The sequence below is a fragment of the Rhipicephalus microplus genome, chromosome 6, assembly GCF_043290135.1.
Source record: "Rhipicephalus microplus isolate Deutch F79 chromosome 6, USDA_Rmic, whole genome shotgun sequence".
In the NCBI taxonomy this organism is placed as follows: Eukaryota; Metazoa; Arthropoda; class Arachnida; order Ixodida; family Ixodidae; genus Rhipicephalus; species Rhipicephalus microplus.
The window spans coordinates 128,710,964-128,814,079 of record NC_134705.1 but is presented as its reverse complement, the minus strand read 5'-3'; the positions used below and the strand labels follow the sequence as shown (position 1 = coordinate 128,814,079).

General features: G+C 46.2%; 2 protein-coding genes across 2 annotated transcripts; both read right to left on the bottom strand.

Annotated features, from left to right (window-relative positions):
• Window positions 1–2,902: 2,902 nt before the first annotated feature.
• On the bottom strand, window positions 2,903–12,637 carry LOC142764934 (uncharacterized). The gene is made up of 4 exons (XM_075865469.1): window positions 12,226–12,637; window positions 7,001–7,117; window positions 4,537–4,623; window positions 2,903–3,011 (listed from the first exon to the last, which is right to left on the bottom strand). Exons 1-3 carry the CDS (start codon window positions 12,481–12,483, stop codon window positions 4,537–4,539), a joined length of 462 nt encoding a protein of 153 aa, XP_075721584.1. The 5' UTR covers window positions 12,484–12,637; the 3' UTR covers window positions 2,903–3,011.
• A 29,798-nt stretch (window positions 12,638–42,435) lies between these two features.
• On the bottom strand, window positions 42,436–87,549 carry LOC142765487 (uncharacterized). Its single transcript, XM_075866536.1, has 7 exons — window positions 87,202–87,549; window positions 85,358–85,743; window positions 83,336–83,440; window positions 61,602–61,774; window positions 59,386–59,484; window positions 56,963–57,058; window positions 42,436–42,925 (listed from the first exon to the last, which is right to left on the bottom strand). Exons 1-7 carry the CDS (start codon window positions 87,402–87,404, stop codon window positions 42,761–42,763), a joined length of 1,227 nt encoding a protein of 408 aa, XP_075722651.1. The 5' UTR covers window positions 87,405–87,549; the 3' UTR covers window positions 42,436–42,760.
• Window positions 87,550–103,116: the final 15,567 nt, after the last annotated feature.

Genomic DNA, 103,116 nt, shown 5'->3' with positions numbered 1-103,116 from the left:
ATCTTTCCCGTAGATGACACGCCAACCAAGCAAGATAACTGAGCGCGATCCAGCTTCCAATATCGCTGAGCGAGGGGCGAGAAGGAGCGGAAGCAAGCGCGGCGAACGCAAGACAATCACTTCCCGTGCTTCGCCTGGCTAAAAATTCACGAAGTAAGGAATAAGAAATGAGGTAAACAAAATAGAAGTTCTTTACAGGGGTATCAATTTTTTTTTATATGTGAAAACTTGTGAAAGCCAATAACTGGAAACATTCAACCTCACTTCGCTTAACCGCATCTTAGAATGCCCGGCGACCAGTGACTATACGGGTGTACATGTTCTTTGAAACGAAAACTTGCGCCACGTTTCCGGTACCTGCTGCCGGATCTCATGCGAAGCGGCACTGCTCATGCACGAAAACTGCATAGGGCAGGGTTCCCAAAAACCCGGCCCGCGAGCCTATCATTTGAGGCCCATGGTCCACACATGACTCTTCTTGCAACATTGTGTTTAGTTATGTCATTGAGTACACAGGTGAGCTACGTAGGCATTACTGGCTTGAAGCACTTTTCGTGGGGCACCTCATGTGATCCCCATGTGCTGAAGGATTATCGTAAAACAGAAGTTTTAGTTCCTAATCGGCATCCAGATCATCTCACTTTAACAATATGTATTCATGTTCCAATGCTGCAAGCCAAATATACTTAAGAAATGAACCATACATAATATGGTAAAGGAGTTCTTTCTAAAGGTGACGTCACCTGACAATCTGTACAAACTGCCCCCTCCCCCTCCTCCACTTTCTGCTTTTGTCTTCACGTTTTTCTCTATCCCGGCCTTTAAGGAACTAAATTGCTTCACTGCGGCCCCGTGGCATAAACAACCAACCCCCCCCCCCTAAAGAAGATTGAAAGACGGCAGCAGGTTAGCTCTATTTAGAAAGTACTATTGAAGGGATTGTATGGTTAAGGGTGATATTTAAACTGACATCAAAGTGGCCGTGCATCAGCTTGAGTGCTATTGCTATCTTTAGGCATGTACTTCTAAAAGTGAATCTCACAACTGTTCGAGGCATCACGTGCAAGCGCCGATGATACACTAGTAAGTACGCAGATTGTACATGTTGATTTTAATTATTGCGCATCAGTGCCGCTCGCACTCTAGCACCTTTCTATAGATCCTTATATATGCGTTACTACTTCAACACAATTCGCCGACATTACGCAAGCCCCGCTGGCTCGGAAGTTCCTTCAGTGGAGAGGGAAATGTTATTACTCATGATATTACTCATGATATTACTCATGATATTACTCATGATATTACCCTGATATTACTCATGATAATCGGAGCAGAGCAAGGCTCCGAAAATTCCGACTGTTCTTTAACGTGCACTGATATCGCACTGAACACGGGCATCCTCCATTGCACCTTCTCCGAAATGTGACCACCTCAGCCGGGTTCGAACCCGCGACCTTCGCCTCAAAAGCCGAGCACCATAACCACTGCACGTTGCGTAGAAATCTTTCATAAGTATTGGCAATACGCACAAATCAATCTAAGCAATGTTCTACCTCAGTGAACAAAGCGTACACATTTTGTGTGCTATGTACGGAGCTTCTGGAAGTTTTCCCGAAAGTATACGGCAACTACAGCCTGCTATAATGGCATCGACAATGCATTCGTTCAGTCCGAGAGTGAAAGCCCTACAAATGAGTAGAAAGGCACACCGACTCATGCTCATCGTTACACATGAAGAGCATAAGTCACTATGGTGCACTAATGCATCACCTCTTTTTGTTCAGCACACCTATTTAACTGCCGAGCGTATTCTTACAAAATTTACCGAAAAATATTTTACTTCAGAGTGAAAATCTTAGTTTTATGCGACAACAGTCGCACTGACCCCAACAATGAAGCAAAAAGTTATGAAAAGGTCCGCAATTTTATTGACCATGTGCCCGTTAGTTGATCCTCTGTTCCTCGGATCCTCTGTTCGAGAACCATTTTCCAGGGTCCTCGGCGACGGCCTTGTCCTGCTGGATGACCCACACCTAGTCTGAGGTCTCACTGAAACCGGCTTGCCATCAATAAGCAGGGCACCTTGCTTCAGGGGTACCTTGAGTTAGCGTCGTCCTGTTTCGCGAGCTACCTTCGTTTCTTACGCGTCACCAAAGAACACGGGCCATATATATCGGCCCGTTCATTGTCGCACCACGGGCAGCCAGGTGACCATGTTCGGACGCAACATATCATTGCTCCGAAAGAGTCAACAGCTGAAAATTTTATTGTATGTGGTGGCATTACGTTTCTTTCAAACAACTAATGACGCTTATAAAAACAATGGCTTCTTACCGCTGTTCTAACCTTATGCACCACTACTAGATAACGACTACTATGTCACACTGACCACACGTTAAGCCCTTTCAGCTCTGGTGATAAGGCTTTCGAAGTAATAGATTCCAACACGACCAATAATTATTTTCTACTTTTTGTTGTTGGTTGTCAGTAGGTATACAGCGGTGAATTGTGCACATCCTGTTAACAACATGCGGCCCAGCCAGCATCATCACTGCAGTTTCAGATTTCATTCCACGTGGCATTGATGTAAGCGACGTGTATGTTTTAACACCGAGTTGTCAACAAAATTGCCGAAATGCTCGGCAAAAGGTGGGTACACCCTGCAGAGAAGTACGGCAAATGCTCTTGTGCTGCGTTTAGATAGAAGGCACCGTACTTCTGACCTCAAGCAATCAATTATTGCCGTTCATAGAATGCGACGTCCAGGGATTACTCCACAAGAGTATAGCATGAAAATGTTACGTACCACTATAACAGCACGAAAAAACTACAGCGCTACTAACTGAATGGCGCCACGGCATACTTCACCGTTTCTATTAGCTAACACAATAAGAAGATTGAGTGCGTAGTTAAAAGACTTTATTAATTGTCAAGTCAGCGGCTCTCTCCACTGGCGCACGCGGTCTTGAGGAGGCCACAGACGCGAAATCTTTCTGCATGGGCTGGTTCGCCTGAAAGAAACAAAAAAGTAGCAGAGCACATTCGTGAATATGTAGCAAGGCCGGCATCACAAATTCAAGCAGTCGTATTTCTGAAGAAAGCAGTCAAGCAGTCTGTATTTCTGCCCGGAGGATTTTGTTGTAATGTGTATGAAGAATCGGTTCGCATTCACGACAATTACAATCCAACCTAGTGGCGATAATGATCCTTCCGCGGCACTTTTTCCGCGGCACTTCTACTTTTTTCACAGGGAGAAAGCAAAGAAAGATATGCTCGCGCTACATCTTTTACAATATTTTGCAGGAAAATAAGTGCTGCTGCAACTTCATTCCGCGTACTGTCGAAACGGTGAAGACGATTCCCCTTCATCAGGCTCACCCATATTTCGGCGCCTCACTTTGGTTCACCCTTTGCACTGAGCGTCGCCCATCTTGACGGGTGTCGCCCTTTTTCTCCTACTGAGCCCCACTCTCGCCGAAATACCCCGTGACTAAAGCTAGCCGACGTACGGGAGAGCCTCAATCAATAACAGCTTCACCATTGAACATGCAAAGCCGTTTCTCATATGTAAGGATGGCCAACAGCGAAGCCAGCAGCTGCGATTGCAGCGGACGCGCTCCGGTTTCCTTTCCTCTTCCTCTGAGTGAACGACAGTTTCGTCCCACAACGAGTACCACTTAGTGTACCCCAGTACTACGGCATCTTTTCATGCATTTAATTAAGGAAACTGTCCACCGTCCTTCACTGATTTTCTCTTCTTTCCCATGTCGCAATAAAAAGCGTACCACCTTAAGTGTCAAACCTCGAATCGGTTTCTCTGGTAAGTGTGCAGAGATGTTTAAAACAGCGTTTTCGATCTGCGTTTGATCTCGCATCTGTGGGATTAATGCCCAAAACACTGGTCGGTGAAGTCAACGACAATTGTACTGCCAGAAAAACTCGAAAACTGAAACTACGTGCGGTTTAGGCAGGATTCATCCAGATTTGTTTATAAAGCAAGTACCTTAATGGCACGCACATACATTTGTTCTTATGAGCGGCGACGGGTGCCATGTGCAGGCAGCGCCACCACGTACCTTATTGAACGCGTGAGAAAAATAAAGGAAAAGTTTCTCTGATGCAACCTAAAGTTGCCTGAAATGCGGAAAATACACATTTAAGTTATACGTTTCCGTTTTGTGCAAAAGAGACAACCTTGCCGAGATTTCTTGTCCTGCCATCAGATTGACCACATGGCTGTTGAATGACGCTAGTAGTCATTTTTTTTGTCAACATCAACCGAATATTACAACTCGCTTCTTAGTCGGACAAAGGCATGCTCGTTGCCACCGATGTGATGGTTGATGTTTGCGCCACAATCACAAAAATACTTTTCCGAGTTCCTTCAACTCCTTAACTCAAAAAGCCACTGAGTCAGACTTATTGAGTGGTCTTTGAAAAAAAGTGAAATTATATTAATATTGTATATTTTAGCGAAAATTGGCTTGTGTGCAAGTTTTCCATTGAGTATTTTGTAGTGAATAAACCAAAACGTACCTAGTGTATGACTGTGCACCAGGAATCGTGGTGAGTAGCAATGCCATCGTCCGACGAACGGAACATTGCCTGGCATAACCCGTCCACCTGAAAAAATACATATATAAACAAGCCATACATAGTTAAGTAGATCCTCCATGAGAACGGTAACAACGGAGGCGCTTATTTTGACAGTCTTGGTCAAAGTTTGGCCTTCGTCGCCAATTCTGAAGTCAGAGTCTGGCCTTCACGCGGTAATTCACGGTGTACCGTAGACACTCATACCATATACATGGTATATATATATATATATATATATATATATATATATATATATATATATATATATCGGTGAGTCGAAGTTTGGGCCGAGCAAACACTGATATAAAACCTCGGTACGCTACTAGCGGTTCGTCCACGCCACCTTCGGCGTGCGGTACTTGACACACTGGGTTATCTGGCTTGCCGCGATCAATATACGGTCCCAATCGTAGATCTTTCTTTGAATGAGTGAAGGAAAATAGTTCCACAATTATTCAGCTCGTACTGACGCCGTAGGTCAACCTAACCCGATAAAAGTGGCGGGGCATATATGGTTTAACTCGATATAGAAAAATTCTTGACATACTGAAGCATTTCTTTTTCCACAGCTTCATGCCCCTAACACCCCACGTATTTCGAGTCTCCATATTGTGACGTGTGTTCATCCGCAATTTCAATATGACAGAGTTCCTGTGCTGCCATAGACGTAGATCGAGGGGTGAAATAGAAACAAAAGAAAACTTGAGGAAGAAGTTTACACTAGCCTTGCAAAGCCTAACAGCGAAGCAGGTTGATCTCAGCAGCAGAACCAGGCCGCAGCGGCTGATGCTATGTCTTTCTTTGGCGTAGACAGTATAGAGGCGAACTACTGTTACAGATCATGCATGTATGCAAACTCCAGCACCAGGACAACTAACGAAGAAGGCGTGCTGTGGCACGCCCTGTAGAAGCGCGGGCTTGTCGCTCGTAATCTATTCGAGCCTCGCTGGAAAACGAGGCGCGGCAGCTGTGTGGACTGTCTCGGTCAGTGGACGCAGCTGGTAAGCAACGGCGTGGAGAGGACACTGGACATTTTACCTTGATCTGTGAGGATAAACGTCCCGAGACCAGCATATGATTATGAGAGACGCCGTAGTGGAGGGCTCCGGAAATTCTGACCACCTGGGGTTCTTTAACGTGAACCCAAATCTTACCGCAAGGGCGTACAGCACTTTCGCCTTCATCTAAAATGCAACCATCGTAGCCTGGACTCCGTATCATCACCTCAGACGGGCGCGCGCTCGTTTGCCAGGATAACTGCCAAATAGGGCTCGCGTCTCACGTGTGACGCGACTTGATGCGCTCGTTCGCCTTGGCTGCACGCTCGAGGCACTAACGCAGCGCCTCCAGGATACCATTCACCGATTTGCTTGCGCAGATCAAATAAACCTTTTGTTCACTCTCTCCAGACGCAAGATTTCGACGTCATTTGCGGTGTAACATGCAGATACGGGGCAAATGTCTTTCTGAGCGTCCGTGTAACCGCAACTATTTTGCTCCCGCAATTAGAGTCAAGATGTTCAATAAGTATGACGATGTCATTCGCGAGTCTGTAGGCATATGAATACCTTTATTTGCACCTGGCTGCAGAGAACGATTCCCGAAGCGTGCGGTCGCAGCAATCCTTTTGTTCGGCCCTTGCATGGTCAAAAGAACGCATGATGCGGTCTACTTCTCGCCCTGGCGCGAGTTTTCATGCATGCGCAAAACCAAGCGTGATGCATGTTCGATAAAGCCGAGAATGGGGAAACGACCCACGATTCACTATCGCGTGGCGGAAAGCGCTTTCGCAAAAAAACAAAAAAAGATTTCGAGTACTTCGTTGGGACTGAAATTCTGGGGGAGTACGACGTGGGAATTTCAGGAAACGTACACAGGAATTTGCGACGTTTATTCACGCCAGGCCGGTAGTTTTTTTTTTTTCAGCTGTCTGTAGTACAAGGGGGCGAGAGTGATTTTGTACGTATGCTGTGCTGTACGAGGGGGAGAGGTGCATAAGTCGGCCGTCTCTTAGAGAAACACAGTTGAAATTTGTCTTGCACCTGAATTAGAACGGGAAATTGTTCTTTGAACCTTTGTGTTAGTTGCTTACACTCGTTTGCATCTTCCATTGGTTGTTTGGGAACGCACGCGTACGTTCCACGCCTCCTGGAATGTCTGCATAACTTGAACGACTCGGCTGCCCACGCACAGGCACTCCCGAGGAACCTTCGTCTGCCTTCATATTTTTTTCGTGTTTAATACAACGGCAGTTCCGAGGCTGTGTTCGCACCATCAGCTTCCTCAAACTTCATCCTCGTCTGTCTAGCGGGGTTTAAGCTGTTAAAAATGAACCTTGCCGAACTATAGCTTTCGATTCTTTTATTGAAGGACCCACGATACGTGTTGTCATAGGTGCACTTACCCATCTCGAAGTCGACTGGCACTGAGTAGGAGAGTAGGGGCCATCAGCCGAGCAGTTGCTTCTGGACGTGAGGAACTCCACGATATAGAAGCCCTTTGGCGACATATCTGGAGAATACTGGAACAGTGCGAGACATATCATCAGCACAGCACTCAAGTCTGACGCAAGTCATGACACGGTCAGCCAATAGTTTGTGCGTTTTCGGTGAAAACTAAATTTAAAGGGTATGTTACGCCTGCAGAGATGAAAAAGTGGGCCCGAAAAATGTTTACGAGAACCCCACCTAAACGGCTGTATTACCATGGCACGTGTGATGTCGTGGGCTGGAAGCAGTGCAGCAGTCGTCTTCTAGCGCAGTTTCAGACACCGCAAATTGTTATCAGTTTCAGTGCCAAGCAAACAAAAAAAAATTGCACTATATCGGTATCACGTGCAACTGGCCAAGAAAACAATATCGTTCGTCGGAATGCAGACGTTCGCAAAGCCAGCTTGTTACGTCACGGATTGCGAGTGCTGAACCCGACTCTCGGGCCCGTCCCGCGTTTAATGAACAATATCTAATTATAATGATATGCGAGGTTTGACGTCCTAAAACAACCATACGATTATGCGAGACGCCGTAGTGGAGGGCTCCAGAAATTGATGACCTGGGGTTCTAAGAAACGTGCACCCAAAAAACGAAATATCCAATTATAAATTAGGTGCCCGACTAAGTGCGCTGAACATTTGTCAGCTTATCTGTACATTCACAATAATCCACGTAACAGATGCAAGAAAAAGGAAAAATATTGAGCTTATTCTACTGTTTCTACTTTTTCAAAATAATTTAGTGCTGAATACTAAAACACTTATACAAGTCACTTTTTTCAGTTATTGATCATGGTTACTTTGAAAATTTCTAGCTTCAGATTCGGCTCCTTTTAAAATCTGCCCGGCGGCAACACCGAGTACGTGAGGCAGAGACAAAGACACATGGCACTATATGACAGTTTGCATAACGCACCTGGCCGCCTCGCCATCTACTAGCCTGAATGGAGCTTTGAGTCTTTGTTTGAACGTTTCGAGATGCAATTTATGAATATCTTTCAAGTCCTGCACGCTTGGAGCAGTTGCCATCCCATCACGATACGTCAACATCTGATCTAAGATATTACGCGACAACACCAACTCATTCAGACCTTGTTGCCCTTGAAGAGACCGTCAGATATATACCATGACCGGATATGAATGAATGTCTTCGGCGACTCAAAAGCGGCAATACAGTGCGCTGTCAGTTAGTCAACCTGAAGTCTGCGGACAGATTGAACCAGGGCTGCGAGAAACGCCAACATGACACCGACAAAAAATGAGACGTACTTCAGTGGCTGGCAAGCCTACAAGACAACCTTCCCAATGAAACCGCAGAGAAAGCCCACGAAAGCTGGATTCATGTCACAGCGCCTTTGTCAAGCGAGCACGTGGTTCAGCACGTAGGCATGTGTGTTTAGAAGAAGTGGTTAACGATTTACAGTACTTGGTACTCTACTATGGGAAAGCTAAAAGTCGTCCCACTTGCTATCCGAAGCATGCGTTTAGATAAAGGAGGTAACGATTGAGAGCACTAGGAACTGTACCATAACTATAGGAGAGCATGAAACCGTCCCGTTGGGCTTCACGCCCCATGAGGCCCTGTTGAAAAAGAGTCGACTAAACGCAATAGAAATGTGCTTAGAAAAAAAACTGGTGAACGATTTACAGTAGTTGGTACCGTACTATGGGAGAGCTAGAAGCCGTCCCATGTGCTATCCGAGGCATGTGTGTTTACAAAAAGTCCGTAACGATTTAGAGTACTAGTGATCTTACTACGGGAGAGCTTAAAGCCGTCGCGTGACTACGCTAAGATGAACCGATTACGTGACCTCTGTCACACTATCTGAAGCGTGCGCGCAGTATGACAGTGTAGAAGTTTTGCACGCCGAGGTTGCGTTGCACTATCGGCTGCAAGTCTTTGTACAAACCACTACAAGTATACAAGTGCTACGCAGTCTTTTCAAGAGCGAAGATTCAATGCTGGAGGCCTATATTGTACTGCGCAATATGCAATACCATGCGTTCCGTGTTGGCCATCGGCCTTTTAAAAACATGTTTGCCAGTTTTGAAATGAAGCGAGACGTAAGAGGTAATTGAGAGTGGCCTTCACTCAGCAGCTCACAAAGTATAGCAGCTGTTCAGGTGCTGTCGGAAACCACGGTATACCATTCCGTCTCGAAAGTACTTAATGCACAACTTATGCAGGTGCAAGGCCTCCATCTCAGTCCCCACGTGGGAGCTGCCCGCAACACAGTGATCTGTTTTGGAGGACCAAATAAAAGTTTATCCAATCCAATCCAATCTCTGCCCTCCCATGGTAGCGTGTTAAGTACTCTAAGTTGATTTATTTATTTAGATGTGGGGTATAGCGTCCCAAAACTACCATTTGATTATGAGAGATGCCGTAGTGGTGGGCTACGGAAATTTCGACCACCTGGGGTTCTTCAACGTGCATCTAAATCTGAGCACACGGGCCAACCGCATTTTCGCCTCCATCGAAAATGCAGCCACTGCAGCCGGGATTCGATACGGCTACCTGCGGATCAGTAGCCGAGTACCTTAGCCACTAGACCACCATGATGGCGCTTAAGTGCTGTAAGTTGTTAAACGTTTTCTAAACACGCATCGGAGTGCACAAAGCGTACTTACTGTACACTAGGATCGCTCATCACTCTCTGATAGTGCACATCGTACTCCAAATAGTCGAACATTTGTTCTTAACACAAATACTGGTCCTCATAGTGAGGGCATCCCACTTGTACTGCTGCTTAGAGCAAGCTAACTCGAGCCATATAAATCGGAACACGCGAGCATTCGATTCAACCGATACTTTGATGGCACTTTGAGTTGTTCCGCAATTTAAAAAAAAACCGCTAGTGTCTTGGTTGAGCGAGCCAGGACCGCGGCTGACGCCAATTCAATTCCGCAAGGGGAAGCCCACCTAGTTTTTGTACTGGGTGGCCCCTTAAGAACCACTCCCCACCCTCCCTGTTCATAACGTCCATAAATGAACGTTGTTCATTACCACCACCAGCAGAACGATTATTGAGTACACACATCAAGTTAATGCTCGATGGAAGCTTTGGCGCCAAAAAAATACTTCGCGCATCTACGAAAGGTTGAAAACTAGAAGCTACAGTCATGCTATCACCGTCGCTGAAGTGTTACACCTCACTACCAACCAACAATAACGTGTGTGAGTGTGAGAGAGAGAGACACTGTCACTTTGCCAGAAATGCAAGATGGTAGACTCACCTCATTTTTTTGGCTTCGCTCAAAAGCCAATCCGTGCGCTTTGAAGACCACACTTTTACAAATGTCTGTTTTCTTCGTTGTTTGATAGCTTCGTGTTATACGGCCCCAGAAGAAGATTACAAGCAACAGCGTGGTGGGCGTGCGGACATTTAGCGGAACTGCAGTGCCCTATTCATTCTGAACTCAACGGTGACCTTTCGAAAATCTCTGCGCACTCACAGTAGAGTACGAAGTACTATAAATCGCGAACCCCTTTTTTCTAAGCATACATTCGATAGAGTCGAGTGCTTAAGAAATCGCGCTAGATTCGCATTCTTCTGCATTTGTGCATGTCCCAATAAGACTTAGCTCGTTCACGGTGTACTCGCCACGGCCTCATCAATTGTGAGGCCCACGGAACGGCTTTGTGCTCTCCCGTAGAGTATACCTCGTGCTCTAAATTGGTAATAACTTTGTCCGAACACTGTTTTTTTTTAATGCAGGGTATTTTATAGTCGTACTCGCGAATGCGGCCTTATCGGCGGCGTCGGCAAACCTACTGCGCATGCTCGCGTCTCGTGCCGCATGCTTGAGTCTCATGCTAACTGTCACCCCTCCAACATTCTCTCTTTCTCGCCTCGCAAGGCCGGCACAGGCAGGGTCTGCTGTAGTAAAAATTGACTGCTCGAGCTGCACAACCGTTCACTGGCCAACCCGCATATAAGTAGGCACTGGATCCCACATCAGCGTCCCACCACTCGTTGAAGGCAACGCTTCTTCATCAATAAATAAGAATAAAAATGACGAAATAACAATAACGCATGCCCAAACCATATTCAATTACGAAACATTCACGCGGTACACCAACCACTCTGCGACGCTTTACTCGAGTTCCCCCCTTGGAAAGATGCGGGTGCCGGGACTCATTGCGGTGCCGGGCCTCATTGAAGTGCGACGCCCATGGGACGGCTTTATGGTCTTCCGTAGTGGAGTGCCGAGTACTCTGAATCGTTAAACATTGTCTATACACACACAGTTCGGTTGGACGCTATCCGTCACGCGAGTTCCGTTTCATGTTGCTTACGGTATAGTACATACATCCCCGTATTAGAAATGCTATTTGACTTGCCAACGACTTCGATGCAGCAAAAACGGGGTTCGAACGCGCTGCTAAGGCAGCACAAACACTTTCCAAACGCACGGCAGTAAAGACGGGGGCAAGTCAAGGAGCTAGTCAACGGGAGTTAATCTCGGCTCACTTGTCCACGCAGTGCGCTCTATATGAAATGAAGCTCACGAGGAACATTACAACACGGTGCGAACACTCTGGGAAAGTTCGGGGTCTGAATAAACAGTGAATGAACGAAACCACGAAAATAGACAATAAGGAGAACTAGCCAAACAGCCAGTTTGACCCATGGGAATTAGAAGTAGCGAAATCAATCACAATCGTAAAAACTGCAATGCTATGCAAAGAACATATGCATGTTGCCACGTGACGCAATGACGGTGTAATAAAAATTGGGAGTTTTTAAATAGGCGCCCCAAAGCCTACCCCAAAAGCTATGCGTCAGGTAAACCTGACGTAACCCACTGAATTGACGGCTCACCTGGAATAGGGGGATGACAGGGCGAGTGGCCCAAAGAGTGCGTACGCTTTGGGCCCCTTCTCCTGTCGAATTGTGACCCAAAGTGAGCATACCCAAAGCGCTTTGGGGCCCCTATTCGAAAACTCCCTAATAGAGGCTTTTAGCAAGCTGCGGTAACACGTTACGGAAATACGACACGGTTCCTTTCCGCGCATGCGAACTCTTCGGCCGGTTATTTACTTACGCATTTTCGTAACGCGTTTCCGTAGCTTGTTAAAAGCCTCCAATGTTGCTTAGGCCGCGAACGCATCGCAAGAAAAGCGCCACACTCACAATAAATGCGCCGCGTGTCACTCCGTAGACTGTCTGCAGAAACTTGCCCGGCGGATCGTAGGTGTATCTTCGCATGGTTAACCCAGCAATCGCCCGGTACATGTCATCGTTACGCAACTCTCGCTCCGTCAAGAAGTAGCAATTGCCCGGATGTGGTCCGCCCTGCGGCATGTCGTGGCAGTCTTCAAAGAAGTTCGTACGTCGGATGCCGATTACTGCGGCGCATAGCAGCACAAGCGTGGTAAGGTTGCGGAACATCTCGCCTCTGCAGCTGTCCGATTTCCCTATGCCGAAAGTGGGCTCACAGAAAGCAATGCTGTAAGCCGAGGCAACAGGCAGCAGGTATATAGCTTCGGTTGACAAGGTTCTTCTGGGGGAGTGGTTAAGATTCCGGATACTGATAGCGAAGTGCGATTGCAAGTTAGGTTCGCTTTTCTATATAGAGCGCCCCCTTTTTGATAATGGCATAAAGAAGAAAGTTTAGTTTAAAAATATTTGAGACAGCTGTTGCAAACGCACATTGTGCACTGGAGAGGAGGCAAGTTGATGCAGATCATTGTGCACATGGTGCGATAGTTTCACTTGCCCTCGCGCATCGTTTCGTCATCGTGTATCTGTGCAAGACCACTCTGCTCCAGAATTTCGCCAGTGTCGTGCCCGCCGGCGCCTACGTGAGCATGTGCTATAGGTGTAAAGAAACAATTTGATTCATGAAGGTTGTCGAAAAAAGTGCGCTCCTTGAAGAAAGAGCTTTATCGCAAATAAAACAAATATTATTGTGAAATCGTCTTCCGTAGTTATTTCTCAAAATGTTTTTAGATAAAATCCTTAAATGTCTCATAAAGCCCGAATTTAGACCGTTGGCGTCCCGCACGGCAGCACCGGAATGCCGGGACGGAAAAAGAGTCAGCATGTGATGGCGTCACAGACCACTAAAATTTGTGACGTCATCATGACGACACTTCATTACGTCATCACGTGATGTAACTTGGACGAGGAGATTCCGATCTTGATTGACTGATATGTGGGGTTTAACGTCCCAAAACCACCATATGAATATGAGAAACACCGTAGTGGAGGGATCCGGAAATTTCGACCACCCGGTGTTCTCTAACGTGCACCCAAATCTGAGCACACGGGCCTACAACATTTCCGCCTCCATCGGAAATGCAGCCGCCGCAGCCGGGATTCTAACCCGCGACCTGTGGGTAAGCAGCCGAGTACCTTAGCCACTAGAGCACCGTGGTGGGGCATTCCGATCTTGAAGGCAACGCGAAACGAGTTGAAGTGCATTGGAAGCAGTAAAAACTACGCTTTGTGTAGAAGGCTTTTGAATCCTGGCGTGGCAGAGTCAACACATCTAGAGTTACTGCATATGACTCTTTTAAATGGCGCAGTTGCGATATTGCTTTTCACGTGCCACTCCCATGCCCCAAACGTAGAGACGCGGAACTCCAAATTACTGCGGATAAGCCAATTTGTAAACTCTGAGCTTCTTGACTAGTCGCATGAGGGCGCTTTGAGCGACTAGCAAAAAAAAAGAGCTATGTGATGCACTAATAATAATTGTTGCGGTTTACATCCGAAAACTGTGAAATCATTATGAGATACGCCGTAATATAGGGCTCCAGAAGTTTCAGCCACATGGGCTTCTTACACGTGCACCTAAATCTAAGTAGAGTCGTCATTTTCATGAAAGGAAACGCGGTATCGCCTTGCAAGCAGCTTTATGCCGCTCATGTGGCACGGCGCCACGGAGAAGTGCGAAACAAAAAAACACTACAGTAATAAAACCACGGATTGGTGTCCTTTTTTCTGCTGTCTATACTTCCATCCCCAATGTGTTTATCATTGTTATACGCTTTTTATTTGGTATCCAGAATTCGTTGAGACGTTTCAGTGAAGGACGATGGCTACCAATAAGGGCTGTCGCTACCACAGCTTAAGACTGCGGCTCTTTCAAGAACATGAAGTGGTAAAGAAGAAGGAAAACTGCACGATGGAGTGCCGGATTTAGAAGGAGTGGCATCGCTGTTTCCCCTTTATTTGGCGGTGCAAGAAAATGCAGGTGCTGACACTGCGCGCGCCTGAGCGGCCACCGTATGGACACACATTGCTGTCCGCCGTTACGTGGCGCTGCAGCCCACTGATTTAATGATAACAAAGGCAGTGAGCATAAGATACAGGAAGTCACACTAGAAATTGTGGATAAATACAAATACTTAGGCGTATGGATGAATAAGGGGGCTTTGTATCTGCGGAAGCATGAAAGATACGTAATGACTAAGGGCACCAGGAATGCAGCTGTAATGAAAAATAGGGCACTGTGAAACTACAATAGGTATGACATTGTGAGAGGGATTCGGAAAGGTGTCATGGTCCCGGGTTTGACGATCGACAATGCGGTCTTGTGCATGAAATCAGCAGTTCAAGCAAGATTAGATATTAAACAACGTGGCATAGGTAGACTTGCTTTAGGAGCACATGGTAATACACCAAATCAGGGGGTACAGGGAGACATGGAATGGACATACTTTGAGTGCAGGGAGCTAGTAGCAAGATAGAATTTGAGGAGCGAGTGAGATAAATGGGAGAGGAGCGTTGGGCTAGAAAAGTTTTCAGTTACTTGTACATGAAGAATGTCGACACTAAATGGAGGCAACGAACTCCAAAATTGTCCAGCAAGTATTTAGACAACAGCAGAATACCAGGCTATAAGGAAACATCGGTTAAAAAGAAGGTGAAGAAAACAGAGAGAGACACGAGGAAAATGGGAATGCTTACGAAACCATCACTGGAGACCTACCAAGCTTTTAAGCAGGAAATTGCAAGCGAAAAGATCTACGATAACTCTCGGGGTAGTTCTCTGCTCTTCGACGCTAAAACAGGAGCATTGCGGTCCAAGACGTACCGAGCAAAATACGAAGGCACAGACACGGTATGTAGTGCGCGTGGAGAGGAGGAGGAAACGACTGAACATTTTATAATGCTCTGTAAAGGGCTTCACCCTATAGTCGAAGCTAATGGCGCCGAATTTTTCAAAGCACTGGGGTTTAGGGACAGTGAAGGCAAAATAGACTTTAAACGGGTAGAAATAACCTGGAGGAGGCTAACTGATTGGTGGATACATCTGAGGCGGAAGTGAAATTCAATCCTTAACACACAGTGATAGTACTTAACTTTATGGTTAGGTGGCATGAGCCACCACCTGATCTAAAGAGAACAGCCGGATACATCTATTCATTGATCCAGCCAGCAAGGCGGTGCTGAGAAATTGAAATTCATCTACTTCCCCAACTTTTTTCCGTTCGTAGCTGTGTGAGTAGCCCCGCTGCGGTGTCTAGTGGATAAGGTACTCGGCTGCTGACCCGCAGGTCGCGGGATCGAATCCCGGCTGCGGCGGCTGCATTTACGATGGATGCGAAAATGTTGTAGGCCCGTGTGCTCACATATGGGTGCGCGTTAAAAAACCCCAGGTGGTCGAAATTTCCGGAGCCCTCCAATACGGCGTCTCTCATAATCATATAGTGGTTTTGGCACGCTAAACCCCACATATCAATCAATCAAGCTGTGTGAGTAGCACTGAAAGCTCGAAGGAAATTTGTAGTTTCAGATTAAAATGAAGAGTGTACCAGAGACCGAGCGAGAATATCCGTGGAAGCATGCGTATACGCGTTGGAAACTCTTTAGCACGACCTTGCTCAATCTACTGCCTCTCTGGGTCCACCGTTCTGAACACATGCATTATCTGTTTGCCAGCGCTTGGCAGAACGCCCAATTCAGAAAAATTAAAATAAATAAAACCAAAGTGTTCAATTGATTGATTTGTGGGGTTTAACATCCCAAAACCACCATATGATTATGAGAGACGCCGTAGTGGAGGGCTCCGGAAATTTAGACCACCTGGGGTTCTTTAACGTGCGCCCAAATCTGAGCACACGGGCCTACAACATTTCCGCCTCCATCGGAAATGCAGCCGCCGCAGCCGGGAATCGAACCCGCGACCTGACCAAAGAGTTCAAGCAAGAACCTTTAGTGTCATGTGCGAGTCATCGACGTAAAAAGAATGTCAAGCTTTTCGACGCTGTCTTTGAACCGGTTTTGATGCTGCGTGCCGATGACTGCAGCAACTGCAGCACATAACAGCAGAAGCTCAAGAAGATTGACCCACGTGACGCCTCCGGAACTGTCAGATTTGACTCTCAAGAAAATGGCCTCACAAAAAGCGGTGCGTTAAGCCGCAGAACAAGGCGACACGTTGGCTCGGTTCCCAAGGTTTTTCTGGAGGGGTGTGTAAAGCTGAGAATAGTGATAGTGAGATTTGATTGCAAGTTCACTGTCGATTCCTGAAGCGCCGTTTTTTTGATGACAACTTACAGAGATTTGACATTACAAATATATACTCTCGAGAGAAATTTGATGACGAACACACATGGCGCGCCAGTAAGGGGCAATTTGGTCCAGTTGATAGTGGTCGTGGTGCGATAGTTTAACTTGCCCTCATGACAATTTGTTCATCGTTTATCTGTCCAAGTCAACTCTTCACTACATCAGAAATGGTGCACGTTAAAGAACCCCAGGTAGTCGAAATTTCCAGAGCCCTCCACTATGGCGTCTCTCATAATCAAATGGTGGTTTTGGAACGTTTAACCCCGCCTATCAATCAGCATCACAAATGGGCTATTATCGTGCAAGTCCCGCCAGCGTGCCCATTTGCTGTAGGTGCAAAGAGAAAATTTTATATGAAACGTATCCAAGAAGCGAATGCCAGTCAAAAAAAAGAAAGAACTTGATAGGAAGAAATTGTAATGGTGATGGAGAAAGAAAACGCAGTGGGACCATCTCTTGGTGCGAAGCGCGAGCTGTGAACACCGGGCCCACCACGCCATTTACGGCTAAAGTGGTTATTCGAGACGTGTTCCCCACCGTTGAATTTCTCGTGTTGACTTCACGTTGTCATGACGTCATGCTATAGTATGGGACTTCTTATCACGCCAGCCCGCCGTTGTCGACTGCGCTCATGCCGAAGTGGAACTGTCACCTTTTCCTGATGCACCTTCGGTCCATGCGACCAACTACAGTCGTCGCAATGGGCACTGACATTTTAGCGCCGTGTTTGTCCCTGCCTACTGCGCTAAGGTTCAGTTGCAGTGCTATGCAGAAGCAGGCTTAAATATCTCGACTTCGCGCACAGCTGACGACGAAACAACATCGTTCGCCGAAATGCACACGCTCACGCAGCCAGCTGCATGTTACGTCATCGCGAGTGCCCCCGTGTTGCCCCGTTCTCCGGCCACTCGCTCCTTCGTAAAAAGATTCAACAATAAACGAGGTGCTCAACCAAATGCGCTAAAATTTCGCCAGCTTATTTGTAAATGCACAAGAATGAACCCACATAATCGAGCTTTTAATGAAAATTGGCTGTCATGTTTCCTTTAACAAGCTTTGTTGCGTTAACTTTCTTTAAAGTGCCTGCGAAGTTCTGAGGTGCTTAAATGACAGGGGTAGTTGACGACGCCCGCGCATACTTCGCTATAGATGAGCATAGGCGTGCAGTAAAGAAGCATTGTTATCAGGCTTGATCTGCGCACAAACTGAACTTCTCGGTATGTAAATTAGGTGTGAAATACTGAACCTATTTATGCGGGCTAGTGAAGCTGCTGTTACCAAACTGCCATGTTTCCTTTGTTCCGAGTGATAGCTTTGTCAAATGGGACAACCAAGGAATGTTATATCAGACAGGCATCGCGTGGTCAAGGCGAAGAAATTACCAAAAGCAGAAGAACCGCATTTCAGTGAGATGATGCAATTTCGATAAGAAATCATAATTCAGTGCAATGCCTATGGCTTTACGTAAAATCATGATGAAACCTCCCTCAGTTTCAACAAAACTAAACGTGGTACATATGTCCTTCTAATAGAACTGTCGTTCACTATCGCCAATCGTCCAACTGTAAAGTCATGCTAGAATTCGAGCGAAAGTTCAAGATGGGCGCAATAAAGATTGCAGCTGGAGGGCGTTTGCGATTTGGCTTTCCTTGCGTCGATGTGTTTCTGTATCTGCTTCCACCAGAACCAGTGTTTGCAGCAACCAAGTTATCCCAGTAAACTTCACAATCTCATCTACCCAGATAAATGTCTGCCCCCCTTCTCCCCATGCTTGCCTACTCGTTCGAAGACGGAATGCAGATACCTATTAGAAGGTTACAATGTGTGTATCTCTGCAGAACTGCATGCTTCGGCAAGAACTGTGGAATGAAGGAGTCTCCACCGGTAGAGTGACAATGAGGAAAAAAAAAAGGTTTATTGACGCAGCGAGAAGAAAACACGTGCATGTCAGGCACATGTCCTTTTCTGCACACCACGTGCGAGTTCCCCTCTCGGGCCCAAACACTTCGTTGTCTTCTTTCTTCCGTACATATTAAACAGGTACGCTTTGTTGTTACGGCATTCATCCTCCGTCAGCAGGGTGTAACTGCTCGGAATCGGTTGTCAGCTGTGCTAGTTCGGCGCGCCTGTGTAACGAGGGCACAACAGTTTCGGATGCTACGTGCCGATGACTGCATCGCACAGCGGCAGAAGCTCGGTAACTTTGTTGAACATCACGCTTCTGGAGTTGCTTGGTCCCCCTGTAGAGAGACCGCACTTCCTGAAACCGACGCAGTCAAAGAAGGAGATGCAACGAAAGGCAGGGAGGGTAAGTGAACGCACCTACGGTTAGCCACCCTGTACTGGGGTAGGGAACAAAGGGAAAGAAAAAAGAGATGTACACAATGTCCAGCCCAGTTGGGGAGAACATCCGATTCGCAGGCTGCCGCTCAGATTTGTCGTACTATAGCCGACATGGTAATTGCGAAAAACGGCAGAAGGTTGATACGGTTCATTGAGAATGAGGCAGGTAAGATGAAGGGCCATGGTATCACAGGCTACGTTCCCTAGGGTGGTTTAAATTACTTTTAATTCACATCTCTATTATAAAACACAAATTATTAATTTCCAGAAAAAATTATCTAGCAATTTTTCTTTTCAACAGAATCACAGCCACCGCACTCTTTAGTGTGAACCAGTGTGAAAAGCTACGAACCCGCTCGGGCGAGGTGCCCCAGGCTCATCCTTGTGCCAGATATTCGAAGCACATCTGTACTTGCTTCATCTTTCCCTAAAAAGTGGCAAAGAAATATTTACGCAGAAACACGGACTTCTGACATTCCAGAAGAACAGTGAGCATAAAAATAGTAAACTCACCTCCATTGCGACACGAGTCAGACTGAGCACCGTGTTGAAACGCTCGTCGGCCGGCTGATCGGTGTATCTCCACAGAACCGACAAGGCAAGCATGATGTACACTGTCGTCCTTTATGAAAGGGAACACGCGAACGCGTGGCCTGCACTCTGCGGCGGCTGCCTACAGCACCATCAACCAACAAGTGAAGAAAGCACGTTCGCTTTTGGCGTCATCTAGGGCCAAGCAATGTAACGAGTCATGGCCGGTAGACAAGCGCTACTAGATTACGATCCCTCACCGCCCGCTCGGCTTTTCAAACACAACGTTTGATATGTTGGGAGTGAACTACACACTGCAGGCCAGAGCAGAGAGGGAGTACAATCTAGCAGCGCTTGTCTGCCGGCCATAACTTGTTAATGTTTTCTTTTTTGCAACAGATGACGCTGAAGGCGAACGTGTTTTCTTTTGCTGTCGATTGATGTTGCTGTAGGCAGCTGCCGCAGAGCGCAGGCCACGCGTTCACGTGTTCCCTTTCATAAAGGACGACAGTGTACGTTTCGTCATCGCGAAACTCGCTTACCGGCACCAGCACACGCTCGTGCGGAGCCAATTCCGCCACATTCTTTCATGTACCCCCGCAGGATTTTGTCTTGGTGGGTGCAAACTCATGTTTCATTGCGGTTGGTGGAGAGGAAGCGCTGGTGTAGGTAGCTTGGGTGAGGGCAAGTGTTGGTGGGGCTTGAGGTGGGCAAGCGCCCTTTTGCACCCCCCTGCTGACGCCCGTGCATTCTTTGCAGAGCCTCGAAACAAATGTTCTGAGTGTGCGCCAATTCCTGCGACGATGATCCAGCTGCCTGGTATGCCCTGAAAGAAAATCAATTTGGTGAATACGACGCAGTAAATTGCAAAGTAAGTGCGTCGGTTGGTTCGAAAATATCAGCCGAACGTTTCATATGGTAAGCTCAGTTCAGTGGTATAAATGCTAAATTAAGCAGGAGGTTAAAGAAAATACCATGATTGATTAATTGATTGATTGATTGACATGTGGGGTTTAGCATCCCAAAACCACCATATGATTATGAGAGACGTCGTAGTGAAGGGCTCCATAAATTTCGATCACCTGGAGTTCTTTAACGTACACCCAAATCTGTGCACACAGGTTTACAGCATTTTGGCCATCATCAAAAAAAAAATAAAAGACCATAGGTGCATACATGAACTAGAGATACTGAACAGATCAAGTAGCAATAACTAAGCAATTTTCCACAGATTGGGCGTGTACACTATTGGAGTTCGTTTTTTTTATAGTAATGTTCTTACATTGATTAGAGTTAAAAGGAGTTTTGTGTGCCAACTCTCTCTGATGTGTAGCTGCATTCGGAGATGGCAGGTATAAGAAGACGACAGTGAGTAACATGACAAGCCATCTCTCCTTTACTAAACGGTTTTGTTGGGGAACATGACTGTCGAGTATTACCTCAAAAGCTAAGCTAAAATGCACAAAAGTGAAGTCGTGTCTCTAAAAATGCAATATATTGAAGTTATAATTTGAAAAAGGAGTATACGTTCGCTTTTCTTTAAGCTCTCCAGAATTCAACACGAGCGCTTGATACATCATCTGCGAAAACAAGTTGCATTAGCTTTGCAAGACCAGAGTTCGAAAGCCACTGAAATAGGCAAATTTTGCGCGAAATACCACGCGCATATTCATGATTGTTGGGTCTTATGTATGTGTTCTTTGGGGTACACGAAACTACAAATCAACGGAAGAAATGCGAAGAGTTGGTCTAAAATGTTTGTATTCGTCGTATCGCTTTGGTGAAAGTAATTATCGGAAAGGAATAACGCTCAGAAAGAGTTTTTGCATGAAACTATTTTCTTCAGCGTCAACGCGCGCAGGACGTGAAATATGCATTGAAGAATCGTGGTTGCAGGTAGAAACTCGCCTGAACACGGCACACACATTCTCCGGCTATGCGCGCCCTGTGTAGGACGCCCGACAACAATGTTCCAGCTTGACAGTCGTCTTTAGAAGGAAACTTTCTGTTCAGTAAATGAAATGTTTAGGCCCTAAGCAGGGTTTCGCCTATTAACAAAATGTTTGACACACACAGATGCAAGAGCACAAGTAACATCGATTCGTTTGACGCGCGGCTGAAGCAGTTTCCAAGACGTACAGAACTTCTTTCGGCATACAGCTCACGAAAATGAGTTTAAATCTCAAAATGTTTCGCTTATAGTTAATCTTTTTATTGTGCTAGTTGACACAGCGCTAAACGCTTGCTCTGAGCTGTGCGACTGAGCCATAAATGGCAGTGAGATGCGACAATCGCTTCTAAGCTCACATAGGCCGCTCAGTACAGGGTGGCCGCCAATCCCGTGATGACACGACTGGAGGCTGTGACAGTTAATGCGATGATGCAACTGCAACCTTTCTGCAGAGTATTGCAGACAAAAGTATATATAAGCCATCATTCTATTGCTCCCACGACTGCTTCTTATTCCAGGCGCAAGACTTCCGCACACCATAAATATGACGAAGTTCACAGCACCAGAAGTAATTACGTCCATCGCATAAAATCAGTTTGACCAGCACTACTAGTTCGAACTTCATCCACATGATCCTGTGTTCAGCTTTCTCAATAGCAGTACATAAGTGGAGCGGCACTTCCTGATAGTCTATAGTATTTGAAGAGGTTTTCTGCTACACAACTGTAATATCGTCACCTGGCTTGCTCGAGTTCCGTTTTTTTAATACATGCGTCTCCCAAGTTTTTTATTGGAGATACTGGCGTTACCCACAAATCGCACACATCGGTAATGGCCGAGAACCGCCAGGACCTTGGAGATAACACAACCACAGTACGCGAAGTAGATTGTGGGTATAGCGCCGCGGCAAGATCATTGGCCAGATACTAGCACACAAAAAAATTGAGTGCTTGTTTAAAAAGGCCATCACACGGAGACGGTGAAAAAATTATGGAAAGCCTTATCATACCATTTATTGCGACCGGTCGCAACAGCAATGTTGTGAAACTTTACATAGTAGATTGTGCCAGTCACCGAGAGCCAAAAGGCAACTCTTCAATCAATACAATATGTATAGGTACACATCAAAAACCATGGAGACTTGAGCATCGTGTCTATCTTCTGACAGATCTGACAACCGTCATACTATTTCGAACACCTCCTCATGAAACGCATTACTGGGCGGATTACTCCTCACATTCTACTCTGCTCATTTCAAAAGTCTGTTCTTATGCAAAATAATATTCCTTCGAACATGAACATGCAAATTTGCTTCGCACATGCCGGATTGATACCACCCAATCAGTGCTGAGCAGGCCTCTACGCTATCCACAAAAGAAGCTGCAAGAGCACTTTTGCAAACTTCTAAGATGTCTCTTGCATGTGGGACATGGCATGTAGAGCGGAATCACTGAAGGATCTATCGCGTCAAGTACAATAAAAACTGCGTGGTGGTCTAGGTGGCCTGCATGGTGGCACAACATATCGCAGAAAGCCTAACCTATAATTCCCCCCCAAAAAACAAAAAAAACTCTAGAAAGAGCTTACCATCGCTTCCAGGAGCCCCGCCAAGTAGCAAATGAGAATGCTCCGCACTCTAGTAAAAAGGCAGGCCTAATCTAAAGCACTAAGAGCTGCATGGTCCTCGAGGCACGCGCTGGCCTCCGGCAGATCCAAACCGTAGCATGCCGTGGCGGTGGCTCGTTCTTGAGCTGCCCAAGGCAACCATGAAGACGAAATTCAACAGTTCAGAGCTCACCTATCAGTCCTACCTAGCCGTTCCTTCACAGGAGTGCGTTTAAATACGGTACTGCTACAATACCGTCGTCCCATTTGGCCAATCACAAGCACCACTGAATTCCAGGCCTTTTCGATTGGCTACTTCGAGCCACTTGGTTAGGAAAGCTGAGCTCGCACCCTTTCACCTGTTCGAACTTGCAGAGGGTGGTGGTGGTGTAGTGGTTAAAAGAAGAAGGCGCCTAATTTCTGCTGTCCGGTAGGAGGCACGTCGCAGCACCTGCAGCGGGGCCAGTACACTCACTCTTGCAGTGTCTGGAGAGAAGAAGGTGAGGAGGTGAAGCGACTTTCCTTTTTATAGTGACTCACGTTGTCAATACGTAGTGATGACTTACGCACCATGCTCCCTACAGGGCTGCAGAAATTAAGTAATCGAAGTGGACGATTGCGCCAGTTGGTGATACATGATCCAAGTGTACTACGCGGAAGAAAAACACGGACGGGTAAAAAACAAGGACAAGCGCAGGCTATCAACTGAAGGTTTATTCATCCCGCCTTGCGTGTATATATATATATATATATATATATATATATATATATATATATATATATATATATATGGTTTATTTCGACGTCTCGGCCTAGAGTCTGGCCTTCATCAGGATGAAGGCCAGACTCTAGGCCGAAACGTCGAAATAAACCACGTTGTGACCGCTCACGGAGGATCTACTGGACTATATGCAACGCTACGGCCACTCAACCACCATGCCTGCCTATATATATATATATATATATATATATATATCATGAAGGAAAAAAGAGAAGAAAGAAAGAAAGGAAGGTAGCTATTAAAGAAACATCAAACTTCATATACGCGAAGCACGAGGCCGAATGTCCGATGATTTACACACATGTGCCATTTGCCAGAAATTGAAGCTCCTTATTTAGGAGTACAACCGATGGTTTGATCACGCAGTTGTCTGCTTCTAGAGTCATTCTCTATGCTTCAACAAACATGCGCGTATGATCATCTTCGCGCCTGTACAATACAACTGTATTTTTAAACAGCGCCTGGCAACCACACCTGCTAACATGCTGAGCTAAGAAGCCCTTGTTGCCGTTGCGAACATTGCGTGCGTGTTCGCGCAGGCACTTGTTGGCGCTTCTTCTTCTAATCATTACCACCAGTTCCAGAAGATAAGAGCATAAATGGAACCAGGTATTGTAATTAGCCACTCATTGGCATCCCTGCTCTTTTGATGAACTTTCCCGGCTGGTGGACATCATCACCATCTTTTCAGTATCAGGGACTACCACGACAGTCACCGTGGGCTGTCACGCTCAATCCAGCCACGTTCGCCTGTTCATGAGAACAGAGAAGGTAGCCCCCATTTTTAGAAACAGCATTTTCTGTAAGCACAGTGCATTTCTTGAAAGCCCCTCTGAGAAACCCAAGGGGAGGCTTCACCCTTTTTGTTACAAGCAGATATGTGAGGGTCATTGTACTAGCCGCGCTCTCCAGCCAGGAAGGGAGATTAGCCATCGTTAAACTCTCTCATCTTAACAAGTTTCCAGCTGCACGTAACATGCTTCTCAAAAAGCCGAGTACACTCTTCTCTGCTTCTTTCAATGCGGCCAAACTCGAGGTGGTTACAGCAGGCTCACTTAGGGCCCTTGCACGCGCTTCCCGCACAGCCGCAACGCACGTGCCGGGATCCTTGCCGCACGCAAGCGGGAGACAAATTGTCGACGCTGCGGAGGGTGAAAGATCGTCACCAATTGGCTTATTTGTCCCCCGCTTGCGCCTGGTAGGGGTCCCAGCACATGCGTTGCGGCTGTGCGGGAAGCGCATTGAACAGCCCTTACTCTCGGAAGTTGGCTTCACGCTTCATGTAATATACGCAGTTTGCATTGACGTTACCATGGCCGCCGTCTTAAAGCCGCCAGCGCAGAGCAGCTGTCTACGACGTGACGTTGACGCAATGTATATTAAATTTATCAACGCTCGATAACCAAGAGGACAAGAATAAAAGTAGCGTGCTGCGTGTCATTCTCAATGCCTTCAGGTCCCAGAAGGTGGCATAACTACAATTTGGCAAAGCGATGGGCCATGCAAAAAACTTTGAAATCAATGTAGACAGGTTCATTATTTTCTGGGCGAACACTGGTTGTAAAAAAAAGTGCGATACGGCGTCGGAGTAACCTCGCACTTCGGGTGCTATACATGCACCATATTCCCTGCCCAAGCCCTGCTTGTTTGGATAGGTATTTGTGTCTTGCGAGTGTCTTACGATGGGAAGCTCTGTATATTGAAAAGTTATCAGGACGCTCAAAAGACCGAAATACTAAGTCATGTCTGTGCAGTGCTCCATCATCAATGAACAGAGATATGGTGCCATTCTACTCTGCGATGGCCCTGACCACCAGCGCTGGCTGGTGAAGAGTCGCAAAGCGACAGCGTTAATCAGTGGCCTGTCAGACCGGCTGTCCTTCCTCATGCTCTAAGATTCCTAGTAAATAATTACGTTTTTCGTCGGCCAGTAAATGTTTGTTTTTGGATTTCTCTTATCCATCCTACTTTATCGCATTGTAAATGATTATGTTTTTCATCAGCCAGTCAATGTTTGCTTTTGGATTTGTCTTATCCATCTTACCCTATCACACGCAAATTATGACGACAAAAACAACCTATCATCTGTAACAGCACTATCCAGGAACTAAACTCCAGAAGCAAACGAACTTATGATGCCACACATATGTCAATCACACATACCCGCTCTATAGAGCGGGTATGTGCCACCGGTTGCACCGTACATACATACATACATACATTCACACACACACACACGCACACGCGCGCACTCACACACACACACACACACACACACACACACACACATACATACATACATACATACATACATACATGCATAAATACATGCATGCATGCATACATACATACATACATACATACATACATACATACATACATACATACATACATACATACATACATACATACATACATACATACATACATACATACATACATACATACATACGTACATACATACATACATACATACATACATACATACGTACATACATACGTACGTACATACATACATACATACATACATATACACATACATACATACATACATACATACATACATACATACATACATACATACATACATACATACATACATACATACATACATACATACATACATACATACATACATACATACATACATACATACATACATACATACATACATACATACGAAAGAGCGACAGACCCACGCCATAAGGAGCTTCATCCCTAAAATTACCGTCCAAGCACTCCGTACCCATGGTTAACCAGCGAAAGCCAAACAGCCGATGAAGAAAATCCCACCGAAAACAAATGTTCACCCAGCGCGAACGCACTCCCACAACTTTGATGCGCGCTGTTGCAAGCGTTTGACTTTGACAGCTAACTAGGTAGTGCGGTTTGCAGGATGCGTTCAAGGAGATGCGACCCACCTCCGGCGCATGCATTCCCGTTGGCGATTTAGAGTGGCTTGGAAGGCTACTGGATCATATATGCACGCAGTTGCTGCCAACACTTGTCTTCTCGGGCCTGTTTTTGTGCCCGGGCTGCAGCATCGGCCCGGCAAATACGAGTTCCCTGATCTTTCCGTGGTCGGCGCTCTTGAAAAGTTGTTCGCTGTACGGGAGTTCCTATCATCTGTGGCTTACCCATGTGGAAGCTCTCAGCAGAAACTGATACGCATGTGCTCGGAGCCATGGCTGCGACCGGATAGATGACGCCACTCGCCGCCAATGGCGCACATGCTCGGGTACCACGCTGAGGACGGCGTAACTGATAGCGAAGCCAATAGAGACCACTCGCGACACCGATGCCGAATGGTTTTTCGTTTCTCGCGACCATATAGGCTTTCGCTGTAAAATGTGCATAAAAATTCTGGCACAGTCACATCATCACTTCTCAGGACGATGTTAACAAAAAGCGTGTTCAAAGAGTACGCATAGGATGCTTACAAAGGAAAAACCATGTTGTCAAGGGGAGAAGCCAGCGCCGTTCACGTTAGCTTGTCTGAGTAATTCGTCTCCGTGGCATGCTGTTTGTCATGCATGTTTCATCTTATCGTGGTACGTTAAAGCCTCAAGGACTTCCTCCCTCCTTCACCGTTTCTAAGAGAGGCTGAGTCAGCTATAGCCACGTGTCGGATGAGTAATAACCCCACTGAGTTTGATGTGCGCCTCGGACAATGCACCGACCACTTCGCTGTCGAGTTCAGAGACTACAACGTTGTAGACAACACGACTACAGCTGTCTCTGGTCGATGTGGGCATTGCCAGAAAAGGTATTGTACCGAGAGGCAATACTTCTCTTCTTTTCCTATTTCTTAACTCTCGCCAGCAAGAACCTGCATTCTTTCCCCAAATTACAATGATGTAACCGCCCCTTCCATCCCCATTTTTTTACGTTCTTAGGCGATAGAGGAACATGCTCGCGAGCTCCGCCGCAATTGCTTTCCCTTCAGTGCCAAGGTAGCTTTTGTTTGCCCTATCCTCGTATCTTGCCCTATTACTCCGTTCCTGTCCCCTCCTCTCTCTTCCTCCTCGGTTGAAGATATAAGAGATTATCCTGGTATCAGCTCTCTTCCCCCCTCTTTCGTCGATCTCTATCAAGTGCTCTGCCCAATCACCGCGAGAGGGAACGCTACTGAAAAATATCGCACGAGTGCGAAACGCGGCACTTCCTTCGAGATGCAGCTGGACATGCCCGCCACCGACCGTCTCGACTACGAGATCACGGCCATCACCGACGAGTTCCTTGATGACGAGTTCGAGGATCCCTCTGACGACGAGTTTGAGGTGCTGCACAGCCCCGCGGATAGCAGCGACGACGCGACGGACGACGAGCTCGTCGAAGACAATCCAAAATTGCCGCCGACCACAGCCAGCAGCGCGGAGATCGAAAAGTTGCCCGAGCTTTTGCCCTATGACTGGGACCCGCTTCTCCTCGAATACTAAAAGGCGTCGTCGCCGTGCGAGTTGCGCGTCCAGCACGACATGATGGCCTTCTTCGAGAATCCATTACCGGGTGTGCACATCTATCGATTGGACATTATCCGGTTCCAAGTGTGGATGGAGGCCCCCTCGGGTACTCCGCACCAGGGCGGAATCTTCGAGTTCCTGCTGCAGTGCTGTGGATGGAGGCGCCCTCGGGTACTCCGTACCAGGGCGGAATCTTCGAGTTCCTGCTGCAGTGCTGTGGATGGAGGCGCCCTCGGGTACTCCATACCAGGGCGGAATCTTCGAGTTCCTGCGGCCGTGGCCACGTGATTACCCGATGCGGCCGCCGCGCGTTCGCCTCATGAATCCCGACGATGGAGTCATCAATCCGAACCTGCGCGGAAGTGGGAAAGTGTGCCTCGACATTCTGGGCACCACGGACACGTCGACGTGGAGCCCTACGCAAAGCATCTCGAGCGTGCTCCTCGCGACCCAGTCGCTGCTGACGGAGGCACCACAACTTTCTCGTCTCTGGCAGGCGGGAAAAAAAAGCCAAGGTGAAATTCGTTATTCTGAACGTGTGCTGAACTATTCTTAAAGTTATCGTCCCACAGACTATGCCTTGTTCACGCACATTGACAAAGTTTAAATAAACAGCATTACAACGAACGTGTGCGCTTATTTCGTGTGCCACGGCTGTGAGGAGGACGACGTCAGGTTTTCTTTTGTCGCAAGCCTATCCAGGATTTCGATAATATAGTTCAAATAGCAGGCAAGCTCTCGGGGGCTGTTTTGTATTTGTTTCGTACCTGGCGTTGTCAGCTTTTCTATTCGCAAATTTCTACAGCTCGGTTGGGAGTACAGCGTCGCGCCTGTTTCCCTATGGAGGGAGAGGGAGCGCAGCATCGCGTAGCCGCACACACTCTCTCTCTCTCCGTAAAGCGAGGGCGCGAAACCGCGTCAAACATCCACGCGCTGACGGGCTGCAACGCGCACGTGAAGGCTTGACCACACGAAGCCGTTGCAGTGCGTCAGCGCATGGCTTTTTCACGCGATGCCGCGCCCTCTCCCTGTGGAGAAAGGGCGCGGCGTCGTGCACTCTCCGCGTGCACTCTCTCTCCGTAGAAAGAAATCTTTGTGCTCCGTCAAGAAATCTACGCGCTGCATCGGTTACGTGTGGTCAGGCCTTAAGCGTTTCACCAGGTGCGGGAAAAGCGCTAGGAAGAGCATGGCTGTCGACAACGAGTGATATACGATGCAATTCTTAGGGTGAGAAAAGAAAATTAAGTTCATTCAGGAATTAAAGAACTTCAGGAGGTTAATAGTTCAAACAAATGTTTATTTGCCAGCTTTGCATGTTTTAGCTATAGGATTCATTAACGAGTTTAGATAACAGAAAAATATTTAAACGAACTTTCACATCATGTGGGAAATGACGTAACAGTCAGTTGCTGGCCAATGTAGCAATGATATAATCTCTGGGTTACATACAAATGCAGATACAATGTATACGGGCTCTTGCAGTCCCTTTTTTGCACTTAGTGACACAAATAGGCGTACACCTATGACATCGCTGGAGTGAACGCTGCAGATTGGTCAGCCGATGAGAAACAAGAGTCTCGAAAAGTTCACAGCCAGGAGGTCAACAACAACCTGTCGGATTAAGAGGTATTCACAAAATATGTAAACTATGTCCAAAGCATGTGAAAAAACTCTCCTTTCAAGGCAAACAATTGAGTAGAGTTCAGAAACATGTAAGGACTCCCATAACCAGATGGTGCAGTTAAACCTGGATATAACTAATTGACTCATTCTTTCAAAAATTTGTTATAAAAAAATTTCCTTATCGGCAGGTTCTGTACAAAAATGAACACACAAATTTAAAAAATAGGAGAACTAAAGCTAGAGCTCACCAAAAGCACTTATTTAGCGGTAAGAAAAGTGCGTACTTTTTTTTTATACCAATTATACAGACACCCTTGATGGGTTTTTGCTATCGTCGCCATGTTCTGTAACAAGTCCAAATTGATAACGTAACACACATCTCAACGGGCATAGTAACTTTTACGAGCAGGTAAGAGCACACGAGCACTGATGAAGCAAAGATTAAATGAGCTTATCTCTGTCGCCTGGAGGGCACGTACCATTATATCCTCCTTGCATGTTATAACAGCCGTCGAATGCTCAAACAGAAAGAAAACTACCCGTCTTGAATGAGCGTGAAAACAAAGCGAGGAGGGCGGCGGGGGGGGGGGGGGCGCTCAGATAGCAACAGTTAACTTGGATTTTAAGGGCGCGGTCACTATCCCTGGCGCGAGACCTATATCAGCAAGCATCAGTCCACAGTCCACTTCCAACGCGAAGAGACTGTGTGAAAAGAGCCCTCCTCCATAAAGCGGCCGTACCTGCTTATACCAGCGTTTTGCAAGATTTCCGCGATGTCGGATCCAGAACAGTTGGCTGCCTGTCTTACCGCGTATTACATTACAATTTGTTGCTATTGCATTGATTACATTGCATTCAATGCGCCATCGTGTTGCCAGAGCTAACTAGCTAATCGCGAAGGCTACGGTCCCGCGAACTCGCGGCGCGGAGCAAGACGGCAATGCAGGTGACCTGCAGTCGACGTAGAAGACTCCATGATCGCCTAATCAGACTTCTCCTCGATAGTTGTGTGAATTGAAAAAAAAAAGAAAAAAACGCAAAGCTGAACGCCATCGGGAGCCACTCCATGCAAGCGCAGTAAAATAATGCATGCGCGCACGGATACCAACAGGAAGAGCGAACGACACGGACACCGCGGGAAACGTATTCAATAAAGCCCTTTCTATATGCAGCGCACCCCCACATACGCAACGACAACTAAAAGCGTAACAACGCAAAGTGCCATCACCTTTGTCACTTAAAGCGCAGTTCAGACTTCTGCGGCAATCGAAAAGTGGCACTGCAAACGCAAAATTAGTCTGCTTGTTTTTTCTTTGGGGGGGAGGGAACGTCCACGCATGCACCTGCGGCGGATGGATGGAGGATGGATGCTATGAGCGTCCCCTTTATAACGGGGTGGTGACAAGTATGCCACCAGGCTCGACAAAAAAAAAAAACCTTTTTTCTCTTTTTTTTTTCTTATGTTGGCCTAATGCCTCTACTTCGATAAATTCTATCTTAATGGAAAAAAAGGTAAATTTTCAGCTTAAGTATCGTGGCGGAAAGAACGGCGGCAACGCCATCTGGAGGGGCGCAGGTTCGCCTCGCGCACACCCGCAATCGAGCGCTCGCTCTCGCCTGGAAGTCGCCGGCACTACGGGCGCGCCGCCCCCGCTTCACGCTTCGTCGGCGGCGGGGCAACCCCGGGAGACGCGTGGTCGTGCCAAAATGACAAAATACGGGGCGAAATTCCTAAATTGTCCACCGTGAAAATTCGTCATATCACGGATGTCTGCCGCTGTTACTTCGTTACACCGAGGTCGCAAATACATTTGCTTCTATGAAGCAACGGTGGGGAATATAAAACCTTTGTTATATCGAGGAATTTGTTATATGAAAGTTCGTTATAAGCAGGCTTAACTGTACAATCTCCAGTTTCCAGTGAACAACGTCTAAACCATTTTCAATGCACAGAGCACATTTCACTGAACACAAAACGACTGAGAAAAAGTGACTAGGAAGAAACATGCACACTAGCTCCAAAATGTTAAATTCTTGCCTAAATTTCATTGATGCTCTTAGTAAGGAAATACCAGCAGCACCAAAATGAACAGACACAACAGTTGATAGTTCAGCATCCCTCCTGTTCCTGTCCCTTTTTCTTGTCTCGGTTCACTCTGCTTTCTTTTGGGGCTGCTGGTATTCCCTTCCCAAGAGCTATGCACCAAATCGCCCAACCAGCCACAATAGTGTATTCATTTTGCCAACAGCAAAAATACCAACGTGCAATTTTTCATCAGATGTACACAGATTTGTCCCTAACTTTTTCATGCTGGACTCTATACTTATCTGGAGGTTTGGCATGCTAAACCACATTATGGCTATGAGACACACCATAGTGTAGGGCTCCAAAATTTCGACCACCTTGTGTTATTTAAGCACACTGAGATTGCACGGAACAAGGGCCTCCAGTGTTTCACCTCCATCTAGTATGCTTTAACACTCACATCTTGTACATGGCACAACCCATGCCAAAGTTAACAATAGAACATGAAACCGAGGGACTGCCACTACACAGTCACACTAAAACACCCACAGAGATGCTTCACTTCCACAAAAGTAACTTCATATCCAGAGAAATTCTCTCTATAATTAACAGGAAATGCGATGGTAATATCGCCAAATCCAATCATAACAATATTCAAGTAGCACACAAGAATTCCCTCATTATAACCGTTAATTGTTATAAGTGATTAGCATGAAAAAAAAAAGAAGCAAGATAGAGCTAACTGTCAATTTTTCGGATACACCTGAGTATCTAGATGCTTTCGTGGCACCGTCACAAGCCTCGTAGATGCCAATGTATAAGAATGTCTGAAATTTCAGGCGCTGAAACTCTTGAGTGTCCGATTTTTCATAATTTCTGTGCGAAAGGTTCGAAAAAGCATCAATTGCTGCCCCCACTTCTGCAGGGTGTGTAGGTACCTGCCATTTCACCAGTTGATGAGGATTTTGTGTACCATCACCTTTTGTTATGGACAATCAACAACCAGATTTCATTGTTAGGACTTATAACACAGCATGGGACATTGTAATTGATTGATATGTGGGGTTTAACGTCCCAAAACCACCATATGATTATGAGAGACGCCGTAGTGGAGGGCTCCGGAAATTTAGACCACCTGGGGTTCTTTAACGTGCATCCAAATCTGAGCACACGGGCCTACAACATTTCCGCCTCCATCGGAAATGCAGCCGCCGAAGCCGGGATTTGAACCCGCGACCTGCGGGTCAGCAGCCGAGTACCTTAGCCACTAGACCACCGCGGCGGGGCAATGGGACATTGGGACATAGTAGTAAGCGGCCTATTTTACCATAAAAAACATACAAAAGTCAGAAGTGCTACAGCTTCTAATTGTCAACGTGAATATATTGCTAAGATCTATATCATTATAGGCACGTTTGACTGTACTATTAAATTGTTTTGCCAGGCCTTCTGAATGAAAAGATAAAAGCGTGTGAAACTATACATCACCTTACACACATATAACATCAGGAAACAATCTAACAAACACACAGCTGTACACAGGTTAACGATCAAGTTATAACACGCAATGTACACAGTGGCTTGCTACCGAATAAAAACATCCATGATTCAATCAATGCGCGGACACTACACCACATCATGTCAGGGAATGGCACATAAGATGCCTGCACCTGTAAAACATGGGTAGCTGCAGACATAGACTTAGTACTGACTCTAGAGTATAAGCTCCCCTAGGTCCCATGCATTAGAATCTACAACCACAAGGGTGCGGCCATAGCTGGCATTACACAATCTGCAAACTCTCCAGTTCTTGAAATGCTAGCTAGTTTTTATAACAGCACTCAGTTTCCATTAGAGTTAAAGAAAGTGGGGTTGTGTAGCTTTGCAATCGCATGTGTGAGCTCTTGGACTAGCGGCCTGTCAGCAATTTGGGAAAGGATGACAAGAGACACCGTGCTTCAGAGGCGGGAAGACCACCTGATGTGGAGCATCTGAAAAAGGAAGCTGCACTCGCGTAAAACCAATCACGTAATCCATTTGATTTGTTATTAAAACTGTTTGTTTCCCACCATCAGTCGTGTCATTGTACCGTCAACCCCCTGAGTGTCGATGAGGTCGTAACAATGAACTTACAACGGACGTAAAACACAAGACGCGAGAGTATAATGCTGTTCGTACCGAGGCTTGGCCGCCGCAAGTGCAGTCAGCGACAACTGCCTGCATGGCGACTCATCACATCGAAGTGAAAAACTCCACAGTGATCACGGACGAAGCAGATTCTGGCAAGAACGAGCTACAACTTGTAAAGCTTTCAAGTAGCAGGCAGTATTTACCACAAAGTGACACGAGGACGAAAAGGGAGGACACAACACGTGTGCACGTGATGCGTCCTCCCTTCTCGTCCTTGTGTCACTTTGCATTAAATATTGCATAATGCCTTACAAGCAAGGCCGAATTTCTCTGCTTCCATGTATTTTTGAAGACAGCAGCTCTCCAACTCAGTGTTTGACACACAGACGCCATGAAAAACCGAACTATGGTGAGCGAAAATGAGAACTGAACAACGGAGCTCGCGATGCTCAACAATACACTGCAGATGATGGCACCACTTCTTGAATGTAGTTGGGAACATCGGCAGGCACATTGAATGGCAATGGTACCGGTGTTCCTCTGCGGATCACAACAACACTCGATTTAACGGGAACGCTGCCGACATACTTGAGAACTAAATCGAACAATTTTGCGCAGTGGAAAACTGCTGTAAAATCAATGCACAAGCGTTGCATATGGACAGAGGCAGCAATGCTGAACACAGGCATTTTGCAACTTGGGGGGGCCGTACAGACGCTTGGCACCAAACTACCGGTAACTAGCACAATGACTGGACATGATAGGTGATGGCCCTAGAAAACAGAATTTGACAAGACTCTACTATTTCGCCAATGGGTTGCCTACATAGACGCTAGAGCTCAATGAGACAGCGAAAGTATGACTGACTAGACGTATGCACACCTTCAATGCGTCAGACATCCGATAATAAACAAGTATTAACTGTCCGACGATGACATAGTTGACTGGCTTATGCAGGGAGTACATTCCGCAAGTGCAAAGCCAATTTTAGCAGCTTTTCAGGATCTCCAATGAGGAATCATGAGCGAGTTCCCGCATTGTGAGCAACAGCTGGATGAACGAGATGTTAGACTGAACGACAATAGCAAACTTAACGGCGATCAGCAAAACTTGAAAGCTGAGCGAGAGAAATGCAGCTGAATCTAAAACCACAACGGCACCAAAGTAGTCGGGCTTACTGGCCGAGATGTGTGCGTGTTGCAAAAAGAAAGAACAGGGAACAATGGACTGCCCTCATCCAGACATGAACGGAAGATAAAAAAGCAGCAGCTGCACGATGTCGCCAAGCAAAAAGCTCGACGCAAGGCATCAATAGAGACGCCATCGTAGAGACAAGTGGGCAAAAGGTAATACTACTCCAAACCAGGGTAAAAAGCGTCATGTCACATGTACACTGGGGCACAGGCTCTGCAGTAACTCTCATTGACGAGCAGCTTGTGGGTTCCTACAGACATGAACTGAGTATTGGGAGATCAATTTGGCAACACGTGCAAGCCAATTAGTGCAACTTGAGTGAGGATCACTATTAGTGATGCTTGTGCTATTGAAAAGCTAGAGCGGTCAAGAATCTTCCACACGAAGTTATGATAAGCCCTGCCTGGAGACAAGCCATTCCATTTGACTATATTGAATGCTTCGATAATGGCATTCACACCATTGAGTACATACCGAAACTGAAAAAGAATATGCTTGTATCAACAAACAATGCCTTGGACACACAACCGTCTTTCTCAAACTTCGTGACAGAACTCCTCAGCACAGACAACTTCTCAAAGAATGAAAGAGTAAAGGACTGAAAAGAAATGTCCAGTCAAACAGAGGTCCACTCAGTGAACATCATCAAAGAGTGTGGAGCCATTAATGCAATGACAACAATGACACTTGTAGCACCCGTAGTACACAATCTCCATCAGCGGATAAAATTGCCCGGTTGATCTGATATAAACCCGCGCCTGAAGACTTCACATAGTCAAATAAAAGCGTTGGAAGCCTGTCTGCTGAACATTACTGTCTTCACCCAGCCTAACAATGACTTGGGTCTGTACGCACACATTGGACAGAGAATCAAGCTCACCAACCAGAAGCCAGTCAAGATGCAGCCCTCCCGCACAAGTGATGCCAACAAGAGGTTCATCTGGCAGGAGACACAAGACTGGATCAGAAAAGGTATCATCCACCCATCAAAGTGTGCCTATGCCTTCCCTGTAATATTATTGACCAACGGTACCGCAAGACGGCACCAAAATTGTATTGTGTGCACTATCGATTTGTAAAGGAAAAGGTGATCCAGTGAGGCTGCCCCAAGTCAAAAGTCGACGGACTCATTTGGGAAGTGGCTGGATCGAGATACCTGTGAAAACTATATGTCAAGAAAGTTTTCTTGAACGTACCGTTGCACGAAGAAAAAAATTTCTGAAGTCGCTTTCGTGACAGAATCTGGGCACTTCGAACTACTACGAATGCTCATTGGCTTATGCACAGCTCCCGCAACCACGCAGCGCATCAAGAATGAAGGTCTTCGAGAACACAGCGACAGAGGCTATGCGATTTTTACATTGATGATGTGTGCATCTTCGCTTCCACAATCGAGGCACACATTGAAGTGCTCCATAAAGTACTTAAGGCTCTTCACGACTTAGGAGTGCGTGTTGTATACAGTAACTGTATGTTCACAGAAAGGCAGGTACCATTCATTGGATTCCTGATATTGCAAGCACGAGTGAAAACTGATCCACAGCGTATCCCAGTGATAAAGAATTATACTGCGCAGCAAACAAAAAGCGAAGTGAGATCATTTTTTCGACTCATCACATTGCCGCAAGTTAAAAAGGCCACAAAAATGGCTCGACCATTGACGCGTTTTACGAAAATAGATGCAATCATTCACTGGGTGCCTGAATGTAAAGATGCCATGGACACACTAAAGGAACGACTGACAAAGCCACCTATCCTGGCGAAGTTCAATTGAAGCCTACCAGCACAAGTACGTGTCAACGCTTCCCAAGCAGCTGGACCGTGCAGTCGTGTCAACGCTTCCCAAGCAAGTATGGACCGTGCAGTCCATACCCATACTGATAATGACAACACACGAGTAGTGGGATATGCAAGCAAAAAGGCCTCTTGACAGTCACAGCCACAGCACACAATTGAACTTAGAGATATTGCAGAACACTGGGCCTTAATGAAGCATTCACGGCTATCTCCAAGGGCTAGAACATTCTCAGCTTATCACGGACAACTGGGCTGTCACACAAATTACGTCGAAGAAAAATCTGAACAGGCAATTTGCACGCATGGTATTAGACTTCTTTATGTACCATTTCACTGTGGCAAGCAAAATACTGCGGTGGACGCACTATCAAGTTTGTGATAAAGACAAACGACTCAAGCCTACATGGAGCCTAGCGCAAAGATGGAGAACTGGTCACCACTATCAAAGACATTGACACTGCCTATAAAACAGGAAATACAAGCAATGGTGGGCGATAACTACCAAATTATCAACGGCATACTTATGCACAGTACCGCCCAACATGGAAAGACGCTACAATGCGTTGTGGTGTCCAAATTGCTTCGATCTGCTTTAACACAATGTCACCATAATCATGCAGATAACAGTGATGCGCTGCAAACTTAGTCCAAACTGTGCATATGTTACTTACGGGCAAAATATGGACCAGGACACTGCCCAGTACAGTACAGAAAATGCCGCACATGTCAGCCGCACATGTCAGCAACACAACCACACAACTGAAGACAACCAACTTGGCAGAGCACAGCAAGAGGATCCTACGCTCACCCCGATCATCAAAAAAATTTAAGGAGCACCTAAGGCGACCACATACAGGGTGGTGCAAGGGCAGACTTTTGCATGTGACCACTGACAGAGAGGGGAGAGGCACTGAATCCTGGTGCCAGAAAGCCTCAAAAAGTTGGCTCTGTGGCATCATACCATGATAAAAACAGTCATGGCAATACCTCCTAGTGATATTCGGAAATATCAAATGCTACTTTTGGCAGGACGTGAACCGCGACATCAAAGCCTATGTATGTGGATGCCAAACGTGCCAACGATACAATGCCAAAACTTAAGTGCGAGCAGGTTCAATAAACCCTCATAGACCAATGCACGCATCATTTGACAACACTGCTATGGACCACATTTGCTCTATTCAAACTGAGGACCCCAACAGGTACTTTATAACGACAGTTGATGTCGTGACAAGATTCATCATCACGCGTGCTGTACCAGACAAGTCAACAAAACACGTTCTATGCTTTTTCTGTGAAGACATCACATTCACATCTCGAACGCCAAAACCTTTTGTGACAGACAATGACAGAGGGTCTTGAAGGGCCAGTTGGTAAATAATATTGAAAGGGAAACCGTGCAAAAACTGGATGAAGTAAAATGGGACGGCGCTTGTATTGTGTGACCATTCTTATTTCATCCTGCTTTTGCGCTGTTTTCCCCTCAGTATCAATGACAGAGTCTTAACATCACAAGTTGCAAAACGTCCCTTCACAGAGAAGAATATCGAGCACAGTTTGACCATACCTTATGTACCCTAAACAAACGATCTTGTTGAACATGCAAATGCAAAAATCATGTCAGTAGTCTAAAAGAACAACAACGGCAACGTGAACTACTGGAGCAAATACTTAAAAGAAACCAAATTTCAGGTCAACAACCAGTCGCACGATGCTCGACACACATCACTTCAACTGCTGTAAAACTACATACCCTGTTGGACAATCGACAATGAGCTATCTGTGCCAACAGAGCCACAGGACCAAGCAAAAGCGAGACACGAACAGGCATGAAACACGTTAACCAAATACCTGCACGAGCTTAAGCGGAAGTACTCCACCAAACAAAGGTCACCACCTTTCAGCGTGAATGAAGAAGTATGGTACCACAGCGGGTCATGACCAACAAAACTAGGACCAATCTACGACAAACCCTACGCTATAACAGAAGTGGAAAAAGAGACGTACACAACACCCAAAAGGGGTACTGCTGGCACTGAACTCACAACAGCTCGACAACTGAAGCCTTTCTGAAGCAATCTAGTCAAGCGACCTCCGAGTTGACACCTGACAACAGTTCACAGCCACAAACAAGTGAAGAAACAACCGTGCACTACAGTGAGCCCGACATACAGGTTCAGCCACAAACAAGTACATGTCACAAGCCGTCGCTGAAGGAGGAAGAGGGGGAAGAGCATACGCCGCCCCGAACAGCTGACCAGCGACTTCGCAAGAAATCGCCACGATTGTTGGAAGACTACGTATGTTACTGAGTTTACCGACTATCGCAAGGACGCAACAGATTAAAAGCCCCACCAGATAATAGTGCAAATGATGACCCATTGCAGTGCAAAAAACGTGCTATTGTCCGCGATCTCGAACCTAAGTGGATGCTGTGATGCCATTTAGCAAAAGCACGTGCATACACCTTTTCTATGCCGCGAGTCCTGTGCAAAATAAACTGCCTAAATGACTTTAGATCCTTCCTCAAAAAGCTTGGAGGACACCTTAGCTTCCCTTTTAAAAGTAAAACATGATAGTGTAATTGTACCATGTTTGTATTGCCTTCTCAATCCCTAGCCCGACTTCACTTTTCGGTAAAGACCAAAACTGTGTCACAAGGAACACCAAAGTGCGGATGACCCCAGGTTTGCATGCAGAGCGACAAACCATGGCCATATGCTGGGCGAATGCCATTAAAAGAGCTGCTCTTTGTGCCACTTCATAGGCATTGTGTCAAGCAACTGAAGGACCTCCGAGATGTGCGTACCACCAATGCTAAATGCCAGATTACATACATAAGCAGCTCAGCGTTACATTCTAGAGGACTTGCGCATGGTGGTCGTGTGGCTAAACCCTCTGCATACTCTAGCAAAAAGTCATAAGTTCGAATCACCAGTCCTCCTCCAACCGAAAATTTATTATTTTTTGATATCTACCTCGAATTCTCACTCGCAGATGATGCCAATTTTTCACATACAACAAAAGACGCCGACACGAACCTCAAGACGAATTTCTGTGAAATGAGCTCTTTAACACTACTTTGATAATATTCCAAATAAATGTCAAACACTGTTCACGCGTTACTAACACACATTAACAACCATGTTTTATTTATAATGCCAGTATTACTAATGCTTCATAGCACTAATATTAGCCCTTCCATAATAAATTGCACAATGAAATTGACAATGGTAATGTAATGACACTGTTCTTTTGGTCGGTGCTCTTTTAGCCTAGCTTTTCCTGTAGAGTTTGTACTAACTCTATGGCTGTAGGCACAGGTGTCTCTGTCAAGAACACGTTCATATCTAGCATTCACATTCTCCCTTCTACACACGTTGCACACCAAAAAAATGAGATGAACTAGACATGCATAACAATGTTCAAATAAGATGCAGTATTACGTCTAAGTGCACAAGTATCAGCAGCCTACAAGAATATGTTATTAACATGGCAGGATGTTACCTCAATCCACTGACAACAGTTGCGATTCAGGGCACCAGACAAGCAACATTTAGTACAATGTGCAACTGTGGACATTCGCAGCGCTTATAGCACATATTCCATCAAGCTTGAACACTCATGAATTATTATTAACACATAATAGCATAGGTGCAAATACAGTGTATTGTGTGACTCATGATGCTAACATTCACCAGCATGTCTGGTCCCGTGTTCAATTCTGAATATGACAATAGCACACATGCGGAGGCACAGCCGAAATACAGCACTGGAGGCGGCCACGTGCACACACAATTTACTCATAAAGAAATAGGGCGTTCGAGCATTGCCTTCAAAAGCAGAACGTGACAGAGCAACTCGGCCCCATCTGCATTAACTTCTTATCTTCTTTCCAGGCATCACTACTTAGTTAAGACCTTCTCTTGCGGCAACAAAAGAAAAGTCTGTGCCCAGCAAAGTGGTGACTTGAAACTCTTCTTAAACACATGCCCACCGTAAGTATGCTTGCACAGTGCCTACTATGCCACAATTCGTTATATTGTAAATCGGCAAAGTACTCACTATGCGTCTGCAAGGCAGAACACGTAGCTCCTCACTTTGTTGATGCTGTAGCTAATGATTCTTCATTATACCTCAGCCCTCTGCAATAGGTAGGCCTTCAAAAACCCACTCCCTGTGCAGTTCAGATAGTATGATGCCCGGTCCCATTCTACCCTTTGTTGTGCCAGAGGCATTGTCCTCGTGTGGGAGCCCTTCTTCCCACAAAGCCGGCGGCGAGTCGCTCATACAGTCGAATCTCGATACTTCCCATTCGAAGGGGCCCGAAAATTTGTTCGAATGAAAAGAAGTTCGAATTAATGAAAGCTAAATAAACAGAGAGCTCTCCATGCAGTGGCGCATGTGCAGTGAGCTAACATATGAGGAGGAAGTTTCAGAAGACTTACGTTTATTCACAAATCACAAGACATCCATCATTATTTGAAGTAATCGGTGATGCGGATCTGCACACGTTTGCCTTGCAGCGAGTCAACCAATTCTGCACGCAGCTTGCAAAGCATTTCTACTTCGGCTTCAGCATTCTACTGGCAAGAAAAGTTGCACGCGGAAATGTCCAGCACCAACCCTCTCTAAAGACGACGACGACAGCAACGACTGCGTAGCCGAGCTGCAGTATGGCCGGCACGTGACGAGAAAGGAGGAGCATCTCCACGCAGAGAGAAGCAGATCGGCATTTGAGAGAAAGCCAACACTCCACGGCCTTTTTTTTTTGCTCTCTTGCACACGTTGAAAGGAAAAGGGTTACGTGGCAGGGACGGGAAAAAGGGAAGCATGGGACTGGTACCTGAGAGACACTCCCCCCCCCCCCCCTTCAAGGCGCTGAGCCGTGCTCCCGCAAGGGGCAAGGGCTGCAGAAGATAGTGCCTTTTTCCTTTCCTTCAACCACTCAGGCACTGTGTCGTGCTCCCGACTGGGCTGCAGAAATTAGGTGCCTTTTTCCTCTTCTAACCGCAACCAACCATTCATTCAACCCCCCGGCAGCTTTCTTTTTCCTCTCTCTCTTCGCGCGTGGCATCGGAACGAGAAGGGTCTTTACGTGGTGGTAACGGAAAAGCGTGAATCGTGACACAGTCGCGTCGCAGATCGGCATTTGAGAGCGAGCAAACATTCCGCCGCAGCCTTTTCTTTCCTTTTCCTTTCCTTTGTGCGCAGCGTTGAGGTGTCGCAGGTGCCACCGCGGGATCGGGTGGGGTGCTGAGAGCATTTTCAGAGCGCGGTATGTTCAAATTAACCGTCGCAAATTCTTACGCGTTCGAACTACCGGGCGTTCTTGCACATTGGAATACACATAGCTTTGACGGGACCTCATCGCGAATTCGAATTACCTGGAAGTTCAAATTCAGCGAGTTCGAATTAATGAGATTCGACTTAGTTCCGGCGAAGCCTCCCCACAAAAGCACACATTCGCAGTCTATAGTCTTTCATTTTCTTGCTTGCTTTCTTGGTGCCATAAAGCACCATTAACAAATGCACCTCTTAGTTACATTAGTTAGAGGTGCTTTTGACCACCCAGAACATTGCAACACAAACTACTGCAAAACATTGCAACACAACACATTGCAACGTAAAAACAACAGGCAACATGAGATTCGGGGAAACATAGCGGATCCCGCAATGCACCAGCAAAGTGAGAGCCGCCATCAGCTGCTGTGCAGTGACGAGCTGAGCATCTTGAGACTGACCACACGACGCCTCGGGTAGAAGCGCATCGAGTCTGGCAGCCGGCGCTGGCACGTAAAGAGAACCATCACCAGCACGACTAGAGAGAGCATTGCGATGCACACCAGCAGGGATGGTCCGTCGCTCTGTAAGGTTATGGGAGAAAAAGTTGATACACATCTACATCATAGAACAATGGTCGAATGAAAACAATGAACACTCTAACCTCATTATGACAAAGTTTCATCACACACGGAAATAAGTTGGTTACATTCAAAAATTGGTAAAAAGGTATATTCCTAACACTATGTATATTGCAATACTATTCTTCATTTACTTCATTATATCCTGATTCGTTATATCGAGGTTTGAGTGTATGCAGCTCACAAATTTAAATGCGGCGTCACAACTTCTCAAAACAACTGCATCACGTGTCTGTGTATTCGGCTATTAAAGGTAATGTTGGCACCGATGATGCAGGATTTTGAGTAGAAATTACATTCATACGGCACGAACTGGAAAAAAAAAGTTGTAACAATTGTACCGACAGAATTACACTTGTCTAGAGCAGTTGAGTGAGTGTCTGTGGGCGCTGTTGTCTTTCCCAGCTAATACTATATGCTAGCTACAAGCTTCCATTCAAACTTGAATTATAGCACAAAGACTTAGTTGTAGCGTATTTTCGCGTGTATAACCCGCACTAAAAACCCAAAAATTTCAGTGGCAAAGTGGAGGTGCAGATAATCCGTGGGGTTTTTCCTATAGTGCTGGTTCACAGCAATGCGTGTTGTGCTGTGAAGCCCTATAACAGTGTAGCGAAGGCTACGGAGGCGGTTTCCGCAAATTCGTGTTGCTCCGCAAGTAGCACGGCAGCTTGCGGCCGATTTTGGTTTCGCTTGCTTGCATCGTTGAAGCATTTAGAAAAACATTTAGGGAGAGACAATTCGATTGTTCAGTGTAAAATCTCACTGTCACACCACAAGTACAGTCGCCGAACGATTTTTCGGACCTGGCGGGGACCGAAAAAAAGTACGAAAAATCGAACAGTCCGAAAAATTCGTTTTCGCCAAAAATCTGAAGTTTATTGCATCAGGCAGGTTTAAAAAAGTCCTTGATGCTGCCTTGCCTCAAACTACGCTTGAAGGCAATTTGGTTTGCCCGTATTTGCGCCAAGGTGAGATCGTCGCCGTAAACGCTCAACAAAATTGTCAACGCGTTGGCGATCTCCGCCGCCGACGGCTGCGGGCGGTCGTCGTTGTCGTCATCCGAGCCGCTCTCCGGCTCCGGGACAACCTGGCAAAGAATTTCGTCGTCAGTGGTCTCCGCGCACGAAACAATGTCGTCGTCCGCACGAGTGAAGTCTTTAAATGTCATTGTGGCTGGTAGATTCACTCCTACGCTGCGCAGGTCGCGCATTAGATCCTCCCTGCCATCGGTGCCGTCCGGGTCGCTTACGTCCGGGTCATCCGCCTCGGGATCTTCAGCAGCAGTGAACCCGGCATGCCTAAAGCAATGCGCGATGGTATCTGGCTTCACTGCCTTCCAAGCTTCGGCTAACATGTGGATGGCGGCCAGAATGTCGACCTTGTAGGCCTTCCTATTGTCAAGGCACAAGACGGTGCGGCTGAGCAGGCGGGCACGGTAGTGTGCCTTGATGTTTCGGATCACGCCTTGATCCATTGGCTGGAGCACGCTTGTGGTATTAGGCGGCAAAAATTCTAGCCGAATGGCCTCAAGGTTCGGCACGCTACCAAGCGCACCACAGTTGTCCACAAAGAAGATTACGTTTCTGCTCTGTCACGCAAACTTGCGGTCAAGTTTGCGTACGTAATTTTCAAACAAGGACTGAGTGATCCATGCCTTGGAATTACTCTCGTATTCAACAGGGAGGGTTCTCACAGCCTTAAAACACCTCGGGTTTCTCGCCTTCCCAATAACAAGAAGAGGCAATTTCTCCGTACCGGTGGCGTTGGCACCTACCGTATAATGCGGAATATAGGTCGAGGCGGAATATAGGTCGACCCCCTTACCTTGACCAGCAAAAAAAAAAAAGAAAAACGCGGAATCGTTCACTGCTTCACTTTAGTCAGTCCTCACAGTCCTCCGAGCTGTCGGAGCTCTCCGACGACGACGACTGCTTGTCACTAGCCGCCTCCCACAGCATGTCGTCCTCGGTGCCGTCGAGAGCGTTGCTGATGCAGCACTTCTTGAATGCGCGCACCACCATCTCTTCAGGCAGAGACCTCCATGCCTCGGAGACCCAACCACAAACTGTCGCGAGAGGTGGCCTGCGCAGCCGGCCTGTCGGGGTCCGCGGGTTGTCGCCAGCCATCCATTCGGTGTACAGCGCACGCACACGGTCTTTAAAAGGTTTATTGAGGACGACGTCCAACGGTTGAAGTGTTGATGTCATTCCTCCCGGAATGACGACAAGATCCGTCCTTCCGTCGCGAAGGCTCTCCTTCACCGATGCTGTCAAATGCCCGCGAAATGCATCCAACACGAGCATGTTCCGGCGCTGCAGGAGGGCTCCGGGCCGCCGGTTCCACACTGTGCGGATCCATTCGCGCATTAGGGCCTCGTCCATATACCCCTTCTCGTTGACGCGGACGACGACATCCCGCGGGAAGGCCTCCTTCGGCATCGTCTTCCGCTTGAAGATTATGAAGGGGGGCAACTTTCTGCCGTCGGCCGTGCAGCAAAGCATAACGGTGAAGCGCGAATGCTCGCTACCGGTCGACAAAAGCCTCACCTCTTTTGCCCCGCGTTCACAAACAGTCGTGGACGACGGCATGTCAAACCACACCGGCGTTTCGTCGGCGTTGCCGATCTGGCCTAGCATGTAGCCATGCTGCCGCCGGAGGTTGTTCACATAGAGTTGAAACTCTATCAATTTGTCCTCGTACATCTCCGGCAGCTTCTGGCATATCGACGTGCGCCGTCGAAGCGCAAATCCTTTGCGTCGCATAAAGCGACGGACCCAATAAATGGATCCCTTGAAGTCTTTCTTTGACAGGCCGGCTTCACGGGCGAGCTCGACGGCTTTTGAGCGAATGAGCTCCGCATTCACGGGAAGGGATTTGGCACGGTACTCGCGGACGAAATCCGCCACTTTGTCCTCGAGTTCCGGGTGCACAGCTCGGCGACCGCGAAACGACGTCTTCCTCGCGTTACACACTGACAGTTTGGATTTTTGGTTGCGCCAGTATCTGACGCTTTTCTCGGACACTCCAAACTGCCGCTGTGCCGCCATGTTGCCATTCACTTCCGCGAATTCTATAACTTTTCTTTTAAACGCGGCGGTGAACTGGCGCCGCGTCCCGGTATTCATAGCTGGTCGCAGAGTAAAAGTCGCCACTCTCTACGAACACGAAATGAACAAGAAAAGAAAAATGGCGTCGGCAGAGGCGTCGGCCCATGGAGGCGATGTCGATGCTGATGCCCAAAAAACATGCGACACTCCCTGTTGCCAGACGATCACTTTGTTTATGCCAAGGGCCGGTATATAGGTCGAGGGGTGACTTTTTAGCGAAATTTTTTGGAAAAAATCTCGACCTATATTCCGCACTATACGGTACCATGACTGTTATGCGCTCCTTGCTGAGCTTCCCACCGGCGCATGAATCCCCCGAAAATGATAGGGTACGATCCGGCAGCATCTTAAAGAAAAGTCCCGTCTCGTCACAGTTGAATATGTCCGAAGGAGCGTATTCTTTAAGCAAGGCTTGCAACTTCGTGGCACGGTAATCGGACACAATAGTCTGCTCCACCGCTCCGCTTTCACCGCTCACTTTTTTGAACAAAATTCCCTGCCTCTTCTTGAAGCCACGAAGCCATCCGTCCGTAAATTTGAAATCCTCAATGCCCATTTTGAGAGCGAACGACTCGGCCTTTTCTTTTAACAAATCTCCCGACACGGACAGGTTCTTTGCCAAAACTCCTTTAAGCCACAACTGCAGAGCCTCTTCAAGGGCTGGATGAACGCCCTTACTGTCGTTCTTTTGGCTCTTGTTGTGTGAATTCTCGAACGCTGTCAAAATCTTAATGCGGTTTTTGACATAGTCGGATACCGTTTGCTTGGAGAGGTGGTATTCTTTGGCGACATCTAGCTGCAAACATCCACTCTCTATTAACTTGATTATGGCAGCTTTCTTCTCCAGCGTCAGGGTCGAATACTTCCCACGCTTCTTCACACCACCTGGCTCCCGCGATGGCACAGATGGCGGAGCCATGGCACCGAGAACACAAAATTCGATGTCGCAGGTAGCCGCTGCGAAGCATACAACGTCTCGACGCTACGCGACACAACACGTGCAGAATGGCGACTGACAAAAGCTGCAACAACAATAAAAGAATCTTTCTTTCGCCTCCTCCCCGTGCGATGTGATGACGATAGTGCTGACCGAAGACGAAAACACGGCATCCATCACCGCGTCTTTTAAAAAGCAAACACGGCCTCCGAAACTTGAAATATGGCGTGCGCATTCCAATCTCGGAGGCAGGAAAGGCATCTGAAGACCAAGTTTAGCCAAGCCAACAGAAAATCCAACATGGCGGCGTTCACAATGGCTTGGGGCGTGGCACAAAACGAGCGATTTAGTCCGAAAAATCGAACTTTCAGGGGCGAATTCGCCCAAAAAATCGGTCGAAACAATGCATTAGCTCTATGGGATCCCTGACGGTGCATTTATGAAGTCCGGAATATCCAACAAGTCCGAATTTTTGGAGTCCGGAAAATCGGTCGGCGACTGTATATTTTTTGAACGTTCGCGGCCGCTCAGTGACCCTCCACATGTCCCTATGTCACGGACGCGATGTTTACTTTTGGAAAGGGCTTGCCGAAAAGGTGGTGCTGTCTAAGAAAGTTCCATACTAAATAAAGTAAGTTTCATAATAAATAAAGCAGTATTTATTTCAGCAAGGCAAATGAGATATTGTAGTGCCTATAGAGATATTATCAGTAAATTATTGTACTACTTTTTGACGCGGTAGCAGGCATGCATTTCGGTGTTGTTTCCAGGGTGCTGTTACAGTGTACTAGAAGGGGTAGTGCTGTCAAGTTGTCGCCGAGTGTGAGCGCTCTTTACCTCGCTGATGCCGCTCGTTCTCCACATCTCGACCCGTTCGCCAAGCCTAAGTCGATCTGTTCTGTCACCATGAGTAGCGTACGGTGGCAGACCTTCACGGCACAGCAAAAATTTAAGATCATCGTCGTCACCGAGGAATTTGGAAATCACGAAGCGGGAAGACGGCACGATGTGGACGAGTCCTGCGTGCGACTGTGGAGAAAAAAGGAAGAGAGCCTACAAGCCGGGCACAGCGACCGTAGGTCATTTTGTGGCCCCAAGAACCGTGCCTACCCTGAGCTGGAGGCGGAGCTAGTAAATTTCATCGAAGATGTGAGAAGCAGGGGTCACGCCGTATCGACCGAGATGACCCCAGTGGAAGTGCGGCGACTTTCGATGGAGCTAGGCCTACCTCACGAGTTCCGTGCGAGCCGCGGATGGCTGCACCGCTTTATGAAGTGGCAAGGGCTCTCAATCAGACGGCGGACTACAATATGTCAACGCTTGCCGGCTTCTTATGAGGAGAAGCTGCTCAAGTACCAGAGATATGTAATTGGCCTGCGAAAGCAGTACAATTACATTTTTTGGGAAATCGGCAATGCGGATGAAACTTCTGTTTATTTTGAAATGCTGTTGGACACAACGATTGAGAAGAGGGGCAGCAGTTCGGTGAGCGTGCTGACTGGCGGGAACACGAAACTGCGCATCACAGTCTTGCTTTGTGCCCTCGCCAACAGCACGCAACTGCAACCGTACGTCATCTTGAAAAGGAAAATTCTACCAAAGGTTCATTTGCCTGCCGGTGTGGTGGTGTGCGCACACGAGAACGCGTGGATGAACAGTGACTTGTTCGTAGACTGGATCAAGACGGTATGGGAGAAAAGGCCCGGTGCGATGCTCGCAAAGAGGTCCATGCTCGTTCTTGACTCATTCCGCGGCCACACAACTGAGGAAGTGAAGGACCGCATTTCACGCAACGGCACTGACTTAGTTGTTATACCCGGTGGAATGACGTCAATGTTGCAGCCTCTAGATGTGTCGCTTAACAAGCCCTTCAAAGCGCATGTCAAGCGCTATTACGCCAAGTGGATGGCCAAAGGCTGCTACGACTTGACGCCGACTGGACGAGTCCGAAGGCCTGATATTGCCCTATTCTGCAAGTGGATTGTCGAGGCATGGAAGGCCATTCCAGGTGAGATGGTGCGAAAAAGTTTCAAGAAATGCTGCATCACAAACAACATGGATGGAACCGAAGATGACCTTGTGCATAATACTGAGGACTGCGGCTCAAGTGATAGCTCTAGCGATAGCAGCGACAGTGAGTGAATTGTGACTGGCCTTGCAGACAGCGTATTCTGCTTGCTAAATAAAGCTTTTTCTGTCTACATATGTGCTATGTTGCTTGAGCAGTAGCTTTTGTACAGCCTTTCCTGTATATCAAATGTGGGGGCAATACGCGAGGATTTTTGTTTTTTCTTTCTCGGTGAGCTGAAAGTGGGGGTGCGGATTATATGCAGGGGCGGGTTATACGCGCAAAAATACGGTATGACACACTCAGCAGGTAGTGTTAGTGACAGACAGACGGACACAAAGACAGACGAACACATGTACAAACACAGACAGATGAACATACCGTATTTTCGCGCCTATGATCCGCACCAAAAACCCAAAAATTTCAGTGGCAAAGTGGAGGTGCGAATAATGCGCGGGGTGTTTTCTATAGTGCTGCTTCACAGCAATGCGTGTTGTGCTGTGAAGCCCCTCAACAGTGTAGCGAAGGCTACGGAGGCGGTTTCCGCAAAAGGTGGTGCTGTCTAAGAAATAGAAAGAAAAGGAAGGCATTTTTGCAAAGTGAACAATACCTGTATCTTACCTACGACTTCCCGCAACCGTTTGAGTTCCATAATAAATAAAGCAGTATTTATTTCAGCAAGGCAAATGAGATAATATAGTGCCTATAGAGATATTATCAGTAAATTTATATACTACTTTTTGGCGCTCTGTTGTTTAGTAGGGGTAGTGCTAAGTCGTGGAAGCCTAAGCCGATCTGTTCTGTCACCATGAGTAGCGCACAGCTGCAGTCCTTCACGGCACAGCAAAAGCTTAAGATCATCGCCGTCGCCGAGAAATTCGGAAATCGCGAAGCGGGAAGATGGCACGATGTGGACGAGTCTTCCGTGCCACTGTGGAGAAAGAAGAAAGAGAGCCTACAAGCCGCGCCCCGCGACCGTAGGTCATTTCGTGGCCCCAAGACCGATGCCTACCCTGACCATTGTACAGCCATTTCTGTATATCAAATGTGCGGGCAATACATGAGGATTTTTTTTTTTCTTTCTCGGTGAGCTGAAAGTGGGGGTGCAGATTATATGTAGGGGCGGGTTATACCTGCAAAAATACGGTAACATGCGAAATACATACTATTCGAATTCGATTCGAAATTATTTGATCAATATCACTATTTGCTTCGAACCTAAAATTCACTATTTGCACGAGCCTAATAAAAATGCATTGAAATTTGAAACTCTCTTATCAGTTAACGGTGCCCCCCCAAACAAATTGACATTTTACTGCTGTTCATCGTCAGCTCTGCCATGGCTGATTAGAAAAAATGTTCTTCCATCTACAAGCGACACATTGAAAACGATGATAGACCACTCAATAGGAAACGTTGATTGTTGAAGGAAGAGCCGACTTTCCAGTTACCAGCAGAAGTACTGACAGCAAACAGCAGCTTCATGAACTTTAAAAAAAAAAAAAGAAAAAGATTCCTAAGAATGAGCATGTGAAATAATTATTTGCTAGAGGTAAAGTTGGAAAGCAAATGTATTGTTGTAAACATGCTGTAGGCAGAAGATTGACAAAGGAGACAACAACCTGTGCTGACCTTCAAATCATGCGCTGCTGCAGCAATTCATGGAGTCGGGCTGCAGTTTATTGTAAAGCAGCCCATTTCTCTATTCAACAGAAGGCTTGATTTTCTTCAAGTGTTGCGGAAACTTATGAACAGTGAACAACATCAATGACCGTAAGATAACTGTCTTTCGGCTTACGAATTCAGTGTACGGACTTACAACTGCTCAACGCATAAACACAACATGGATGCTCTCAAACTGAAGCGTAAATCTGAGAGAGCTCAATCAACACACGTTATAAAGGAGGCAGAAGCAACGCTCAAGTAAGTAAGTAAGCATTACGGAAGAGGAGCCTTGTATTCTCAACGAACGCCTTAACCAGCTTCACATCGACTTGAAGGCAACCGACTCCGACATCGTCCTTCTGCTGTCGACCACAAAAGTGGAGGTAGAGCTTGGCTGGGTTGTCAATTATAATGATTGAGCCACAACTACGTCAGCGAAACTCAAGTAATGTATATGGCAGTTGCAAGAGTCTCAGAACCGAGACTACCGGCGACACCTAGTGAACGCATCCCACACATGCCCCAGCTCGCCACCCAACTTCTGAAAATCGACTTCATAAAGTTCGGTGGTCTATCGTCACCATGAACACCTTTTTCGGAGCAGTTTAATCAATTGATTCAGAATAACAGTGGGCTCACCAACGTAGACCGGTTCGCCTACCTACGTTCAGTTCTGACCGGTGATGCGGCATCGGCTGTCGCCGGACTTCCAGCAACGGCAAGCAGCTATTCTGAAGCCCTGGACATTTTAAAACAACGCTTCGCCAAGACCATCGTCATCATTTAGCCTTGCATGCAGCGACTCATCGACATGTGGCCCATGCAGTCATTCAACGATCGAGGACTTCAAGACCTTTACAACACGGCCCAACTTCGAATGCATGCCCACAAGACTCTCGTAGTATCAGAGGACAATCCACAATGTTCTAACCCATCCTGCTGAAGTCGCTTCTTCACGACATCGCCCTCGATTTCAACAAGACCACTGCAGAACTTGCGAACAGAGGACACAGGCCAGGTGCGGCACGCCCAGGAACAGGAGGCGAGAATTCAGTCTTTACTGCTTTTTATTCCAACAGAAATAGAGGCTCAAGATCAAACAGCCCTGCACATTTCTGTAAGAGAGGATGCATCGAAAAGCCTGGTTAAAGATTCTCGCACTAGCGCGACATCCTCTTAGCGACATACATCAACCACGGAGTGTTTGACCTCATCTGTAAAACCAACTCCACGAAAGAACAGATGCTTTTTTTTGTGAAGCAAACACCCATAACACAGAGCAGTGCAACTGTCCGATTTCTCTGAAGTAAAAAAAAAAGAGATACTAAATTCGGGTCAATGTTTCCTCTGTACTTTGCAGCATCATTTGGCAAAGAATTGCAGAACGAACGTTACATGTACAAAATGCCATCGATGCCATGCCAAAACAATGTGCGACCCTCGGTTGCTGAATTCGATTAAAAGTCCCCAAGCGTCAACAGTGCCGAGGCAGCGAGAAATGATTGGAACTGGCAGCTTTAGATGGCATGTCTTCCTTCAAACAGCTAATGCTTGGGCAGCCGGACAGGGAAACAAACGCCTAGTTCGAGTTTTCGACACAGGCAGTCAGCGCAGATTGGTGACGAAGCGATTGGCAGAGGAATTGCATTATCGAGCACTTTATCACAAGAGCTTTGCCGTAGGATACTTCCGAGGGCAACATAATGAGTGAACTGTCCAGCGCATGCTCGTCACTCTAAGTTCACAGCGTAGTAGAACGCCACAATTGATTGAAGCTCTCGTCATGACAAACATCTGTCACCGGTCTAATCCATGACCGCATAAAGACTTCATCGAAAAGCTTGAACAGCAAAGCTATTACTTCTTTGATATTAATCAAGCTGAAAGCCTAAATGTGATCTATGTCTTAATCGGCAGTGACTATTACTAGTCATTTGTCCCTGGAAATATGCAGAATTCGGACAACAGACTCAAAGGCACTGAGATCAACCTTTGATGGATGATACATGAACCTGCAACCTTTTGCGCTGATGCCACGTATTGCAACGAGGTCATCGTACTCAAAGCGTTAGTGACCAACCATAAGATCACAAAAGAGAACTATGGGGACTTAAAAGTCGTGAGAATCAGATGCAGAAGCAGTTTCAGTCAAAGATGCATCCAAGTTTTGATTAGAAGTGAACGAGACACCGTGTGCCTACATGAAGGTAGAGAAGTTGGCTTCGAATCATCTACGCTTTTTTGACACACAGTCTATGCGGCCTCCAGAGTTGCATGTCGGAAAACTAAAAGTATTGACAGCCTTGACAATGGTACGGCATCCTTACCCCAGCGTATTGTCATCAAATCGGAGGAACGCTGCCAAATTTTCGCAGCGAAAAACCAGAAAGAAACGGCAACAAACCTTCACGCCACAAGCAACATCTCGCCTAGACGACACTCTCGGCCTGTTGAATTTTTTCACAGTGAAAATGAAGAACCATGGAGATCAAGAGGTACGAGTCTAAGAAAAGCATCGGGTCATGGATCCTTCTTTGACCAGTGGGCAGAACACAAATGGCTTGCTCCTGACGACCTAGAATGGCCACAGTACTCTACCAACCGCATCAGAGCTTGGCTACTACAACATGCCTCCAAGCGCAAGCAAAAGAATGCGTTTAAGGGCACCCTCAATGCAAAAGAAATGAAAGCTGGCGCAGCATGCCTTCCCGAGAACATTGATTCATAATTCAACAGATGCCTTTCAGAAATGAGAACAACACAAAGTCAAAACCCAGTGCACCGTTTACACTGGCTAAGAGCGCCACAGAAACTACCGATTTTTTGGATAGTGGAGCTTCGCAGACTATCGGGTAGAGCTACAGTGAAACTGGCCTTTCAGCATCTGTACCTACTGGAATCGAACTTTTTGCAAAATTCTGCATGCGGGGCAGTTCGTTGGAAGGAAATAGACGAAGAAGATGACAATCTGTGCTGGCCTTGAAATCACGTGCTGCAGCAGCAACCCACGAAGTTGGGCTGCAGTTTATTTTAAATAAACCCCTTTTTCTACTCAACAGGAAGGTCGATTTTCCTAACATGCCACAAACTTTCCAGATTCATAACTCACCCTGGAGAAAATAGAGGCACTGCTTTCAATTTCAACTGCGTGTTGACCTCTTAACTTTTAAATTCAACCTAAAATAAAATGAGTTGGCCCGCAATCATGTAAATACTTTATCTATTCTGCTTTGTACTGCCATGTTTGTTGAATAACTACTGCATCCTGTTAACTTTTACATTCTGTAATGATTCTGAGTCATTGATATTGTAATGTCTACCCTTTTTTAACACTTCATATCTCATCTTTTCATTTTATTATTTAGATATCACAGAGTTTGAAACCGTATTGTAGGTAGTAGAAGACTGTCAGGCTCGTTGACATGTTCTACTCCCACTATCTTTCATGAACAATGCATGAAAATAAATATTTCACTTCATTTTCATTCATTATTATAAATAGAATGCATTCTAGACCGATAATACATTGTAAGTTTAAAGGGTTCCAAGAAGATGTGGTTCAAATTGAACCGTGTTCCAAGTAATCACACTTCAGCCATTTCCAATATAGTTAAACCTGCTTATAACAAACCTCCATATAACGAATTCCTCGATATAACGAAGTTTTTCTACTACCCACAGTTGCTCCGTAGAAGCACATGTATTTGCGACCTTCATATAACGAATTTTCCCCACGAACAATCTAGGGATTTTACCCTGCATTTTGGTACGAGCATGCATTTTTGGCGACTGCCATGCCGCCGACAAAGCGCAAAGCGGCGGCGGCGCGCACGGCGCACCAGGTGAGAGCAATCGCTCGTTATGGGGCACGGGTGGGTGAGCTCGAGGCGGGCCTGCACTCCACGAGCTGGCGTGCACGGTTGTGTGCCCCCCCCCCCCCCCCCCTTCGCTCCTAACAAAAAAAAAAAAGAAAATCTTGCGCGTTGGCAGTGCCACGCTTATATACTCGATAACTTTTCTTGGCAATGGAGCGAAGACTACAGATCCAAATCGCAAACATCCTATCGCCAGTGAATGTAGTTCCACAACAGTGCCCGTATTTTCACCGTGAAATATAGCAGTTCCCCCTTTATTTTCTACGTGAAGAAATTTCAGACAGGACGCAGCTCCCACCATTAAGATAGTCGCACGTATTTACTTTATTTATTCGTTGTGACTTCGCATTTTTGAATGCACGAGAAAGTCCCGCTTTTTTATGTGCATCTCTAACGCTAGCAGCGTCTGCGACTACATGAAACGCTGATTGTGCTCCTCCATCATTTTCCATAGTGTAACGAGACGCGTGCCAAAACGGACGACTTCGCATAGTGTTACATGTGCAAAAGCTCCCCCAACGTAGCTTTCCCTTCAGTGCCAAGAAAAGTAGTCGTCGAGTATAGTTAGCGTCACATATGCAGGGCCGCGCTGCACATGAAGGGCGCCTTACCGAATAGTTTTCCGCGGTGTCCGTGTCTTTACTCTTCATTTTAAATGCTGTGCCTGCGTGCACTGTTTCACTGCACGCGCATGGTGCAGCCTCTGATGACGTTAAGCTGTGCTTTTTTTTTTATTATTGCGATAGCAATTATATGGACAGTCTCGGCTAGTTTCTTGCCGTCGCCGCCACCATTCACATATATATGAAAACCCAAGAAAGAAAACAGAAGTCCACCCGCACATGACGCCCAGTTTGCCTCGATGCGCTAACGCGCGCTTATCTCCCCGTAAAAGGAAGGCGGGGTTAGGCACTTGTGCGAGCGTGCTTATCCTTCGGTGAAGACAATCGCGTGCCTACGACCAGGACAATTGCGCTTAGTTGCCGGGCACACAAAGATCACTTCACTTGCAGGACAGGCGCCGTTTGCAAAAAGAGTGCACTTTTCAAACATTGCAAAGTAACAAGTGGGGCACATTGTTGGTTCGCACTCACATCTGTACCTGTGACTACGTTTCGTGCCTCGTTTTTGTTTAAACAGCGCGTTAAGTGTTGTGAGGTAAATGTTGTTAATTCGCTCTCCTCTTGTGTATGTTGCTTTCGTGCGTCATTTGTGCGTGAGCAGCATATTGCCCGTTTCGATTTGCTTGCTGTTCTCAGCGTTAATTCCAAGTTGTTACTCTCGCATTGCTTCGCCCTTGTGATGAAACTGTGACTTTTCTTAATTTCGGACAATCGTGTCTTCACCGAGGGGATGCCAGATTAGGCGTTGATGGAAACTCTCCGAGACCACGGTGAGAATGGATATTCAGAGGTTGACTCGTCACGCCCTTCCGTCTTGCGCCGGGTCGGGAGTTCGCAGGCTGGTAGCTTTCGCGATTAGCCGATTAGTTCTGGCAACAACATGACGATGTGTTGAATGGAATGCAATGAGCGCGATAGCAAAAAATTAGAGTCTTATAAGAAGTAAGGCTGGCACCCAACTCTTTTGGATCCAATATCACAGAACTCCTACAAAACGCTGGTGTGAGCAAATACGGCCACTCCAAGGAGAAGTGCTCTTTTGACACAGTTCTTTCGTGTTGAAACCGCACTGATACTTGCCGAGATAGCAAGAACGCCAGCGATCGCGACCGCCCTAAAATCCAAGTTCATTATTACTACTCGAGCGATTATTCTCCCCCCTCCCCACCTTGTTTCACTCTCATTCAAGAAGGGTGGTTTACTTTCTGTTTGAGCGTTCAGTGGCAGTCTTAACACGCGCGAGATGTTATCTTATGCACTTTCCAGGCGATAGGAATGAGCAGATTCATTTGATCTCTGCCTCCGCAACGCTCGCGCGCTTTTACCCACTCGTGAAAGTTACGATGCACGAGAAAATGTTATCAATTTGGACTAGTTACGAAACATGGCTGCGACAGCGAAAACTCGCCGAAAGCGTCCATATAATTGGTGTTGCAATAATAACGCAGTCTTTTATTGTAAAATGAGTGTCTTGGGTTAGCTCTGCTTTCAGATCGCCTTTTCCTTAATTTGTGCATTTATTTTCCAAATTTTCGTGCTGAACTGCTTATAGCAAAATCCTCTTTATAAAGAATTTTTCTGGGAATTTATGAGTTTCGTTATATTCAGGTTTAACTGTATAGCCACATAAGAGCCACAGTGGTCGACCGGAATTGTTCTCACTACTTTCATAGTGCAGGGCATAAAGGAAATTCACACATACCTCTATGCTGAAGGCATGGCGTGATTGCTGCTCCTTCCATTGTATCAAGTGCAAGAACATGGCCGCATACAATGGGTGCAGCTCTTTCAGAGTTTCCTGAAAAAACAAAGCAAGCTTTTTCAGAAAAAAAAATCGATTTCTTTTTTTCTTATTTTGCACCCGAACAGCAATACAGCCCGCATGTTTTTTTTTCACATAACCTAACCTCACCTAGCCTTACATGTGGGGTGAAAAAAAAAAAACAAGTCCCGCTCAAGATTTTTTTTTTTAGTCATAGTGTTAGCCCTTTGAGGCACTTTGTCCATAATTTTGCAGACTTGTTTTTAATAGTGAAGCTGCTAAAGCTGGCTAGTAAGAGGTGTGTAAACAAAATATCCCTCTGTGCCACTGCCAAAGCAAATGCTGCAGTTTCTGACATGGTGGCTCAGCGACCGTGATTCAACACATTCGGAGTGGCGAGCTTCGAGCATTTTTCGTATCCACCTACCGCCCTGTCTTCGCTGCCGCTTGTTCAGCCAAGCATACCAGATCTAATCACTGTCGACTTTGCAATTCCTTTGCTGTGGCACTATGAGCCGAGAACCGACCAGCTTTGATGTGCCAAGCTTTGCATAATTTAGTCCAAACTTCCTGCATTATTTTACAGTTGAGTCAACTAGTGGCTTAGAGCGAGCAAGATACATTGCAGTTTAGGTGAACTGAACCTCCGGCGCAACAAATGTATCTTAACGGGGCCATGACACCTAATTTTTCAGCATTATCTGTGTTGTGTGGGTTGATCCATGTATGTTCACAAAAAAGCTGGCGAAATTTTAGTTTACAACAGAATATTTTTATAAATGAGCGAGTAGCCTTAGAGTGGGGCAACACTGGCACACTCGCTAGCCGTGACGTGAAGAGCCGCTTTCTGGGCGAGCTGCTGCACGGTCTGCATTTTGGAGCAGGATCCCGTTCCATGGTTGGCTGCCCTTGCAACTGAGCTTTTTCTGTGTTGTTCAACTTGCCACTAGAACTAAATGACTTGCAGTGGTTGAAACAATGCAACTGCATCGCCCATGTGGTGCTGCTACTTGCAAAAAAACAATTTTCGTCATCGGTCTGATGTCAAAAAGTGTCTTATAAATGTACTACGTGTATGCGATTTGCCACTACGGATGAAATTTATTGAAACTCTTTGCAGGCAGTGCCAAGGTTAAGCATCGCGCATGCTATCTCACAGTGAAAGCTGTTACGAGATCACAACTCAGGTCACGTGCAGTTGTCCGCCGCTGCCGTCGCCGGTGTCCGTAACCACATTGCGCGAAATTAGAAAAAAAAAACTAGAACTAATGACATAGTGGGGCTCGAAACTGGGTCCGCTGGGTGCCAGCCCAGTATTCTACCACTGAGCCACACCGGTGCTTGGGACATGTTGGCAAAGTTGCCTTAGCCCCGCTTGATGTCGGGGAAGCAATCGCGTTATTACGAATTAAAAAGCCTTTTAAAACAGGAAAAGAACAACCAGTCATCACACAATACGAATAGCGTAACGAGTGGGTCCTCCAATTCTCCAACCCATTACAAGAGCTTGTTCTTGTTCCCCTATTAACTGTGACGCATGCCCATTTCAGCCATGATTCCTCATCGTCGTCACTAACTGCTTGAACACTAGGCGCAAAATTCCTTGCAAGCATTTAGCGGATACCACACTTCTCAGAAGAATGATGGAAAATGGGATAGCAAATGCCAGACTACTACACCGAAATTTCATTATTAATGCCATAGTGGTTATAAAGCAAAAGTGCTTGCTTGATATCCAATGAGTGTTTAGAAACGACTCTAAAAGGCCGCTCTACTAGCTTTCACTGTGATTGTGGTGCGCCTTCCACGCAGGCCTGGCGTTTTTTTTTTTTTTTTACCGGAAACGAATGCAGTCGACAGAGTCTAAGCAAAGATTTGGCCAAAATGTATATCGTGACTAACTCTAGCGCCACACTCAATTACCGTTCGCTTCACCTAGTGTTTAAATACGCCTCACCTAACAACTGATAGAAAAACAACAGTTCCAAACCACAGCATTGCTACGACCACTTTCCGTGTTTATTCAAATCTAGGCCGAATGCTTTTTTTCAAACTTCTCTGCATCAAATTACAGGCTCGGTTTAGATTCGAGAATTTTGAAAAACATAGCATTTTTTATTGAGAAAAAGTGGTGGACAACTAGTGCCAGCCACGTAAGAGTGCAAAATTCAAGCAAAAAACCAGTCATACTGAGGACATTTGTTTCATGTAACCAGCAATTTCGTTTAATTAAGAGACTTCCGTTTAGTGAGAGTCTACTGTACTAGCAACATAATGGTTTTATATTTGTTTTACTCACTACATCACAGGCTTACTATACGGCTATAGCTGAAAACTAATTATGTGAGTAGCATATAGATTACCTTAAGCAAAGCGCCATCAGGATTCAGCTGCCGGAAGCAGTCGGACCTCGTGGAACTGACGAGGCCTTCCCAGAGGCCAATAGACACAGAAAATGGGACCTGTAGGTAGCAGTAGGAAGTTTAGACACCCAGACAATGCACAGATAGTGAGCATGTGCGAATATTAGAGCACTTCAACTGTTTGAACAAATATTACAGTATTCCAATTCACTTCCACACAATCTTAAATTACTCGAAATTTCAAGTATTTGGAACGAACAAATAGGCCTATGTTTGACGCATTCAATCTCTTGCAAAGGTGGTTTCACTGCTGTGTACGAGTTCTACGTTGTGAAAGCATCTTTAACCAGAAAAAACGCACTGCCATGAAACTCTATTTCAAGGCTAACGGGTTTTTTCGCTCCGAGTAGGGAAATTTTTGAAATGCAACATATTTTACTGGTTACCACGCAACTTTGCTGAAATTCAAATCCTACTAACAGGCGAAGTTGCTCCCACTTCACTTTCAACCAGAAATAGAAAGACGCACATGCACTGTCCCAATTAAAAATCACTGCATTTCAAGCTGCTTGAAGATAATTATGGCGTGAAGCTTTCGGAGGTGATTATTGTGATTAAAGTTGAGATAGTACTGAGACTGATTGTGATTGTGACACTTGTATATTTTTTTTATTCAAAGAGATAGTGCTGAGACCGATTGTGATATAGCGGTGATTCTTCTTTATAGCTGATATGAGGTTCCGAGTTTCGTGTTACGTTTTGACTTCATAATCACAGCTTCATTAGCTATCGTCTCTGGTGTAGAATTTTCTTGTCGGTATTGCCGCCTTGCATCCGCTTCAACTTGTCTCAACTGCGCGTCAGCTTGGCGTTTTTCCCGCTTAGCCTTTGCTTCCTTAGCCCTAGTCTGTGGTGTAGAACTTTGTTGTCGCTGTCGCCGCTTTGCATCCGCTTCCTTCTCTTTTGTCTCCGCGGTAGCTTCCCCTCGACGGCAACGCTGATACTCAGCACGTCGCCTTTTCCTGCGTTCGTCTTCGTCCATATTAGAGAAGAGAATGTGTGGTATGGAACCTCGTTACATATATATATAGCGTTGACAGCAGCGCCATCATATTTGCAATTAACCACAGCGCCCTCTGTTGCTTATAAGTTGAAGGTTACATGAAAAATGGTTCAGAAATGTCAGACAGATAAAGACGTGTTACGGACAGACGGGAGACGGCGGACATCGTGAGGTCTTAAGGAGCCTCGCCCCTAAAAAAAAAACATTGTGCAAGTCAGTTGGCTCACGACAAATACTCATATATCTCTGCAATACATGTTACATACTATCCAAATTCAAACAAAAAGTATTTAACCAGATCAGTATTTCCTCCAACCTAAATTTTACTATTTGGGCATGCTTAAGAAAAACCCAACTCGGCGAAATTTTTGTGCCAAACACGCATTTCGGTGATTACGGGATGTGTGCCCTGTTGGAGAGCATTCCACGCCATGCACATGAGGGCTAGGTAGAAAGTGAAAGATGCCGTGCCAAAGTAATCTCAAAACAACGTTCTAGGGGCGGCCACCACCTCCAACGAAGCGCGCTGCTTACGCTTGACATGGGCAACTCTAATGGAGACCTTGGGTTGATTTTTTCAGGCGTTCTTCGAATGTGAGTACTTTTGTTTGCTGTTTTCTTAAAAACACAGAACTCGACGGCAACAAGCTATCTCTGGCAGCACTATCACCATCATCACAGATCTTGTCTTACCATACAGGGTAAGCCTTGAGAGTTTGAATACACAAAATGATTATTTTAAAGTCCCCAAATGTCTTACAAAATCTCTTTTAATGTTTCTTTTCTAGAAGTTCCAAATGCTTTCTCTTGTGTTTGCAATTTTCTTATCTGGCAAAAAATTCATAAAAGCACTATTTTTGCTAATATGCACTCACTGTAGAGTTCACAATCATTTTGATATGTTAATGTTTACTCTGCAGAAATGCCGAGCGCTATTTAAAATTAGCAAGCTTAAGGACATAAACACAGCAAGTTTGCATGAAAATTCAACAAAACTTATTTTAAAACTTGAAAGCACCCGGTGCTCTGGATGTCATTCAAGAAAAAAGGTCTAACGTCAATTTTGCGAATAGAGGACTCTGTATAGGTTACCATGTTTCACTGAATAATAAAAGGACTGCTTCCTTTCAAATGTTTCTTAGAATATCGTCACCTTGCGCACTCCAGCCATGAAGTCCAACGCCGTTCCGTTGAGCTGCCTGTTCAACAAGTGCTGTGCCTGTCCGTAGACGAATTTCGGCTTGACGGCCAATGCAACTTCTTTGGCAAATGCTGTCATCGCTTCTAAGTTGGCTGGCTTGTGGTCAAACATCCCCGGCTGCACCCCTGCAAGGTAGGTGTATGCAACCTCTGTACACAACCAAGAGCGTCCTGTTCTGTCAGTTACGGGTTTGCAAATAGGAATGACTACAATGTGCAATTATGTTTTCTAATGAAGTACTTATGTGACGACATGTGAAGCGTACAGTCTATATATATATATATATATATATATATATATATATACACACACACACACACACACACACTCAAAACTTCGCTATAACGACGATGAAGGGGAGCCACAATTATTTCGTTATATCGATTATAACAGTCATGCAAAGAAAGAAATTGCCTCGCGGCCTGATGTACCACTACGCGACCACGGCTGTCACGGAAATAAACTAAGTCAAATCTTAATAATTCGAACTTTCGGGTAATTCAAACTCACGCTGAGGTCCCGTCAAAGCTATGTGTATTTCAATGGGGGAAAACACCCTGTAATTCGAGGGTGCAAGCACTTGCGACGATTAATTCAAACATACCCCGCTCCAAAAACGCTCCCAGCACCATGCCCAACCCCGCGGTGGCACCTCTCAACGCTGCGCGCGAAGAAGGAAAAGAAGAAATGACTGTGGCGGATTGTTTGTTCTCTCTCAAATGCCGATCTGCGACGAACGTGCCTGTTCCACGCATCTCCCTTTTCTATCTCTGCCCGTAGAGACCCTTCTTTCAAGGCAGCACGCAGAGAGAGGTTAAAAAAAAAAAAGCTGTCGTGAAGGGTCCTCCTTTCTTGGTGCAGAGGGTAGCAGCCATGGTAGCAGCAGAGAAGCAGTCGTTGCCGTCGTGAGTGGGAAATCGCTTTTCACCGCAGTATAGTGGCAACAATGCCTAGCCACTGTACTAGCCACAGTAACCGCGGTGCCGCTTCCCGGTCATGTGACCCGCTGAGCGCTTCCTCAATCTACAGTGGCTAGAATCCTCTCCGCTGGCTGTGTGAGAAGGACGTATCTCTCGGCGGCGCGGGTCGTGGCTGTAAGATCAGCACGGGAGTTTCGAAAAAGCAGGGCCGAACGAGCGTCAAACTCCGCAGAAAACAATATACTTGAAACACTTCGGCCTGGTTTTTCTATAAACTATTTGATAGACTAATTTAGTTCGTTATATTCATTTACCGGTCAATTTTACTTTGTTACAACGAGGTTTAAAATGCATGGTTCTCAGAGGATGAGGATTTTTCAAGGAAAATTTCATTTACTTTGTTATATTCATTGTTTCGTTATATCCAGTAATGTTATAAAAAGTTTTGAGTGTGTGTGTATATCTATATATATATATATATATATATATGTCTGTCTTTTATATTTGCTTGCCCTATTTTTCTGATCATACTCACACTTGTATTCAGTTGCATTGCCTAGCATTGAATCTTCATATGTCCAGTGATCTTTATTACCCTGATGTTGCTTTATTTGTTCTTGTTTAGAGTTTATTTTATGTACTACCCACTTTTCTCGGTAAAGCTATGTGTAATTGAGGCTATAATCAATTAAAAGAAACAACGTTCCCCGTGAAATACGGCCACTACATTGTAGTTTCGTTTCCACAATTGTGCATGATATATTTTCTGGACAATACGCTTTTCTTTTTGCGAATCGAACAGTACACATAAACGTTATCCTACTTGATCCAATATTGTTAACTTTAATTCTTTTATTTTCCTCACTCATATCCTATTGGATAATACACTGTCACTATTCATAGCCCGCAAGGCCACAGAAGGAAAACGAAGCGAGCAGCACGAGCAGCTTCTGGACTTCTGAGGAAGACGACATTGGCGCATCTGCTCTAGTGAATCTATACAGCTTTGCCATTTTCATCGCAATGTAAACTTGTGTCTGGTTTCTACGTTGCTACAACACCTTTACAAATGACTGATATGATCACATTTCCTACATGACACTGAAAAATGCAATCTTAGAAGTGGGCTTTCACTGGCATTTACAAAAATTGTAGCATTCATATTTCAGCATACCAGATTAACCGCTTGACCATTCTTGACGAGTATGGCTTGTCTGCTCGAGATACCTGCCTATGGGTCTCTTGAACAAGACTCGTTCGTTTCCAAGCTAGTTTGCTTGTTCACACACAGCCGTTGCTTTAAAATTTCTCTTATTCTAACCACCATTAGCAAGTTGTATTCGCAAATTTTGCTTAGAAAATGTTGTCCAGTGAAGGCGACAAGTGGATTACTTGTGCATCGTCGTTAAAAAGACACATTTCATCATTGGAAAACTCTTCAGATGCTAATTATTCAAATACCACAGTTTACTTTGATGAGTCGACATGTTATATTCGCCAGTTTCTCGACGATGACAACATTTTATGAATCGAAAAACAGTCTAACAAGATAAGAACAATAAACTTTGCTTTGCTGATTTGACTCAATACGCTTTAATATTTTTTTCATGATTCAAAATCTGCTTTTTAGAAGCAATATATTTGATATGTGTTTTTAGAAAAATAACCTTTTCAAATAAAAAACTAACTAAAATGAAACAGTTAAAGGCTTAAATAACACTCGAAAAAGCCATAAGCAACATGTTACAGGACCAAATCCATTAAGACTCTGCAGCAGCAGCAGCAGCGGCATTAAAAATCAGTAACCAGAGAACTCAAAACCACACGAGCCTTTGGTATCAAATTCGTCCCCACACAGGCTTGCTTTGATGTTTTTTGGATCTTGCAATGGACAGTACAACTTTCAGATGTTGCATTTATTGGCTGGTTTCCTTAAATAGCACATGAATGAGACATCACTGCAGTAATAACATCTAGAACTTCAACTGCGGAAACCATACAATACGATTATGAGGATTACCATAGAAGAGGGCTCCGGAAGTGTCGGCCATTGGGTGTTCTTTAATGTTCGCCAACATAGCACAGTACATAGGCCTTGAGCCTTTCACTGCCATCAAAATGTGACTGTCACAGTTGGTATTGAACGTCCTACCTTCCGGTCAGAAGCTATGCACTGTAACTACTATACCGCCATGGCGGACCAAATCGTGCATCAGTAATTGCTCTCCACTTAAACAGTTTGAGGTGACCGAGTTTCAACTAGCTACTCAGCATAACTATATTATTTTCCCGTGTTCAATAAGTGCAGTAAAGGCTCATTAATTCGAACTTCATCAGACAAGAAAAATGTTTGAACTGAATTCCAAAATATCGAGAGTATTAAGAAAGCAACCAACATATGTCTAACACTAATGCGTTTTCATTGACTTGATGAATAGGTAAATCTTATACTTAATTTGCATACGAGCAGCGTAAAAGCCACATTTTTAACCATCCTAGGCCTCTTTTCACAATTTAACTGCAGTGCCAGACCCCCATATTGTAACTAGCACGAAACAGGCTCTGCACTATCCTCTAATTGCTGCCACCATCACCAACACCACACGCATGTGACAGTTTTTTTTTGTGTGTGTGCAGGTAATTGAAAGAAATTTGTTACAGCCACTCAAGCCATAGTCGCCAACAATGTGATTACAGATAGTGACGATGCCTTTTCGAACACCAACGGTTAACTAGGTCTCACATGCAGAGAGACAAGCAGACAGGCATGAAGCATCCTGGCTTTCCAAATGTTACCATGCAGTTCAATATGGTGACTTTGGAATTGTGCACCGCACCACCATGTTTGCGTTGTCCGTGAACATAGTTTTCGAGCTTCTGCCCCGCAAATTCGCAGCGCTTCGCGCTAGGCATCGTCTGAATTAACAGAGTTGGGACCAATTGAGACCGAATTATTGAGTGTGTCATTAAAATCACAGATCGAGGGTCAATCTCTTGCCTGAAAGGCGTTAAAAATGTGTTTTTTTAGTCGTTGAATCAAATACTTTAAACGAGTCAACTTATAAAAAAAAAATTGCGTAAAGTTTTTTCTGCCAATTGCAAAGAGACAAAAAAATTATTTTTGATTTCGCTTACATGGTTTATTTGTGAGGAACAGCAAGATCAATTCTAATAAACACCTATACAACTGTTAAAAAGTTATACGTTGAAGTAAACATCCTTGTGATTCACAGACTTATAAAAATAAGTGCACGAAGTGGGGTCTAGTGAAAACATGGAGGGAGAAAAGCCAGTTTGGATCCAGTCAGCATCGTTGCGCCGCACACACTTTCGAGATCTTGCTCACGCATCGACATCTCAGTCTTAACTCATACAAGAATATTGAAAACAGGGTGTGGGTGCTGGAGCCGAGGTTTTAACAAATGTGTCGTAGCGGCGCCCGCCGCTATCAGTCGGCGATCGGTGAAAGAAAGGAGGTGACGGCAGTCCAGGCGATAGGCAAGCAAGAAAAGCCCCGCCGTTTATTTTGCAGCGGTATAAGTAGCAACTGTGACGTCAGTACCACGTGTTTCCATACATGGGCCAGGCACGGTGAATCGGCGCGTCATGTAGGAGCGCGCTTTCAGCACACGGGAAACACATTCCGGCACATCCCCCCTTTTGCAAAATAACAGTGGCTTTGCGCGTGGAATTCAGAACATTCACACATGAACAAAACCCACAACCCTTAGTGGTAACGAACCACAAACAAAAGCTTATTCATCAATACCGTAGCGAACCCGTCGCTTAACAACTCTGCCAGACCTGATCACAGTCACGGAATCAGAAGGTAACGACGTGGAAATCACAGCCTCAGAATCTGTAGGCACTGAAGCTGACGTTGAGGCGGTGGGTGGCGCCCGTTCCGTCGATACCAAGTCGGCTGACTCGCTTTCGTTTGGGAACTCATAGCTGCCTTCACGCTTCCCCTGTAGTGGCATGCGGTTCAACATTCGTCTGTTACGCTGCAGCGTAACCCCATCCTCGGTTCGTATTATGTAAGAACAGAGAGCAGCGGGTCTCGCTAGCCTAGTTCCTCTGGGTTTCATATCCGTTACCCAAACAGAATCACCCGGTGTTAGTTTATTTAACTTCTTGGCTCAGTGGCGTTTGTTGTAGTACTGTGCTTGCAACTTTTTGTTGGCTCTGTCTTTGATCGCAAGAGTAAGCAGCAGTGGCTGCACTGGAACACAGGGCTGCTGTGCCATTGAAACTCTTGTCCGAAGACGCCGACCCATAAGGATTTCCGCCGGGCTAGAGCCAAGGAGGCCTGGAGTCGCCCTGTAGGCAAGCAGAGCCAAGTATGGGTCCTCGGATTTGAGTATCAGGCGCTTAATCGTTTGAACCATGCATTCTACTTCCCCATTAGCCTGAAGGTACCTAGGACTTGCAGTGATGTGACCAAAGCCGTAATCATGGGCAAACTTCTCAAACTCGGTACAAGAAAACCGAGGTCCATTATCTGTCACCATGCATCGTGAACTTTCTTACAGCGCAACAGCAGAAAAAATACAGGACAGGGAAGGAGTAGAACAGAAAGAAAAGACGGCGCTGACTCACAACTGTTGTTTATTGGAAAAAACCGGGGTGAAAAATATTGGCAATATATATAGGTCCCGGCAGCCTACACCACAACATGCACAGAATACGAGGTGCACCGAGGTAGCGTTATCACACTCATGGCAATAAACAAGCTTGGCCTAAATAACTTATTTCTTTTTCATGCAGTGTGACGGATGGTTCACTAATGCACTTGCTACCCCTAATCTTTATATGATATGCCTCAGCGATTTCTCTAGTTATCTGGTTAGGTTGTTTGAAGATGATAGTGGTTCTCTCAAAAATGGGACGACAACCGCATGACCTGCAATGTTCCGGCAGATGAAGTCGCGCGATCCCTTGAAGAGATAACTCATGCTCTCTTAAATGAACATTCACACATCGTTTTGTTTGTCCCACGTACTCCCTGCCACACGATAATGGAGTTAAATACACAGCTTTCTTTACGCATGCGATGTACTTGTTTTTATGATTCACGGCGCATCTCCCCTTTGGCCTGTTTGTTCCTCAGCGCATTATCAACAATCGGGCAAATGCGACCTACCTTATGTTTGGCGGAAAAAAGAACGTCGACACCATACCTTGAGCCTACATTTTTCAACCCATGCGCCAATTTGTGTACATAAGGAAAAACTGCTCTTTTTCTTTTTCCATCAGAATTTTCTTGAGCTCCTCTGCGTTTCACGAGCTTAACGCTCCGAACCATAGACTCACACACAGACGAAATCACCTTGTCGGGATACCCAGCATCTACTAAGCGTTTTACCTGGTTATTAAAAGCAGTATTCGACACGTGCACACAGGATTTCCTGAGCGACGCATTTAAAATTGTCTTTGCAATCGCTCTCTTCACAATCTTAGAATGGCCAGACTTGTAGTTTAAAATAGGCTTGACTGATCTTGGCTCATATTTCCAACACAAATGATCTTTACCAAAAGTTAGCTTTAGGTCAAGAAACTGTAGCTCGTAATCCTTACTGACTTCGTGGGTGAAGGTGAGGCCTATACCATGCTGACTGAACAATTTAAGAACGTGGTCAATGTCCTTATGGTGAATTTCATTGTGGGAAAAAATTACAAAATCATCGACGTAACGAAAAACAGCACTGCAGCACTCACTAAGGTGACCTTTCAGCTGCCTGTCAATGTAGCCTAAAATAATGTCACTAATAATAGGGGCCACGCTGGACCCTATGCAGACACCAGACTTTTGTACATAAAGATCCCCCCGCCACGACACAAAGGTAGGTACTTTCAAGGTAAAATGACAAAAGTTCAAGAAATGATTCTAAAGAAATACCGCAACCATCGATGAAAGATTGTTCATCGTTGTCAAACACAATGCAGGCTTTTACGCATTTCATAACCTGGCAATGCGGAAGGGAATAATATAAATTTTCCACGTCAACACTGAAGGCACTACGTAGGCTCATCGAGTTATTTTTGAAGTACTCGCACACAGAATCCGAATTCGGTATGCAGAAAGGGTCAACAATATTCAGGCAAGCTAGGTTCTTTTGCAGAAAACGTGAAATATCTAACTGCCAGCTACCTTTTTCCGAGACTATGGCCCGGAAAGGCATGTCTTCCTTGTGCGATTTCACCGTAAAGAAAACTTCTAACTCCAGGTTTTTCGCCCTCTTTACGCTGGCTGCCAAACGTTGCAGATTCATTCCTTCTAACAAGGAAAGTGCTCGGTGTTTTACTTCTGTGGTCTTAACATTGACACGCCTGAAATTTTTCTTAACTGCGGCCTCGCTCTTCTGTGAATACGCTTCAGAATTCATAATGGCAAAGTATCCCTCTTTGTCGGCTACTAGTACATGCAGTTTGTTTTCACAAAGAAAATCAACTAGCGGCCTTAGTGAGTCCGTGCCCCCCCCCCGCGCCTTTCCCGTTCTGGCAATGGTATCAACACAGTCCGAAACACACCTTGAACGTTCATCTTCCTTGGCACACCTTGAGACCTTCCTCGCTGTGGCTACCTTTTCAAAGGGATTCAGGCGAGGCTCGAAGCAGTACTTCGGGCCGAGTCCCAGCACCCTCTCATGTTCCTCCGGTATTGGCGTTGCGCTAAGGTTAAGCACATGGCCCTGTACCAACTTTGCTTTCTTCTTCACCGGAAGCGTCGGACGTACAATGCGCCAGAGGAACTCGCTTGTGGATTCGGCCGTGTCGCACCACTGTCTGTACCGGCGTGAACCAGGGTTGTGATCCAGATAACTCGAACATGCAATACGAAGTAGGTCCTTGAGCATCCTAACTTGTCGCCACCATTCAGACTTGAGAATTTTGCAGATCCTTCGTGAATGTCCATCCGAAGGCTTCAGCCAACCACACAACACCTGCACCTCGGCCGGACAAATTCCTTGTCTGACGTGCCATGAAGCAACTCTGGCTTTGCACACACACACGGCAATCATAGCTGCCAGGCAAGCCGGGTCATGAAGGTTCGGGTTAACACATAGAAAAGAGCCCTGGGTACTAGAAATATATTGTAGTAAGACGGTAAGTTGGGCCAGTTGGTTAGAATCCATCGTGAACTTTCTTACAGCGCAACACCAGAAAAAAAAACAAAAAGTGCTCGGTGTTTTACTTCTGTGGTCTTAACATTGACACGCCTTTCAGGCGTGTCAATGTTAAGACCACAGAAGTAAAACACCGAGCACTTGCCTTGTTAGAAGGAATGAATCTGCAACGTTTGGCAGCCAGCGTAAAGAGGGCGAAAAACCTGGAGTTAGAAGTTTTCTTTACGGTGAAATCGCACAAGGAAGACATGCCTTTCAGGGCCATAGTCTCGGAAAAACGTAGCTGGCAGTTAGATATTTCACGTTTTCTGCAAAAGAACCTAGCTTGCCTGAATATTGTTGACCCTTTCCGCATACCGAATTCGGATTCTGTGTGCGAGTACCTCAAAAATAACTCGATGAGCCTACGTAGTGCCTTCAGTGTTGACGTGGAAAATTTATATTATTCCCTTCCGCATTGCCAGGTTATGAAATGCGTAAAAGCCTGCATTGTGTTTGACAACGATGAACAATCTTTCATCGATGGTTGCGGTATTTCTTTAGAATCATTTCTTGAACTTTTGTCATTTTACCTTGAAAGTACCTTTGTGTCGTGGCGGGGGGATCTTTATGTACAAAAGTCTGGTGTCTGCATAGGGTCCAGCGTGGCCCCTATTATTAGTGACATTATTTTAGGCTACATTGACAGGCAGCTGAAAGGTCACCTTAGTGAGTGCTGCAGTGCTGTTTTTCGTTACGTCGATGATTTTGTAATTTTTTCCCACAATGAAATTCACCATAAGGACATTGACCACGTTCTTAAATTGTTCAGTCAGCATGGTATAGGCCTCACCTTCACCCACGAAGTCAGTAAGGATTACGAGCTACAGTTTCTTGACCTAAAGCTAACTTTTGGTAAAGATCATTTGTGTTGGAAATATGAGCCAAGATCAGTCAAGCCTATTTTAAACTACAAGTCTGGCCATTCTAAGATTGTGAAGAGAGCGATTGCAAAGACAATTTTAAATGCGTCGCTCAGGAAATCCTGTGTGCACGTGTCGAATACTGCTTTTAATAACCAGGTAAAACGCTTAGTAGATGCTGGGTATCCCGACAAGGTGATTTCGTCTGTGTGTGAGTCTATGGTTCGGAGCGTTAAGCTCGTGAAACGCAGAGGAGCTCAAGAAAATTCTGATGGAAAAAGAAAAAGAGCAGTTTTTCCTTATGTACACAAATTGGCGCATGGGTTGAAAAATGTAGGCTCAAGGTATGGTGTCGACGTTCTTTTTTCCGCCAAACATAAGGTAGGTCGCATTTGCCCGATTGTTGATAATGCGCTGAGGAACAAACAGGCCAAAGGGAGATGCGCCGTGAATCATAAAAACAAGTACATCGCATGCGTAAAGAAAGCTGTGTATTTAACTCCATTATCGTGTGGCAGGGAGTACGTGGGACAAACAAAACGATGTGTGAATGTTCGTTTAAGAGAGCATGAGTTATCTCTTCAAGGGATCGCGCGACTTCATCTGCCGGAACATTGCAGGTCATGCGGTTGTCGTCCCATTTTTGAGAGAACCACTATCATCTTCAAACATCCTAACCAGATAACTAGAGAAATCGCTGAGGCATATCATATAAAGATTAGGGGTAGCAAGTGCGTTAGTGAACCATCCGTCACACTGCATGAAAAAGAAATAAGTTATTTAGGCCAAGCTTGTTTATTGCCATGAGTGTGATAACGCTACCTCGGTGCACCTCGTATTCTGCGCATGTTGTGGTGTAGGCTGCCGGGACCTATATATATTGCCAATATTTTTCACCCCGGTTTTTTCCAATAAACAACAGTTGTGAGTCAGCGCCGTCTTTTCTTTCTGTTCTACTCCTTCCCTGTCCTGTATTTTTTCTGGTGTTGCGCTGTAAGAAAGTTCACGATGGATTCTAACCAACTGGCCCAACTTACCGTCTTTCTGTCACCATGGTCTTTGGAATACCATGACGTGCAAAAATGCTTTTTAGCATTTCTATAATCACACCAGTTTTCGTTGAGTGAAGAAGGGCTACTTCCGGATACCGCGACAGGTAGTCGACCACGACAAGCTAGTGACAGTTGTTAACAAAACACAAGTCGACCTCAACTCGTTCCCACGCGAAACTCTGCGTGAAGGTTGAGATCAATGGCTCACAGTTCTGGGTGACGAGTGATTTACCGCTAGGGGGCCGTATAGACCAGACGCGTCTCGCATGGGCTCCTGCTTTTCGTGCTTTTTAAGCCGAAACAAGGCCAGTGATGAACCCAAGAGTTTCACAGCCTCAGCTGACAAGACACGAGGAATCGGCGGACACTACCTTCTTTTGGTTGAGTGCATCCTGTCTCAAGATATAAGGCTTAATTCCCGACAAGCGCACGTCCAGTTTATTAAGCCTAACGCCAAGTTCGTTCCTGAGCAAAGCTGCGCGGCGCTAGCACAACACGCTCAGGCGTTCCTGACGGCACGGCATGAGCGCTCGTGCTCGCCGTGGCGAAAAGCTTAGAATGAGCCGAGACGCAACCCAGCAAGCGAAATGCAAAAAAACCAGCAAGACGAAGAAAGTACAATGCAAACTGACGAAGTGGAGGCAAACAAAACAACAGAATATTCGTGGACCTATGACGCTGGTAGTGGCAGAACAATTGCAAGGGAAAGCGCTTGAATCACGAGAAATAAGAAAGACAAGAAGACTGTCGCCAATCCAAGGACACCAGCCAACCAACCCACATAGCAGCCACCTATCAATGAGCAGACGCGGAAGTCATCACCAACGCAGCAACAACGCAGGCCCAAGATGCCACCTCTGCCGCTCGATGACTTTAAGATTGTCTATCGCCTGCAAGCAGGTCTTGACCTCGCCAAATGAAACACCGTCGCTGTGACGCATGCCATCGGCAGAGTGAATGGACTATCACAGCAAGACCTTAATGACAAGGTACGCAGACAAGTCCAGAGAATGGAAAACCTAATCATCGCAAGCACCGCCGCCAAAGAAGACGCCAAGAAGCTGGTAAGCATCCAGAAAATACAGCTTGGAGGAAATTTCTGCACTGTGAACGGCAACATCAGAACACCGGACGATGTCTCTAGAGGCGTCATCAGTGGCTTGATACCCGGTACGAGCACCGCAGAACTCATGGCTGGAATTCGCGCGCTGGCAAGATACACAGTTCTTCACGCCCGAATGCTAGGTCAATCGACCACGGCAGCTGTCTTCTTTGAAGGATTGCACGTTCCCTACTACATAATTTTCTAGAGTGTAGACTGACTAGTGAGAGTAGTGTAGACTAGTGAAAGTATTGTCGAGCTTGTGGCAATACGGGTCACCGCCAGGACGTCTGTCCGAAACCTATCCCAGATTTCTGCTATAAACGCGGCAAGGCCGGACAAACGCAGGGACATGAATGTGCACCCATCTGCAAGATCTGCGGGGAAGGACACGAAACAGCAAGTAAGGAATGCAAAAAGAGACTAAAGCAAAGTCCACCATCATTCAACATAAGACAAGAGCGCCTCAACAGGCTTCAAGAAATAGACAACACCTGGAACGCCAGTGGAGAAGAGTTCCCTGAGGTTAGCATATCGGCCGCTACCTCTAACAGTAACAATGAGGGTCCAAGTCAATATTGTGTTCGAGTTCGCGCTCCCGCTCTCGCATGCGTTCCGTCTCTACGCGCAGCAGATCCAAATCAATACTGCGTTCCAGTTCGCGCTACCACTCTCACGCGCGCTCGCATTCCGTTAAATGTGCGAGCTACGCTACCATGGCAAGTGGATCTAACGACAGCAGCAGCTTAACCTCCTCGAAGTCGGACACCTCATACATACAGGTTCTCGAAGATAGACTGAAAAACCAGCAAGAAAAGCTCCAGAATCAGCACAGCCAACTGCAGAGCCAAAAACGACAACAAGAGCTCATTGACAAACTACTTGAAAAGTGCACGCATCAGCAAGGACATTCGCACAATGCAGAACAACAATATCAAGAACAAGCAAACTCAAGCACAGAGCAGACAACGACGCTGACCAAGGTAGGCGTCCAAGCCCTAGTGAACGCAAGGTGCACGATATTCGAAGAATCTTTCATGAATAACATGCACACCACGATGGAAAAGATTGTCATGTCAGCAATAGAAAAAACAGCCTCAATTTTTGAACACAAGATCACTACACATAATGCCAAAATTGATGGGATTGCTGCACAAGTCAACAATTTCATCGCGCACGTGAAGAAAACTTACGTGACCATGGCACAAATCGACAGCTTGAACAACCCGCGCCAAATGAATCGGAAGAAGGCACGAGCAAACAGTCACAATGACTCTCGCTCAGTCTCGCCAAGTCGCAATGACAGGCCTGACATCGAATCGATCGAAGATGGCAGTCCCTAACCATAAGTATAGAAACCAGCATTCAACTTTACGCATATGGCAATGAAACTGTCGGTAATACCGCCTTCGACATGCAAACCTACAAGAATTCATCAAGCTTAACCAACCAGACATCATTGCACTTCAGAAAACCAACACGCAGAACATACGACTGCAAGGGTACACGACCTGCGCACAAACCCAACGCACTGCCATACTTGTCAAGAAAGCACTTTCAATGCAAAAACACGAAATCGAGGACACTCAAATAGAACATACCCCAATAGAGATTCTGCCGGAACGAAAGATGCAGCAAAGTCTTTTCATAACCAATATATACAGCCCCCCACAAGACCAACTACCAGACTTCGATCACTTCATACGAGAAATCAGGAAGCGCACGAATGGCCACCAGCTCATAATAATGGGAGACTTTAACGCCTCTGACACGACATGGGGCTATCATATCACCACAAGGAAGAGTTCTAGGGTGAATGATACTGCCCAACATCACAGACTAACCCTGTGGAACAACCCTCTTCAGAAGACGAGAATCGGGAACAGTGTCTCCAGGTATACAAATCCCGATCTTACAATTACGGCGAATGTCACTGGGGCAGAGTGGAGTGTGCTACCGGAAACTTTAGGTAGTGATCATCACATCATCCAACTCTCCTTAGCGCACACTCGTAAACAGACCAAGACTGGAATAGCACGGTTAACGAAATGGCAATCCTTTAGGAATGACCTCGATGTTGAAACCACCTTAATCGACATTGAAGACTGGTTTAAGAATGTGCTCAAGATAGCCGAACGCTACACTAAGGGCATGCAGCTTGACTCCGATACACCCGTCATCGGCGCACATGTCCTCCACCTTTGGGAGGCTAGAAGAGGACTTCTAAATGGTGGAAGCGGCAAAAACTGAACAGAAAGTTACCGAAACGCATTTCTCTCCTCACCGAGCAATCTCAAGATTATGCGAACCGATTGGCCAGGCAGAACTGGCACGCTTTCTGTGACAAGCTGCAGGGGGCTCTGAGCACCAAGAAGACCTGGCATCTGCTACACACACTTCTAGCCACGCAACCCTCCAAAGCAGCACAAAAGCAGCACCTTCAGAGGCTTATTCGAAACTACGCCGGTACAGAAGAACACCTCCTAAAAGAATTAAAAAGAAGCTCTGTGGTGATGCACCCACTGGGGCTTCAATTCACTCCAAAGAATACACTGGCGCACCAAACACTGAACTAGACCGGCCCTTCAGCCTGGCTGAACTGCACACAGCCCTAACGAAGCTGACAAGAAATGCCAGCCCCGGAATAGACAGGATTGTCAACAAGCATTTACGCAACCTACCGCACCAGGCCACCACGGCTCTTCTCCGATATTACGACTGCTGGGATTAAGGAGAGCTACCTCGGTATGGAAGCACTCGGAAATCACCATGATCCCTAAGCCTAACAAACCAGTCGGCATCGAGAACCTACGCCCGATTTCTCTCCCCTCGTGCGTGGAAAAGCTGTTCGATCACATGGTGCACGACCGCTTAACCCAGTAGCTGGAAGATAGCGGACACCTACCGGACAACATGTTTGGCTTCAGGCTTCAGGCAGCATCTTTCCACGCACGACGTGCTCTTACTACTGAAAGAAGACCTCCTTGATCACCTCACCCATCGAAGAAAGTACTTCATACTCTGAGTCGACGTCAAGGCGGCCTTCGATAACGTCAGCCACGATGCGATCCTCAACAACCTCGAAGGCGTTGGCTGCGGCATTAGAACCTACACGTATGTCAGAAACTTTCTGACGGACCGTACGGCAACAGTGAGCATATGCAACATCGGCAGCAAAAGCTTCCAACTACCGAAAAAAGGAACACCGCAGGGTTCAATAATCTCGCCGTTACATTTCAATGTGGCTATGATCAATCTGCCGAAAATTCTCGACAAAATACCAGATTTACGGCACGCGATCTACGCTGATGACATCCCGCTCTGGACCAGGGCTTCGAACACTGGGAGACAAGAGACCTGCCTACAAACCGCCGTAGATGCCATCAAACGGTATCTCAGAAACTGCGGTCTCTGCTGTGCCCCCCGAGAAATTCGAGCACCTCGTCCTCAAAGCGAGAACAAGAGGCAGACCCCCTCTATACAACGAGCCCGACCCTAGCGTAACGCTGAAAGAGAACTTAATTCCAAAAGTCGAGACCCTGCGAGTGCTTGGAGTTCACATCTACAAGGATGGATCGGGAGCTGCCACGATACCGAGACTCTAACAAACACTATCACAACTCACGCACCTCATCAAGAGGATCGCGAATCAATGAAACGGACTCAAAGAGCACGACACACTACGTATAATGCAAGCTCTGTTCACCAGCCACATTACGGCCGTAACTAAATTTGAAAACCGCTGAAATTGAAAAACTTAATATCATGATAAGAAAGGCCACTAAAGTAGCCCTGGGACTTCCGCCAATGGCCTCTACCACACGTCTCCTAAAGATGGGCGTCCACAACACATAACAAGAGCTCATCGAAGCGCATAGGAACAGTCAGCTGGAGAGGCTCAAGCTGACGCCCATGGGGAGGTCGGTGCTCCGGTACCTTAACTACAGCGACACGTCCATCGCCGATGCAGACCGGAAAAAGTTCATCCCGCTGTACATTAGAGAGTCGCTGTCCATCCCACCTATTCAACGCAACATGCATCCTACTTTCCACAAAAGTAGACGCAAGGCTAGAGCTAACGCTATTCGACGAAAGTTCAAGCAAGACCCGGACGCCCGCTACACTGACGCGGCCAAGTATCCGCATAAAAACGCGTACGCTGTCAGCGTCGTCGATTCTCAAGGCCGAGAATCAGCGTCGGCCACGGTCAACGCACTCAATTCTGACGCCGCAGAAGAATCGGCAATTGCTCTAGCAATCACAACATGTACAGATGCCGCGGTGATTTTCACCGACTCACAAGCCGCCTGCAGGAGTGTTGCTAAGGGCCGTATCTCAGCCAATGTGATCAATATTTTGAAACGGCGAAGCACTCCACTCCCATACACTTGTGTATTATGGGTGCCAGGACACAAGGGTCTGCAGGGAAATGAAGCAGCCTACGCCGCTGCCCGCGAGCACGTCAGCCAGGCTGCCTCCTGCCCACAGGACATTCGACTCGTCGTTGAAGAGACGGAAGTTGTTCAAAACACCTACTTGTCGTTACTCCAGCATTACAGGCTGGAGCGATTAGTATACCCTCTACCACACCTAAAACTGACAAAAGAGGAAAGCGTAATACTGAGACGCCTGCAAAGCAACACATACACACATGGGGCCCTAATGCACCGTCTCTACACAACGAGATATAGGTCTATGTGCCCGCTTTGCAACGTACGGGACACCCTGGTGCACTTGCTTCTTGCATGTCAGTGTATTGCCAGACGTAATCTGCAACAACACACGAATGATAACGAAGCAGGACGGACGAACGAAGACCTAACCGAAACATGGGAGGCGAAGCTCGCCCTCGAGGACCTGGAAGACCAACAACAACTCGTCGCCAGGGCCAAGAGGGCAGTAGAAGCCAGAGGGTTCCTGGACTAACGAGCCCTCCCACCTCAGGGTGACACCGGGCATTGCTCGGGACACTATTTCAAAATCAACGTTTACTTCTCTCTCTCTCTGGGTGACGAATCGCACACAAGTAACACGTTCTTTTACTTACCATGCGAGCTGTTCGCCGAGGCCTGGCGACCAGACTAGTTTTTTCGCCAAAGCTCTCGTTTTTTGAGATGCCCTGATGCCCATCATGGAGCTTGGTTAGTACTTCTTTTCTTAGGCATTGAGGTACTACCAATCTAGTCCCCTTTAGCAACATGCCATTGCATTCGGCAATTACGGCCTGTTCCAGCCAATACGGAGCTAGGTAGCAAGAAAGTTTTGGTTTTTCTGGCGAGCCTTCGCGACACAACTTCAGCAAGGCTTGACAAACAACGTCCGTCTTTTGAGCATCACGTACTCTGTTAACAAAATTGTCGCCCGTTCGAAGCCCTTGAACACAAGATTTAACAAATGACAAGTCTTCCGAGACGGTCAGTTTACCGGCGAGTTTATCTGCTTTCATCGGCGCTCGTGAAAGAGTGTCCGCCGTAATCAAGCTTTTGCCGGGAAAGCACACAATTTCAAATTGATACCGCATCAACCGCATTCTGAAGCGCTGCACTCTTGGCCTCAACAAATTGATAGGCATTTTACTGAGCAACGAGACAAGAGGTTTGTGGTCTATTTCGAACGCCACATCGATACCTCGCATATATTCGTCAAATCTTTCAGCAGCCCATGTTAATGCTAGTGCCTCCTTTTCGACTTGCGCATAGCGCTGCTCGGTTTTGGTCAATGACCTTGAAGGGAACGCTATCGAGCGGTGCTCACCTTTACGTTTTTGGAAAAGGAAGACCCCGAGACCAAACGAGGAGGCATCCGTTGAAAGTATGGTGGGAAGTTGTGGATCGTACATGGCCACACACTTTGCCGAGCAGATAAGAGCTTTTAAGCTATCGAAAGCTGCGTTCCGAGATGGACCCCAAACCCATTCAGTGTCTTTCTGCAAAAGCGCGCGTAGTGGGGCAGTGTTTTGTGCTAAGTTCGGCGAAAAGCGGCCTAGGTGATTGGCCATGCCGAGAACACTGCGCAATCGTGAAATATTCGAGGATGAATTCAGCTCTTCAATGGCTCTGAGTTCAGCCAGATCAGGCTAAACTCAGAGCCATTGAGAAAAGCCCCGCCTTCTTCACTTAGAAAGTGACTCAAAAAGCTCATGCTTCGTGCTCCGAATACACACTTCGCTTTGTTAAGCGTAACGTTAGACTGGACCAACCTAGCTAAGACATTCAATAGCCTAGAATCATGTTGCTCTTTGCTGTCGCCAAATATGAGAATATCGTCTATCAGGTTAACGACACCAGGAAGGCCTGCCAGGATTTCAGACATTCTCCTTTGCAAGTACTCTGAGGCTGAAATAATACCAAACGGCAACCGAGTGAAACAGTACCGCCCAAACGGCGTAATGAACGTGGTCAGTAGTTCTGAGGCTTTGCTGAGTCGCACCTGGTGGAATCCATAATTCGCGTCTAGTTTGGAAAACTATTTCGCCCCGGCAAGTGAGCCTAGTGCTTGGTTTACAGTAGACAATGTATACCTTTCTCTTAGGACAAACTTGTTTAACTGCGAAAGGTCGACACAGATCCTTACATCTCCCGAGGGCTTTTGTACGGGAACAACGCCGGCACACCATTCGGTTGGCTCTTCGACTGCCCGAATTACGCCCCTTTTTTCTATCTTATCCAGTTCCCGCTTCACAGTTTCCTGAAGCATTAGGAGAATCCTGCGTGGTGCACTTACTGCAAATGGAACTGCGTCTGGTTTTAGCCTGCTTGTATACTCCCCGGGCATACAGCCTATGTCGTCAAAAACCTGAGGGCACGAAACCTCGTAGTCAGACTTTTTCTCAGCGACAGAGTCAGCGAACTTAATTACTCCTAATGCTTCCAGAGCTGGCAAACCTAGCATTGCATGGCACAAAGGACTGGCGACATAACATGTTTGGCAAGAAGTTTGTCCCTTCCAAACTACATCTGCCTGAAACTTGCCCAGAACATTTAGTCGGGCACAGCTAGCACCTGTCAAGATGTCGTCGGCCTTTTCTGAGCTTGTGGGAAGTCCAGGAAATGATGCTGGAATTACGGACACTTCTGCCCCCGAGTCAACCTTTGCGAAAACAGGCACTGCATTAACCAATACCTAAACGTAACGCGCCTTGGCGCCGGGCGCCTCTACTGCGCCTAGAAAAATTTCCCCAGTGTCTTTTTGTACGGACGACACTCGTACCTTTCACTTGTTGCTTGGAGAAGTCCCTTTGAGGCACACCTTTTCAAAATGTCCCTTTACGCCGCAGTTAAAGCACTTCTGCGGTCTTGATTGATATGTGGGGTTTAACGTCCCAAAACCACTATATGATTATGAGAGACGCCGTAGTGGAGGGCTCCGGAAATTTAGACCGCCTGGGGTTCTTTAACGTGCACCCAAATCTGAGCACACGGGCCTACAACATTTCCGCCTCCATCGGAAATGCAGCCGCCGCAGCCGGGATTCGAACCCGCGCCCTGCGGGTCAGCAGCCGAGTACCTTAGCCACTAGACCACCGCGGTGGGGCATGCTCTAACCACTGAGCTACCTCAGTGGCCACTTCTGCGGTCTAGCTGGACAGTCTGTCCTAGGGTGGGAGTGGCCGCCACGGAAGATGCACCGTCTTTCGTAACGAACTGCTGGCTGCGAAGTGTCCTCACTACGGCACGGTTTCGTGCGGTGACCCACTGCATCGACATTGACTTCTTCCCATGAATTGGACTGAGTGCTGTCGCGAACTTCGTTGGAGTTGTGAAGCTCTGCTTGTTGCTGCTGAACTGTCTCTTTCAGGCGGGCCTCCGCTAAAGTGGTCGCGAGAGATAGCTTCGGGTCCATTTGGAGCGACTTGGAAAGTTTTTCGTCCCGCAGGCCAACAGCGAACCGGTCTCAAATGAGGCGCTGCTTGAATTCTCCGAAGTCGCATTTTTTCGCCAAGATGTGTTGAGCCGTCATGAACTGGTCAATAGACTCGCCCAGCATCTGGTGCCGCTTGTGAAAGCAAGCGCACCAGAACTTCTTTTTGACCAGCTCAAACTTCTTCGATTCTTCTGGAGAGAGATTGAAGGTAACGAAGATGTCCCTTGCTTGCCGCCCCATGGTGTACAGCAGAGTGCGCACTTGCACTTCCTCAGAGCGCTTATTAAGGCCCGACGCATATCAATAGTCGTCGAAGTGTTGTATCGATGCCGGCCACTCCGAGGTAGTGTCAAAGTCCAGCGGCGATGGTTGCTGAAGGCCCGGCGGAGGTGGCGGTGGTGCAGTGGCCATTGCAGCCTCTGTTTGTGCTGACATCTCGATGGCTCTTTTTTTTTTTTTCTGATGGCGTTAAAGGTGGGCGGACCACATAATTTCCGACACCATGTCGTAGCGGCGCCACCGCTATCAGTCGGTGATCGGTGAAAAAAAGGAGGAGACGGCAGTCCAGGCGATAGGCAAACAAGAAAAGCCCCGCCGTTTATTTTGCAGCGGTTTAAGTAGCAACTCTGACATCGGTACCATGTGTTTCCATACATGGGTCAAGCACGGTGAATCGGCGCGTCATGTAGGAGCACGCTTTCAGCACACGGGAGACACATTCCGGCACAAAATGGACTTGCCTTCTTTAGGGCTGCAACAAAAACACAAGTCCGCTCGTCAAAACATAGGCTCCAGCACCCCTCGCTTCTTTGGATTACTGGACGCAGGTTTCTATCTTCTACTTCTTGCCTTTCTTTTGGATCTTGACTCCACATACGACGGCCTGAGATTTACTGAATCAGATTCTGATTCGGTACTTGGGCAACGATTCGGAGCGGTAAAGAAAACCAGCATGCACTTCCACAGCGAAAGCTTTGACACAGGTTCTTCCAAAGCTTCACCCTCGAAGAAAAAAAAAGTTCTCCCCATGAAAGTTTGGATTCCAATCCCCAGAAAGAAGGATGGCATCAAGCTTCTGCCAATACGACCATACGGTGGCAAGTGAGTATGCGGAGAGAACTGAAGAACAAAGAGGTATGGCATGAGTACTCCTTCATGTTCGTCCTGAAGACAAGCTGCTGGTGATTGTGGAGATTGGAAACGTGACCCAATGTCTCACGAGTGACCATGACTTCACAGGACAAGGAGGCTCCATCTCTGTTTTCAGCATATTAAAATGTCAATTCACCAGCAAAGCAAGCTTTTCGTATGGCTATGGACACACTGTCCTTTACACAAGGACCCCTTCCTGATGCGCACTGGTCACAGTGGCATCTGTAATGCAACTGTGATTTTAATGCAACTGAATTTTATTGTATATGTGCTGTAGATAAAGTGTGCCTGAGTAGTGTGTGAATGATGCAATTTCGTTTGCACAATATCGAAGTTATACGATTACTTTGGAAAGCAATAGTAATACAACATCATTACTTTTGGCCAGCTGTATTTTGCCATATCATTTTTATAAATATTGAAAACTGAGAAAAGTAATGAGCAACGTAATTTATGTACCTTTTAGGAGCAATTTTACCATCTCCGAAGTGTGCATTGCACTTACAATAGCGCTATGTCATATACTTCGTCAACCAGAAAGCTGAGATACTCATCATTTTCGTTTATTTCCAAAGTAGTAAACTGCAGCGTACGTTTTCCCTTTGTTAAGCAGACCCACTCAGTACCACTACCTCATTCCCTAACGCCAATCTTCGCAAGGACTGATGCTTTTCGCTGCCCATTTTTCGAACAAACGATAGCAGATTGGAATAAACTGATGTGTGGGGTTTAACGTCCCAAAACCACCATATGATTATGAGAGACGCCGTAGTGGAGGGCTCCGGAAATTTTGACCACCTGGGGTTCTTTAACGTGCACCCAGATTGGAATAAACAAGCGGAAGCATTCCCCGAGCACCCGTCACCATTTGTGCGGCAGCTGTTTTCTTTTGTAGCTTGCTTATAATTGTATTACAACCAAGTTTTCATTTTTCCGTCTTATAACCAAAATCAAGTTGTAAAGGCCACTTTGCAACCTTGCTTTCTGTTATTGGTATGTACTTTTGCTCACCCTGCTTGGACTTTTTGTCCGCAGTATTTTATAAATAAATAAATAAAATCATGATTGAGTTGCGAGTGATAAGTCGTACTGGAATATTCACTGGTGGCCACTGTCGGGCCTTTATGCTTTTGCAATGCTTACCGTAACATGGTGACAATTCAGCACTCACACCGAAGTCTGAATCATTAGTTTCTCAGTCTCTAAACCTACTTAATGTAACATTCCACGGCAACCATGCAGAGAACTTAAAGCAGGTTTTGTTTATTCTTCTGCTTCATCTTCCCCCGTTTCCACTAGATATGTCCTTCGTGATCTGAGCCCATTACTGTTATTAAAAACAGAAAGCTTATTGTTATATTCTTGCATGTTATAAGTTTCTGCCCTAACGTAAAAGACTGTTAAAACAAACTAAATTAAAAAAATGTCAGTCCAATACAGTGTCTGTGAACTTGCATAATAATCAGTCCGCTCTTTGTAATGTGAACGTGCTTGTAAATGGAAGCATATGTGAAGCAAAACTACTAATTTACGTGTGAATATGCATCCTTGCTGAAGGTAGAAAATACCTGCATAAGGTAGATGGATTTCCCGGCTACCCGAATGGAAGGCAACAAATGCGTCGTACGGCTGTGCCCGGCTCAAGTTCAGCAAGACGTGGGTTTTGGGCTCGGCTGCAACCATAATTAATAAAACAGCGGCATCGTTAACAATAAAAAATTGATGCAGTAATGAAAAAGAATTCCAATGCCACAGATTAACATTTTCAAGGACAAAGCGACATTGTAAATGAAAGCTGAAAAGAAAGAGGTAGTACAACTTTTGACTTATCAAACGCAAAAGTGCAGTTTGGATGGCTTAGACAGCACACACCTATAAAAAGCACTAAAAAATATTGTAAGCATTCATCACATCCATCATCTTCATCTGTGTATTATAATCATCATGATACATTTGTTTATGCAACCTCATTGTTGTTTTGTATCATCATCATTATTGTGGGTTCACCGTAGTAGTCAACTGCCAGGCTGTCAGTCCAAATTAACGTCTTCCAAACGAACACTTCATATGTAGTGGAGCTGTGGAGTATGCAATATTGTTCTCAATATTGTTAGTAGCGTTGAACCCTGCTACAACGAAATTGACGGGGCACTGAAAAAATTTCGCTGGAGCGAAAATTTCGTTGTAGTGATATCCAAAAAATATAGCTGAGCTAGCAAAACAAAGGAAAGTTCATTCTTAAAATTCAAAAAGTGCCAGATGCTTCCTATTCTTTTCAAGAAGCGCCACAATGAGATTCTCACCCATGCATAGAGAGGCCACGGCAAAAAGCGTGCTGAAACAACGGCCACAACCGCTTTCGTGATTGAACCAAACAGTTATATTAACATGTTGAAGGACGAAAAGTCAACTTGCCGCTGACAGGCACTGAACATGCAACCCTCGAATTATACGCTCAATTTTTTACCATATGAGCCACGACGATGACCGTCTTCTCATTTGTTTTATCGGGCAGTTATGCGCACATGCACACATTTACCCGATAAGATACACGAAGGGACGACTAACGCGATAGCTCAAATGTAAGCGCATCAGTCACGTATTCAGAAGATTGCAGGTTCAGTCCCAGCTGGGATCACATTGTCTTTTCATCCACATTGATTCCTCCACATAGGCATCCGAGTTGCTACCGTACACTTCACATCCCCAGTACATTCCTCGGCTTCATTATTTGCAGGTTTTCATTAACATCCAGCGTGGCTATTCAATCACCCTCGTGGATTTGAACCATGTTGTGGGGTTGTGGGGCCGGAACACAATTAATGAGGGAGAGTGACACATGCTGGTCCAAGAAAGGGTTGCATCGCTACGGAATCAGAAACGGAAAAAAAGTGAAGGATACCATTGACAGGGTAGTTGAGAGGCAAATGCCGACTAGAGCACACAAAGAAGGAGAGGGCTCAATACCAAAGACACAGAATTGCAGCGCCCACCATCCAGGTACCCAAAGTCCTGCAGTTTTGTACTAGGGACTTCGGCCAAGGCTACTATCAATGACAATCAGTAGGCTGCTTTTCGTATGCTGAAAGGATGTTAAGCCCTGCCACAGGTACTCTGCATGGTAACCACCTTGAATTTTGAACTTTTAAGACACAATAGTAAGAATAATTATTGAGAACATGCAAGTTTTAACAATTATCTTATTGTCATCTTTAGTATTGGCACAAAGTAAAAGATGAAAATTTGTGTCCAACCCAGCGAAACCCACAAAAAATTATTGCGTTACAATGTTTCAAGACAGTACGCTATCTGATACGTGATAAGTTTGTTTTCAAGTGACGTATGTTTAGTTACGTTGTGTACATAATAAAAGGTCCCGCTGCAGTTTTTCAACTGTAGGACCTCTTCCTCTATACTTCCTCTATACTAGCAGAAACAATAAAGTTGAATGAACGCTCACATGGTCGGTGTATTATGCACGTGAAGGTTGTCTTAACGATGCTATATTTTTACATTTCTCTTTTTTTGTTGTAGTTAACAGTGCCATTGCCAAATATATTCTGTAGAGGAAGCGAGGACACTATGCTTACAGTTTAAGCGCTTATCCAGGTCCCAGGCAAAAAGAGAGCTCATCTTTGCCCCCGACGCTGTCCCGTCGAAGCAGTAGTCGCCCGTTCGCTCGGCATGGTTGAACCCATCAGGATTCACCAGGACTATCAGGTGTAGGTCGGCTTTGGACAGGAGCTTTCGACTGACAGCCCCTTCGACGGTGTGACTGGGCGCCGAGAGTCCATTGAAGAGCTGCCGCAGGAAATGCAAGGCACTCTCGACAGTCACGAGCTCACCACCACGTTGCCCGAACAGAAGTAGCGCGCGAACCTTGTAGCTTCGAAACTGCGGTGCCGCTTGCAACGTGCTGTCGGAGAAGTTTGCCAGCCTCACGACCAGCTGGGAGAGGCCGTTGCGCGATTTGAACCTGAGGCAAAAACAGTTGAACGACACCATCCAGAAAGTCGTTCTACGAGATGAAAAATGAATGAATATCAACAGACATCACAATGGGTGCACCATTGGAGATGTACCGTTGTTGCAGATACTGTATGGTCGCTTCATGAATGAATGCAGACGACTTCAACAGAATATTTGTAGCCATTAGGTTAGCCTGTTGCATCTTACGAGCTTGCTAATATTCCAAGGAGAATGTATGAGAAAGAAACGGCAGTGGTACCCACAAAGAGCATGCTATTGTACATATGAAGCCTCTTATAATACACTGGCATGTATCATAAAAAACACACTCATTCAAATCAACGAACAGTGCTATTATCAGGTACAGAATAGCACAAGGTATGACGATAAGACACAGGAGGTTCACCTAACTCTCTAGTGTAGGAAAATTGTCACAATATGAACACCTATTAAAAAGAAGCATAAACATGCCATCAGATGCTTTGACAATGGGACAACGGAAATAACAGAAGCGCACTAATGCTACCTTGCACCCGCAAACAACATTTTTCGATAGCTGCGAAGTAACAGTGGAGAACTCTGTAAATTCGCACCCTGGCTCACAGTCTGAGATAAGCTGCAGCTTTCGTATAATTAGAAGCTATGTAATATCAGCGTGAAATGAAATCCCGACAGCGGCAAGCCTTCGCGATGGTATAGTGCATGCCGTCCACTTATCACTGCGAACAGGCACGCATCAGTGCGCAAAGCTGCTGAACAGGATGCGTGCGCCTGTCAATGGTGATAGTTGGACGGCACGCACTACACTATTTACCGCTGTTCGGGTTCCATTCGACGATGATAGTACACTCCTCCAGAAGACTTATTTCAGTTTCATACGTCTTTGTTTTGAACATTCGAGGTTGATTTAAAATCTTCGATATGAGATCATTCTCTCTGCGATTACGTGTTCAAGTTACACGCACTGGTAGAACTACCCGAGGCAACAAACGACAACCAGTTACACGGAATCGGTGTGTACATGCTGCGATGTGTCAGACCTTATAGGTAAACAGATGAGTTGGCCTTTAGGATGAACTCTTACAAGCATTACACGGACAAAGACAATCCACAGGTGCCCCCTTATGATGCCACCAAAGCAGTCCAGAGAAATTTTACTGTGCGATCCGGCGAATTCCGCATTAAGCCGCAATACGCAGGCGCTATGAAGTACTTGGAAGGGTACATATTAGCTGACGCTGAAGGGTAACGAGCCATACATAGGGCAACCATTACAATCTCGGGCAGGGCAAAGCGTTGTTACGGATGTAGTGGCAAATGGGTTCTGCGTGAAAACGAATTTGCGATTAGCAGTCACCAAGCGATAAGCTTTCATTTGGAATAAAACTAACGATTGCACCTACTTTTCCTAAGCATATGTAACGACACGAGAGAACGCTTCTTCGGGAAATCTGACAAGCATTACCTGTGATCAACTTGAACGTAGGTCGGGTAAGTTTCAGCCAAGGCGGCGACTTCGGCGTACACAGCGGATAGGTTGTGATAGACTGTGTAGTCAGGTCGGCTCTTCTCCAGTGCGAAACACCAAGACGTCCTGTACAAGACGACCAGCGCAGCGACTAACGTGGAAGAGCTTAACAAAACACGCCATGTGTGAGCCGCAGCCATGGCTTTTTCATCACTCTTGCGAACAACGCTACGTGAGCTTGCCGGCTACGTCAGTCGCGAGCTTCGGTCGCAGCGCTTTCGAAGCGGCGAGACGAAGAAAACTCGTCATAGTGATGGCCAATACGACAGTCCACAGCCTGCGCGGATTCGCTCGTCTATTTTCTGACAGACAGACGATACGAGTTGCGTGACATGACGCGCATGATCGAAACAGGTGTCAACGCACAAGCAAAAATGCAGTAGCGCGCCATTTTATTTTGCGTCGTCGCTGCCGGTGGCGATTAGCAGCTGCGATTTCTGCTTTCGGTTTCACTCAACGTTTATAGATATATATTTATCCTCCTGGCTTCCAGGTTGGATTTTGGTCCACGGAATTTCCTGAAAATTTCACAACTGGGTGTGTAGGTGACGAAGATAAAAAGTGAAGCTTATTATTTCCGTTATGCCTGTGCTTTTGGTATGGCGTGATGTCCAACTAATTGGACGCTGAAACTTAATTAAAGCGTTAAGTAGTGGGCCTGAAGCAACACAAAGCAAGGCTACTGAAGAAAATTGTGACAAATTCCGGAATAACTGCAAGCTATTATTCAAAATGTAACAAATAATAAAAAACCAACAGAAAAGTGGACCTTAACTTTCGCCGTTTAACTTCTAGAAGTTGCCCTGTTGAACGCCACCATGTTTTCTTCTTTGTTTCGCGATCTCCTGGCGCAATTTTGACAAAACTTCATGGAGGGCGCCAGTAGATGTCCAAAATATTGGACAAGTGGTTTTTGAGGAAGAAAACATGCTGAGATCTTTGTAGTGATGGGGTATCTCATGTCCAATATTTTGGACAAATCCCCATAGCTGGAACTCAGGAGGTTATAAACGTTGGTTTCACTTGCGGGAACAGTACTGTGGTGGTTAGAAGGCACCATAACAGTACGGTGCGTTTGCATGCAGCGGCCGTCACACGGCAACACACAGGTGCAAGAGGGCACACACAAGGAAAATTGATCATGCCTGAAAGGTAGTGTGTTTTTGCGGTGTAAGCAAAAAATAAATTGAAGTTGGTGATCAGAAACAATATTACTATCATTACCATGAATGCATGAAAAACATTCGACAATTTGTGCATGTATGAAAAGAATAGATAAATTAGCGTGCTGTGCGTTGTGGACGACGTGAAAAATATTCATATGCACCATGCTAGTTTCTGTTGAATAAAGCACTCATTTTTGTGTGTCTGTGGGTGATTTGTGGTAGTCTCCTTTCCTCAAAGCTGCATGCACTACCGGCAGTGTAATGAGAAAATATGTCTTTTTACAGTAGCGGGAAATCAGCATTGGTTGTGTGGAATCCATACTCAGTCATACATTTGTAAGGGAGCCACATTGACTTCTTGTAAACGAACTGTGTATTAAACTGTTCTAGATTTGTTCCCGATGCTTTAGTTATTGAAAATGTACCTTTGCAAGTTTAATTGAGCATTAGTTCTAACTAACAATTATAACTGCTTTTTAGCATGAATTCAACTTTAGAATTACCATTTGAATAGCCCCTGTAAATCGCGTACGTACACAATAAAGTTTTTTTTCTAATTTTAAATCTTGAGCACTATAAATTCGTTCATGAACACGTGCAAGTACGCTGTGGTTACAAAAGCGATAATGTGATGCACCACTTCTGCATTCATTGCTGCGCTTCTCAATAAAAATTAGACCACCATGAAACTACAGGTTTGTGCTGGAAATGTGCACGGGCCACAATTTCACAGCCCGGCCCACTCCTGATGTTTCTGTAGCACAAACTGCGTGCAACACAGGTCATGAATCGTAAGTCTGAGGATCACCCCCAACCCCCCATTTTGAATGCGGAGCATTTCTTAGTCGGTGGTGGTGCCGTCCACAACTCCACTGCGCATGCTCGCGTATCGCGCCTCGTGCCACATGCTCGCGTCTCGTGCCAGCCCATGCACGAAGACACCCACCAAACAAATTTTCACTACCCTCTCTCGCCTTGCAAGGCCGACGTAAGCAGTGTCTGCTAGAGCATCCATCTGTCCGTCTGTCCATTAATCCATCCATTCATCTGTGGCTGTAGTGGGTGCGGAAGGTGAGTGCGCGTATTACGCATGCACATATATAAAATTGCTTATATTAAACCGAAATTTCGTATTCGCGAAGAACTTATAAGGACAAGAAAACTATATATAAAGGAGAAGGTGTGGAGGCTTGAAGCGATGACGTACTGCGGAAGAGGAAATTCCGCTGAAGTCAAAAGTGTGAACGACCGGATGATGACAAGTCAACTTGTCGGTACTTTGTACTATACTCTCTTCGGCGATTTCTCATGCCCATAAGAGAAACGCATTCGCTTGAATCGGTCTTCCGGACTGATATGCCTTCCCATCTGGGTTAACTCAAGTGGTTATAGTCTGTTGAATAATATATTAACTGCAGGTGGGGTCATCCTGGCAGTGTTGACTGGCGATTCCTACGCCTGTTCGTCTTCTTCGCTTCTTGAGGGGTCTATACAACGCATGGCGCAAATGTTTTGAGTGTCTCGCGCCTCACACTCTTATTTTCGTATATATTTATGTATTCGAAATGCCTTACAGGCCAATCAAAGGGCATTGATCAAGGGGAGCATCAGTAAATACATCGCAAACCAATACAGACAAAAAAGTCAGCTATGCTTCGTTGTAGCGATACTTCTTCAAAACACTTTTCCGAAAGACAGAGTTGTTATGTGCAGGCACGTGCGATAGTTACGGGGATGAACCTGGAAAGTGAAACGTACGGGGTGTTTTGATTTAATGTCTGTAGATGGTGCTGGGATCGCGTTTACGAAGCAAGCTCCGCTCTTTTCCCCCGCTTAGACTTCGCCGTTATATCAGTGATATACAGCAGTGCGAACAACAGCTTTTCCTGCAAAGCAAAAGATGAAAATCGATACCCGTGACACGTGTACACTGTCTTCCGAAACCCGACGCACCAACGCAATTTCGCTGAGTAGCGTGGTGGTCGTTGGTCGAATGGCCATTGTGGCCGTTCTCGGTGTTGGTGTAGCCTGCAGTGTAGTAGGCGAAAATAGACGTCGAAGAGTTATCTATCTGTCTTGGCCAACAACCCATTGTTTCTTAACGCGTCGCTCTGTTCGACACGTGCCAGTGGTGCAAGGTCTAGCGTCTCTAAGAGTAATAATAAAGGAAACGATGCATGAAATCCGACCATTCTTATGATTGAGACAAGCGCGGGCGAATGTTCATCCCTTCGCACATTCTGAGATGGCTTTGCTCGTAATATTACGCAACAAGATGCATCTATGCTTTATTATTGGCCGCAATAAAGAGGCATCATGTAGCGGTACGCCTTGAGAAGACACTGAGACTGGCTAGAGACTCGCTTGCATAGGTTGGCAACATTGTGGAGCACACTCAGACTCGCTCATAAAGTGTATTTTGCACAGTGTTCAATTGGACTCAGGCTATCCAAATATTCCTGGGACGGACTTAGTCGGACTCACATTAAGGGAAATATTCTTCTGCCAGACTCACTCTGATGCAAGCTCACCAAAATATTACTCACGACGGACTCGCTCGAACTCAGATCTAAGTCTGAGTGAGTAAGCAAGTCCACTCAAGAGGTTGTTAGCCTATAGAATCATCTTGTTCGACCAGGGATGGTGTCAATGCTTTTTAACACCAATATCTCACGTAATCGGTGCTCTTTTTGGCGCCTTTTGATGTAGTAATACGGGTTATCAGTAGTTGCAAACAAGTAAGGACATTTTTCTTGCAAGGTGCTGATAGTATAAGGCTGAAGATAAGTAGACATGACCATATGTCAGCAAAAAACAAAACAAAACAAAAATCTGGAACTCGCTCACGCTCACTCAACAAATACGTCCTGCGCTTTAGACTCACTTGGACTAAGACTCACCCATTCTTTTTCCGTGCCGAACTCACGTGGATCCACACACACAAAATTTCTGCTCGCGTGGACTCGAACTCGCCAATATATTACTCAACCGGACTCAGACTCAGAATAACGCCTCAATCTGAGTCTGAGTGAGTGCGAAGGATTCAGCCCTTGAGCGAGTTCACCAAGCTATGCCCACAGGTCATTGAAAGTAGCACTTCTGTCACACGAGCTGGTTTAATGTCAAGTGCACCCAATTACATTTACATTTATTGACAATAATTGGCTGTCACATGGGGACGTCTAATGTCATTAAAAGAAAATGACTTCAGAAAATGGGCTAGCCGAAGTCATTCAAATGAGTTTTCGCCGGAAAGATGCACTCTCGCCGGAAGAGAGCCGTGAACAAATTATGTACGAAAGGGTTAACAAATCATAACAAGTATTAATATGGTTTTATTTTTAAGTATTGTTTATTGCGTTTGCATACAATTCAATTGAGCCGTTAGAAAAAAAATTGAATATTCTCGTTCACAGCGACATTCTCAAAAGCGTCGCCGGCCATGTTGGCCATGTCAGCCATGTGCTCAGTGTTTACGCTATCCTCGGAGCTGTCATTCTTGGTTAACATGCCTGGCACGAAGGAAGAAATGCGCCGCGACAACGCTTCTTATCCGATCGGCGCGAGAAGATGCAGCGGCTTCCTCGCACTCCGCCATGTCAGCCATATTGAACGTTTACCACGTGACCCCAAGAGCGATAGTGGCCCCAGTCTCGCCTCGACTTTGTATGAGCTACAAGCTTTTCTTTGGATATTTAAAAAACCGCATACTAACCTTTCATCCTCAATTTCATCCATGTGGAAACATTTACAATAGCCCTGCCACGGTTGTTTAGTGGCTAAGGTACTCGGCTGCTGACCCGCAGGTCACGGGATCGAATCCCGGCTGCGGCGGCTGAATTTCCGAAGGAGGCGGAAATGCTGTAGGCCCGTGTGCTCAGATTTGGGTGCACGTTAAAGAACCCCAGGTGGTCGAAATTTCCGACGCCCTCCACTACGGCGACTCTCATAATCATATGGTGGTTTTGGGGCGTTAAACCCCACATATCAATCAATGAACATTTATTATAACCCTCAGTATACATATTAAATTTTGTACACACGCTGCGACTGTTTTTTGTTCAGTTTAGTGTTAGCTACATCACGATTGCTATTATTTAAAAATGACAATAAATATTTCCGTGTAGCAGCATACGTCTCCTTATGTCATTCGATGTGTCGAATGACATTAGGAGGAATGACACGGGGGCGAAGAATCTATCAGCGGCTGGCTCCACCCCCATGTGGCGCCTCGGCATGCGTGGTCGGGCGACTTTGTATCCTCGCAATGAAGCTCAAAACGAACAACATTTCACAGCCACGCTTCGTTCCATAAAAAATAATGAATAAAATGTCCTCGTGAATAACAAGCACGTCGCAACAGCGGTAACAGCTAATTAATCATGACTCCGACAGGTAGGCCTAGCATGGCGGGCACCGGTAGTAGCGTATACGCCGTTCACACGTGAGCTCGTCATCGAGCACTTGTTTTGACAACACTACTAAGCTTTGCACTTGATTGTAATGCGTTTGCATACGCTATTACTTTCTCGATGCCATCGATGTGAAGAGCAAAGGTGGAAGCGAAGCGAGCCGGGGCAGAAACGCTGGTAGCCGTGTTTGCCTGCGAAATGACCTTGCATCGCTGCTCACAAGCTCCGGTCTCGCTAACGGTTTCAAAATGGGCGTTGACGTGCAGCAATGGCACACTTAAAACATCACTTTCTTCAATCCGGAATAATATCAAGTCACCAGAGAAATGTACTCGATGTTTGTCACGCCTCCGCACTCACGCCGCCGCTCAGCAAAGTAAGAAAAACAAAAATGTAATTCTGAATGTACAAAAAAGATGCTGCGTATACCTATCATTCCTCGTTGTAAGCGAAACCACCCACTTGTGAAACACACTTCGCCCCGTCGAAGACTACGTCATCTACGCTTAACAGAGATAAACAACTAACTATGTATTCTCCGATCGTGTGGGTAATCGCAATGATGCGCTTTCGATGACCAGTCCATTCAATGGTGCGACGAGGGGCCATTGCTCCAAACGGTCACTGTACTTGTCGTTTACTGTATTTTACAGTACTTCTCGCAGTGCTGCCCCACCGCGGTGGTCTAATGGCGAAGGTACTCGGCTGCTGACCCGCAGGTCGCGGGATCGAATCCCGTCTGCGAATCCCTGCATTTTTGATGGAGGGGAAAACACTGTATACGCCCGTGTGCTAAATTTGGGTGCTGATGTAACCGAGGTTCTGCCCAGAGGACCGGAGCCAGCCAGAGTCTCGGGGAGATGTCGAGGAGAGGAGCCCGGAGCCGTTAACAGTAACTTTTAATTACAATATATACAGGAAGCGTGTTACATGATGGTGGTAGCATCATGGAAGGTCTCAACAGAAGCATGATGGGAGCTTCTGCGAGCTTGTGAGAGCCTGTTGGGAGTGGCTCGGCGCTCGTATTTAATGCCCTAGCCTTCCCAGGATTCCCTGCAAGAAAAAAAACAATGGAGGCATGGACAGTTCAATAAATTTTGTTATCTTCACCTCCGCCCCGGAAAAGGGAACGTGAAACGCAGCCTCCCTCTCAACCCACGAAAGGGGGAAAAGGCACACCCAGTTCAGCCCATGGCGAGGGAGAAAACACTGCACACCGCGCATGACACAGCGCAGCGCGAAGACGTTAAGTCTTTCGTGGAAGTCGATTTCGTATTCTGCTGCAGTGATCGGTCTGCGGTGCCAGGCAGACCACAAATTGTGGAAACAGCGGCATCAAGGCGCCACGGAGAACTTGGAAAATGCACCCGCAGCCGGTTCTCAGACGCTGGGCCCTTTGCCCAGGGCACCCTGACGACAAAGCAAGCCGCCTAGACGGCCAACAACTCTTCCTAATCCGTCAGTCGGTCAGGTGTGTCCAAAGGGTTTTAAAAGGGGCGCCGACGATCTGGGATAATTATAAGAACAATTTCTCTGTTGTGGCCGTACTTGGTGCATCTCTGGGAGCGCTGACTCGGAAGAAATCACGGTAGGCTCAACCACAATGTCTCATGCGACAAATTGGTGTCAAGCCAGGCAGGCCGATCATAACAGTGCACGTTAAAGAACACCAGAGGTCCAGATTTCCGGAGCTCTCCACTACAGTGTCTTCCATAATAATATGGTGGTTGTGGGACGTTAAAGCCCACATATCAATCAATCATTCTTACAATACTTTTAATTACTCTCTTCACAACCATACACATAGAGAGAAGGGGAATCTCATGGCTTGATATACATTGACACCATCCGTTTAAACTACCGTCGATAGTGACGTCACAGAGAAAAGCTGATGCCTACTAGGGTCTTCCCGTCTGGTCGGTGTAAAACCCCCTCTGAAAAAAGTTTCTGGCTACGCCCTGCCAACAAGGTCAAAAGACTTTTCCTATTGCTTTGAGTTTGATATAAATTCCTCTAAACAGAACTCCCCATACGCTTCAAGCTGACGCACTAAAGCCACTGCGTTACTCATCTTTCTTAAGCACGTTCCGTAGCTCAGTAATAAACGAGATTTCCATAACTCTTCTTCTACTTCTGCATTACCGGAAGTGTCGTACATCTTAGTGTCGACGATGCTTACTTCCTGCCCCGCCTGAATAGAATCTACCAATAGAGGTGCAAACGCACTATAGATGTCCGCGTCACAGTAGGATGAGATGACCAAGCATTACAGGACCTTCATCTCTTCACTCTCCATCTTTCTACCACCATTACTCTGTTCACGTTGCTTTGTTTTATCCGCGGCCTTGAGTTCACGTGCACACAGCGCACACATCTCACCCGATACCTCTGCGCCGTTCATATCTATATCCATCCACTACTCTCTGTATATATAGCACTCCTTCTCTCCATCCGCGTCTGCAGCTCCCACGCCTCTCCGAAATCGATGTGCCCGGGTGGCTCATTTATACTTGTCCGGGAGACGCCTTCCCAAAGCGTGTCGCCACCGCGACTGAGCCGTCGGGATTTCAAGTGTCCCCTGTCCTCCTTCACCTCTTCTCTCGGGCTTGGCGCTTCCAGCGGTGCAGCCTCGTGTGATCCTTGCCTATATTTTTTTATCACGGGGCTATAGAGACTCATCGTTGGAGACCGTAAAGTGCGCTACAGCGAAGCACCGGAGAGCGCCGACTTGAGTGCGTGTCCGAAAGCCCTGCTCTCCCCTGGACATCCCCGGAACTACAGCCATTCCCTTTTTATGACCCATGTTATGGGTGGCTGTGGTGGGAAGGGGGCGGCCACTCTCGGCGTGGAGTGGCCTAGAAGGACCGTTAGAGAAAGCTGAATCCACTTCTTTCGTTCGTTCTTTTGTTTTTTTAAAGCTTTGTTTTCGTCTTTTGCTGTTCATGCACCGGGAGCCCAGTTTCACTTTGCCACTGGGGCCTGCGAATCTTACCCGCGCTCGCCACCAGGTGGACTCGCCATCTTTAGTAGTTACTCAAGCCGTGTACTATACTGTAAAGTGCCGGAGGGGGTAGAAAAGAAGTTTTCGGGGTTGCAAATTAAAAGAGGAACTCCGCAACTGTCTGTGCGACACCTCAGCAGTGGTTCACAGGGCAAGAGGGAGGGTAATAGACAGTAATAGAGAGAAGAAATGGGAAGGAGAGGTTAGAGAAGAGACCGAAAAAAATGGGGGGGGGGGGGGGAGGGTAGGACTCGCAGATCACCTACCAAAATCACAAGGCACGAATTTAAATTCGCTTACGCCGTCCGCTGCCGTCAACAAAGTCCAGCAGCACAGAATAGCACGTTTGATGTGCCCAAGGCGGTTTTTCGGGAACAGGAGGTGCTCAGATGTCCGGGGCAGGCCGAATGCTCCATACACTGCGAGCATAAGTTGTCTGTTCACGTCACCAGCCGGGTAATCAAGCAACTGGTGCTCCAGAGTCTCCAGGTCGCTGCAGTAAATGCACACTCTAAGCCGCAAAGGATGAAAAAGGGTCTGTGGTTTGCCCTTTTGGGGCTAACTGCATTGCCACAATCATAACTCCCCAAAGGATGAACGATTTGTACTTTCGGGAGTAACTGTTAGGGGACGAACTGTTTAGCCTTCAGTAGTTTCGAGGGATTAAATATCAAAGAGTAAATGGTACCCCTGTATGGGAGGAACTGACTGCGTAGGGACAAACTGCTAGTCCCATAAGTTGGTCCTTCTCGAAAAAAAAATCAATTTAGGAAAACTTCTGCCTGAATTACCAAGAACTTGGAGGTTGATTAATGCATTTGACGACATATACAAAAATTCGGAATTGAACTAAAGAAAATTCACGACAAATTCACAGGATTCGAACTCGTGAACATTGCATCAGCAGTCACGTACGCTAACTACTATACCGCACTTCAGTTCACAAGAGTCAAAGTTACTGGGGCATATATAGGCACCGTCTGGACGCTGCGCGTTCTGTCATGTTGCTCAAACTATGAAAAATTCCTTATTGGTCTGAAACATTCAGTTTTTGGCAAGCAACCATTCGGTGATCACGTTCGTGCACGTTTGTGTGTTTGATTAGCGTATACGTATATATAAATGTTTCCGTATATGTTGCCGTCGCTGTGCCAAGCTTGCTCACTTCATAGAGTACAGAGCGCGGTTGGTAACGTCGTTCAGCGAAAATTGATCGACTTTGATTCCTCCTAAGGCGTCAGTTCAGACGTTGTCGAAAAGGCGTTCAAGTAGCGGCTGGGAGATTTGAACACGATTGTAAGTGAATTAGCCTTGCTCAATCAACGAAACACATCATTAATTTAATACTTTCTTTGTCTTTGTAAACGTTTTCATTAGTACTTTGATATTTAGCTATGCGACGGTCACAGAAGAAACACCAACCAAGCCTGATCGAGGCAGAACTTGTCGAATGCGTCACGGCATTAATCGACAGCTCGTTCAATGATGAAGCCAGTCGACATAGATAAATTTAACCCTGACTGCGCTAGAAAGTACCTTTGTGCCAACGAAGAACAATTGTTATCCCAGTGTAATCATTTCTTAGCCGATACCAGGCGTTGGGCATGGGACAGGTAAAAATATTCACATGGTTAACTAGGCATTTGCCTAAGCCGACGAGAAGGCGAAATTCTTCCTACGCTTTTTCTTCTCATTCTGTGTGTTGATCCTCCACCACATTCAAACGCCACCTTGGCCTAATGTGATATTATATTGCCTCCAAGATAGAAGACAACTGAAGATATATTCATCACAGGCCTGGCCTTGGCTAAGTGACGATGGTATGTGGTGACGTGAACAACAGCTGTTACAGTATCGTGACGAAGACCTGATACATTTAGTTGGTCTGTTATGTCATGTTTATGCCATGATGGCGTCATCAGCTAGTGATGATTTTTGGCATCACTCATGTTGACGGTGACGCCGAAGATCAATTTCCGCATTTGAGGAAGCATCTAAAGCTTTCGCCACAATAACGAACCGACACCGCAAGAACCTGCAAGCCGGTGCAGTGTGCTAGCTACGCAACCTTCACAGCGTCCAGGTCACACACAGCTCACTGCAAGCTTTGTGCCTTGATTACTCACAATATTGACTCACAGATTTATGTCCTGTAAGGTTCTTCATTGTTCCTAGAACATGGTGGTGTTACTAGAGAACGACAGGTTTGGGGAAAGAGGTACACTCCGAAATCTTCTGGGTCCTATCCCACATGATTGCACCAAGTCTCTGTATCCTTCTCTCGGTGCGTGTATCAGATGTATGTTTTAACGTACATATGAGCGGCCAAAGCATTGTCTTTTGCAGCAGAGGGCTCACCGAAAGACGGCATAGACAGCAATTTTAAATGCGAAGCATTTCTTTGTGTACTGCAAGCACTCTCGGCAGTCCATCCATCCGTCCATAACATCTCACATCCCATCTATCTATCTATCTATCTATCTATCTATCTATCTATCTATCTATCTATCTATCTATCTATCTATCTATCTATCTATCTATCTATCTATCTATCTATCTATCTATCTATCTATCTATCTATCTATCTATCTATCTATCTATCTATCTATCTATCTATCTATCTATCTATCTATCTATCTATCTATCTATCTATCTATCTATCTATCTATCTATCTATCTATCTATCTATCTATCTATCTGCCTAGCCTGCGTGCTCTCAATATCACTGCCTTGGCATGAACCAAAATTAGTAGGGGAGGGTAAGATGACTTGACGAACACGACTCACTCGTCATGACCTAATGTCACAATCCTGGCGTGTACGTTGTCAAACAATTTCCGCCAGACAGTGGCGCATATCCGTGGCCGGGTTTGTGCCATTAGTATGCGGGTATGTGCCACAGGTGACCGACACTTCATTGGTGCCTTCACATGTACATGACCCTAATTTGCACATTTTATGTAAAATGACATGGTACATTTTTCGCGTAAGCGATAAGAAAAGTTGACATCGATTACATTGACTCGATGAATGTGAAATAAAAAATGTCAGAGTCGCAGCAGGAATCGAACCCCAGAATTCTCCGTGGCAACAAAGTATTCTACCAAAGAGCCACGCCAGGTCTCGCAACTGCTTTTCAAATTGACTGTAACGTTCTTGAAGCGTCAATCGTTGATGCAGTGATGGCTTATCGATTTTATAAACATCGCATATATTTATGATACAGCCATCCAGTCGGGTCGAGTTCAACATAGGCGCAATGCTCTGAAGGTGATTGAACGTTTATGCCAACCAAGGAACAGCGCGAACAGACATAGGTAATTTCAATTCGAGAGCGTTAAGAAAAATCAGCGCATCTCCACGAAGTGAATGACGATGAGTAAGCGAAGCTATAAGCCCTAAGACCCTCAATGTCTACGTGGAAGTCGCCAGCTAGTATAAAAGACCAACAGATTGACGGACGGACACACAGATGGGCGCACAAGTGGTCGTATGCACGGATGGATGGACAGGTGGACGAATGCACGGAGAGATGGATGGACAGATGCATGCACTACGGATAGACGGACGGCATGGGTGATCGGGTATTGTGCTGTCGTACACTTTCATTTTTTTCTTGTGCAGTTCTCTACGTATAGTTCCGGTTTGGTCATTGTGGGGCGTGATAGACGCCAAGTAGGTCCGCCCTAAAGAGCTTCGGCCCTAAAATCTGACATAGGTGGCGTGGACCAAACGAATGTCTAGAAGAATCATCATGGTTTTAGCAGTAATGAAACCCCGACATCTTGCGTGGCAATAAAGTATTCCACCACAGAGCAACACCAGGTCTCAGAACTGCATTTTAAGTAGACCGTATTGTTTGTGAAACATCAATTGTGGTAGCAATGCTTGCTATCCAGTCTTATAAATAGTTCATACGTACTCCTATCACACAGCCGTCAAGTCTGGCTAAAGACAATTGTAGCGAAGCGCCATCCACTGAAGCTCATCTATCTAGCAGTGTGTAGGGCCGCCTTCCTCTCTGGAACAAGCGCTACATATCAGCTTACCACTTCTGGTGTTGCTAATACCCATGTGTTCGTTGGCATCGTTACGCAACAGTAAACATGTGACTTTATACCATATGTCTGCGTACAATATTAGCATCATTTCGTTGGACAAGATGGGTTCCATAGAGTTTCGCTCAATAATAGAATTGCGACACACTCACCTTCCATACGCATGCTTCACATAACATCGATTCCAAAGGTACGTGGGATCTGCCGAATTTCACACATGCTCGCGCGGTACATATTATAACACCTTACTGCATATATAACTAACAGCTGGTCAAAGCAGAGACCATAGGGACCCCATACATATTGCCTCGTTCAATTCTTGTCTATTCATGCGAAGTGCATCTGACACCCGTGCCATTGCTATAGGCAGCTCCGGAATGTCTGGAAACTTTCACGATTGTGTTGTACAGACGGATTCACACGTGTCTGGAGTGACCAGCCGGACGCTTCAGCAGCCGTTTTGTACAGAAATATGCAACACTCGACGCCACGATGATGCCAAACATAACCATGCTACATGTCTGGTTCTTGCGCTTTAATTCATGATTGAACGGAAGCATGTATAGCTGACGGAAGCAAAGAGCTGTGGACAACGAAGCCATCCACAGCCACACGCTCCGCTGCTTTAGAGAAGCGCGATACTGTCTTAACTCTTCTGATAAGATTGTGCGCGACGCAAGCAGCCCAATTTATTTGTGAACTAACGCAGCCGCCTACGATAACGCCAGAAACTTCAGTCCTGGATGTGTAAAATGACTTTACGTAATCCGCATGGGAACTTTGGGCTTTTAAAGGTTTTTTTTTGTTTTCTAGTACGGTGACATGAATGAATGGATAAATTCGTAGAACGTCCAATGCACCAACCCAAGCGTTTTTATGCGCATGCATATACCGTGGCATTGTTTGCTGTTAAAAGATGCCAAACGCCAAGTTTAACAATCCTACATGGCGGCAACGGAACCCATCCGTGAATGGTCTGTAAGAGCCAACGAGAGCTGCCCCAACGATCATGTTTCACCCACCTGATGATTGTGATCGATGCTATGGTTGCACTAAGTGTGTGACTTTTTTTTTATGGGTGTGAGTTCACGAAACAGTGTACGAGTGTTCACCTGCTTTAGTTCATGACCATCACGATATTGGCGGAACTCACTTTAGCCATTCCATCTCGTCTTATGCGCTTGCTTTCAAACTACCAAAACACCTACCTGCCAAGAACTTCGTAGCTTGTGGCTTCAGACAGTCCATGCTCGCGACGACAGGTCCTCTTGCTTGAACTTCTTCGCCATGCTTTCCACATGTGCGACACCATGAACCACGCCGAGAAGTCCCCAGCATGAACTTAGACCCCTTCCACTGCAGAATGTACAGGTCGGTCCACTGTTAAAGGGAACACGTGAGCACGTGGCCTGCACTCTGCGGCGGCTGCCTACAGCACCATCAGCCGACAGCCAAGGAAAACACGTTCGCTTTCGGCGTCATCTATTGCCAGCCAAGATAACTATTCATGGCCGGTTGACAAGCGCTGCTGTATTACACTCCCTCACCGCTCTCGCAACTAGCGATGCTGGGCGTTGCCTGCAGCTTGCGCCGGGCTCACGCACTGTGTTAGATTCGTTGGCAGCAGACTACGCACTGTAGGTATCGCTCTTTGTGCGAGCGTAATCTAGCAGCGTTTGTCTATACCGGCCATGACTCTTTATCGTGTTTGGCAATAGATGACACTAAAAGCGAACGTGTTTTTACCAAGTGTCGCTTGATGGTGCTGTATGCAGCCGCCGCAGAGTGCTAACCACGCACTCGCGTGTTTCCTCTAACAGTGGGCTGACCTGTATTTTCCTGTAAAGTTAAGGTAATGACAGTTACGTAACTGTCATTACCGTCACTTTCTCTCCTATGGCAGAAAAAATGCCGCCACCAATGAATAAACACTACCACCACATGGTGAGCGGCCATGTGGTGGTCGTAAGTTTGCGAGCTCAGATCAGAGACGACCACGATGCACAAATTGCAATCCCGTAATCGTCAGCTGTCTCGGTATAGTCAGCCACACGCCTCCCACATTGCTGGAGAAAAACTGGTACGGCCCGGACTGACAAACACGGACGCCCGCGTTTGTAACTTCGCGTCTTTTCTTCGTATAGCCGTCCTTCTTGCGTTTTATAATGTTCGACCCGACAGCATTCACGCTGTTTTTCGAGCAACAACAACAGCGGCAGGATTTGCTGTCGTGGAGACCCATCCGTCACCGTCGCGTCACGCGGTTCTGAAAGCAAACTAGGAAAGATCGCTTGGGTCGCCCGGAAGCCAGCATGACGACTTCCGGCAACATGGCTTCATTCACGGTCCTTGCTTCGGTTGCTATTCGCTCTCAATGCTTGTTATCCGTGCGTATACTTCAAGGAATGCAAGGTATCGACTACCCTTTTTTTACATTCGCATCTCCCGCGGAGAGTGGAACAGCAGCCGTATTGGTGTCGTGAATCTTGTTATCGAAGCTTTGTTTTGATGTTTCGATGGTGGTAGCTCGATGTTCGCTTGCTGCAACGTGAAATCGTCATGCGAAGTGCGTCGTAGCCGCCGTAGCGTATACGCTTCGGGCACCCTGTCGCGGTTAAACCAAAGATAGCGAAAAAAAAAGGTCATGAAACGTTTTTGGCTTCTTTATGCCACACAAGATAGTAAGGGCCAAACCTCATAAGCGCGAAAATGCACGCGACAGTGACGAGCGACGCGACGTAGATCGTCTTCGCGCGATCAGTCGCTAGCGCAGGCCACCTCATTCACGCGACGGCTTCGGCGAGCGAATTCCACTGTTGCTGGCATGAGGCCGTCTACTCGCACCAAGAAAACCGCGTAGCGAGCGGTATGCAATTTAAAAATAAGATATATTTTTGTGTTATGAAACGGAAAGTGTTTATGAATGCCTTGCAGCACTTTTTTTTATATGCACATGCGTAAACATTGCGTTATTTCTTGTTGCGCACACATGACTCGGGCAAGGTCACGTGCAGTGGATCCGTGGCGCATCGGCGAAGCAAAACAACTATGTAGTCTTTGTATTTTCCAGTTTTTCGCTATTGGCTGCTTGAGCCCAGCACTTCCGGGCGATGAGCGACGGTTTCCAAATCTGGAGAACCGAGCGATCGCACGAAAACGAGCACGCGACACGTCGCGCGAACGCCCTGTTTCGTCGCTCATAGCGTCGCTCATCG

Excerpts from the sequence above, each read along its gene's own strand:
- LOC142764934 (XM_075865469.1), bottom strand. The coding sequence starts at position 12,483 with ATGTTCCGCAACCTTACCACGCTTGTGCTGCTATGCGCCGCAGTAATC. Across the intron at positions 7,118-12,225 it reads TGACACGCGGCGCATTTATT|TATTCTCCAGATATGTCGCC; the intron begins GTGAGTGTGGCG and ends GCACTGTTCCAG. Across the intron at positions 4,624-7,000 it reads GCCAGTCGACTTCGAGATGG|GTGGACGGGTTATGCCAGGC; the intron begins GTAAGTGCACCT and ends GTATTTTTTCAG.
- LOC142765487 (XM_075866536.1), bottom strand. The coding sequence starts at position 87,404 with ATGGCTGCGGCTCACACATGGCGTGTTTTGTTAAGCTCTTCCACGTTA. Across the intron at positions 85,744-87,201 it reads TACGTTCAAGTTGATCACAG|GTTCAAATCGCGCAACGGCC; the intron begins GTAATGCTTGTC and ends TTTTTGCCTCAG. Across the intron at positions 83,441-85,357 it reads CCTGGATAAGCGCTTAAACT|CCGAGCCCAAAACCCACGTC; the intron begins GTAAGCATAGTG and ends TTATGGTTGCAG.